The sequence below is a fragment of the Chiloscyllium plagiosum genome, unplaced genomic scaffold (assembly GCF_037043375.1).
Source record: "Chiloscyllium plagiosum isolate Xiang-an unplaced genomic scaffold, Cpla_swu_hap1 HiC_scaffold_18, whole genome shotgun sequence".
NCBI classification, from domain to species: domain Eukaryota; kingdom Metazoa; phylum Chordata; class Chondrichthyes; order Orectolobiformes; family Hemiscylliidae; genus Chiloscyllium; species Chiloscyllium plagiosum.
Window position 1 is genome coordinate 46,072,856 of NW_028270156.1, and position 144,179 is coordinate 46,217,034.

Consider the following 144,179-nt stretch of genomic DNA (forward strand, 5'->3'; position numbering starts at 1 on the left):
AAATCCATGTTCCTCTCGTGTATACATTCTCGTGGAATGTATGAAGTTATTGTATGAATAGCTAGTTAATGATTGACAAGACTGAGTCTGTAATGTGTCCGTGTATCTCAGATCGGCAGTAATTCCGTCATTGATCTGCAATAATGACTTGCAGACTCATGTAAAGCGGCTGTGTTTGTATCAGTGTGCAGCTACTGCTCACATTTAACAGATGCAGAGTTCAGTATCACAGTCACTTTGGCACCACTAGCAACTTGGAGAGATAGTGGAGGTTTATTTATTACACTGCTGACAATCCAAAAGTGCAACATTTGCAACTGATCTTAAAAAAATACAGAAGCTAATACGAGAAATGCAAAATGTACTGGTATGTTTATGTTACTTGTTCATAGCTTAGTTCCAACCATTATTCATTTGAAGTAATCTCTCCGCGGATATTTCTAAAGCAGGCAGGGGGATGCCAGGATGCCACTTACTGAGGATAAGTGGCGAACTATAGGGGGAAAAGACACTTAACCAGCATTGTGAAGCTTCAAGATGGAATGGGTGCTGGGAGGTTGTCCATTCTTACAGATGGGGCTGGAGATGAAGGCCGCCATGAGATTTGTGGGGTACATATACCGGTTTAAAATACTAAAATACAGCATCAACTGTGAACAGGCTACAATCCATCTCAAGAAGTGGGACAAGTACCCCAAATACAGGACTTTACCATAAAATTCAGGAATGGTGGTCGTTTGATGTTATCTTCTCACAATCCACAGAGAATAACAGGGCAGCTCGTTATATTAATTATATAAAAATCACTCGTCAGGGATTGATTAACTCCACAAATTAATTTATTTAAAACAGTAATTCGAATTATAAGTTATGAAGCAGATGTTACTGTAGCCAACTGTGTGCAGTCTGCAGACCCACACACACTCCTGTCTGGCTGTCAGGCAGCATTGCAACATTGTATAAATACAGCACATAGAGTCTGGAAAGGGAATTGTCTTAAAGGCAAGGTACGGATACAACAGGTCATGTGGCACAGTGGTAGCCAACCTTTGCGGTTAGGAGGTCTTGGTAACATCTCTGAACAAGTGATTATTAAAAAAAAATCTATAGTGAACTATGTAGGATGTGCAACCTAGAAACATTTATGTTTATGTTTCACTCAAGTCCCCTCTTTTCTCACCTCCATCTACCTCAACTTTGTCTGTTTTAGACAATATAGAAGATATATTACAAATTCTTTGACAGATTCTGAAACAAATATTTTGTAGTGAGACGATGCACATCCAGAATTGCTTTGCATTTTTTATATTTAATTAAAAATCCATCTCAACACTGGAAGTCACATGCCCTACTGATACAAACGCCACCAAATCCAACTCTCATATTGTCACAGGAATGTGACTTAATAAGGTGAAGCAGCACTATCATAGACTTGAAAACCATTGCCGAGAGTGTGATGCTGGAAAAGCACAGCAGGTCAGGCAGCATCCATGGAACAGGAGAATCAACACTTTAGGCATAAGCCCTTCATCAGGAATGAGGCTTGTGGGCTGGGGTCTGAGAGATAAATGGGAGGGGGGGTGGGGCTATGGGGAAGTAAGCTGAGAATGCAATAGGTTGATGAAGGTGAGTGGGAAGGTGATAGGTCGGAGAGGAGGGTGGAGCAGATAGATGGGAAAGGTAATGGACAGGTCAAGAGGGCACTGCCCAGTTGGAGGCTTGGGACTGAGATAAGTTGGGGGGAGGGGAAATGAGGAAATTGGTGAAATCCACATTAATCCCATGTGGTTGCAGGGTCCCAAGGCGGAAGATGAGCTGTTCTTCTTCCAGGCGTCAGGTGGTTAGGGTTTGGAGATGGAGGAGGCCCAGGACCTGCATGTCCTTGATGGAGTGGGAGGGGGAGTTGAAGTGTTCAGCCACGGGGCGATGGGGTTGGTTGGTGCGGATGTCTCAGAAATGTTCTCTGAAACGATCTGCAAGTTGGCATCCTGTCTCCCCAATGTAGAGGAGACCACATCAGGTGCAACAGATACAGTAGATGACATTAGTGGAGGTACAGGTAAATTTCTGTTGGATGTGGAAGGATCCTTTGGGGCCTTGGACTGAGGTGAGCGGGAAGGTGTGGGCACAGGTTTTGCACTTCCTGCGGTGGCAGGGGAAGGTGCAAGGAGTGGGGTGAGGGCTGGTGTGGGGCATGGATCTGACAAGGGATCGCGGAGGGAATGATCTCTCCGATGGGGATGGGACGGAAATATATCTTTGGTGGTGGGGTCTGTTTGTAGGTGGCATCTACAGTCCTCACTTTGTCCTAGTTGAAAGCCATTGCCACATCTTTTATTAAAAATCCAGTACTATTTTCCAGTGTTCAAAACATTCCATTTAACATCTTTAAAGCTTTTCCAACATCAACTTTAAAAAAGGGAATGAAAAAAGTGCATTTCAGCACAATACAACAAGGTCACAAGATGCATGTGTACCAATGTAAAAATATGCTGGATAGGAAAACAAACAGCTTTGAAAAACATTGATGCAGTTGCCAAAAAGCTGACACCTCAAAACAACCTTGCGTAAAAATCCGTCACTTATAGGTAATAGGTTAAGTTGGAATCATTCTTTGTGATGTGAAATTTGAAAATTCTTACTAAAGTAATCAATAACATTTAAATTGTCAATCACGGTTCAGCTGTTAACACACTCACCTCTGAATCAAAAGGCTCTCAATCATGCCAGAATACAAATTCTGAACTGACACTGTAGTGCAGTACTGAGGGAGCAATCCACTTTTGAAGGCCATGGACTGACTTCTATAGTTTCTTTTTGGAAAACTCCCAAGTTGTGATGTGTTTTTTTTGGAGGGATTTCCATTGCAAGGCCTACTGGGGTTTCTCACTGTGTCTTGACAAATGGAGCTCATTAACTACATAGCACCCCTGTGTTGGTCCTTCTGTTCAATTTGGACCTCGCCTTGCCATACACCATTCCCAAAACAACTCATCACTCATCAGATATCTCAGAAATTTTTAGCACCCAGACAAGTACAGATGGTTCCGTACATGGTCCTGACTCTGCCCTGAACATGGCAGACAGGAGAAATTTGGCACCTTGCTGTATGGAAAAGGAACCTGGAGGTCCTGCTGGACAGAGTGGTGTTGAGGTGGATTTTTCACTTCCCCAGGATTAGCAGTGGAGGTCACTACACCAGTATCCTGCCTGGTCTGAGGTGACCTTCTCCACTTCACCATCTTCTCTCCAAATCACTTGATCTCTGCCACTGTGCACCTTTATCACCAAGTTTCATGCTCTACCATTTGCACTATTTCCTGCAACATCTTTTCTCATTTGGTCATATCCATCCCAAACTCCTGCACCACTAACCCTGAATGCCCTCTGTACTACCCACACACTTGTTCTGGGACACCTCCCCACCTGCATCAAAAGTATCAGACGTGCCACCAGTTTCATCTCCCTAATATCTGCGTCACTCTCATTCCAATGGGAAAACAGGCCCCAATAGGGCAGAAGGAGTCAAGACGGGTAGTGGACCGCCATGTGGAGATCATTCTGACGCTGAATGTCCGGAATGGCTGACCATTTTCAAGCCCCTATACTGGTATTGGAAGCTGCCCTTGACTTACTCTGCCAGGACCCCCTAAATGAAGACCCTCTTGACTGAGGTCTGCTGACAAACATGGTAAGATTCCTTCTTTTGTGTCTAAAATAAAGGAGGAGAAAGTGAGGACTGCAGATGCTGGAGATCAGAGCTGAAAATGTGTTGCTGGAAAAGCGCAGCAGGTCAGGCAGCATCCAGGGAACAGGAGAATTGACGTTTCGGGCATAAGCCCTTCTTCAGGAATGAGGAAAGTTTGTCCAGCAGGCTAAGATAAAAGGTAGGGAGGAGGGACTTGGGGGAGGGGCGTCGGAAATGTGATAGGTGGAAAGAGGTCAAGGTGAGGGTGATAGGTCAGACTGGGGTGGGGGCGGAGAGGTCAGGAAGAAAATTGCAGGTTAGGAAGGCGGTGCTGAATTCGATGGATTTGACTTAGACAAGGTGGGGGGAGGGGAAATGAGGAAACTGGTGAAATCCGAGTTCATCCCTTGTGGTTGGAGGGTTCCTAGGCGGAAGATGAGGCGCACTTCCTCCAACCCTCGTGTTGTTGTGGTCTGGCGATGGAGGAGTCCAAAGACGTGCATATCCTTGGTGGAGTGGGAGGGGGAGTTGAAGTGTTGAGCCACAGGGTGGTTGGGTTGGTTGGTCCGGGTGTCCCAGAGGTGTTCTCTGAAACGCTCCGCAAGTAGCCGGCCTGTCTCCCCAATATAGAGGAGGCCACATCGGGTACAGAGGATGCAATAGATAATGTGTGTGGAGGTGCAGGTAAATCTGTGGCGGATATGGAAGTTTCCTTTGGGGCCTTGGAGGGAGGTGAGGGGGGAGGTGTGGGCGCAAGTCTTGCACCTCCTGCGGTTGCAGGGGAAGGTGCAGGGAGTGGAGGTTGGGTTGGTGGGGGGTGTGGATCTGACGAGGGAGTCACGGAGGGAGTGGTCTTTACGGAATGCTGATAGGGGAGGGGAGGGAAATATATCTTTGGTGGTGGGGTCCGTTTGGAGGTGGCGGAAATTACGGCAGATGATGCGCTGTACATGGAGATTGGTGGGGTGGTAGGTGAGGACCAGTGGGGTCTGTCCTGGTGGTGGTTGGAGGGGTGGGGCTCAAGGGCGGAGGAGCGGGAAGTGGAAGAGATGCGGTGGAGGGCATCGTCGACCACATCGGGGGGGAAATTGCAGTCTTTGAAGAAGGAGGCCATCTGGGTTGTACGTTTTTGGAACTGGTCCTCCTGGGAGCAGATGCGGCGGAGTCGAAGGAATTGGGAGAATGGGATGGCGGTTTTACAGGGGGCAGGGTGAGAGGAGGTGTAATCCAGGTAGCTGTGGGAGTCGGTCGGTTTGTAGTAGATGTCCGTGTTGATTCGGTCGCCTGAGATAGAAATAGAAAGGTCGAGGAAGGGTAGGGAGGAATCTGAGACTGTCCAGGTGAATTTGAGGTCGGGATGGAAGGTGTTGGTGAAGTGGATGAACTGTTCAACCTCCTCGTGGGAGCACGAGGCGGCGCTGATACAGTCATCGATGTAGCGGAGGAAAAGGTGGGGGGTGGGGCCAGTGTAGTTGCGGAAGATGGACTGTTCCACATATCCTACGAAGAGGCAGGCATAGCTGGGGCCCATGCGGGTGCCCATGGCTACTCCTTTCGTTTGGAGGAAGTGGGAGGATTGGAAAGAGAAGTTGTTCAGGGTGAGGACCAGTTCAGTCAGTCGAAGGAGGGTGTCTGTGGAAGGGTACTGGTCGGTACGGCGGGAAAGGAAGAAGCAGAGGGCTTTGAGTCCTTCGTGATGGGGGATGGAGGTGTACAGGGACTGGATGTCCATGGTGAAAATAAGGCGTTGGGGACCGGGGAAGTGAAAATCCTGGAGCAGGTGGAGGGCATGGGTGGTGTCCTGAACGTAGGTGGGGAGTTCTTGGACTAAGGGGGACAGGACGGTGTCAAGGTATGCGGAGATGAGTTCGGTGGGGCAGGAGCAGGCGGAGACAATGGGTCAGCCTCATTCCTCAAACTTTCCTCATTCCTGAAGAAGGGCTTATGCCCAAAACGTCGATTCTCCTGTTCCCTGGATGCTGCCTGACCTGCTGCGCTGTTCCAGAGCTGAAAGCTCTGATCTCCAGCATCTGCAGACCTCACTTTCTCCATTGGTAATATGAGCCTTGTATTTCTAACTGAATTGGCAAAACACACAAATGCAAGGAAATGAAACACGAGGCAGGAATGCTGTGTGTATCCTGGTATGTTCAGAGTGGGTGAGAACTATGATGGTGAGTGAAATGCTCAGAGATGCAACTTGGACCCATTCCAAGCGCACAGGATCCTTACTACAGCATTATAGTGACAGTGTAGCCCAATGCTCACCACTGAAGTAAGAAGTGACCTGTAAGTGGTTCAGAAATGTGTTGTGAGTATTCTTAAAAGCTTTTTTTAAATTCTTTCATGGGACGGAGGTATTGTTGACTAAGTCAGCATTTATTGCCCATCCCTAATTGCCCAGAGGGCAGTTAAGAGTCAACCACATTGCTGAGCATCTGGAGTCACGTGTACACCAGACCAGATAAGGATGGCAGTTTCCTTCTCTAAAGGACATTAGAAAACCAGATGGGTTTTTCCTCACAATTGACAATCAAGTCATGATTATCAATAGACTCTTAATTCCAGATATTTATTGAATTTAAGTTCCACCACCTAGCCATGGCGGGATTCATACCTGGGTTCCCAGAACATTACCTGGATTAACAGTCCAGCGATAATACCACTCGACCATTGCCTCCAACTATCTGGCATATATCAAATGGCAATATCTCTGGATGTGGATTCATGTGGCCCATAGAATGTGCCCAGATTTGTTGGTGCCTCGTGTTCAACATGGAAGTTTTTACATTACATTACATTACAGTGTGGAAACAGGCCCTTCGGCCCAACAAGTCCACACTGACCCGACGAAGCGCAACCGATCCCTACCCCTACATTTACCCCTTTACCTAACACTACGGGCAATTTAGCATGGCCAATTCACTTGACCTGCACATCTTTTAGACTGTGGGAGGAAACCGGAGCACCCGGAGGAAACCCACGCAGACACAGGGAGAACGTGCAAACTCCACACAGTCAGTCGCCGGAGGCGGAAATTGAACCCGGGTCTCCGGTGCTGTGAGGCAGCAGTGCTAACCACTGTGCCACCGTGCCGCCCACGGACTAGACAATGAGTTGAATTTGCCAGGTACTCGTTGCAGTTTCCATGTTGAGCTTTCTCAGTGTCTAAATAAAAAGAAAAGAACTGCGGGTGGTGTAGAAGGGTCACTGGACCCGAAATATTAACTCTGATTTCTCTTCACAAATGGTGCCAGACCTGCTGAGCTTTTCCAGCAACATGTGTTTTTGTTTCTCAATGTCTAACTTGTTTGGCAACTTTGGTAAGATAGAAAGCCAAATATTAAGGAGGTGAGTTTAGCCGTAAGGAAAATATTTATCAAGCAATAATACCTAAACAAATCACCAAGAAAAGGAATGAAGCCAAATGGACTAGGTATCGGTCTCGGTAACAGAAAAGACAGCATCAAACACTGACCAGTCAACTCTGCAAAGTCTTCCTTAATTGAGCACCGAATTTGAGAGAGTTGTCTCACAGACTAATCAAGCAATGGCCTGATACAGTCAAACTCACAGAATCATACCTTACACTCAGTGTTGCAGACCCAAACGTCACCATTCCTAGATATGTCCTCTCTCACCAGCAAGACAGCTCCACCAGTGAGATGACAGCACAATGGCATACATGGAGGATGGAGTTGCTCCGGGAGTCCTCAACATTAAGAAAATCCTTTGTCAGACAGATTGCTTTATGCACTACTTAGAGTAAATACACATAAAGTGGAAATAGCAAGACACAAAATTAGTTCAAAATGTTATCTTTGAATCAGCTTAAACAAAATTATGGGGTTATCCCAGAAATTTATGTTAGGGGACAGAGTACGTAGTTGGACAGATGTTGGCTAATCTGAATGGGTGAATGTTAGGTCATGCCTGACGAATCTAATTTGGCTTTTGAAGAGCTCACTGGGTTGGAGATTAGGAGGGTGTCCCTGGACACTGTCTAAATGAACTTCCACCTAAAGTTATTGTGTGGGGAATAATAAGTAGTCATGTAGTTGCATCAATAATAATGGATGATGGTAAAATAGTTCATTCTGTGGTTAGTGGGTTATAACAAGTGGTGTTCCCCAAGTTCTGAGCTAGGTGCTCAGCTTCTCACCATGTGTTTCAATGACATGGATGATAAAATAGATACTTTTATATCTATGTTGGCAACTAGGGACAGTTCACTCAGTTGGTTAGGGTGTGATGCTGATAACAGCAAAGCTATGGATTAGTCGCAATACCAGCCAAATACACTACTGAATGATTTCCCTGAATTCAGCAACTTTTGTCTAAGCTAATTAATTGACCTTGACAGTGCACAGGACGATTTCAAAATGTGGAGATAACACAGAACATGGAAATGAAGTAAATGATGTGAAACTTAGCAATAAACTCCAAATGGGGATACAGAGGACAAGGTATATGAGGAGGAGAATTGGCGGGTGAAATTCAATACAATGTCTTTGTAGGAAGAATGAGGAGAGACATTATAAGGAAAAAGGTAGGCTGTTAAAGGGGGTAGAAGAAGGGAGAGATTTGGGAGCTTGCCCATAAATCTTTGAAATTGGCAAGACAGGGGAGACAATCGTAATGTCATTGGAACAAAATCCACAACCGTAGGCTGAAGTTCTGGTAGCATGTGTTCGAATTATAGCAGATGATGAAATTTGACTTTGATAAATTTATGGAATAAAATTCTGGTTTAATGGTGACCATGTAGTGAATGTCAATTGTCATAAAAAACCCCACTGGGTTCATTAATGTCCTTTAGAAAAGGAAATCTGGATGGGGATTCAAGATGGTGGCAATCTAACAGGTCTCCCTTGCTGGGCTCCGCACCACAATCCAGGCAAAGTGATGCTTTCACCCTCCCCTTACTAGCCATTTTCTTAAAAATCAGCAGTGTAAAGTCCCCAGAATTTTTAAATATCACTTTGAAGTTCAGGGAAGATGACTAAAGGAAAGGGGCCGCGTGGATCACAATATGCAGGACCGACTCCTGTGGAGGGGCCTTTGAACTTACTGAAGCTGCAGAATTTGGTCTCAGAGTTCATCAAACTCCAAGAGAAGATTAAATCAGCACTGGAGGATTCCCAGACCAGACTAGAACCGATCTCGGCCCTGCTACTAAAGCATTAGCAGGAGATCCAACACCTTGGGCAGAACAGAGAAGGTGAGGACTGCAGATGCTGGAGCTCCGAGTCGAGAGTGTGGTGCTTGAAAAGCACAGCAGGTCAGGCAGCATCCAAGGAACAGGAGAATCGACATTTCAGGCATAAGCACTTCATCAGGAATGAGGCTTGTGGGCCGGGGGCTGAGAGATAAAAGGGAGGGGGGTGGGGTTGGGAAGGTAGCTCAGAAAGCAATAGGTGGATGAAGGTGAGGGAAAAGGTGATAGGTTGCGGGGGAGTGATGGACGGGCCTTCCTACTGCCCCCTTGATCATGACTTGACCTCCCATCACTAAACCATAATCTCCCAGACCAACCACAACCTCATCACCTTTGGGGATCTCCCATCCACAGCCTCCAACCTCATTGTCCATTAACTCCAAACTGTCTGATTCTACCTCCTTCCTAAGATTCACAAACCTGACTGCCCGGGTTGACCCATTGTCTCAGCCTGTGCCTGTCCCATCGAACTTATCTCTTCCTACCTTGACACCGTCCTGTCCCCCTTAGTCCAGGAACAGCCCTCCTCTATGCTCGTGACACCATTCACACCCTTCATCTCCTCCAAGGTTTTCATTTCCTCAGCCCCCAACGCCTCAACTTCACCAAGGACAGCCAGTCCCTGTACACATCCATCTGCCATGATGCAGGTCTCCAAGTCTTCCGTTCCTGCCTCTCACGCCGTCCCAACCAACACCCTAATCCGCCTGGCTGAAGTGATCCTCACCCTCAACAACTTCTCCTTTCAATCCTCCCCCTTCCTCCAAACCAAAGGGGTAGCCACGGGCACCCACATGGGACCCAGCTATGCCAGTCTGTTTGTCAGATATGTGGAACAGTCCATCTTCCGCACTTACACTGGCACCACCTCCCACCTGTTCCTCTGCTACATCGATGACTTTATCGGCATCATCTCATGCTCCCACGAGGAGGTTGAACAGTTCATCAACTTTACCAATACCTTTCACACCAAACTCAAATTCACCCTCCATCTCGGAAACCTCCCTCCCCTTCCTGGACCTCTCCACCACCATCTCTGGTGACAGACTAACCACAGATATATACTACAAGCCCATGACTCCCACAGCCACGTAGACTACACCTCCTCCCACCCTACCTCCTGAAAAAACACCATCCCTTATTCCCAATTCCTCTGTATCCACCCAAGATGACCAATTCCACAGAAAGTCCCAGATGGCATCCTTCTTCCACGATCGCAATTTCCCTTCCCATGTGGTTGATGATGCCCTCCAGTGCATCTCCTCCACTTCACGCTCCACTGCCCTTGAACCACACCCCTCCCAATGAAGCAATGACAGAACCCCCCCCGGTCGTCACCTTCCAACCCACCAACCTCCGCATACAACGCATCATCCTCTGCCATTTCCGCCACCTCCAAATGGACCCCATGCTCAGATGCTGCCTGACCTGCTGTACTTCTCTAGCACCACACTCTCTACCTCGGGCAGCGCGTGGAGGAGGTGGAGCAGCAAACCACAGCTTTGGAGACCATAGCAGAATCCTTGGCAGGGCGGATTCATGCCCTGGAAAAACAGGTGTGGGCCTTAATCGAGCAGGTCGTGACCTCAAAAATCAAGGTCGGAGAAACAATATCCGCATTTTGGGGTTGCCAGAATGAGAGGAAGGGGATCAGCTGGTCAGCTTCCTGAAGCAATGGCTCCCACAGCTCCTGGGACTGGTAGCCAAATTGGGTCAGATGCGAGTTGAGTGGGCTCACTGATCGCAGCGCGCAGGCCCGGATGAGACCAGTGCCCCCGCCCAATCCTTGCTCAATTTCAATAATACAGAGACAAGCAAATGGTTATGGAAACTTTCAAAATGCTGGTGAAAGATCCACAGTCCCTGTTCTACAAGGGGTCGAAAATCATGTTTTTTCACAACTTTTTTGGGGCTGTGCTCCAAAAGAGGAAATCTTCTAATGAAGTAAAGAAGAGGCTGAGAGACTTGAGCATTCAATATTCTATTGGTACCCTGCAGTGTTGTGCCTCAACTGTGGATAATTTTGATTCAGCAGAGAAGGCACAGGATTTCCTAAATACTTTAAAATAGACTGGTTGGATCAAATACAATGGACAATAGTGTTTCCTTTGTTCTCTCTGTTGTTTACTTTATGTGCCTGGCTTTGTTCCTGTAATGTGTGGGGCTGTTTCTTCGTTCCTTTTCTTGTTATTTTTGCTAGTCCCTGTTACTTCCTTTTTTTGGTGAGGGGTGGTCATTTACTTTATTGACAACAAGCGGGGTTGATGTATGGGATGGATGGTTTGGATGCCCACCTTTAATTTCCATGTGTATAAGATATATGTTTTCTTTGTTTCCATTTTGCCTGAGTTTGGGGGGGCGGCTTCAGCCAGAAGATGCCATGGAGGTGTTAGTGAGTAGGGTGAGTGCCCCCTGTGGGCAAGGGGGCAAGTTTCCAGTTATTTGCCTTTTGTTTATTTTAGGAGTAGTTATTAGAATCTTTGCTTTGGTAGTGTTTGTAGTTGTAGTTTTTAGATTTTACGAATCTTTTCTTGTCTCTACTTGACGTATTATGAGTAGTGTTCTTCCCCTCAGGGAGTCACAGGCCGCTTTAGATGGTTATGTTCGTTTAGATGGTGCACCTGGAACATAAAGTGGAGTCACTCACCAGTTAAAAGAACATGCTCTTGAGTCTCAGAAAGGGGAAGGTTGATGTTTTTCTGCTACAAGAAACTCATTTGGATGATAAGGAGCATCCAAAGTTACAGCAGGGAGGGTTCGGCCAGGTGTTCTTCTCATCTTTTAATTGCAAAAGCAGAGGAGTGGCTATGCTAAAACAGAAGAATCTACCATTCCAGTTGATAGACCAAATTAAGGATGAATACGGGTGGTTTGTGATTCTCAAAGCCCGAATACATGGGGAGGAGTGCTGCGTTTTGAATGTGTACTGCCCCCCGGCACACCCTTCAAATTTTTAACTGATGCACTTCCAGGCCGATGGCCCTTGGAATGCGCCACACGATTATAGGGGGAGACTTCAACTGTCTTATGGATCCTGAGGTGGATAGGATGCCAAAGGGTCTTTCGGGCATCTCCCCATAATCAAAAACGTTGGTGAACCTATGTGGGGAATTGGGGTTGGTGGATGTTTGGAGGTGTCTTCAACCTAAGGAAAGGGATTTACTTTCTTCTGCAACCCGCACAAGTGCCACACAAGAATCAACATGTTTTTTGCCCTTTTTGAATTAAGTACTAATCCGTTAGATCGGGCATATAGCCATTTCGACCATGCAGCAGTGTATTTGGAAGTTAAGATCGGGGTAATGGGATAAGTATGTGGCATTGGCGCATGGATCCTTTTCTCTTGAAAGACAGTAAGTTCATTGAGTATTTCACAAGGGAGTTTTAAGACCTTCTCGAATATTAATCCTGGTATGACCAGTCACCCATCAGTGCTCTGGGAGACTGCCAAAGCTTATTCAAGGGGTATAATTATCTCGTACTCAGTGACCTAGAAGAGACAGAGGAGAGAGCAACAGCATATACTTGAGGCCTGGTTGAAGGCAGCCGAGATGGTATATTTTGATTATGATTAGATTCCCTACAGTGTGGAAACAGGCCCTTCAACCCAACAAGTCCACACCAACCCTCCGAAGAGTAACCCTCCCAGTCCCAACTCCCTCTGACTAATGCACCTAACAATATAGGCAATTTAGCATGTCCAATTCACCTGACCTGTACATCTTTGGACTGTGGAGGAAACTGGAGTACCTGGAGGAAACCCACGCAGATACGGGGAGAATGTGCAAACTCCATACAGACACCGTCCGAGGCCAGAATCGAACCTGGGACCTGGTTCTGTGAGGTAGCAGTGCTAACCACTGAGCCACCATGTTCAAGGGGCTCAAGATTTTAACAGACCATCTGTGACTAAGTTACAGTTGATTACAGCATTCCAGGCTGCTATGGACTCCGTGCTCACCCAGACAGCAATAAGAGAGGTCTCCTTCATGAAGCAAAGATTATTTGAGCACGGTGATAAGCCAGGTCGATACTTGGCATATCTGGCCATGAAGAAAAGCATTCCTCAATCTATCATGTCCATTAGAGAGGGTACTGGTACTCCTAATCATTCGTGCAAAAAGATCAACGCAGCATTTAGGACATTTTATGTAGAGTTATACTGATTGGAGGGCTGTGAGAATGGGTTGGGAGAGGATGAAGTCCTTTTTTGAGAACTTGGATCTTCTACATACAACTTTGGTGCGGGCCTCCCTTTTGAATGCCCCTCCGACAACACAAGAGATACAGGAAGTGGCAAGGCAGCTCCAAAGTGGCAAAGTGTTTGGCCCGGATGGATACCCAAGCGAGTTTTATAAGGAGTATATAAACGTATTGGCTGAACCAATGTTGGGTATGTATAACCATTCATACAGTCAGGACTGCTTCCCACCCTCTCTCAGGGAAGTTAATATTTCCCTTATTCTTACGCGAGGGAAAGGTCCTGAGGACTGCGCCTCGTACAGACCCATCTCGCTGCTAAATGTGGATTTTAAAATTCTGTCTAAAACATTAGCTTTGAGGCTGGTGAAGGTATTGCCCTCTATGTAAAGGAGGACCAGACTGGTTTCATTATGGGTCGCAGTTCCTCTAACAACATCAGAAGAGTGTTGAATATGGTCCAGGTGTGCCAGCAAAGGTTGATCCCGGGCTTGGTAGTCTCCCTAGGTGCGGGAAAAGTGTTTGATCGGGTGGAGACGCTGTACTTTTTTACTATCTTGGAACGGTTTGGTCTTGTGGGTGCCTTCACCAGGTGGGTGGCAGTGTTGTATAATGATCCCATGACAACGGTTCTTGCTGATGGCATAAAATCAGACAATTTTAGTATTGGTAGAGGCAGCCAACAAGGGTGCCCCTTTTCGCCGCTGCTGTTTACTTTAGTGATCAAACCACTGGTGGAGATTATTCGAAGGACCCCAAAAGAGCTGCCCCAGGAGTGGGAATAGGAGAGCATAAAATCATTCTCTATGCAGACAATGTCCTTCTCTTTCTGGCTAACCCAACAATGTCTGTTCCCCATTTAATACAAAATATTAATTTATTTGTCTCTTTCTTGGGATATAAAATTAATATTATGGAATTGGAGGCCATGCCCATGGGGTGGGGGGGGTGGTTTTTGGTAGTACCTGACCTTGAAGATTGAACCCGGTTTCCTTTTAGGTGGTCACAGGGAGGTTTCCTATATTTAGGTATTTTCATTACCTCCGCCTTTCACCAATTGTACAAAGCTAATTTCGTACAATTACTCGAGAAGATAAGACAAGCCCTTCAGCGTAGGGAGGGGCTACCAATATCCTGGTTGGATCGAATAGCTCTGATCAAAATGAATGTTCCCTCTGGTGCTACCTAGGCAAGCACTGCGGAGACTTAATGGTTGGCTTGGATCTTTCATTTGGCACCACAGGTGCCTCTTATTAAGTTTGCTAAGCTGCCGCTTCCACAGGGCATTGGTGGGGGGAAAGGAAAGGGTAGACCTCCCAGACTTCAAAAGGTATCAACTAAGTTCTTTATTGTCTTACGTGAATGATTGGGCTTGTCAGGATCCGAGGTCAATATTGAAGCCTCCCAGGCAAAACGTTACCTCATGATTCGCAATTTATTAGATTACTTACAGTGTGGAAACAGGCCCTTCGGCCCAACAAGTCCACACTGCCCCGCCGAAGCGCAACCCACCCATACCCCTACATTTATCCCTTACCTAACACTAGGGGCAATTTAGCATGGTCAATTCACCTAACCTGCACATCTTTGGACTGTGGGAGGAAACCGGAGCACCTGGAGGAAACCCACGCAGACATGGGGAGAACGTGCAAACTCCACACAGTCAGTCGCCTGAGGCGGGAATTGAACCCAGGTCTCTGGCGCTGTGAGGCAGCAGTGCTAACCACTGTGCCACCGTGCCGGTCAATTTATGGTCAGGATGAGAATTGTTGTGGGTTATTGTAAAAATCCGATCGTCATTAACACAGTCAAAGTGTGAAGAATGATATGACAGAGGAGGGTAATTCACATAAGACCTCCTCACTCATCCCCATAGTAGAAATCAAGATGAGAGTAATGCTGGAAAAGCACAGCAAGTCAGGCAGCATCCGAGGAGCAGGAAAATCAACGTCTCAGGCAAAAGGCCTTCATGAGGAATGAGGCGGGGAACCTCGGGGGTGGAGAGATAAATGGGAGGGAGTGGGGCTGGGGACAAGGTAGCTGAGAGTGCAATAGGTGGATGATGGTTGGGGTGAAGGTGATAGGTCGGAGAGAAGGGTAGAGCGAATGGAAAGGAAGATTGACAGGTGGGACAGGAAGATTGACATGTGGGTTAGGTTATGAGGATGATGCTGAGCTGGAAGGCTGGAACTGGGGTAAGCTGGGAGGAGGGGAAAATGAGGAAACTGATGAAGTCCACATTGATGCCTTTGGGTGGAAGGGTCCCGAGGTGAAAGATGAGGAGTTCTTCCTCCAGGCATCGGGTGGTGAGGGAGCGGCGGTGGAGGAGGCCCAGGACCTGCACGTCCTCGGCAGACTGGGAGGGGGAGTTGAAATGTTTGACCACGGGGCGGTGGGGTTGATTGGTGCGGGTGTCTCGGAGATGTTCTCTGAAGCGCTCTGCAAGTAGGCATCCAGTCTCCTCAATGTAGAGGAGACCGCATCGGGAGCAACGGATACATTAAATGACATATGTGGAAGTGTAGGTGAAGCTTTGATGGATGTGGAAGGCTCCTTTTGGGCCTTGGATGGAGGTCAGGGGGGAGGTATGGGTGCAGGTTTTGCAATTCCTGCAGTGGCAGAGGAAGATGCTGGGAGGGGAGGGTGGGCTGTTAAGGGGCATGGACCTGACCAGACAGTGGCAGAGGCAATGGTCTTTCCTCATGACCTGTCCCACCTGTCAATCTTCCTTCCCACTTATCCGCTCCACCCTTCTCTCCGACCTATCACCTTTACCCCCACCACCATCCACCTATTGCACTCTCAGCTACCTTCTCCCCAGCCCCACCCCTTCCCATTTATCTCTCCACCCCCAAGGGTCCCAGCCTCACTCCTGATGAAAGGCTTTTGCCTGAAACGTCGATTTTCCTGCTCCTTGGATGCTGCCTGACCTGTTGTGCTTTTCCATCACTACTCTAATTTTGACTCTAATCTCCAGCAACTGCAGTACCTACCTTCACCCATAGTAGGAATACTAGGATTTAAGCTGGGATCGATGGATTCTGGCTTTAGGTTATGGGAGTCTGGCGGAGTCTGCTGCTTGGGAGACCTATTTGAGGGGGAGGTCATGATGTCTTTTGATCAGCTGAGTCATAAATATGGGTTATCTAGTGGGGACCTCTTCTGTTATTTACAGATCAAGGACCTTATACAGAAAAGGACCACGCTATTGGTTCATCCCTCTTAGTCCGATGTGGAAAGGAGAATGTTTCAGTCCACAGGTACTCTCTTGATTAGTACCCTCTATCATTTACAGGGCGGGAGTGCCTCGGAAGATATTGAAAGGCTTTACAGAATCTGGAATCAAGAATTGGGAACAGAAATTTTGTCAGAAGTATGGGAGGATATCTGGGAGAATGTGAAAATGATTTTGATTTGTAATAAAATGCAGGCCATGCAACTAAAGATTCTCTACAGGGCCCATCTGGCACCAGAGCTGCTAGCAAAATTTTAAATAGTGCCCTAAATGTAAAACAGACATTGGTACTCTCACATGTTGCTTGTGGTTGTGCCATAAGATTCGTAGATATTGGGGCACCATACCAAATGTGTTGGAGGAGATCTTGGGGAGGTTAAGGCAAATCCAGTATCCCTCCTTCTGGGATCACCGAATATGCCTTCTCTAGATGAGCATGGGAAGAAACTGTTTATCATTCTTACATATTGCGCGAGGAAGAACATTCTGACAAGCTGGGTCTCAGAAAAACCACCCAGGCCTTTCGGGATGGCGTATGTTAGTGATGGAGTATGTTCCCCGAGACTTCCTTACAAGTATGGTGCACCAGAGAATGGAACTTTTTTATAGGACATGGCGGCACTTTTCTTTTAGATTAGATTAGATTCCCTACAAGTATGGAAAGAGGCCCTTCAGCCCAACAAGTCCACACCAACCCTCCGAAGAGCAACCCACTCAGACCCATTTCCCTACCCCACATTTACCCCCAACACTATGGGCAATTTAGCATGGCCAATTCACCTGACCTGCACATCTTTGGATTGTGGGAGGAAACCGGAACATCTGGAGAAAACCCACACAGACATGGGGAGAATGTGTAAACTCCACACAGAGAGTCGCCTGAGGCGTGAATTGAACCCAGATCCCTGGTGCTGTGAGGCAGCAGTGCTAGCCACTGAGCCACCATGCAGCCCCCAGAGATAGTGGGGTTGTTAGTGGTGATCTTACAGGAATCACTAAATCAGGGAGGGTCTCAGAGGACTGAAAAATTGCTAACTTGTCACATCTATTTAAAAAGAGAGTTAGGCAAAAGACAGGAAAATTACAGGCCAATTTGCCTCACCTCAGTTGTGAGTAAGATCCTGGAATCCATTGTGAAGGATGAGATTTCTGAATACTTGCAAGTGTATGGAGAAATAGGGATAAGTCAGCATGGTTTCATCAAGAGGAGGTCATGCCTGACAAATCTGCTAGAATGCTTAGAGGAAATATTGAGCAGGTTAGACCAAGGAGAGCCAGTGGATGTTGCCTACCTGGACTTCAAGAGGACCTTTGATAAGGAGCCACGCACAAGGCTACTGAGTAAGATAAGGACCCATGGTGTTAGAGGCAAGAGCATGGATAGAAGCTTGGATGTCTGGCAGGAAGCAGAGAGTGGGGATAAAAGGGTCCTTCTCGGAGTGGCAGCTGGTGACAAGTGGTGCTCTGCAAGGCTCAGTGTTGGGACAACATTTCCCTTTATACACTAACGATCTAGATGAAGGAACTGAGGGCATTCTAGTTAAGTTTGCAGGTGATACAAAGATAGGTAGAGAGGCAGATGGCATTGCGGAGTGGGGAGGCTGCAAAAGGATTTGGACAGATTAGGAGATTGGGCAAAGAAGTGGCAGATGGAGTACAACTTGGGAAAGTGTGAGGTCATGCACTTTGGTAGGAAGAATAGAGGCATGGACTATTTTTTAAATGGGGAGAAAATTCAGCAATCTGAAGTGCAACGAGACACAGGAGTTCTAGTCCAGGATTCTGTCGATGTAAACTTGCAGGTTGAGTCAGTAGTTAGAAAGGCAAATGCAATGATGGCATTTATTTTGAGAGGACTCGAATATAAAAGCAAAGATGTGCTCCTGAGGCTCCATAAAGCTCTGGTCAGGCCACATTTGGAGTATTGTGCACAGTTTTGGGCCCCATACCTCAGGAAAGATGTACTGGCCCTGGAGCATGTTCAGAGGAGGTTCATGAGAGTGGTCCCAGGAATGAACAGTTTAACATATGAGGAATATTTGAGGACTCAGGGCCTATACTTGATGGAGTTTGGAAGAATGAGGGGGGATCTAATTTAAACTTAGAGAATACTGAATGGCTTGGACAGAATGGATGTCGGGAAGATGTTTCCATTGGTAGGAGAGACTAGGACCTGAGGGCATAGCCTTAGAGTAAAGGGAAGATTTTTTAGAATGGGGATAAAGAGAAACTTCAGCCAGAGAGTGGTGAATCTGTGGAATTCACTGCCACAGAAGGCTGCAGAGGCCAGTTCATTGAGTATACTTAGGACTGAGATAGATAGGTTCTTGATTTTCAAGGAGATCAAGGGTTATGGGGAGAAAGCGGGAGAATGGGGTTGAGAAACTTACCAGCCATGATTGAATGGCAGAGCAGGCTCGATGGGGAATGGCCTAATTTCTGCCCCTATGTCTTAAGATCTTATGGTCTGTATCTCTCTATTCCCTGCCCGTCCATGCATCTGTCTAAATGTCTCTTAAACTTTACTATTGTTTCTGCTTCTACCACCCCTGCCAGCAGATACCAAGCACCTGGCATCCTCTGTGTAAAATACTTACCTCACAAATCTCACTTAAACTTTTCTCCTGTCACCTATAAACCTATGCCTTATTGTAGTATTTAACATTTGACAGTTCTGAAGATGAGTCACTGGACCCAAATGTTAATTCTGCTTTCTCTCCACAGATGCTGCCAGACTTGTTGAGTTTTTCCAGCTATTTCAGTTATTGTTTCTGATTTCAAGTATCTGCAGTTCTTTCTGTTGTTTGACATCTTCACCCTGGGGGATAAAAAAAAACAACTATCCACCCTATCCATGCCTCCCATAATTATATGTTCTTCTATCAATCGCCCCACAGCCTCCAAAACTCTATTGAAAACAATCCAAATTTCTTTGAATCACATAGACACAGACTTGACAGCCATATTGCTTAGGCCTTTGTATAGCCACTAGGACTGTATCTGGCAGGCCAGGGACCCTGAGAGAAAGAATCCCGAATAAATATGGGTATGTTAACTGATGCTCCCGATGATGGGAGCTTTGGTGGGGTGGCGCTGAGTGGTGTAAGTTGGGTTAGTTTATCTCAATTCAACCTCGTTTAATTTAACTTATTATGTCTAATTATGTATTGAATTGTAGTATAGGAAGATTGTTCTTTTTCTTTTGGTATTTTTGATTTGTTTTGTAAAGTAGAGTAGTACTTAATTATTGTTATTGTTGTGCCATAAGATTGTTATACTATCTCTTTTGTCATTTTATAATTTTGTAAAAAAATCAAGATCTTTTTCATTAATTAAACAAAAAGGAAATCTGATCCGGCCGACATGTAACTCTGGATCCACAGCAACATGGTTGACTCTTAACTGCTCTGAGCAATTGATGATTGATAATAAATGCTGACCTAGCCAATAATTCCTACATCCCATAGATAAATTTAAACAAAGGACAGGCATTCAGGATCCTGGATGTTATGAATAGGAGATGAGAATAAAAAAGTCTGGAAGCTTAGCTAAACCTATAAAAATATTACTTTGTCCTCACTCGGAGTGTTGTCTCCAACATTTGACATTACTATTGACCCACAAGGTATTGATGTGAGTTAGTCAAATGGTTTCTAGAATGAGGAATTGCAGTATGTGAAGAGAATGGAGGTACTGGGTTACCTCTCTTTGGAGTAGAAAAGGTTACAGAGAAACTTGATGAATGTGCTTAAAATCATGAAAGGTTTAAATAGACTCAATAAAGAGCTGGCATCTTTAAAGGTGGAAGAGTTGATAACAAAATGACATAAATTCAATGTGATTGGCAAAAGAACTAGAAGTGACATGAGGTAAAACGTTTTATGCAGTGGGTGGTTAGAATTTTGAATGCTCTGACTGATACTAATTCAACAGCAATCTTCAAAATGAAATGGCTACCTACAGAAAGGAGAAAAGATGTCAGGAATATGGGGAAAAAACAAAAACAAAGGCGTGTGGGCCTACCAAGATTGGTCTTCAAAAGAGTTGGTGCAGACTTGATGTGTTCAATGGTTTCCTCTCTTACTTGATGACTCTCAGTTAAAAGGCAGAGTGAGTCTGGACAGGGAGTTACAAAGGGACAGAGATAAATTGGGTAATGCAGGGAGGTTTTAAATCATCCATTCTAGATCTGAGAAAGATACAAAAGAATATTTTTTAATGGTGAGGGATTGGAGGATGGAGGAGCAGAATCATTAAAAGTTAGTGCACATATACATAAAAGTAATGAAGAAGTGGAATGAAATGTTGGCTTTCATATCAAGTGGGCTGGAGCTCAAAAATGAGGAACTAGCGTTAGATTCAGTTTCAGCTTCATGTTGGGCTTGGAAAGACACCAGGCCTGTTTCATTAGAATGATGCCAGAATTTACAAGATTAAGTTAGAAGGACTAGATAAGGAACCAACACATATTGTCCTAAGGTTTGATGGTTATTTCAATAATCCAGCCATGCTGTTGGAAATAATAAAGGTTTTTGATATATACAAAGAAACAAATTTGTCTGTTGGGAAAATTCAGAATACAAGCCATAATCTTGAATTTAGGTCTTTGCTTTTTGAAAGTGAAATCAGGAAACACTCTATTACACAAAATAAATGTGAAACTCATTCTTCCAAATGCAAAGAATGCTGGTCTAGGTTTTCAAGACTGAGGTATTTAGACCTTTGGTTCATATCAGTTTTAAGGTGTAAGGAACAAGGATAGGAAAATGGAGTTGACCAGCTATGATCTCACTGAATCTGGAACAAGCATGAAGAATAAATGACATTTTCCTGTTTCCTTGTTTCTCAGTAACTTTAATGAAATTGGACTCATTTAAATGAACAGAAAGAAATTTGATACTTGCCTAAACGTTCTACTGTTAGTATGCTGCAGCATATTTTTCTAGGCCAAATTATTTATTGCAATGTCAGTGAAACCGAAATAGTAAACACTTCCACCTAGTGTACGTAAAAAATTACTACATGATTTTCCAACACACAGACATAGAGGAGTCCTGTTCCCCAAGTTATGTTATAATCTTGGAAATTATACAACAAATTCCTAGATTGTTGGTAGTGGAATTCACTGATGTGGCCTGTTAATATTGGAACTTGATGAAGTAATGCATCAATAATAGAATTTCATTATAGGGCCTGAACATTTAAAGACCAGTGTACTAAGGCTGAGTTGAAGGAAGGACCACAGAGATAATCTATATACGAACCCAAAAAACACATGGGCAGACCTTAATAAATACTTTTTGTCAGTCTTAACAACAGTAAAGTGCAATACAGGCATAGACATCAGAGTGGAGGACAGTGAAATATTAGAATAAATTAAATGAAAGAGAGGATACCAGTGAGTTTAGCAGTAACAAATCCACAGGCTTACAACAAAGAATAAAGAACATTTACAGCCCAGGAACAGGCCCTTCGGCCCTCCAAGCCTGAGCCGATCCAAATGTATTGTCTAAACCTGTCGGTCAATTCCTAAGCATCTGTATCCCTCTACTCCCCACCTACTCAGACACATCTTAAGTAAATCTACCGTGCCTGCCTCTACCATCTCTGCTGACAAGGTAAAAACAATGACTGCAGATGCTGGAAACCAGATTCTGGATCAGTGGTGCTGGAAGAGCACAGCAATTCAGGCAGCATCCGAGGACAGGCAAAATCGACGTTTCGGGCAAAAGCCCTTCATCAAAAGCCCTTCCTGATGAAGGGCTTTTGCCCGAAATGTCGATTTTGCCTGTCCTCGGATGCTGCCTGAATTGCTGTGCTCTTCCAGCACCACTGATCCATCTCTGCTGACAACACATTCCATTAACCCACCACCCTCTGTGTGAAGTACTTGCTGCGTGTATCCCTCTTAAACTTTCCACCTCTCACCTTGAAAGCGTGTCCTCTCGTTATTGAATCCTTCACCCTGGGAAAAAGCTTGTCTCTATCCACCCTGTCTATACCCTTCATGATTTTATAAACCTCAATCAGGTCCCCCCTCAATCTCCTTTTTTCTAATGAAAATAAACATAACCTTCTCAACCTTTCTTCATAACTTAGACAAGACGTATACCAGGGTGTTGAGGGAGACCAAGGAGGAGATATCAGTGGAATTGTAAAGTTTTTTAGAGCAAGGAAAGAAACCCTTCAACCCATTGTGTGTATGCCTATCATCAAGCATCCATCTACCTAATCCCATTTTCCAGTTTTGGCGTATAATCTTGTATGGTCTAGCATTTCAAATGTTCATCTAAGTATTCTTAAATATCTTGAAAAATTGTCCTTAAAGTCTTGACGGTCTGAGCTATGAAGAAGATTTGGATAGCTGGGGTTGTTTTCCTTAGAGCATTGAAATTTGAGAGGGGACCTGAGAGATATCTAGTATTCTGAGGGGCATAGAAAGGGTGGATAGGAAGGCACTCTGTCCATTAGTACAGGGGTCAATAACCAGGGAGCATATTTTAAGATATGAGGAGGAAAGCTAAGAATAGAGTTGAGGAGAGATGTTTTGGACATTCACTTGTGTTGACATAGCCTGTAGAGCTTTGGTCCACAGCTGGGTAATAGGATTAGTGTTGTTAGATCTTTGCTGACTGGTGTGAATATGAGTGATCTCTTTTTGTGCTTTAAACACCAAGGAGTCTAAGAGGATACAAAAGAAGGCAGAGTTGGAGAACACAGAGTCTGACAGGGGTTACAGAACAATAAGTTTCATAGCTAGGGAGAGGTTAGGCCAGAAAGGACCTAAACAGTAAGATGAGAGTTTGAAATTGGAGCAATAGGCAACTGAGTACAATGAAGGTCAGCAAAGGCAGTCTGATGCATGTATTTAATGAAGCATTAAGTTCAACTTAGTAACTTTAACTTGCCATGTTTTCTTGCATTTGAAGTATACTGAAAATTTCCAAAAACATTTTACTCTGATTCAAGTTCTTTTTCATATTTTTTTTTTAAATGCAGTAACAATAGAGGAGCTGTAAGAGGGATGGAGAAAAATATTTTTTTAGCATTATACCAGTTTACAATTTGCAGTAATTATGCATATGACATGAGATGCTTTTGCAGGCTTCATAGGTGCTGGGTGCAACATTGAGGCCATGCTAAATTAGTTTGACTTATTATTGAGTAGGGCCACACAACAGATTGATGCCTGGATTTGTAATTTATGTTCTCCAGTTTCTGAGATGCTGAACTCTTGTTGCTAATTCCAATAATCACTTTGCTGCAGCAAAACTTAATCATTGAAATTTGGTTCAATTGGTAGCCTTCCTTCTCCTGGATCAGAAAGTTAAGAGATCGACTTCAGAATCCAAACTGTCATTTCAAAGCACCATTTGGGGCCTTCCACATTGTCAGTAGAGCTGTCTTTCGCCTGAGCTATTAAAACAATCCTTCAGATTGAAATTGAAGGACATGGAGCCGATCTTCCGTTTTAGTAAAGGAGAAAACCAGTAGCGAAGCAGTTGATGATCATACACTCCACTGAGTTTCTTTTCCATTGAAACCTTGGCCACTCAACATCATCTAAAACAGAATAACTGGTCATTCAGCTCATTGTTGTTCTCGAGGTACCAGTGGGTTAGAAGTTTTGTTCCACTCGTGTTTCCAGCAGAAATAACTGGAAAGTAAGTCATTACACAAACTGAAAACTTGGAAAACTTTTGAATTGTACAATATAATTTTTATTTGTTACTAATTGCTGATTAAACAGCAGGGAAGAATTTACTAGTTTAAGTGGATTCCACGCAAGGCAGTGAAAGCTTTTCACTATCTCTACAAACTGTATAAGGTAATGAGGAAGAATACGATGGAAGTTAACTTAGAACATTGAAGTTACTAAATTATACTTAATGCTTCATTTAAAGTTTATACAATATGCCTGATTTTGCTGTGGTAGTTAATAGTCTCTGCATTTGTTAAGACTTATCTTTGCATCTTCAGGTTTTATATATATGCCTGGTAAATTGCTGAAAATATAAGTTAATTAGTTGAAAGCAAAACTGAGTGAACAGGGGAAAATGTGTGCATTAACTTCATCAACCTGAAGGATTGTGAAATTAACAGTGCAACGACTGACAAAAATGTATCAATTCTCACAGTTGAATTCAATATCAAATCAGCTACAGAAAGAAATGTAAAAAGAGTAGAAAAAGATTTGATTAATGGAGATCAGAAAAAAAGGAGACTGAAAGGAAGTAAAAGTAAACTTTCACTTTTAAAAATCTCCACAAACAGTTAAAATGTTATTTATATTTGTAGACATTTTCTAATCAACCTGTTCAAAGATGTTAGTAAGTACTACTGGAGCAGTTAGGACTTGAACTCAGGGCTCCTGGCTCTGAGATAGGGACACCACCACTACTCCACAAGAACCCTTGATGTACTTATCATTAATTTTCAATACCTCTGAGATTGATTGACAGCAATTAACACATCATGTTTTGAAAAGGGTACGCAGAATTGACAGCGGCCTGTTCAGTTCATGTCTACTTGACAAATTTCCCACCATTGTAGAAATGAGGCTGATGATTAAATGCTTGTGTTTTAACAAAGTCAGCAGTGGATGTGCAACTTAGGCAGCAGCTTCTGGAGTTCTAAGTTTAATTGCAAAATTGCTTCTTGCCTGAAATTGCTGTACCATTGCAGATAAATAATGATGGTATCATTAGTATCACCATTATTTTGATAACTCATGGTCTGACACTGTCAATATTAGACTCATAGAGTCATAGAGATATACAGCGCGGAAACAGACCCTTCGGTCCAACTTGTCCATGCCGACCAGATAGCCCAATTCAATCTAGTTCCACCTGCCAGCACCCGGCCCATATCCCCCCAGACCCTTCCTATTCATATAACCATCCAGATGCCGTTTAAATATTGCAATTGTACTAACCTCCACCACTCCCCCTGGCAGCTCATTCCATACACATACCACCCTCTTTTAAAAAAGCTGCCCCTCAGGTCTCTTTTATATCTTTCCTCTCTCACCCTAGTGAGAGTTCCTCTAGTTCTGAACTCACCCACCCCAGGGAAAAGACTTTGTCTGTTTATCCTATCCATGCCCCTCATGATTTTATAAACCTCTATAAGGTCATCCCTCAGCCTCCGACACTCCAGGGAAAACAGCCCAGCCTATTGAACCTCTCCCTGTAGCTCAAATCCTCCAACCCTGGCAACATCCTTGTAAATCTTTTCTGAACCCTTTCAAGTTTCACAACATCTTTGCGATAGGAAGACCAGAAATACATGCAATATTCAAAACGTGGCCTAACCAATGTCCTATACAGCCGCAACATGGCCTCCCAACTCCTGTACTCAATACTTTGATTAATAAGCATATCAAGTGCCCTCTTCACTATCCTATCTACCTGTGACTCCACTTTCAAGGAGCTATGAACCTGCACTCCAAGGTCTTTGTTCAGCAACACTCCCTAGTACCTTACTATTAAGTGTATAAGTCCTTCTAAGATTTGCTTTCCCAAAATGCAGCACCGCGCATTTATCTAAATTAAACTCCATCTCCCACTTCTTAGCCCATTGACCCATCTGATCATCTTCCCTCACTCTCTCTCACTCATACTAAACCCCAAACTATTCATTCTGCAGGTCTGCTGCACTGCTTGCCTTCTCTCCACCTTTTCCTCCACCTGCACTTCAAGCTGTCACATCCATTTTCATCTCATTCCATCTCTACCCTAGTCTCACTGAGGGAGGAAAAGGCCCACAGTTGGGTGGAGATAACCAAGTTAGGTAATTGGGCACCTAACATGCATCTCCTCACCTCCTACTGTACTGTGCCTGTGCCTCTGGTGATGTTGAAACCTCCATATCAAGACAACTAAAGAAAAATCTTGTCCATCGTTGTACTGCACTCCCATTACTGCCATTGCCACTGTGAATGTATTCCTTACACGTTCAGATCGCTACCTTATTCCGCAACTCATTCTCTCTTTTGCCTCCTGCAGGTACCAGTGGAATCCGCTGTGTCCTCCTTCGAAAGAGTAGACCCACAAGACATTACGTCCTTCCCCAGCTCTGAGAAAGAAGACATCGATCTCTCAGTACTGGTAATTCTATCCCCTGCACCCTTCCTGTGCTCAGATACTGACCACTCTGTGGGTACTGTAGTTAGATTAGAGTCAGGGCATGTGTAGGTGAGCACCACAGTTGGTCAAGGGAGAAATGCCCCAGGCCACCAGCACTCAGAGTACTGCTGGAGCTCGGGCATCTGCTCAGCCCCACACAGGAGAAGGCTGCTTGGAGTCGACCATCAGGGACTTAATGTAAATCCACAGTTAAAAGCAAGGGCAGCAGCTAGGTTTATTTAGAGGCACAGGGCAAATTTATTCAAAGGGTGGAGGATTCCACCTGCACTGTTTGTATCCTGATACCTCTGGCAAGGGAGTGTCCTCCATAAAGAGGTTGGCAGCTGCCATGGTCAGGTCCAGCACAGTCAACAGTCTGCTGGATATTGACACTGACCTGCACTTCAATCAAATGCATCATCCACCATCAATCCAGGGGCTTGGATATGATCAGTTAGCCATTTGAAACAGACAGGGTGTGGGAGGCTATAACTCTACAGTCTGGGGAGAGGGCATGGTCAGTCTTACAGATCTAATTCAACCAGTTCAGTGAGTAGTCAATCACCAGCCAAGGCTGTCTCTTGTGGCTGGTCAGGGGTTGTACCACACTCAGTCCTGGGGTCTGTCCACTATAAGTCAAAGTGATTTAACAGGTGCCATAGCTGTGGAAGGGAAGCTGAGGAACTCAATTTGGAGGCAGCTTGCTAGGATGTTGAGAGGACTATATGTGAGATTAGCTAGAATGGAATGCTAATGCATGCAAATAGGCATCATCAGTCAAATTCTCACCTCACTGCTCAAATTAGTTTCTGCTAATTAAACCTGATTTGAAACATCCAAACTAACTTCACATCAAAGCCACTGGTGCTAGGATGAAAGTTTTTTCTTGTTTTACACTGATTTAGCACAAATAGTTTAAATAGCAGAAATAGAATTTGTATGATAATAGTATCAATAACAAAAACCAGAAACAATATTTTAAGTTTTGTTGAGGAAAGGAGTGACTATGAAAGATTATAGACTGATAACTCTATTTCACATTTATAAAGTTAGTCATAAATTAATAATGTGTTGAATCATTTTTACTGACAATGTCGTTTTTGCTATCTCTATTCATATGACCTGGCCATAAGCAGATTCTTTTCCCTGTTTTTAAACAATGTTTTTTTTCATTCCGTCATGGGATGTGGGCACCAGTGGCAGGCCTACATTTGTTCTCATCCCTAATTACCCAGAGGGCAGTTAAAAGTTGGTTGCTATGAATCTGGAGTCACATGTAGGCCAGATTAGGTAAGGATAATAGCTTCCCACCATGTAGATGGGTTTTTCCAACAATCAACATTGGATTTGTGGTCATCTTTCATTGCTTAATTCCAGATGTTTTAAAAATTCAAATTCTGGTATCTACCATCGTCGGATTCCATCCCTGATCCCCAGTACATTACCTGGGTCTCTGGATTAACAGTTCCATTGCACCACCTCCCCACATTAGCCCCATTATGTCTGCTCCCTCTATTTGAGGGCTCTGACCTTATAAGGACCACAACAGCACTTGTAAGGGAAATAGAAGTATGGTTTATTTCATACATTCTTTTGCCCAGGGGAATATTCTGCAAAATAGGCATGTGTGGACCCATAAAAGGAGAGAGATCAAACTAGAACGAATAGTGGAATCATTCAATTAGTAACAACTTTAGTACAAAATAACTTAAAGATACTGTCTTATCCTTGATTTTAAGATCAAGTTCAAAACCCAAAACTGGAGTTAAAAGTCTGAATTCCTGTGTTGGGCTGTTGGCTAGTTGGCTCACCAGTAGTTCAACAGTTGTAGACCACTTCTTTGTTTTAAAAATCTCTACATATCTCCACCGAGAATTAGTTTTGCTGAGATGTGATTTCTGCTTCACTGATTTGATGAGCAAACGTTGCCAAGAGCACATATACTGGTCATTGGCTGAAATTTACAGGCCAGAGACTTTTCAAACAGTGACAATTGGGGATTTTGATGTTGTCAGTACATGTTTTATGTAGTGGCATTGACCCCTTTGACTGTTTGCTATTTTGAAAGTTATGGTTAAAAGGGTTCAGTTTATCAGAGTCTTGTTGGGGTGAGAAGAGGTGGTGAGGAAGTGGTTACTATCAAGACAAAGGCTTACATTGCAGTTGAACAAATATCCATGGTTCATTCCTGAGGTTAAATGGACGATTACTCATTTGCTATTCTTTTGTGCAAGATGTGTTAGCAGGCTATAATAGTTAACATTCCAGACTCTTCAGGAATTACATGAGGTGTAGATTATCTGGCTGACATTGACTTCTGAGAATCTTCTGGAACACTGCTGGTAAATCCAATCATAGATTACAGCAGCCATCTTTGTTTACCTGTTTAATGTGTTTTTAATATATATATAGATATGTTTGCAGTTGTTTATGTAATCTGTTCATGACGTTCACTTTGTTACATTAACTTTTCAAATTCATTAAATCTTTATTGTCTATTTATTGCATACACTAATCAAAGTGTAGTGTTCACGTGTTTTAAAAATTCACTTGAGTGATTTTTTTTCGAGCTTCAATAATGCCAACTTCACCGTCACCCTACAAGTGTGTTTGAACTTCTCTTCTACTTTCTTAAACGCACAAATGTTGAAATTTTATTTTTGAACATTAGATGCCCTGCAATACACCACTGAAGTAGGAACTATTTGTCTTTGGACCATTGAGTCTGGTCAGTAGACATAAGCACTGTGCACTATTCAATCCTGAACATGCCCAACATCAATATGGGCATATCCCTGCATTACAGTCAATCAGGAACCTTAGGTGTTTGTTTACTTTTCCTAATAGTAAGAAGGGCAATGGTACTGAACCTCTATCTCTACTCCAGCTGAGGTCAGCTAACTCAACAAAATCTGGGGATGAAACGTTTTCTTAACTTCATTCTTCCTTGGGATGTTGGTGTCACTGGCAAGGTCAGCAGCCAGTTCCCATCCCTAATTGCCTTTGAATGAAATGGCTTGCTCAGCCATTTCAGAGGCTGGTTAAGAGTAAAGCACACATAGAATGGCAGATTTCCTTCCTGAAAAGAGATTAGTAAATCGGATGGGTTTTTACATCAATATGGATAGTTGCCATGATTAGCACATGACTTTATTTTATTTGAATTTGAAGTCCATCTGCTGTTATGTGAGATTTGATCCCATGGCCCCAGAATATTACAGTACTCTGATCCCCTTGGATTATTTGTTCACTGACATTACTACTATATCACAAGTGCTGCAAAACCTGGCAGCTATCTGCTCACCATCACAATATGGCGTGCTTGACATTGAACCATTGGAAAGAACCAATGCAATAGAATTACAGACATTGAGAGTGTTTGAGCAGTGAAATTTCACATATTGTTGTGTGTCTTTGACAAAAAAAAATTCCTGAAGAAGGGCTCATGCCTGAAACGTCGATTCTCCTGCTCCTTGGATGCTGCCTGACCTGCTGCGCTTTTCCAGCAACACATTTTCAGCTCTGATCTCCAGCATCTGCAGTCCTCACTTTCCCCTCTTTGACAAAAAAATCCAAAGGTGAAACAAATAAACATATGTAAGTATTTGTATTTTACACTGGGAGAGGGGTCCATTGTCAATGTCAAAGTTGGGGGTGAGCCCAGCAGTGAGTGGGCAACTTACTCACAACCAGGTCTTCTGCTCAATGCAGGGGAGAAGTCCAGAGCTTCACAGTACATTTGGGAGGCCCTTCTGATGGATGGTGTGTGGTCAATCAGGATGCACATGCCTCCATTTCCCCAACGCCCCACACATCACTCCCAGCCTGGCCAAGATGCTGCCAGATTTCACCTGCTGGCTTAGATACTTGATGATGGTCTCCCCATTGCATGCAAAATCCCAATACTCCCGGAGGAGTCCTTAGTTGGCTACATAAGACTCTCAATTAGCCCATCCTAGGACTTTCCTTTCAGGAGTAAAATACTCAGGGGGTGATTGGCATTTGGAACATGGGCAAGATGCCACTATCATGCTCTCCATTGCTCCTCCCCTTCAATCCTTCAACCAAACCAATGCCCTGTTGGAATGCAAATATTTAAAGTGGAATGAGATTATTTTAAAAAAAGCAAAGGGATGGTGAGGTCAACCCTGCAGTCAGAGAATGTTTGCAACTGACTGCATACAGAATGAAACTCCACTGGCAAGCAATGATTTATCATGTAATGTAATGACGTTACTCAGTGACACTATTGGAAGCTGGTTTTTCTAAATATCTCTCAGAGGAACACTATTTCTGTTGGCGTGAAGCAAGGTTATCACATTGAGTCAGGACTTGCTAACAAAAGGTGGTGAGATTAATGCACATGTTGTTATTAGTATGTGGAAAATCCATCAACTTGTGGGAGGGAAAAGTTACACCATGAGTTGGAAATCATCACAAATCGCTGAATGATTTTGTGCTGTTCTGTGTTGGCTCGCACAAATGACAGCTTTCTATAAATCACCAGGTGAGTTTCAGTACCAAAACAGAAACTGCTGGAAAATCTCAGCAGGTGTGGCAGCAACTGTGGAGAGAAATCTGATTTCCAGCATTTGCAGTTCTTTTGGTTTTATATTAGATGAGTTTCAGTAAATTGCCATTGAAAATTAGAGCTGGTATTTCACTTCGCAACATTTTAACAATGGAATGTATGTTCCTGCAATGCCGTTCAGACAATTCTGTTACAGAATGGGAAAAACTGAAGCTGTAGAGTCTCCTGTAAATAAATCCAAGAAGTTTTCGAAATGTTTGTTTCTTTTTCAAACTTTTCTTTTTTTTTTCAAACCCCCTCTGAAGTGATTGATTTTTTTTTGAGTTCCCCATATTCCTTCTCCAGGTTTACTGTTTCTTTCTGTATTCTTAATTGTGTCAAGGAAATTCACTATCTGTGTCATTGTTCACCAAATGCCCTGTTCATTTTATCAAGTTGTATTTGCAGCAATTTGTGACACCAAAGTGCTTGGAGCTGAAAGATGAGGCACTCAGCACTAGATGCCCTCCTTCAGCAAATGCTGTTGCTATTTCCGCTGGGACATCAAATATCATTAATAAGAATAATCTGTTTTCAACTGTTGGTTTGGTTGTATTGCATTCTTGAGCTGAAAAATGTGTTGCTGGAAAAGCGCAGCAGGTCAGGCAGCATCCAAGGAGCAGGAGAATCGACATTTCGGGCATAAGCCCTTCTCTCAGAATGAGGAAGGTGTGCCAAGAATGCTAAGATAAAAGGTAGGGAGGAGGGACTTGGGGGAGGGGCGTTGGGAATGCGATAGGTGGAAGGAGGTTAAGGTGAGGGTGATAGGCCGGAGAGAGGGTGGGGGCGGAGAGGTCAGGAAGAAGATTGCAAGTCAAGAAGGTGGTGCTAAGTCCGAGGGTTGGGACTGAGACAAGGTGGGGGGAGGGGAAATGAGGAAGCTGGAGAAATCGGCATTCATCCCTTGTGGTTGGAGGGTTCCTAGGCGGAAGATGAGGCGCTCTTCCTCCAGGCGCCGTGTTGCCATGGCCTGGTGATGGAGGAGGCCAAGGACCTGCATGTCCTTGGCAGAGTGGGAGGGGGAGTTAAAGTGTTCAGCCACGGGGTGGTTGGGTTGGTTGGTGCGGGTGTCCCAGAAGTGTTCTCTGAAACATTCTGCAAGTAGGCGGTCTGTCTCCCCAATGTGAAGGAGGCCACATCGGGTGCAGACCTCTGGGATACCTGCACCAACCAACCCAACCGCCCCATGGCTGAATACTTTAACTCCTCCTCCCACTCCACCAAGGACATGCAGGTCCTTGGCCTCCTCCATTGCCAGACCATGGCAACATGACGCCTGGAGGAAGAGCACCTCATCTTCCGCCTAGGAACCCTCCAACCACAAGGGATGAAGGCAAATTTCGCCAGCTTCCTCATTTTTCCTCCCCCCACCTTATCTCAGTCCCAGCCCTCGGACTCAGCACCACCTTCTTGACCTGCAATCTTCTTCCCGACCTCTCCGGCCCCACCCCCTCTCCGGCCTATCACCCTCACCTTAACCTCCTTCCACCTATCGCATTCCCAACGCCCCTCCCCCAAGTCCCTTTTCCCTACCTTTTATCTTAGCCTTCTTGGCACATCTTCCTCATTCCTGAAGAAGGGCTTATGCCCGAAACGTCGTTTCTCCTGCTCCATGGATGCTGTCTGACCTGCTGCGCTTTTCCAGCAACACATTTTTCAGCTCTGATCTCCAGCATCTGCAGTCCTCACTTTCATATCTGGAAGTCTTTGGCTTTGGTGAATGATCGCTGACCTGAAAAGTTAACTCTGTTTCCCTTGCTGCAGATGTTGCCTAACTACTGAATATTATGTTCTAAGTCATTGCTGCCTTTAACCATGCATTTCTGGAACCCTAATGTGTGATTCACTTAAATATGATATCTGCACGGCAGAGCTTTAGGGGCCATAGGTCAAAGTGACAATGAAAATCAGTCAAGGCATACAGAAAACAGATAGCCAAAGCATGTAGTAAACTAAGAGATGCAAAGAGTCTGGCTGGTCATTTCTTTGGATTGTGAGAATAATGGAATTTCAAGTCGAGAAGTCAGAAGAAGTGATAATCTGTTCACCTAAAATAAACAATGTCAAGATGTCCCAGGAGAAACCCCTCTGAGGTAAGTATGTTTCACTGGTATTTACATTAATTTAAGAGAGCTGACTTTTGCATGACATTGTGTTTAATCTAACAATAATCCTAATTTGTACTCTTCAAATCTGACAGGTTCTCTATCTAGCTATTCGGCTTAAAATCTGCAAATTGGAACGTGTGATTTGATTTAATAAATTTAAAAATGAAGTAACATGACATCATTACCTCAAATTTCTGACTGGCTAAATTTTGTTCTTCAAATCTAATTGAAACCTGTTGTGAAAATCCAATAGACACATTAATAATTGTAAAGCTTTCATTCAGCAGTTCCTGTGGAAATGTTTCCACGACTGCTTAGCTATGTGTTTTTCTCGCATATCTGGCAATTTCTAATATTTCCAGTAACTAGTAAGAAAGTGACTATTGAATAGAAATGGTGGATTATCTTTGAAATATGATTAGTCAACCGTACAAGCTAATACCCAGGCATAGTAGAATTATTAGGGTTTGGTAGCTTTATTTTATGATTCAGAATCAATCTTCTGATTCCATTTTATATTGAATATTTCCTTTTGAATTCATGAAGATTTCTAATTATTTATACTAAGTTCAGTTGATGCTTTTGCAGAATATTGTTTTGCGCAAAATAGAATTGAATGAGCTTGGAAAGACTGTGCTCTGTGCTCTAGGCACCTGCTGTCACATTTCTGCTGTCCTTAGCAGATAATTAATGGTGATGGTAAGACAGATCCCACAGGGTGTGCTTAGATTAAGAGTGGATGCCATTTTGACACAGGCTGCCGTAAGCACTGCAGCATAGAGAGCCAGTGATCATCCTCTTTGGATTTCTTCCTTCCCACATATGCACGGCCTAAGAGATGCCTTGCACTGTCCTTGGAGAGTGATGTTTCATAAACAGAGGTTATAATCATGGACTGATTAATAACCGAATCTGCCACAGTGAACAGCATAACTTCATTAAACACAGTTATTTCAGACTTCAGCTTTGCTTGTGTCTTCTGGTGCTTCATTTTGTGTTGATTGACGTAGAAATCTACTCTTGTGTAAATACCTGAAAGGAAAAATAAGTAAACAAGGTCATTGTGAATTGGCTGTAATTATACCAGGCAACTGCTAATCTCTGTAGTGATGACTAAAGCCTCACCAGTGCTTTAGCATGTATATTCTGAGTTGGGAATTCACAAGCTTCAGTCAGTTAGCAAAGTAATTAATTATTTGAGCAACTATTTTGTTAACTTCATAGAAATGTTTCTAATAGGTTGATTTGCAACTTAAATGTAGGTTTAGTTTAAAACAGCCAGTCAAATTCACTGGTCTCAGATATTATTCAATTCAAATTACATTGCAGACACACACATACAGATCCCTCGCATTTATATAGCACCTTTAATGTAGTAAAGTGTCACAAGCCCCCTGAAAGAGGTTAATCTGTCAAAATCTTTCATCAGGGCAAAGAAGAAGAAATGATCAAAAGTTTGGTCAAAGAGATAACATTTAAGGATGGAAGGTAGAAATATGGAGAGGGGCAGGAAAGGAATTTAGATGTTAGGTCCCAGTCAGCCAAATGCACTGTTACTAATGATATGACAAATAAAGGAGAGGGTGCACAGAGACTTAAATGGAAGGAAGATGCAGCTCTCGGATGGTTTTAGAGCTGGAAGAGGATACAGAAATAGGGAGGCTGGGGCTGGGGCAGGTGGAATTTAAACACAAGAATGACAATTTTATAATTGAGGCATTCAGGGACTGGGAGTCAATGTAGATCAACAAGCACTGGGATGGGTAAACATGACTTTGTGAGGTAGGGTAAGGAAGTAGAGTGTTAAATGAGGTGATCTTTATGGAGGTCAAATTCAGGAACCCAACCAAGACAGCATTGGAATGATCATGTGTAGAGATGATAATCAGAGATAAGGATTCTAGTTATAGAGAAGCTGAGGCAAGAGAGGAGATTTGTGTTATTATGAAGTTGGCAATAGGCAGTCTTAATGATGTAGAGACTTGAGGTCAGGAGCAATAGCTCAGCTCAGAAATGCATTAGGGTGAGAGATCTTAAACTACTTATGGAGACACCTGCAAGAGCAAACCAGAGCACACTAAATAACGATGCACAGTTACATGCAGACACACTTGCAGAAGTGATCATGGGCATAAATCCAAATATACATCCAGAAATTAATATACATGTACAGCAACACCAGATGTGCAGACATTGGCAAATGCATGCCTATGCACATAAGAATATATCCAGATATGCAAGTTATTACAGTTATAAACATGCACCTTGACAAAAACATTTGCATGCATACATAACTAAATTGGCACATTTGATGACGCAGGCTTAAATGCACGCAAACTGTCCAAGTCACAAACATCTTATAGAGGTAGAGTGTAGTATTATATGTTTTCAGGCCTTAGTAATCTTCAAATCTAATTGAAGATATGTCTTTAACATTATTGTTTTTCATATTATACGTATCAATCCACACTATTGGAAGTAGCTTAACCTTCAAGTGCTGTCTTATTTTATATATGGAGTAAATGATTTGCAGCATTTGAACACTGATCCCATTATATAGTGTAACTAGGTAGATTGGAATTGTTTTTTTAAAATCATTACAGGTTGTTGTGCTATAACACGTGTTTCATTAAAGCAAATTTGCTGTAACATGATTGACAAATTGGGACGCTGTTTCTAAAGTGCAAACTTTTAAAACGTGTGTTGGCTGTAATGCAATTACATCACCAACACTTTAAGCGCTGTTTCTAAAGAGCAATCTTTCTATTATAGGGAGTTGCATAAGAACGCAACCATCGCATTAAAGAAGAACTACCTGTATTTATCATGTGCATCTGGCTTATTATTAGTTTGATTATATCTAGAAATTCTTAGGTATTTCATGAAAAAGAACTAATTAACATAATTCTTCAAATTAAATTGTTTCCTGCTAAAAAAGACATTGCTCATATAGGTTTTCAGACAGTTATTTGTACTGCACTTTTTTGATAAATAGGAAGAGGACAATAAAATTCAGGACAGGTTAAAACTCAGACTTCACATCATGTCAAAGTATTTGTGGAGAATAATATTAGATACTTGCGATATATTGAGTAATACATTGTAGACTGTACATAATTAACTAAGAAAGGTTAATGATTTTGTGACAGTTAAATTCTTCCCAGTAAGTACAATCATTCACTTGCTCTACAAATAATTAACTAATTTTCTTTTTATTGCCATTCTGGTATGTTGGTCAATTGGTTTGTTGAAAGCTTAATCCTAGCCTCTGGAAACAATTATGCCGGAACAGGATGAAAAGTCACACAACTGCCTTGACGCCATCAATTGTCTGAGATTTGCCTTTTTTAAATAAGGAGGAGATGGATACTGAAATGCATTCTTGTCAAATTCTGAATATAGTTCTTCAATTATAGAGAACATAAATGTCTTAGTGAAATTGGATTGGGAGATTGTGTTAAATGGGTATTGTCAGTTTTCTTTATTAATCCTTAGCTAGATTTTCCTATGATTCATTTTCTTTCTCAATTGTAATCAAAAGTAGGTTGTTTATATCTTAAAATGCAACTTTGAATTCTGGGCCCAAATACAATGGTCTGAGTCTTCTTGCTTGACAGTGGACTCATTTTCCTGGGGGTTGGGTCACTTTTCTGACAGCAGGACCTCAGCAACTGTGAGGAGAAGGTGGTGCTGGAGTGGCAGAAGAGAAAGCAAGGGGCCACTACCTTTGCCCTTACTTCGGGTGTTTTCATGGAGCAGAGGTAAAAGAAGCAGACAGACTAAAAAAATCTTCTGAGAATCTAAATTCACTTCTCAGCTTTTGCATGTAACACCTAATTGGGACTGCCAGCAAGTGGTCTGAAATGTAACATAAAAGGTTAGTGAATATTACGCTAATAGCCAGAGTTTCAAAAAAAGGAGAAAGCCTGCAGGCAGGTGCAGAACAGAGGGATTTGGATTTGGGAATTTTCATGCATGAATCACTAAAACATAGTATCCAGGGTCAGCAGGTAGTAGGGAAGGCAAATGGAGGATGGCGTTTATTTAAAGGGGAATGGAGAATAAACGTAGGGATGTTTTGTGTATGATTTTATGATGCAAAGCACTCCTCAAACTACAGCAGGAATATTGTGAACAGTTTTGTGTCTCTTATCCAAAGAAAGATACACTGGCATTAGAGGCAGTCCAGAGAAGATTCACTCGCTTGATATCAGGTATAGAGGGACTGTCTTCTGAGGAGAGATTGAGTAAGTTGGGCCAGTACTCATTGGAATTTAGAAGAATGAGAGGCGCCCTTATTGAAACATAAAAGATTCTTATAGAACTTGACAGGGCAGATGTGGAAAAGTTTTTTTTGCTTTGTGAGAGAGTCCAGGAGGGAGGGACAATCTCAGAATAAGGGGTTGCATATTTCAGACAAAGATTAGGAAGAATTTCTTCTCTCAGAGAGTAATATCTGTGGGATGTTTTTACTATAACGCACTGCAAACGCTGGAAAGTGAAGTATATGCAAGGCTAAGATAGATTTTTAGGCAAAAGTGCGGACTGCAGATGCTTGAAACCAGAGTTTAGATCAGAGTGGTGCTGGAAAAGCACAGCAGGTCAGGCAGCATCCTGCTCCTGCTCCTCGAATGCTGCCTGACCTGCTATGCTTTTCCAGCACCACTCTGACCTAAACTGAGATAGATTTTTAATCAGTAAGGAATCACGGGTCATAGGTAGGAAAGTGGAGATAAGGATTATCAGACCAGCCATGATCTCAATGAATGGCAGAGCAGATTTAATGGGCTGAATGGCCTGATTATGCTTTTTCGACTTGGTCTTCGTGCATCATTAGTGATGTCAGATCACACTTATCAGGAGCCTGGGGGAAGAAGGCTCCAATATAGCTCTGCTGGGATTCTGGGTAATCCAAGATGAAGGACGGGAACAATTTCTGGCTGTAACAGCTGCTCCTTTTTTGAGGTATTTTAGGTGCTGGAGGTGATTTCATCGAAATCCAGGAGCAGCAATTACTGTTTTATATTGTTTACACTATTGCATTGTTTTGGAACTTTGGGAAAAAGAAGTCAAAAAAACAGCAGTTTTAAAAGGAAGAAATACAGACAAATGAAGTACATGGCGAGGGCAGTGCAGGAAAGAGAGAGGGAGAGAGAGAAAGAAACTGACACCACCTACACAGTTACTGCATTTGCTGTTTGAATTCATGTATTGCTGGACATTGGAGTGTGTCTGGGAAAATGAATAAACAGTGAAATTCACAAGTGACCTTGGAGGATCTGTTTGGGCAAAGTTCACAGCAAAGGAACAGATAAGCAAATAGTTTTAAGTGTGGCCCACAGAAAGTCTGCAGTAGTGAATAGAATGGGTTCTTTCTTGATTACATGTTTTTTGAGATATGTCTCTTGACTAAACTTAAAATATAAGCCACAGCTATTAATTTAACCTGGGGTAGTGTTTTGTAGAGGAATAAGATAATGTTATTTTCTGGGTCTGTAGATTGTGAAGGAGCAAAAATGGCCTTTAGTAGAGTGATATGTGCTTCTTGTCAGATGTGGGAATTTAAAGAGAGTTTAAGGGTTACTGTGGATTATATCTACAATAAATGCTGCTGGTTGCGATTCATATCAGATTGAATGGATCGGTTGGAGAGACGGTTAGAAGCAATGAGGAATTTGCAACAGCAACAGTATGTGTTGGATGACAGTTATAGGAAGGGGGGAAAGTCTCAGATACAGTCACGTAGATGGGTTAACTCCAGGAAAGGTAACAGAGGTAGGCAGCTAGTGCAGGACTTCTGTGGCTATACCCATTTCAAACAGGTATGCTGTTTTGGAAAATGTAGAGGATGATGGATTCTCAGGGGAACGTAGCATGAACAGCCAAGTTTCTGGTATTGAGACTGCCTCTAAAGCAATGAGGGATACGTCGGGTTCCAAGAGCTCAATTGTGTTAGGGGATTCTGTAGTCTGAGGTACAGACAGACGTTTCTGTGGTCAGCAGCGAAAAATCAGAATGGGTGTTGCTTCCCTGGTGCCAGGATCAAGGATGTCTCAGAGAGGGAGACGAATGGGAGATATGCAGGGAGATAGTGAGGAAAGAGATCAATCTGAGACTGGTACAGTTGAGAAAAGAAGCGACTCAACAGTCAGGGTAGGCAGGGACAAGGTAGGACTCATAAATTAAACTGCATTTATTTCAATGCAAGGGGCCAAACAGGGAAGGCAGATGAACTCAGGACATGGTTACGAACAATGGACTCGAATATCATAGCAATTACAGGAATATGGCTCAAGGATGGACAAGACTGGCAGCTTAATGTTCCAGGATAGAAAGGGAGGCAAGAGAGGAGGGGGAGTGGTGTTTTTGATAAGGGATAGCATTACAGCTGTGCTGAGGGAGGATATTCCTGGAAATACATCTAGGTAAGTTACTTGGGTGGAACTGAGAAATAAGAAAGGGATGATCATCTTATTGGGATTGTATACAGACCCCCTAATAGGCAGAGGGAAATTGAGAAACAAACTTGTAAGGAGATCTCAGCTATCTGTAAGAATAATAGGGTGGTTATGGTAGGGGATTTTAACTTTCCAAACATAGTCTGGGACTGCCACAGCGTTAAGAGTTTAGATGGAGAGAAATTTGTTAAGTGTGTACAAGAAAATTTTCTGATTCAGTATGTGGATGTACCTACGAGAGAAGGTGCAAAACTTGACCTACTCTTGGGAAATAAGGCAGGGCAGGTGACTGAGGTGTCAGTGGGGGAGCACTTTGGGGCCAGCTACCATAATTCTATTAGATTTAAAATAGTGATGGAAAAGGATAGCCCGGATCTAAAAGTTGAAGTTCTAAATTGGAGAAAGGACAAATTTTGACGGTATTAGGCAAGAACTTTCAAAAGCTGATTGGGGGAAGATGTTCGCAGGTAAAGGGACGGCTGGAAAATGGGAAGCCTTCAGAAATGAAATAACAAGAATCCAGAGAAAGTATATTCCTGTCAGGGTAAAAGGGAAGGCTGGTAGGTAGAGGGAATGTGGATGACTAAAGAAATTGTGGGTTTGGTTAAGAAAAAGAAGGAAGCATATGTCAGGTATAGACAGGATAGATCAAGTGAATCCTTAGAAGAGTATAAAGGCAGTAGGAGTATACTTAAGAGGGAAATCAGAAGGGCAAAAAAGGGACATGAGATAGCTTTGGCAAATAGAATTAAGGAGAATCCAAAGGGTTTTTACAAATACATTAAGGACAAAAGCGTAACTCGGGAGAGAAGAGGGCCCCTCAAAGATCAAGAAGGCGGCCTTCATGTGGAGCTGCAGAAAATGGGGGAGATACTAAATGAGAATTTACATCAGTATTTACTGTGGAAAAGGATATGGAAGATATAGACTGTAGGGAAATAAATGATGACAACTTGCTAAATGTCCATATTACAGAGGAGGAAGTGCTGGATGTCTTGAAACGCAAAAAAGTGGATAAATCCCCAGGACCTGATCAGGTGTACCCGAGAACTCTGTGGGAAGTGAGAGAAATGATTACTGGGCATCTTGCTGAGATAGGTAAAAACAATGACTGCAGATGCTGGAAACCAGATTTTGGATTAGTGATGCCGGAAGAGCACAGCAGTTCAGGCAGCATCCAAGGAGCAGCAAAATCGACGTTTCGGGCAAAAGCCCTTCATCAGGAAAAAGACAGAGAGCCTGAAGCGTGGAGAGATAAGCTATAGGAGGGTGGGGGTAGGGAGAAAGTAGCATGGAGTACAATAGATGAGTGGGGGAGGGGATGAAGGTTGTAGGTCAGGGAGGAGGGTGGAGTGGATAGGTGGAAAAGAAGATAGGCAGGTAGGACAAGTCATGGGGACAGTGCTGAGCTGGAAGTCTAGAACTCAGGTGAGATGGGGGAAGGGGAAAATGAGGAAACTGTTGAAGTCCACATTGATGCCCTGGGGTTGAAGTGTTCCAAGCCGGAAGATGAGGCGTTCTTCCTCCAGGCGTCTGGTGGTGAGGGAGCGGCGGTGAAAGAGGCCCAGGACCTCCATGTCCTCGGCAGAGTGGGAGGGGGAGTTGAAATGTTGGGCCACAGGGCGGTGTGGTTGATTGGTGCGGGTGTCCCGGAGATGTTCCCTAAAGCACTCTGCTAGGAGGCGTCCAGTCTCCCCAATGTAGAGGAGACTGCATCGGGAGCAACGGATGCAATAAATGATATTAGTGGATGTGCTGGTAAAACTTTGATGGATGTGAAAGGCTCCTTTAGGCCATGGATAGAGGTGAGGGAGGAGGTGTGGGCGCAGGTTTTGCAGTTCCTGCGGTGGCAGGGGAAGGTGCCAGGATGGGAGGGTGGATTGTAGTGGGGCGTGGACCTGACCACGTAGTCACGGAGGGAACGGTCTTTATGGAAAGCGGAAAGGGGTGGGGAGGGAAATATATCCCTGGTGGTGGGGTCGTTTTGGAGGTGGCGGAAATGTCAGCGGATGATTTGGTTTATGCGAAGGTTGGTAGGGTGGAAGGTGAGCACCAGGGGGGTTCTGACCTTGTTACGGTTGGAGGGGTGGGGTCTGAGGGCGGAGGTGAGGGATGTGGACGAGTTGCGTTGGAGGGCATCTTTAACCATGTGGGAAGGGAAATTGCGGTCTCTAAAGAAGGAGGCCATCTGGTGTGTTCTGTGGTGGAACTGGTCCTCCTGGGAACAGATACGGCGGAGGCGGAGGAATTGGGAATACTGGATGGCATTTTTGCAAGAGGTAGGGTGGGAAGAGGTATAATCCAGGTAGCTGTGGGAGTCGGTGGGTTTGTAAAAAATGTCAGTGTCAAGTCGGTCGTCATTAATGGAGATGGAGAGGTCCAGGAAGGGGAGGGAGGTGTCAGAGATGGTCCAGGTAAATTTAAGATCAGGGTGGAATGTGTTGGTGAAGTTGATGAATTGCTCAACCTCCTCGCGGGAGCATGAGGTGGTGCCAATGCAGTCATCAATATAACGGAGGAAGAGGTGGGGAGTGGTGCCGGTGTAATTACGGAAGATCGACTGTTCTACGTAGCCAACAAAGAGACAGGCATAGCTGGGGCCCATACGTGTGCCCATGGCTATACCTTTGGTCTGGAGGAAGTGGGAGGACTCGAAGGAGAAATTGTTAAGGGTGAGGACCAATTCGGCCAAACGAATGAGAGTGTCGGTGGAAGGGTACTGTTGGGGACGTCGGGAGAGGAAAAAACGGAGGGCTTGGAGGCCCTGGTCATGGCGGATGGAGGTGTAGAGGGATTGGATATCCATGGTGAAGATGAGGCTTTGGGGGCCGGGAAACGGAAGTCTTGGAGGAGGTGGAGGGCGTGGGTGGTGTCTCGAACGTATGTGGGGAGTTCCTGGACTAGGGGGGATAGGACAGTGTCGAGGTAGGTAGAGATGAGTTCAGTGGGGCAGGAGCATGCTGAGACAATGGGTCGGCCAGGGTGGTCAGGCTTGTGGATCTTGGGAAGGAGGTAGAATTGGGCAGTGTGGAGTTCCTGGACTATGAGGTTGGGAGCTGTGGGTGGGAGATCTCCTGAGGTGATGAGGTTCTGTATGGTCTGGGAGATGATGGTTTGGTGATGGGGGGGTGGGGTTATAGTCGAGGGGGCGGTAGGAAGAGGTGTCCTCGAGTTGGCGTTTGGCTTCAGCGGTGTAGAGGATAGTGAAGGAGGTTTTTTTAGATTAGATTACTTTACAGTGTGGAAACAGGCCCTTCGGCCCAACAAGTCCACACCGACCCGCCGAAGCGTAACCCACCCATACCCCTACATTTACCCCTTACCTAACACTACGGGCAATTTAGCATGGCCAATTCACCTGATGTGAATCTTTGGACTGTGGGAGGAAACCGGAGCACCCGGAGGAAACCCACGCAGACACGGGGAGAATGTGCAAACTCCACACAGTCAGTCGCCTGAGTCGGGAATTGAACCCGGGTCTCTGGCGCTGTGAGGCAGCAGTGCTAACCACTGTGCCACCGTGCCGCCCACGGTGTTTGGTATGCTTTCCTTTATTGGTTAGAGTATTGAGTACAGGAGTTGGGAGGTCATGTTGCGGCTGTACAGGACATTAGTTAGGCCACTGTTGGAATATTGCGTGCAATTCTGGTCTCCTTCTTAGCGGAAAGATGTTGTGAAACTTGAAAGGGTTCAGAAAAGATTTATAAGGATGTTGCCAGGGTTGGAGGATCTGAGCTACAGGGAGAGGCTGAACAGGATGGGGCTGTTTTTCCTGGAGCGTTGGAGGCTGAAGGGGGACCTTACAAAGGTTTGCAAAATTATGAGGGGCATGGATAGGATAAATAGACAAAGTCTTTTCCCTGGGGTGGGGGAGTCCAGAACTAGAGGGCATAGGTTTAGGGTGAGAGGGGAAAGATATAAAAGAGACCTAAGGGGCAACTTTTTCCACTCAGAGGGTGGTACGTGTATAGAATGAGCTGCCAGTGGAAGTGGTGGAGGCTGGTACAATTGCAACATTTAAAAGGCATTTGGATGGGTATATGAATAGGAAGGGTTTGGAGGGATATGGACCGGATGCTGGCAGGTGGGACTAGGTTGGGTTGGGATATCTGGTCGGCATAGGCATGTTGGACCGAAGGGTTTGTTTCCATGCTGTACATCTCTATGACTCTAAAGTCTGCATGAATAGTGTAAATAATTAGTAAATATGACCAAATTTGTTCTATCAAAGGCACTCAGAATCCTGTCATTTTAGCAATGCACTGAGCATGGAGGAGGGGGGGTGGCAGCAGCAGCAAGGAAAATCCAGATAATTGCTGTCTTGAACACTCCAATTTCTGGCTGTTTCCATGGCATTCCCACCAGAACAGGTCAGAAAAGCAAAGGAAAATCCTTTAACAGTCCCAAATCTGAGTTTTTGGTGTCACATGTTTTCCCTTGACCTCGAGTATCAATAAACCCCTGTCTAAACTTACCATCATTCTTGGTAAATACCAATGTGAAATACTCATTAATGACCTCACACGCTTCCTTTGGCTTCACACATAAATTCCCTCCTTTGTCCTTGAACGGACTTACATTTTCCCTAGCTATCCATATGCTCCTATTATACATATAAAATGCCTTGGGATTTTCCTTATCCCTACTTGCCTATGACAGTCATGGCCCTTTCTAGCCCTCCTTATTTCTTTTTTTAACTTTTCTGCTTTCTTTATACTCCTTGAGGGACTTAATTAATTTGTTTCTGAAACCTTACATCTGCTTCCTTTTTCTTTTTAGCTAAACTTAAAAGACCTTCCTCATTGACCAAGACTCCCAAATCTAGCCAAATTATCTTTCATTCTCACAGGAACATGGTGGTCCTGAACTCTAATCAACTGGCTGTTTAAAGACTCCCACATGTCAAATGTGGATTTACCTTCAAACAGCTGCCCCCAATCCAGTGTTTCCAGTTTCAATCAAATACTGTTGTAATTAGCCTTCTCCCAGTTTAGCATTTTCATATAAGGCCCAGTCTTATCCTTATCCATAACTACCTTAAGACTTACAGAATTATGGTCCATGTTCCCAAAATGCTCCCCCACTGAAACTTCGATCTCCTGGCCAGGCTCATTACCTAATACAAGATCTAACACAGCCCCTTCCCTAGTTGGACTATCTACCTATTGTTTCAAGAATCCTCTCTGGGTGCACCTAACAAATTAGGATCCATCTAATCACATCTTATCTGTGGATAAAGAAACTAAGTTAAAGTTTCAGTTAAAATTTGACTCCAATATGTTCCAAAGAAGAGTCGTATTGGAGTCAAAATGTTAACTCTGTTTCTCTCTCCACGGATGCCAGACTTGCTGAGTTTCTCCAGTACTCTGTTCCAAAATGAACATTTTCTGGGAAGTTCAATCCAGTTCCTAGTAGACATGGACCACAGCACAACTACATACAATTTAGAACAAAACTGGCGTTCTCACTGTGAGAAGTTGCTTGTGAAAATGTCAGATTACATAAGCAAGGATTAGATTTGAGGCACATTGTTTAGGTTATAGTAAAGTTTCGTTCCTCTGTTTTTAACCATACTACACCCAGCCAAGGAAGTATTGGCAGTTTCAACTGGCAAGTGATCCATTCCTAATGCTTGCATTCATTTACAAGCATATCAAAGAATGAAACAAAAGTCTATTAATCCAAGTAGATGTTGCAATTAACTCTCCTTGTGACTTCAGACATGGTTGGCAACTTACTCACTTTCTATCTGGGCAGCAGACTGATGGTTGTACACATGCAGTGGAAAGCAGATATTTATAAAGGTATGGTTTAATCTAAAATTAAAGTTAGCAGAATTGTAAAAGGCTTCAGCATTTTCCAACTGATCCAAACTTACCCAATTTCATCTCCAGCATTTGCATTGCCTTGCTTCTGACAAATTCACAAATTCCTCTATACTTTCTGAGATGTTTTTCACTCACCTAACCCCCCAAGCCCACATCTGTGGTTGTTGATGAACAAAGTCTGAAATTTGCTCATAGCCAGCATGAATTCCCACCTCCCCACTGTATAACATTTAAACAACAGTTTTGTTTTCACAAATCCAACTTAATCAACCCCCAACAACATTTTGAATACAGGTGGCCCCTGCGATCCGAAAGTAGAGCATTCCCAAGAAACCTTTCATAAGCCAAAAATGGCATAAGGTGAAAGTGCATGATTTATATGGGGAAAAATAATTGCCATTTTTCGTAAAAGCAAAAATCCTCTTCGGATTCATGAAAGCAGATACGAGTCTATGTCATTTGTAAAAGCGAAATTGTGAAAAGTGAACATTCGAAAAGCGGAGGATACCTGTATATTTTCCAGATGTCTATCAAACTGATATTGGAAAGAGTTTTGTTGTTGTAGTTGCCATGCTGTATGGATCTTAGTCTTGTTTATCCAAGAGTAAAGTAACTGGTTGATTAAATCTAAGAGGAACTAATTGGACTAAATTATCCAGTGTAACTTCAAATGATGGGAAGACGAGTTACATTTTAAGTGCATCATAAAATTGCACAATGCATCTGCTGAGGGAGAACGAGGCCTTGAAGAATATATTGTAATTGATTATTGAATTTCCAAAGCTGAAGTTATGTTCTCGCATTTTCTTATATTTAGATAACTTGTTACATTTGTTTCCAAATGCAGGAGATATGTTGGTTTTTCAAATGGATACAATTTCCTGAGAATTCAGTATATGAGATTTCCCAGGGACTTGTTCTCTGCACAGGAATTATCCTTCATTTTCATAGACTTCCCCAGCAGCAATATTCCAACTTAAATTGCCTTGTGTATTCTCTTGTCTCAGTATAATATTAATCCTGAATCGGTGATCATTATTGCAGTTAGATTATGCCACTTTTGGAGCTGCACGGTGGCTCAACGATTAGCACTGCAGCCTCACAGTGTAACAGACCCGGGTTGGATTCCAGCCTTGGGCAACTGTGTGTGTGGAATTTGCACATTCTCCCTGTGTCTGTGTGGGTTTCCTCCAGGTGCTCCAGTTTTCTGCCACAATCCAAAGATGTGCAAGTTAAATGGATTGGCCATGCTAGATTGTCTGTAATGTTCAGTGCGTTAGTCAGGGGAAATGTAGAGAATAAGGGAATGGGTCAGGGTGAGTTCCTCTTCGGAGGGTCAGTGTGGACTTGCTAGGCTGAAGGGCCTGTTTCCACACTGTAGGGATTCTAAGTTTTAAGCTATTCCTCATGGCATTACTCATGGAAAGTAATTGAGAAAACTACTGGTTTGACTAGTTTTAGGTCTTTGTCTTTTGGTTTATCATGATAGTGGTTAAAAAAAGGACTACTGATTTTCAAGTTCCATCATCTGATTAATACCTGGAACTTCCACAGACTGGAATGATTTTAAAAGAAAAAAACACTAACTTTGGAATGGCCATAACGATCACCTGAGTTAGCCAGCCTTTGTGAAATAAATGTAGAATGAAAAATATAATTTGAACTGAAGTTAACATTATCATCAAAAGCTACTGAAACAAAACCCACATCTTCTGATTTGATCTACATTTGTATGATAGGTTTCACATATAAGTCTGTAAGTTAGCTCACTGAGCTTGAAGGTTTGTTTTCAGACATTTCTTCACCATACTAGGTAACATCATCACTAGTGGTATTTCCCGCCTCTCTACTCATAAGTCTGGGTTTCTTAAGGTGGGTGATATCATTTCCGGTTCTTTTTTTTCAAGGGAAGGTAGATAGGATATAAGTCGATGTGTTTATTGATTGAGTTCTGGTTAGAATGCTATGCCTCTAAGAATTATCATGCATGTCTTTGTTTCGCCTGTCCTAGGATATGTGTGTTGTTCCAGTCAAAGTGGTGTCTTCTTTGTCTGTATGTATGGAAGCTAGTGATAGTGGGTCGTGTCTTTTGGTGGCCAGTTGGTGTTCATGAAATGTCTGAAAACAAACCTTACAGCTAACTTACAGATTTATCATCAACCTGAGCTACAAATCTTCTCCAAAATCGCTAGGTTTCACATATGTATTGGAGATTTAAAAAAAAAATCACCTGTCCTTTTGAAGCTTGGAAACAATGAACTCAGACATTGGAATGCTCAAAGCAGCCGTATTTTGAGGAGCAGTTTTTGTTAGAATTGGGAAGGTGGATTTAGGGGGAACTGGCTGGATAAGGTGCTCTCTCTCTCTCTCTCAGCCTCTCCAAAGAAAAGGTTTAAAAAGAAACACTGGAACACCAAGAATTCAAAGTACAAATGAATAATTTGCTATGGCTGTGATACAAGATATCAATTAAACAATTGTGCTGTCAGGTTAAAAGCAAACATCTCTAGGTCACCATAATGACATAAGTTAAATATTTCACTCATCTTATTTAGAAAATGGATACACTTATTTTTCATCTTTGTACTTATGTGTATATGCTGGACATCACTTCCTTATTACTTTTCTTGAGGGATAGCAAATAATAAAATTGCTCTTTACTTCTCTCATAAAAACTTGGCTGCAATTTTCCCTTTTTGGGTCGAAGTATAGGGGATAAGTGTATTAAATGTTAATTAACTCACCAAGCCCACTGTGAAGAAAACCTGACCAATTGCATGCTAATCAGGTTGTTAGCTGCTAACAGTGAGCTTATGTGATTAACTTGGCCTATCTCAGTCCTCGATGGGGATGTCTGGGCTCTGCAGAAGCTGTCAGTCAATCAGAGGCCTGAAGCTACTGGGTTCTAAATTCCCACTCCTCAGGGGATCAGAGGGTGAAGCAGATAGGTTTCTTCCCTTTGCTTCTCATAAGATGGGGATCGTGGGGAGAGTCATGGAGGGTGTCGGAGGCAAGAGAGGGGAGTGATTTTTAGGGTTCACCTCTTTCCCCAATCCATGTCTTCAATGGTCAATTGCAGGCCCCTCCAATCCCCCAAAATGGCAAGCAAGTCTCCCAAGTTATGCAATTGGGAAACCAGCCACTCTTCTCTGGCTGGAAAGGCAAGAAATTGGGAAGTTGGTGAGTTCAAGCCCTGTGTTACCATAAAGTGAGCACTTAAGGGCTATAATTGGTGGCAGGTAAAGGAAGTCCCCAGTGAACTTTCTCACCCAGAACATAATTGGTGAAGTGGAAGGATAGGAGTGAATATCTATCCAGGGTCAACTTGCTCAATAACTTCCCCTCTCTCCACCTCTCTCTCTCTCACTCTCCTTATCCTGGAAGGAAAAATGCTGGACTTTGTAATTGGTTTCTTATTGTTTATGGTGAAGTAGTTAATAACATTTTAATTAGAGAGAGATATGGCTACATGTTGAAAATGACATCAATGTTTGTTGCAGCCAACTGAGAAAGTTGAAAAGAGAGGTTCCAATTCACCCCTCCTCACCTGGTTGTAAAATAGTTGAAGTTTTCCAGGATTGTTTCCATAGACAAATCTTTTGTTAGTAAGATAAATTATTCTCTGAAAAGCAATATAAGAATCTGTGGGTCTGTGGTATTAAAGTGCTAAGATGCCCTCATTTGATGTTCACTAATGGCTTCCATGGGATACGGACATACCACAAAAGATGGCATCTGGATGTACTTCTCACACATATAATATTCTATTGTTTTTCATCAACTTAGTATTCTGATGATGCTGAAAAACTTTCATTCAGATCATGTTAACAACTAACTTCCCAATACCACAGTATTAGTAAGAACAATGCACACATACAATCATAGCCCTGGGGATTGACATCTGTATCTATCGATGTTGGCATACTGCTCATAGATACACTCTAAATATCCCTTGATGTTTCTCTCCTTCTGCAGAAGAAAAATCATGTCCATTATACTGGGATGTGCCCAGAGCCTGACCTCATTTGAGGAGCAGGCCACTGAGCTGGCAGGCGACATGCCTGTGCAGAAAGGTATGTGGATATCTTATGGCCATCTAGTCAGAAAGCTTCCAACTGACACTCCCAACGACACACCCAGTACAAACTTTTTAGTGAAATCTTGGGTAAGGGTGGCAGCTCATAACGCTGACAAATTGCTACACTTTCCTACGCAGCTTCTGGATACTACTCCAAAGCAGGAACATCAAAAAAAAAGCCCTGACTCTCAGGTCCTCCACTAGCAGCCCCTCGACTATATCTATGAGAAGGAACACTCTCAAGCCTCTGAGGATGAACCATCTAGGCCTTCTTTCCCACTGTCCAGCAACACAGAGAGTTCACCTCTAGACTGAGTACATTAATATGTCCCTTTATCATGAGCACTGCACTAATCTGAGCCCACAGCTCAATGAAGATATTCCTGAGGTTTCTGACACACTCCTGACTGCTGCACACCAGGCCCCCATTATAAATGATTAATTGGTGGAGATGCAGAGACATGCAGGGGAACATCATGTAGAGATACCATGCACTCACTGGAGCAAAGGGCATGGAAATCTGTCCAAGTTCTGTCTGATATCATTTCTCCAGAATGACTGAGCATCGCTCCCTCCATGGAACTGGGTGGCAGCTCTGTGGAGTGCCAAGTCCAATCAGTATGTCAGATTTTCACTGGAACCTTCACGACATCACTCAAGACTTGAAACTATTTATTGACTGGCTTATGACAGGAGGTCGAGGGACCGTGACCTTCTTTTTGGAGCCCTATACTCTCAAGAGGTGAGGGAGGTGGCATTGCACAGATGCCAGGAGTGAAAAACAGGCATCCAGGGATTGACATCTCAGCACAGGTGTCCTCCTTCTGGCATCCAGATACCCTTGCCAGCTCAGGACAAGAAGGTTACACCTTCACATCTAGTGCCAGAGCCCCTTTGGCCCTGAAACCCCAGGGTCATCTAAGACAAGGAGGAATTGTTCTGTCAAGGGGTAGAGAATCTGTGGCATTCTTAGCCAAAGAGGGTTATCGAGGCTTTAAAGTATATTCAAAGTGGAGACAGACAGATTTTTAATAAGTCAGGAGAATCAAAGGTTGTGGGGAAAAGCCAGGAAATTAGATTTGAGGATTATCAGATCAGCCATCAGCCTTATTGAATGGCAGAGATGGGCTGATGGGCAACTTCTGCATGACATCATTTGCTCTTTGCTAAGGCAAGCCACAAAGTGGTCAGCAAGCTTCCTCAAGGTCAGCTGTGCTGCCAGGGTGGCACCAAGATGTAATAGTAGGAAAAGAAGATTAAACAACATTGATATCACTTTAAGCTCACAGGTATCAACCTTCTATACATCATTATGCTTGACACAAATTCAGCAGTTTGTGACATTTTGTACACTATCAGTCCTTTGTCTCTTTAAAATCTGATAAGGCGTCTGACCATTCATTTGTTTTTCTTGTAGACTACCTTGCGAGGTACTGACCATCATACACAATCCCATGCACTTCCTGTGGAGCAGTGCAAACCTGTTGAGGCTATGAGTCTTTGTTGTTCTGTGAGAAGACTGTAACCTCTGGAAAGTGGGAAGACAACTTAATTGTTTGGGAATCAATCAGCATGGATTAATCCCTCTGTTAATGCCCCTTAATTTAAGTTAATTATATTAATACAATGTTAAGTTAATGGCCAGCCATGTATCTTAATGTTTTAAAGGCATAAAGCAAGCATTCTCTTGAGGGCAGGAACATCTTTTCACTATAATTTGTTCATAATTCTGATTGTCTACATACACAAATGCGAAAGGGATTCTTGTGGCATAGTTGCACTCTCCATATCTCTGGACTAGGAGGTCTGTGTATAAGTCCCACCAGCCACAGAAATATGTCACACAACATGTCTGAACAAGTTGATTAAAATATTTTATGTTAGTGTAAGGTAATTCTCCCTCAAATCTGCTATCAGGTTGTCTCGGGCTTGTCTGCCTCAATTCAGCATGGCCCTGGCCTCTTCAACATCCTTATCAGCAACATTGACTCCTTCAACATCGCCATCTGACTCAACTTCTTCTTTCTCTCAGAAGACTGGTCCACCTCCCCCTCTTCTTAGTTATCACTCCCTTTGTGGAGTTGGGTTGTGGACAGTGCAGCAAACAATCGCTATTCTGGAGACTTTGACGTGTCAGAGAGATCCTCCTGACTGGTCCAGGATGAAGTACATCTTCAGAAGACCAGCTGACTGCTCAGTGATGATCCTGGGTAATGATCCCTTGTACCTAAGATGGCTATAAATCTGATGGCCCGGTAACTTGGCTCACTAATGCACTGGGCATCTGTGAAATCTTGAATGTACTTGTGAACTGCTAACTAGAAGATGCTAAACACAGGGATCTGAGGTTTTAAAGGAGCTGGTGGTAAGGAAGCTCAATGTTGCTGTGACCTTCATCTCCTCAGGCACACCACTGTCTCTCAAGTGGTATAGCTGCTGATCTGCCTATTGAACGTGGCAGATGTAGGTGATGGTGTTTCCGATCATATGGCAATATCTCCAGCTTTCACTCATCTTCAGGTACACACTTTCTCAGTACACTGCTTGATGGCAGTGAAGGCATTGGTACCCCTCTTCATGTGCTGCTCATTCATCCATAGCCTCATGTCTCAGATTCTGTTGGCATTCCGCTTACATCGCCACCTTCTTCACCTCAGCAGTACCAGCACAGCTGCTGGGTTAAGCTGGTCAAACCTCTGTGAAGTACTGAACTGTGAGGAAGTATCTGGAATGAGATGTTTATTTTCTATTTGAGATCTTGAAATAGTTAAGCTACCCTTTGGGCCCTTATGTATTGCTCATGTATTGCCCTACAGCCACATTTATATGATGAGGTCCATTCGGAATGACCCATGACTGTTTTCCTCTTCTTGTTTTTGCCAAGTGCAAAATCTTGCTAGCCTAATTTTTTCCATACAAGAAACAATTAGCTCAATCTGCCTCTTGGTTTCCTTCATCTTATCCCCTGATGTTCAGCCCTATAACACTGGAATCTACAGCCTGCATAACAGTTTCATCACCATGTCCTTAACTTTCAGATACATGGGTTGATGAATGCTGCTGCGTGGCTGCACATGGTATAACCAATAGTCATAGGTGCTCTTCATCTCAGAATTAAATAAACTATCGAACATGGTTGAGATATTGGTGTTAGGAGTTGATACAGCATATTGCCCCATCACTGTGACTCTCCCTTCTATATTCCAATTTTCACACTCCGTTTCTCACAATCCTTCCAATAGCCCTGACAACCATGTCTTTTAAGTTCCATTCTCTAATGATTCTTTCAACCGAATGCACTTTTATCTGAACATTTTGAGTTGAGTTCCCTTTTGAGTTGTGCTCCGTTTGCTGGAGACAGTTAGTGTGCCTGCCTCACTTGAGCAGATTTGTTAACCAAATCAGGCTTCACCCCTTGTTCTGTAAGTATTTGTGCAAATAAACACCTTGGTTATAATGTAACCAAGTTACTGAAGAATTTTGTACACAACAGAGCTTGAAGAAAGAAATATACCCCACCAAGTACACATTTTGTCTAGTTAGCTCTGTGAACACTTGTGTTTCCTATTTTGTCTTGACCAGATTGCACCAGTGATAATAACACAACAAGCTAAGGTGATCATTAGGTGTATTTGCTGTACAGAAGGACTGCAACCATCAAGGTCAGGGAAACCAACCTGCCTGAAAGGCTCAGAGAATATAATACCAAATATTTAACCCACTTTTGAGAAACTGAACTTTTGCCTTTCCCTCAATTTAGTTCCCTGCTACCTGTCCTTCTGAAACCTCCGGGTGGATCCGCATGTGTCTGAGCATTGACTTTAGTTGTTCTTCGTTCTCTTTTACTTGTTTCTTTCATTTTCCTCACTCTTTCAGGATAACATACAATTTTAAGAATGAAAGTCAACCTGATCCATGGCTATGCAAATGCTACTCACCCCCAGTTTGATCATTAGTTCCCCATATTTTTGAGTTTGCAAGTAAGTAACATTCATGAAGTGATGTAGCTTCCTTGCTTAAAGTCTACATCACTGCATTAACTGATTGTTGAGGGGTTTGTTCTCATATAATGAAAATAGCAAAACCACTAACATAAAAGCTAGGAGCTGGAGTAGGCAATTCAGCCTCTTGGGTCTGCTCCACCATTTGATATGATCATGGCTGATCTCATCTTGGCCTCAACTCCACTTTCCTGCCTGTTCTCCATAACCCTTCAATCCATTTCTAATGAAAAATCTGTTAATCTCCTCCTCAAATGTACTCAATGTCCCAGCACACACTGTACTCTGGAGTACTAAATTTCTCAGATTCACAACCATTTCAGAGAAGTAATTTCTCTTCATCTCTGTTCTGATAACAATTTCAATTATACAACACTGATTAATCTAGCTTCTCTTTGGGTGTGTGAATAATTCTAGCATTACTGGTATGATAGTGTTCACTAATAAGAATTATTTTGTGTGAGGTCACAATGAAGGATTCTCCTTCCTCAGCCTTTCCTTCACCTTGAGGTGTGATGACTCTCTGATTAAACAACCACCAGTCATCTCTCTCTAATGATAGAGCAGCCCTATGGTCCAGTAGGACTAAGGTGATTTTACCTTTCTATTTTATATATGAATCTAGCTGTTAGACATGCTATTCCTCCCTCCTTGCCCTCCTTACCTGATCAGGATTTTTTTATATGTAATTCTGTGTGATTGTTACACTGTTCCCTACAGAAACACTAAACTTGAACAATACCAATATCTTTGTTAGGCCATCAATCTTCCTCAAAGCGATTCACAATGTGTGCTAAGATTCCATATTCAGATCTCATTTGTTAATCAGCATTCAGGCATAGGCGCCAGTGCTCCACACAGGAATAATGAAACAATACAGTAAAGCAGGAGAACAATTAGCTCTATTGTCAATGAGCATTTAATCTGATAATGATTTAAATTATGTTTAACAAATTTCCTCAGATTTTGATACGAGATCACAGGAAATTCTACTTTCACAAATTTCTTCTGCCTCTCTGCTGTTCCTTGATTTTATTTCCTTTTTCACATTAGCATTTTATTATCCATTAATTTATCACTTTTGTGTTGCTTTGGGCTAATGTCTCATCTATCAATTATGAATGGGAGGAATTTCTGTCTCTTGATTCTTGAGTTAATACGGTAGAATTCCCAAAGTGCTTCAATAGTTATGGTTCTGTTTATCATGTGAACAAAGGTCAAAATATCAGGAAATCAAGAGTAGGCCTGATTCTCACACACAATTCTCAACATATATTTGTTTCTGGCAAAGTACTTTTTCCTGAGAATTCTGTCATGCACATGAGCCTTATTAAGATGTACCAAACAATTTTAAGATATTTAAACTGAATGAAGGTGTACATGCTTGCTTCAAACACATGGGAATAATGCTGTTTGATTAATTTTGAGTCTAATGAAAACTTCCTGTGTAATAGATGTAGATTTAGATTAAGGGGTAGATTTTTGGTTTTTTTAAAAATTCTATTGTTTACAGTATATTTTTAGCATTGAGTGTTTCATTAAGATTTTTTGTCAATTTAATTAAAATAATAAGAAATTTGTTTATATTTCATTGTTTATTTTGCTACAACTGTAAATTAGGTCCAATGCCAAACTAATAAAAGCCTATTGTCTGCTAAACCATTAATATTTAGAAAACATTACATTTTAAATAGATGGCTACAGCACAGATAAAGCCTATTTTGCCTATAGGGTTGAATCTTATGGATTTTTGTTTAAGTCTCAGTTTCACCATGCTTTACGGAAGGTTTCTCCTCACGAGGCCTAGTGAGAATTTTTCCCAATACCTTACTAACCTAGTCTCATTAACTACTATCCTGCTCTAATAGCACCCTTCTCCCCAGATTCTAGCTCCTTTCTACCATTCGCTGTTCCCAGAAATCTGACCAATATTTGGACATCCCCCAAAAGATCAGCATCTCTGGTGTCCATGCCATCTTTAAAAGGCTTCCGTGCCCCCAGACATATGTTGGCAATTGGTGTTCACCAACAAAGTAATAGCACAGAACTACACAGCTCATGGCGTCCATAACACTCCCTTGCACATACAACCCCATTCTCACCCTTGTCACTGTTTACCCACAAGCCCCATTATTTACCTGTCCTTAGCTACATCCCATCTAAACACCCTCACGCAGCCACTGCGACTTTGTCTCCAATGCGCACTGGAGACCTCCAGCTTGTAATTGTTCAGGAGGGGATCATGTCAGCAATTAGTCAAAGACAATTGTGAGCTTTGATTTGCAGTGAGCAAAAGCAATGACAAACAAAACCAACAGAAGCTGCAGTTAAGTCCCATGATACAAACCAAATGCCATGCTGACCAACAGCTATTTTACAGTTCACAATTGCTGCACCCAGCTGCCATGTACTGGAACCGAGTGTTAAACAGGTCCTGTCAGGTTTGTAAACCCTGATACATCTGAACTCTGTCATGGACAAGGACCCTTAGTGTCTTCATCCTCCTCCTGAAAGATTGCTCCCATTCTCAAAGTGTATCACATCACCTCGTTGTCTGCTCCAATTGTGCAGAGCATAGCATACCAGGATGATGTGGCACCCTCTCTCCAGGCTGTAATGGAGGGACATCCCCAGCGTCAAGGCACTGACCCACCTTTGACTGGCTGTGATGGGCTGGACATGTCGTCTGCATGACCAACACAAGGCTCCCTAAGCAGGCACTTTACTCCCAGCTCTGAAATGGCAGTTGAGTCCCTGATGGACAGAGTAAGCTATCAGAGATACCCTCAAGGCTTCACTGGCAAAGTGCAGCATTCCGACAGACACCTGGGAATCACTGGTGCAACACTGTCCAGAGTGGAGAAGGAGCATCTGGGCAGGCATCAGCACCTTGAGACTTGCCATTGGGAAAAAGTGGAAGCCAAGTGAAAACAGTGCAAGGAACCCCCTCCACCCCTTCTCACAATCACCTTCTGTCCCAAATGCAACAGAGCCTGCAATTGTCACATCAGTCTGCATAGCCACCTACAGACTCACCCTGAGAGTGGAAGAAAGCCATTCTTGTCTGCAAGGGACCGCTAATGAATGAACTATGCCTTGGCATTTAAGGTGCTCATCCAGGTGCTTCTTAAATGTTGCAAAAGTGCTTTCCACCCCCACGCTCACAGGCAGCACATTCTATAGTTCTACCACCCTCTGAGTAGAAATCTGTTTTCTCAGATCTCTTCTAAACCACTTGTTCCTCACCTTAAATGTGTGCCCTCTGATCTTTGACATATCTGCCATGAGGAAAAGATGCTCACAATCTACTCTGTCTATGCCTCTCATAATTTTGTACACCTCAGTCAGATCCTCCCCTCAGACTCATCTGCTCTAAGGAAAACAAACCCAGTATATCCGGTCTTTCCTCATAACTGAGACTTTTCATCCCAGGCAACATCCTAGTGAATCTCCACTGCACCCTCACCAGCACATCTTTCTGGTAGTGTGGTTATTACGACTGCTCACTGTATTCCATTTGTGGCTTAACCAATGTTTAAAATCATTTATAAAATTGTACCAAGACTTCCCTACTCCTACGTTCTACAACCGGCTCAAGGCGGCACCCATCCTGTATGCCGACTTCGCTACCCTGTCTACCTGTGCTGATATCTTCAGGGGTCTGTAAACTTGTATACCAAAGTCCCCTTGTTCTTCAGTAGGGACCTAACATTCATTGTATATATCCTTCCCTTCTTTGACCTCCCAAAATCTTGCACTTATTAGGATTAAACACCATTACTCTGCCTAGTTTACCAGCTGCTCAAAATCAGACCTTCCTTCTTAATATCAACAACACCCTTAATTTTCATGTCATCTGCAAACTTACAATTTAAAATAGAACAAACTATTGACTCCCCACCCCACCCCAGACTTCACTTACTACTGAATGAAATCCCTCCATCTCCTGCCCCCATGGTTGAACCCTCTGCCACCCTCACAAGCTAAACCTGCTTTATATGTTCTCCAGTCTTTACTGTCTGCACTCCCCACCGCCCTCCCCAGCTCACTGGAGGCAAGCTCATTGTAGAACCACACAATCATACACTATAGGAGAGATGCTTTGGCCCATCAAGTCTGTATTGCCAAAGCTACACTGAATCTATGCTATTCCCACCTTCCTACACTAGTCTCATGGCCTTGAATGTTATGATGTTTCAACAGCTGATCCAATTACTTTTTAAAGGTTGTGAAATTACCTAACTCAACAACCCTTCCTAACAGTGCATTCCAATGATCTTCTGGGTGGAAAAGCTTTCCCTCAAATCCCTTCTAAATCTCCTGCCATTCTCCTTAAAACTATGCCCCCTCATTATTAACTTTCAAATAAAGGCAACAACTGTTTTCTATCCACCTTTTCCATGCCCCTTATAATCTTATACATCTCAGCTGGGTTCCCTCTCATCCTTCTCTGCTCCAAAGAAAACAACCTGAGCTTATCCAGTTTCTTTTCATTGATAAAATGGTCCATACCAGGCAACATCCTGGTGAATCTCCTCTGATTCCCCTCATGTACAATCACATCCTTCCTACAGTGCGATGACCAGAACTGTAAACAGAATTCCAGCTATGGTCTAACCAAAGTTCTATACAGCTCCAACATAATCTCCCTGCTCTTATAATCCGTGCCTCAACTGATGAAGTCCATTCCCTCTCAACTACCCAATTAACCTGTCCTGCTGCCTTCAGGGATTTGTGGGCAAGAACTTCAAGATCCTTCTGTTCCTCTGAGCTTCCTAGTGTCCTTCTATTCATTGAGCTTACTTTCTGGTGGAAACCAATGAGACGCTGGACTCAATAAAACCCAAATACATGTGAGAAAGTTCAAACGCTGGATTTCTATGACTTTCTGAGCAAGCCTGTGGATCAGGTAAGTAAAAGTTCAACCCAGTATTTCATGGTTGAAGTGGTACAAGAAAAGGGGGCATGCAGGAGAGTTTAGCAGATATCAAAGCAACCAAACAGCTCTTGTTATGCAGGAATTGTGTCTGTACTGCTTTAATCTGGAACATTCTCTGCATTTCTGAGTCAGAAGAATACTTTGAATAAAACTGTCACATCTGCTATAGCAGTCTTGACCAATAAGCTGCCTAATTTGGTGACGGGTAATACAGTCCACTGGCCTTTGTTCAAAATACAGGAAAGTGTAACTGGAAGATCTTGTAGGATCTATTGCTCTAATCCACAATCACTTCTCTCCTGTGTCGTGAGCCTAACAGCAGCAAATACAGGTAGGATTCCATCAATGACTGGAGGAGCAGTGGCAATGCAACATGAGTGGCTTCACTCAGCCCAGGACCTAGATTCACAGCTGTGAGTCTGCTGGTCAGAGCTGGACAGGGTTTCAGGGAGACACTATCTTGGCGAGAAGAGGATTAAGAGTCATGGAGTGAGTGGTGGTGGAATAGAGAATTGTGCTGAAGTCTCAGGAAAGGGAATGTGAGAGAGGCCACTCCTGCTAGGGAGGGCAGGAGGAGATGTGGAGGACACGAGCAGCTATAGAGTCATAGGGATGTACAGCACGGAAACAGACCCTTTGGTACAACTTGTCCATGCCGACCAGATATCCTAACCTGATCTAGTCCCCTTTGCCAGCATCTGGCCCATATCCCTCTAAACCCTTCCTCTTCATATGCCCATCCAGATGCCTTTTAAATGTTCCTCTGGCAGCTCATTCCTTACACGCACCATCCTCTGTGGAAAATTTTGCCCCTCAGTACCCTTTTAAATTTTGCCCCTCTCACCTTAAACCTATGCCCTCTAGTTCTGGACTCCCCCACACCAGAGAAAAGACCTTGTCTATTTACCCTACCCATGCCCCTCATGATTTTAAAAACCTCTACAAAGGTAACCCCTCAGCCTCCAATGCTCCAGAGAAAATAGTCCCAACCTACTCGGCCTCTCCCTAAAGCTCAAACCCACAAACCCTGGCAATAGCCTTATAAATCTTTTCTGAACCCTTTCAAGTTTTATAACATTCTTCCAATAGGAGGGAGACCAGAATTACGCACAATATTCCAAAAGTGGCCTAACCAACATCCTGTACAGCCAAAGCATAACCTCCTTATTCCTATAGTCAGTGCTCTGACAAATAAAGAAAACATGCCAAATGCCTTCTTCATTGTTCTATCTACCTGACACTCCACTTTCAAGGAGCTATGAACCTGTACTCCAAGGTCCTGTTAGTTCAGCAACACTCCCTAGTACCTTACCATTAAGTGTATAAGTCCTTCTAAGATTTGCTTTCCCTAAATGCAGCACCTAATTAATTTATCTAAATTAAACTCCATCTGCCACTCCTCAGCCCATTGGCCCATCTGATCAAAATCCTGTTGTAATCTGAGGTAACCTTCTTTGCTCACCTTGACATCACCAATTTTGGTGTCATCTGCAAACTTACTAACTATACTTCCTATTTTCACATCCAAATCATTTATGTAAATGACAAAAAGTAGAGGACCCACCACTGATCCTTGTGGCACTGCACTGGTCACAGGCCTCCAGTCTGAATGGCAACCCTCCACCACCACCCTCTGTCTTCTACCTCTGAGCCAGTTCTATATCCAAATGGCTAGTTTTCCCTGTATTCCATGTGATCTAATCTTGCTAACCAGTCTACCATGAGGAAGCTTGTTAAGTGCCTTACTGAAGTCCAAAGAGATCACATCCAGCTTTGCTACTTCTTCAAAAAACTCAATCAAGTTTGTGAGACATGATTTCCCATGCACAAAGCCATGTTGACTATCCCTAATCAGTCCTTGCCTTTTCAAATACATGTAAATCCTGTCCTTCAGGATTCCTTCCAACAACTTACCACCTTTCTTAAATAGCGTCATAGCAACAAAAACATTTATGCTGTGACAAACTGTAGCTTTCTGAAATTTGCTGATCAGCACCCTGAGTGAAAAAAAATTCAAATATGACCTTTCCCACCAAACTCATGCATAAAGATTGGACACCTCTGTGCTTCAGGACATTGCAGCTATAAAGTTGGCATTTAATTGGTAGTGAATGTACCAAATCCTGTACCTTTAATGTTCTACCTCCATCTAGGTAAGTGTAAAGATGAACTGCAAATGCAGTCTCACCATTGCCCAAAAATGTATCCAACAGCTATCTCATATACTGTATCAGGCAGCCGAGCTAATATCCACAACAACAAAAACAAATTGCTGAAAATATCAAACAGATCTTGCAGCATCTGTGGAGAGAAAGCAGAGTTAACATTTTGGATCCAGTGACACTTCTCCAGAGTGCAGCTAATATCCAGCCAGGAGATTCTTACTTCACCTCCGCCAGCACCACATTCCCTTCCCTTACTGTCACTTCCCCAGTGCAACAATGTCCAGTTTGTTCACTACTTTCAACAGAATGTGTTGAGCTGGTGTTTGTCAAGGTTCGTGAAAGAAATTCAGAATTCAGCAAGAGCCAATTTCCTTCCCTAAGGGGAATTAGCGGCCCACATAGATTCTTAGGACAATCCTTTGTCACTGACACTAGCTTTTCATTTATTTTCTTTTACTTAAATTAACTAAATTTCAATTCTCTAAAAGCTTAGTGGGATTTGACATTTGTGCCTACATCATTAGTGAAGGCCTCCTACTACTCTATTAGGAGAACCCTATGTGTCTGTACCCCTGTAACTACTGATAAAATAACTAGATGGCATCCAAGGTTATCTTTAATTATTTGCCATCAACCTTTCAGTGGAACATCATATATTTTCTGAAGTGACATCTTAACTGCAAGAGCCAAAATCAGGAACTTACTGATCAGATCATAACATTCTAATCCTATCTTTATTTGCTTCTATGATTCTATGGCATGGAAACGTCAATACATGAGCCCAAATATCTCTCATTCAAAGTGAATGTTTAACAATTCAGGCTTCAATGCCCATTACAAAAACATCAGTATTATAAGATCATTAAAGATATGATAACTGAAGAGGTAAAGAGTTTACTGAATTCATACTTAAATGAAAACATTTTTCTTAAATCTTTTATCATTAGGTATCATCCACAAATGGCCAAGGAACAACATTATGTAAATGACATAGCCTTTAATACCTATATCTGGACCAGTGTTCAAGCAGCCAGTTTTCACCTTCAGCAAGACAACTTCCAATTTCCGGGCTGTTGGAAGATATTTAAGAGACAGAAACATTTCCCCAATGACCTCCTGAAGGAAGCAAAAAACAAGTAAAATTACAGTAGGACTGAAGCTATTACGTCAAAAATGCTATATAAATATAAGTAATGTTCTTGTTGTTGCTGTTTGCATGCAGTTCACCTTTTGTCAATCTTAAGCAATTAAAGAATCTGGTGGTCTGTAGTGATGTTGCCCAGACATCTGTGATTGATTGATGTGCTTTATATTGACTTACACTTCGGGCTATAGGCATGTTTCAAAGTTGCTGATTGTCTGAAACTTGGAAACATTGTAAATTGTGAGTACTGAGTGGAACTTCAGAAGGACATGGAATGATTGGTGGAATGGGCAGACTGGTCGCAGATGAATTTCAGAGTGGAAAACTGTGAAGTGATTTATTTTGGTAGGAAGAACATGGAGAGACGAAACAAAATAAAAGACATGATTCTAAATGGGATAGATGCATAAGTCACTAAAGGAGACAGGATTAGTTGAGAGAGCAGTTAATAAAACAAATAGTATCATATGGGTTTTATTAAGAGGGGCACAGAGTATGGCAACAAAGATGTTATGTTGAATGTGTATACCAGATCCTTTTACATTTAATTCTAGACATTGCCATTTGAGAAGGATGTGGAGGCATTGGATAAAGTGCAGAAAAGATTCACAAGAATGGTTCCAAGTATGAGAAACTTCATTTTAAAGAAAAATTGAAGCATTCAGTTCTGGCCTCCCTGCTATATGAAGGATATTGTGAAACTCAAAAGAGATCAGAAAGGATTTACAAAGATGTTGCCAGGGTTGGAAGGTTTCAGCTATAGGCAGAGACTGAATAGGCTGGGGATGTTTTCCCGAGAGGGTCAGAGGCTGAGGGGTGACCGTATAGAAGTTTATAAAATCATGAAGGGCATGGACAGAGTGAACAGCCAAGGTCTTTTCCCTAAGCTAGTGGCATCCAAAAGTAGAGTGCATAAGTTTAAGGTGAGAGGTGAAAGATTTAAAAGGGCAACTTTTTCATGCAGAGGATGGTGCATGTATGGAATGAGCTGCCAGAAGAAGTGGTAGAGACTGGTAGAATTACAATGTTTAAAAGGCATCTTGATGGTTCTATGTATAGGAGAGGTGAAGAGGGATATGGGGCAAATGCTGGCAAATAGGACTAGATTATTTTAGGATATCTGGTCGGCATGGACAAGTTGGACCAATTGGTTTGTTTCTATGCTGGACATGTTTATGACTCTAAGTTAGGGCTGCTTTTCTTGAAGAAGAGAAGGTTGAGAGGAGATTTGATTGTGGTATTCAAAATCATGAGGACAGATTAAATAGGGAGAAATTGCTACCATTCATGAAAAGTGCCAAGAATGACAAAACACTGACTGAAAATAAACAGTAAAAGCAAGACAAGAAAAAACCCTTTTCATGCAGTGAATGATGAAGATGTGGAATTCACTGCCCATAATTGTGGTAGAAGCAAGTGCAACTGAAACATTTAAAAATGACTTAGATGGTTACCTGAAAAGTGCAGTGTTACAGGCTGAAAGCAGGACTATGACATTTAATGAACTGTGCATTTGGAGAGCTAGCACAAACACAATGGGCCAAATGGCCTCCTCCTGCACTGTAGCAATTCTATGATTCTGATGGTGTGCAAGCCGTGTCTTCATGTTACAATGTAGGGTCTTCAATAACTTCTTTCTAGCTTGTTAGCTCGAAGGACTGAAATCACACTAATTTACTTTATAGTGCAGTGGCCTTTCTAATGCTGTTTTTGGTCATGTGAGGTCTTACCACTAATTTACATGAAGCTTATAAATGTATTTACTACCTTTAACTTGCTGTGGGTTACTGATTTTCCACTCCTTATAGTATGCAAGTCATATGAATAACTGAATAACAGCTATCCCATTTTGGATTTTGTTACAACCAAGCGAAGGGGGGGGGGGGGGGGGGGGGCATGGCTCTTCTCTTTTTTAAACTCCTGTTGATAGTTGCAACAAATATAATTTTATTTTCCTTTTTAGCCCATCGCTACCACTCTTCAATTAAATATAGTTAGCAAGATTAAAATCAAAGAGAAACAGTTCTATTTTTTGAGTGAAAGAGCGTGACTTTTTATTACTAAAAAAACCATCAAATGCATACACATTGTAACATACGTATTGAGTTTACAGAGAAGTGAAGAGGGCAGTATCTGATACAAACAGAAAAAAAGGTTGTTACAATTTAATTTTGTACAATTTTTTGATTGTGAGGGTGAAACCAGAGTCTCAACTGTTTCGCTGTCATCCTATTTTCTCAGCAGTTGCAAAGTTAGCAGATATCCTTGATTAGGTAAAAACAATGACTGCAGATGCTGGAAACCAGATTCTGGATTAGTGGTGCTGGAAGAGCACAGCAGTTCAGGCAGCATCCATGGAGCTCCGAAATCGACGTTTTGGGCAAAAGCCCTTCATCAGGAATAAAGGCAGTGAGCCTGAAGCGTGGAGGGATAGGCTCGAGGAGGGTGGGGGGTGGGGAGAAAGTAGCATAGAGTACAATGGGTGAGTGGGGGAGGGGATGAAGGTGATAGGTCAGGGAGGAGAGGGTGGAGTGGATAGGTGGAAAAGAAGATAGGCAGGTAGGACAAGTCCGGACAAGTCATGGGGACAGTGCTGAGCTGGAGGTTTGGAACTGGGGTGAGGTGGGGGAAGGGGAAGTGAGGAAACTGTTGAAGTCCACATTGATGCCCTGGGGTTGAAGTGTTCCGAGGCAGAAGATGAGGCGTTCTTCCTCCAGGCGTCTGGTGGTGAGGGAGGGGCGGTGAAAGAGGCCCAGGACCTCCATGTCCTCGGCAGAGTGGGAGGGGGAGTTCAAATGTTGGGCCACAGGGCAGTGTGGTTGATTGGTGCGGGTGTCCTGGAGATGTTCCCTAAAGCGCTCTGCTGGGAGGCGTCCAGTCTCCCCGATGTAGAGGAGACCGCATCGGGAGCAACGGATACAATAAATGATATTAGTGGATGTGCAAGAAAAACTTTGATGGATGTGGAAGGCTCTTTTAGGGCCTTGGATAGAGGTGAGGGAGGAGGTGTGGGCGCACATTTTACAGTTCCTGCGGTGGCAGGGGAAAGTGCCAGGATGGGAGGGTGGGTTGTAGGGGGGCGTGGACCTGAACAGGTAGTCATGGAGGGAACGATCTTTGCGGAAGGTGGAAAGGGGTGGGGAGGGAAATATATTCCTGGTGGTGGGGTCTGTTTGGAGGTGGCGGAAATGTCGGCGGATGATTTGGTTTATGCGAAGGTTGGTAGCGTGGAAGGTGAGCACCAGGGGCGTTCTGTCCTTGTTACGGTTGGAGGGGTGGGGTCTGAGGGCGGAATTGCGGGATGTGGACGAGATGTGGAGGGCATCTTTAACCACGTGGGAATAGAAATTGCGGTCTCTAAAGAAGGAGGCCATCTGGTGTGTTGTGGTGGAACTGGTCCTCCTGGGAGCAGATACGGCGGAGGCGGAGGAATTGGGAATATGGGATGGCATTTTTGCAAGAGGTAGAGTGGGAAGAGGTATAATCCAGGTAGCTGTGGGAGTCGGTAGGTTTGTAAAAAATGTCAGTGTCAAGTCGGTCGTCATTAATGGAGATGGAGAGGTCCAGGAAGGGGAGGGAGGTGTCAGAGATGGTCCAGGTAAATTTAAGGTCAGGGTGGAATGTGTTGGTGAAGTTGATGAATTGCTCAACCTCCTCGCGGGAGCACGAGGTGGCGCCAATGCAGTCATCAATGTAGCGGAGGAAGAGGTGGGGAGTGGTGCCGGTGTAATTACGGAAGATCAACTGCTCTACGTAGCCAACAAAGAGACAGGCATAGCTGGGGCCCATACGTGTGTCCATGGCTACCCCTTTGGTCTGGAGGAAGTGGGAGGATTCAAAGGAGAAATTGTTAAGGGTGAGGACCAGTTGGCCAAATGAATGAGAGTGTCGGTGGAAGGGTACTGTTGGGGACGTCTGGAGAGGAAAAAAACGGAGGGCTTGGAGGCCCTGGTCATGGTGGATGGAGGTGTAGAGGGATTGGATATCCATGGTGAAGATGAGGCGTTGGGGGCTGGGTAAATGGAAGTCTTGGAGGAGGTGGAGGGCGTGGATGGTGTCTCGAACGTATGTGGGGAGTTCCAAGACTAGGGGGCATAGGACAGTGTCGAGGTAGGTAGAGATGAGTTCTGTGGGGCAGGAGCATGCTGAGACAATGGGCCGGCCAGGGTGGTCAGGCTTGTGGATCTTGGGAAGGAGGTAGAACCGGGCAATGCGGGGTTCCCGGACTATGAGGTTGGAAGCTGTGGGTGGGAGATCTCTTGAGTTGATGAGGTTCTGTATGGTCTGCGAGATGATGGTTTGGTGATGGGGGGTGGGGTCATGGTCGGGGGGGCAGTAGGAAGAGGTGTCCTCGAGTTGGCGTTTGACTTCAGCGGTGTAGTGGTCAGTGTGCCAGACTACCACTGCGCCCCCTTTATCCACTGGCTTGATGGTGAGGTTTCTGATTGGAGCAGAGGGAGTGGAGGGCTGCGCGTTGTGAGGGTGAGAGGTTGGAGTGGGGGAGGGGGGTAGACAGGTTGAGGCGGTTAATGTCCCGGCGGCAGTTGGAAATGAAGAGGTCGAGGGCAGGTAATATGCCAGCGTGGGGTTTCCAGGTGGATGCAGTGTGTTGGAGGTGGGCGAAGGGGTCCTCAGAAGGTGGACAGGAATCCTGATTGGGAAAGTAAGCTCGGAGGCAGAGGCGACGGAAGAATTGTTCAATGTCACGGCGTGTATTAAATTCATTAATGCGTGGACGGAGGGGGATGAAGGTGAGTTCTTTGCTGAGGACTGATCGTTCGTCCTCAGTGAGGGGGAGGTCTGAGGGGATGGTGAAAACTCGGCAGGGCTGGGAGCTGGGTTCAGTTAATGGCGTTTTCTCAAGTTGGTTTTCATAGGCATCAATATCAGAGTATGAAGATGAAACAGAGGGAGAGTGAGAGAGGTTTCCGTAACCTTGCTGTGGTCAGTCCATGTTACTTTCTCTTTCCTTTGATTCCCAAAGCGAATAATTGAAATGTGGTAATTCCCAGGAAGCTAGTTTTGTATATTCCTGGTAGGTTATTGGGGTTTATCAGGTGATCACAGCAGCCATTTTAAGTCAACATTTTTGAAACATCTCTATGACTCTATGGCTTGATAAACAGCCTTTATCGTCCATGAAAATCTCCGTTATTAAAGTCAAGTGATGAAAGCTGATCATCAATAGTCCATTTTCCCCATGATCAAACCCATCTCCCCAACCGGAAGAATGGAATGCAAATGATATTTCTCCAGTTTGATTATGAGGTGCCACTTTCCACATTCAGACTTTTTGACTTAAACTGGGTTCTGAATCTGCTTTGGCATTAGCAGTCAGATCTGTTTTCTGATCTGTGCCACTTAACCCTTTGATGTCCAGTTCTGTAATCTATGCATGAGATTCAGAAATTTTTATCAATTTGATTTCTAGGAGATTGATTAGTTGTAATCTGAGGTTAGCCTCTATAGGATGACTGGACCTTGCATCCAGCATCTCACTCTCATTTTAGCTTTCCATCAATCTGATTGAACTGGTTTAAGGTTCATGTTTGTTCTGTTTGTTGGATCTCCCAGTGGCTAATTCTATGTTTAACTCATTGCTATGCCTTTGGTAGCCTTCATCAGTGTTCTCTGCTGCAGGGTATGTTTCCTTCCCTTTTCCTTGGTTTTGGCAATAACTTCTTCCATTTCCCTTGTATCACTTGAATGTTCAGCTTCTACTATATTGCTCTGCGACTCAAAGTGAGCCTTCAACTTTACTTTCTCCTGGTTTGTTTAAAAACTCCAGTGACCCTCTTACAGTTTTGGCATTATCTATTAACTAGTGCTCTGCCTCTGACCTGTTGTCTTTCATTATTTTCCCTGCTCCTTTCTAGCCTTTATTTATAGCTGTTAGCTTAGGTCTGGTCCTATTAACCTCTTTTGGATGTATCCCAACTCTTTGTGACATGTCTGGATTGATTTCAGCCCTGTTTACATCAACTAACACTTCCTGAACTGCCTCAAATTTTATGAAAGTTGCTGCCCTGTGTAGTTCTCTTTGCAGCTTCCCAGTGGTTTAATTCCAGTCTTTGGTTCAGTAGCTTCTGTTCTTGAGGCAGTCCAAACTGATGAGTTTTGCTGCCCCCTATAGGGCTTATGAGTCCCTTTCATTTTCCAGCTTTCCTGCTGCTTGTTTCCTGCAGCTTCCCTCTCCTCCAATGTTTGAGGGTTATATTTTGCTCCCAACCAATTCTTTTCCCAATAAAATATCTATGCCTGGTATTGGTAAGCTTGGAATGACACCCATTATTACCAGACTCATAGTTCAATAGTTCTCACTGACACACTGAATAAACTCAAACATACAACACCTCCGGATTCTTTCCCATGAACCCTTTGGTTTTGATTCCAGGTGGAAAATCTTTTACTTTCCTGTCTAGCAAGCTCTGTGAGTACCTGAAGTCTTGAAGAATGGTTTAGAAGTTAGGGCTCACCATTCCATTCGATCCAAGCCCTGTCATCTATCCAGGTTCACGGTGCTGCCTGACAGTGACTATCCTTAATGCTGATTCGGGTCTTGCAGTTTGAATTTCTAGGGAATGTTGAAACTTACAATTTTCCTTTGTGTGTCTTGGTTTTCCACTGTGGAAGTACTTGCCTCTCACCTGATTCCCTCCTTTTAATGGTCAATGACAGATCTATCTTTTCTGACTGGCATCCTTTATTTCTCCAATTTGCTCCAGGGTACTTATCTTGCCGTTCTTTTTCTCTCTCTGGTCTGTGACAGCTTCTGTACCTTGGCTGCTCTGAGCTTATGGATCTGCATGTTAACCTATAGTCGTCAGGCAGAATCACTGCCTGTCTCAGCCTTGCTGCCCTCTGTTCCTCAACAGGAGTCTGAATTGAAAAGGGAGTTTTTCAATTACCTCACATAAGTTTTTATAGGTGGCTTCAATATTAGATGCCCATACCCACTGGTGAAAAGCAAGTTTCTAAAGCCCTTTGCATTTGAGTTACATCTCCGCAGGCTATTTCTTGCAGGTAAAGAATGTTTGCCAATGGCATTTTCTGGTATGCACTTGAAATAGCCCCTCATAGTCAATGGTACTCCCCTGAGGAATAAACCTCATGAGCTTTCCCTGACTGTTTGCTCTGCCTGCCCTATAACAGCAATGTCCAGGGGCAGAATTGCACACTCTGCAATCTCATGGCTTGATGTAGCCCATAGTCTACCACTATCATCATGCCAGGGATCAACTCTGGTTCAATGGAGTGTTCAGGAAGGGATGCCAGGAACAGCATCAGTCATATGTAAAAATAATGGGTCAACCTGCTGAAGCTATAAGCAGGACTACTTGCGTGGCAAACAGCATAAGCAGCTATGCGGAGCTGAGTGATCCAACCTCTGCAGTTTAGCCACCTCCAGTCATGAATGGTGGTGAGAAATTAACAACTTACTGGAGAAGAAGGCTCCACAAATATCCCCATCCTCAATGATGGAAGAGCCCAGAACATCAGTGCAAAAGATAAGGCTTAAGCATTTGCAACAATTATTAGCCAGAAGTGCTGAGTAGATGACCCATCTTGGCCTCCTGCAATAGTCCCCAGCATTACAGACACCAGTCTTCAGCCAACTCAATTCACTCAAAAAACAACTGGAGGCACTGGATAATGCAAAGGCTATGAGCCCGAACAACATTCAGTTGATAGTATGAAAGGCTTATACTCCAGAAATTATCACTACTCACTGGCATCTACCCAACAATGTGGAAAATTGCTCAAGTATGTCCTGTACATAAAAAGCAGGACAAATCCAACCCAGGCAATTACCACCCCATCAGTCTACACTCAAATCATCAGTAAAATAATGGAAGGTGCTATCAAGCAGCACTTGCTCAGCAATAATCTGCTCATTGATGCCCAGTTTAGGTTCTACCAGTGTAACTCAGCTTCTGACCTCATTACAGCTGTTGTTCAAACATGGTAAAAAGAGCTGATTTCCAGAGGTGAGTTGACTGTGACAGCCCTTGACATCAAGGCTCATTTAAGCAAATGTGGCATCAAGGAGCCCACGCAAAACTGGAACCAATGGGGTATTAGGAGGCATACTCTCTGTTGGTTGAAGTCATACCTGGAACTTAGGAAGATGGTTGTAGTTGTTAGATCTCAGCCCCAGGACATCTCTGCAGGATTCGTCAGGGTAGTGTCCTAGGGCCCAACCAGCTTCAGTTGCCTCATCAATGACCTTCTCTCCATCATAAAGTGAGAAGTGGGGATGTTCGCCGATGATTTCACAGTGTTCACCAACATTCATGATTCCTGAGATACTGAATCAGTCCATTTTCAAATGCAAAAAGACAGACAATATCCAGGCTTGGGCTGAAAGATAGCAAGTAACATTCATGCCACATAAATGTCAGGCAATGACTATCTCCAATTAGAGACAATCGAACCACCACGCCTCGATAGTCAATGGTGTCACCATCACTGAATCCCCCACTATCAACATCCTGGGGTTACCATTGATCAGAAATTCAACTGGATTCTCCACACAAGTACAGTGGCTACAAGAGCAGGTAAGAGGCTAAGAATATTGTGGCAAGTAAATCACTTCCTGAACCTCTAAAGCCTGTCCGCTACATACAATGAGTATGATGGAATATTCCCTCCTTTCCTGGATGAGTGAAACTTCAACAACTGTCAAGAAGCTTGACACCATCAGGACAAAGCAACTTATTAGACTAGCAGCACATCCACAAACATTCAGTCACTCCACCACTAATGCTCAGTAGCAACAATGTGTACAGTCTACAAGATGCAGTGCAGAAATTTGCCAAATATCCTTAGACAGCACCTTCCAAACTAACAACCACTAGCATCTTGAATGACAAGTGCAGAAGATTTATGGGAACAGTCCAATGTGCAGGTGCCTCTTCAAGACACACAGCACACTGACTTGAAAATATGTCATCATTCCTTTAGTATTCATTATGATTCTAGCCAGAGGAGAGTGCTCCCCTAATTCCCATTGACTCCCATTTTGATAGGGTTCCTTGAGGTCAACTCATTCAAATGTAGCCTTGATGTCATTGGTAATCTCTCTCACCTCTGGAATTCAGTTCTCTTATCCACACATGAAGAGTCAAAATCCTAGAATTATCTCCCTGACAGCATTCCCTCCCATCCACCTCTTCCTCACTAAATGTGAAAAATGAATACTTCAGTTCTTAAATCTGTTTTCCTTACCAAAGCTGCTTCAATTCTCTATTCTCAGCTTGAGCTCACTCAATTGGAATTCTATTTTAACCTTGGTTGGTCCAATTTTAATTTATTCTGTTTCGTTATCCCTAATTTCTAACTCTGGTTATTTGCTGCCTATTTTGAAATTCCTGTTTCTAGTTTTCAGGCAGAATGCCACCCCTAAGAACAGAGCTATCCCATTTAGTTCTTCCAAGTAAAAAGCTTTTAATTTCTCAGAGGTTATTTTCCTGCTCCATGAAAGAATAACATCAAATGTGGACATTTTTGTACTTTTAGATCTTTAGAGATTCAAATAATCTTTTTGCAGTTTTTTTTTAAAAGCAGCTTTTGAAGGAATAGTTCAGTTTTCCTTTCCATTCCTTTCATTGGTTTGTTATGGAGCAAGCTCTCAAATTTATTAAAGCAGGCGGCATGGTGGCTCAGTGTTTAGCACTGCTGCCTCACTGCACCAGGGACCCAGGTTCGATTCCAGCCTTGGCTGACTGTCTGTGTGGAGTTTGCACATTCTCCCTGTGTCTGTGTGGGTTTGCTCTGGTTTCTTCCCACAGTCCAAAATGTGCTGGTCAGGTGAATTGACTATTCTAAATTGCCCATAGTGTTAGGTGCTTTAGTCAGAGGAAAATGGGTCTGGGTGGGTTACTCTTTGGAGGGTTGGTGTGGACTTGTTAGGCCAAAGGGTCTGTTTCCACACTGTAAGGAATCTAATCTCAGGTGAATAGGGATGAGAGTTCCCCTCTTTTTGACCCTTTCTCAGTAAGTTGCAATCAATATCATGTTTTGTTTAGAGCGTAGAGTTATCACAGTTCAATTAAATTTAGTTAACCAGATCAAAAATGAAGGTCACCCAATTCCATGGTTGCTTTTTGCAAAAGATGATGGAGTTTTATTCACTGAAAAAATAATAAATTGAGACAAATACACACACAAAGCATCACTAATGAACTTGCATAGAAGATAGGAGATGGGGAAGTGAGGTATTTGATACAGACAGGATGACAAATGCAGTTGTAATTTAAAGCTTTTCAGGTTTTTTGAGTGAAATCAGAGTCCCAACTGCTTAGCCGTCATACTATTTCCTTAGGAGCGATCGAATTGGCAGCTACTTTTCATTTCTCAATCAGTGGAGGTTTTCCTAGTTTTTTTTCCACGGCCGTTGATTTTTGAATTTGCAGATTAAAGACAAAGAGGTAAAGAGGGAAAGGGAGAAGGGAACTTTCAGTATTTTTGCTGTGTTCAGTCCATGTTGCTTTCTCTCATGTTTGTTGCTGAAATCAAATTTCTAAAATATGGTTCATCCTGATGAAGAGCTTTTGTCTGAAACATCGATTGTTATGCTCCTCAGATGCTGCCTGACCTGCTGTGCTTTTCCAGCACCACACTCTCGACTCTATTCCCACTTAAACTCCACTGGCTTTTCCAAACTGAGTACTCCGCAGATAACCTTTCATTTTCAACATGTGGAGTTATTATCCAAGCATGAGGAAAACAAGAGATGCAAGTTTCTTAAAACCTCACTGAATTTCAGAGCCTCTTGATAAAAAATGGTAATTCTGAGGCAGCTTACTGTGTATGTTCCACACATGTTGTCTTGGCTTGTGTCAGATTATCACAGTAAACAATTAATTCCAGCAATTTTCAGTTCATGAAAATCTCATGTATTAAAGTCAAATGGCGCAAAATAAATATTATACGTCCATTTTCATACCAATCATAACAAGGTGAAAGAGCTCAATGGGATTTATAGGATATGGAACTATAATACCTGTAACTTTTCTCTCCCTCTGGAAAAGTCCTATGTTTCAACCTAGCAACATCCTATTGACCACAGACATCTTCTACAAAAACAACGACTGCCACAGCTACCTGGCGACACCTCCTCCCAGCCTGCCTTCTGTAAAAACGCTATCCCTTATTCCCAATTCCTCCGCATCCACTGCATCTGTTCCCAGGATGACCAGTTCCACCATAGAAAATCCCAGATGGCCTCCTTCTTCAAAGCCCGAAATTTCTCCTCCCATGTGGTCGACAATGCCCTCCAGCGCATTTCCTCCATTTCCTGCACCTCAACCCTTGAACCCCACCTCTCCCAACGCAACAAGGACAGAACCCCCTGGTCCTCACCTTCCACCCCACCAACCTCCATATATATATCGCATCATCCTCCATCACTTCTGCCACTTACAAACAGACCTCACTACTAGAAATATATTTCCCTCCCCACCCCTATCTGCATTCTGGAGAGACCATTCCGTCCGTAACTCCCTTGTCAGATCCACGACCCCCACTAGCCCACACCCCACTCCCGACACCTTCCCCTTCACCTCCATCCAAGGCTGCAAAGGATCATTCCACGTCCGACAGAAATTTAACTGGACTTCCACTAAGGTCATCTACTGTATCCGTTGCACCCAATGTGGTCTCGTCTACATCGGGGAGACTGGACGCCTACTTGCAGAATGTTTAAGAGAACATCTCCGGGACATGCGCACCAACCAACCCCACCGCCTCGTGGTTGAACACTTCAACTCCCCCTCCCACTCTACCAAGGACATGCAGGTCCTGGGCCTCCTCCATAGACAAACCCTAACCGCCTGAAGGAAGAACGCCTCATCTTCCGCCTTGGGACCCTCCAACCACATGGGATCGATGTGGATTTCACTAGTTTCCTCATTTACCACCCTCCACCCACCCCCCCCCCCCCACCTATCCCAACTTGGCACCGTCCTCTTGACCTGTCCATTGGCTTTCCCATCTATCTGCTCCACCTTCCTCTCCGACCAATCACCTTCATCTACTTATTGCATTCTCAGCTTTCTTCCCCCCAGCCCCAAAACCCTCCCAGTTATCTGTCAGCCCCCTGGCCAACAAGCCTCTTTTGAAATGTCGACTCTCCTGCTCCTCGGATGCTGCCTAACCAGCTGTGCTTTTCCAGCACCACACTCTTAACACCCTATTATGGTATGATTCAAGCCTGTGGTAAACCACAGGTACAAACCAGTGTCTCTTCATATCTGTATAAACTTCCAGAATATTCCATTGACAAAGGCTTTTATACAAATACTGTGCTAATCAACAAATCACTGCTGAATGCGCTGGCAAAGTATTTATATGGCAAGATAATGATTAAGTTTGTACCTTTTGGACCTTCTGTAACTTCTCACTGAATTCTGTGTTAGATAATTCCAAGTTGCTGAGTGACAAGCGCACCTCTCCTAAAACATCACGCCGAGAATACTTGTCAAAATCCCAAACCTGGATAAAGAATATTTGCTCCAAATTAGATTGTAAAAGTACTAAAGATTGTAAATAAGAACGATATAGAGAGACTGTTGATTTCTGTTTGTTGGTGAACTAAATGTGTTTACTTTTGTCTTGCTAGATATATGAAGTTTAGCTTGTGAAATAATGTTTTGCACTATGTAATCAGCTGATTGATGTTATGTGGAGGAACGGAATTAAGTATCAAGGCTATACATGTATTAGGAACTTTGAGCACTGGCAGAGAATGCTTTAAATGGTGAGAAATGTCACATGGTTCTGTGAGTTTCTTCAATTTTTTTTGGAAATTGCTACCAATAACATTGGATCTGAGCCCCATTTTGGAGAATTACACCTAAATACAGAAGTACTAAAATTTACACAATGCACCTTGAAATTTGACAATAAGAAATAATAAGTGTAGAGAAGCAAATGATTTCTGTTCTCTTCTGTTACTGTCCACACTGCTAGATAACAGTATCAGAACTCTGGGAATCTGTTCAATCTTTTCGCTCGTGAAAAGTGAGCTGTGCTGGTGTAGCTAAATCCAGGGAAAGTGAGGTCTGCAGATGCTGGAGATCAGAGCTGGAAATGTGTTGCTGGAAAAGCGCAGCAGGTCAGGCAGCATCCAGGGAACAGGAGAATCGACGTTTCGGGCATAAGCCCTTCCTGAAGAAGGGCTTATGCCCAAAACGTCGATTCTCCTGTTCCCTGGATGCTGCCTGACCTGCTGCGCTTTTCCAGCAACACATTTCCAGCTAGCTAAATCCAGGGGTCAGGCAGGATGGGGAAGAGGGAAAATGCTGTTCAGTTAAAATTACCACTTCCATTTCCTTCAACCTTTTCAGACCTTGTCCAACTTGTCCAAGTACATGAACTTATCAGTTCCTTAATAATAATAATAAAAAAGATGTGCTTATCGAGTCATTGAGTTGTACAGCACGGAAACAGACGCTTTGGTCCAACTCATCCATGCTGACTAGATATCCTAAATTAATCTAGTCCCGTGTGCCAGCACTTGGCACATATCTCTGTAAGCCCTTCCTATTCATGTATCCATTCAGGTGCTGCTGAAGGAATATTTGTAAGTTGTTGTATTGCATCCCTTAGATCTTACTTGCTGTTGCCAATTAGTGAAACAGGTGTGAATATTGAGATATTGGGCAGAAATGTATGTGGATAGAAGTCAGGCAGATCACACCCGTCACTGCTTTCCCATGCCATATGGAAGGTTAGCCCTCAGACCCTTGCAATTATAGTGCACAGTAGTAAGCTAAAGTAATGCAGAGTAGGACATCAGCCATTCAGGGATAGGAAGTCCCACCAGCTGGAGCTGCCATCCAACTGATTGGCCACCAGCTCCAGCAGTCCCAGCCATATATGGGCACTGCTAGGACAGTCGCTGCATAAAGCTCAGGTAAGTACAAAGCTTTGCTTGAGGAGAGTGTAACTACCTTAGAGATGTGGGTGGAAGAGTGGATTTTAAAGTCCTTGCAAGGAGGAAGCAAGCAGATGGATTCCATTCTTCTGGGGTGAGGCAGTGCCTCTGGCGTGCAAAAGACATCTTCAAAAGAAATTACCCTCCTTCCTTTCTGCATTTTTTAAAGTTTGTGAAAAGGAGTGGGCTGCCACTCCGATCTAACTGCTGATGCCAATGGCTTTATGGTGTGGAAAGGGTGACATTAGGGTCAATTGGGTTTTTTAATGGCGGTAAGGTGGTGGGCTTGGCACATATCCTCTTCTACATGCTTCCCCTGCCAAAAGCACACCCCACAGGGATATATAATACTCATCCCACCAGGCTGGATGTTTCAGGGCTGAGCATGTGCTTTGCTCTGCTGAGGTTATTGATTGTTGTTGCATCAGTCCATCAGTATAGAAGCATTCCACCACAATTTTAAGCTAAGCCTTGAACACATTGCTAGGCTTTGATGTGGTTAGACGTAAACACTTTGCTGCAAACAACCCAAACTCAGTCCTGGAGCCATAATGTTTTTAATAGGAGGGTATAATAGCAGTAGCAGCCTCCACCTTCCAATGGTGCTGCTGGTAAACAAAATTGCTGACATCTGATGAACTGCCAGCTCTGGGGCAGGACTTGCATCCCCACTGATCTCAGGGAAGGCTTGTTGCTGTCTAGCTGAGAGTCTGAGAAATATTTAATTCAGTGGGCCTTCCCTAAAAGGGATGACATGGAGATCCTCTCAGTTCTCCAGCTGGTGGGCGAGCCCTCCATTAAATCCAAATTCATAATTGATGGTAGGGGCATAACAATGGCGATTCTATTGAAGATCAAAGAGAGATGGCTGGATTTTGTATTGTTTGAAATGGTTATCATCTGGTGCTTATGAATTTTCCTAGTTGTTTCCTCAACCCTCCTCAGGCAAGGAATTGTTATTTGTGTTGTAAATGGAACTGAATAGCAAAGAGTTCCACTGTTGAGTTTATAATGAATGAAGAGTCATGGCTGAAGCAACTAATGATGATTGACTAAAATTCTTTTCTGTGTAACTCCTGCAGTGATTATCTGGGGCTGTGTAGTTCAGCTTCTCTTAGTACAAAATCATTAAAACAAGTAATAGTAGTGAAGAGTGATATAAATGAATTAAACTCACTTTTCATTTGAATAAACAGTTGTTTTGATTGCATTAATCTGTAGTAACAGCAGTATTCCAGATTTTTCAGAATAATAACCAAGTGTCTTGTGTCTCACCTTAGCTGCAGCCAAATCATTGCCTCAAAGGCCCCTGGCTGGGTTTGTTAATATAACATTGTTATGTGCAGAGGAATTGATACAACAGTCACTTCAGCTTTTTGTTGCTGTGTTTTTAAGATGATAAATAAAGTAGTCTACAAATAACTTGGATTGCTGTTAATGCTGACTTTAGTTAAATATTTAATGCAGAGTCTTGAGACTCTAATTGATCTGTCACACCTTACCTAAACTAACTTGCTACCCTACCTTGTTGAGAGTCAATGTTCATTTCCAAATTATTAAAATCAGTATGTTAGCCATGATGCTTGGTCAGGTTTGCAAACAAAATGGAAAAGTTGGTCTTCTCACGCAGAGATTGTCTATACTTCTTGTATAAGAAACAATCTCTGCGTGAGAAGACCAGCTTTTCCATTTTGTTTGCAAACCTGACCAGCATCATGGCTAACATACTGCTTTTAATAATTTGGAAATGAACATTGACTCTCAACAAGATAGGGTAGCAAGTTAGTTTAGGTAAGGTGTGACAGATCAATTAGAGTCTCAAGACTCTGCATTAAATATTTAACTAAAGTCAGCATTAACAGCAATCCAAGTTATTTGTAGACTACTTTATTTATCATCTTAAAAACACAGCAACAAAAAGCTGAAGTGACTGTTGTATCAATTCCTCTGCACATAACAATGTTATATTAACAAACCCAGCCAGGGGCCTTTGAGGCAATGATTTGGTTGCAGCTAAGGTGAGACACAAGACACTTGGTTATTATTCTGAAAAATCTGGAATACTGCTGTTACTACAGATTAATGCAATCAAAACAACTGTTTATTCAAATGAAAAGTGAGTTTAATTCATTTATATCACTCTTCATTACTATTACTTGTTTTAATGTTTTTGTACTAAGAGAAGCCCTGAAATAATGTATACTGACAAACTGTTGTTCCAGGTAAATAAGTATAAAGGCAGTACAACTTCACAACAATTCAAAGTTCTAAACTATAATACTTGTAATACAATGAACAAATTGGATCTAACATGGTGTTCATTCAAACACTTTGGTAAATGGCATGTAGCAGTAAACCATGATCGTCATACCGAATTAGAATCCATTAACAGGAAAAGGACAGTGAACAAATTGTAGCAACGATTGAACAGTGCACACTATGACCATGTTAACCTGAATATCAAACACAGTGCTTTGACATAAAATAACATTCTTGAATAAACATAACAAGAAAGCAAGATAATTTAAAATAAGTACCTCAAGTTTTAGAGTAGCCTTCCTGTAGGCAGTCTTCTCAATATAACAGGTGTATTGGTCTCCAAAAGAGGGATTTATTGTATTCTTCACAATCTTTGTGTCCCATTGATGAAGGATACACTGGTATCGAGGTAAACTGGTAAATAACTTTATCCGAATGAAAAAGTCATTGTGCTGATTGAAGTGTCGAGCAGGAAGATTAGAAGCTTCTTTAACTGTCAGTTGTAATTTTGACTGTTTTTTGTCGTACAATAGGGAAAATTTCAAATTTCCTGAAAGCTCAACTTTTGAGTCAATGACAAGATCATCATTTGATTGAATCAGTTTCAAATCAACAGGATTACTACTTTGAAGATAAAGGCTTAGTTTTTGTAAACTCTCTTGGAGCTTGTACACCTTGAAAAGACACATACATAAAAAGTAGGATTGTATGTAAACATTGTGCAATGTGTACGTTTTAAAAGAATAATTATATCAACAATCATGAGAGTTACATACCTTATAATCATACTTTTTCACATCTAAATACTCATCTTCATCAGACAAACCCAGAAAATCTGCAGAGTTACTGTGTGTTGATAAGTTGCTTTTTTCCGTATACTGTTTGTTGGGATCAGTCCCACTCACAGCATTTTTTGCTAGAAGCACAATATTAATTGAAAATTACACAGAATTAATTGAAAATTGGAATAATAAAAGCAGGTACTCATTACATGTGAAATCTCAGTCTCAAACCTAGTGATCCCATCACCCTCTGGTCTACCTGTTGGAGGGTTGAGTGTATCTTTGAAGAAGAAAATTTACAAGCTTTTTTAACACTTAATATGTGAATAGTTGGCAACTTCTCAATGCCTTCATGAAAGGTTCAGTAGCATGCAAAGAATTATTGACCCTCCTACAATAAGTACAGACAATTTTAATATTCAGTCTTTATACCTTAGGCCTGGATGTACAAAAACTAGATTATATTTGTGTTGCATTACACCATATTATGTAAGATCACATGATGGTTCTGGAGAGCCTTTGGATCATCGAAACCCACAAGAATGTACAGAACCTTATCTTGAAATCTAGCAGTTTCTTATATGATTCCAGGGATTGTTTCTTCTGAGAAACCTTGAATCACAGTTGATCTTACTACACAAGGAGAACTTCTTGGAATTACCATTAAATTTGATGTTTGCTATTCCAAATCTTGCCCCATTGGCATTTGAAGTCTATTCAAAATGGTGTTCCAGATTTACTCTTTACTCATTGTCTTTTGTAGCTCGATAAAAGATTGTCTCATCCTTTCTCTTTGACCCTGAATTGGGGAATAGGGGAATGCAAAAATTCTAATTGGAATTACAAAGAAGGAAAGTACAAAGTTTTGAATTTAAAAGAGAGACAGAAACAAAGATTATGAAGGGAAAACTTCAAATTCCAGAGGGGAAAGGACATGTTGAAATCTGATTTTCACCTAAAAAAACAACTTAGATTACACAAACAGGTAGTGGCAGAAAAAAAAAATGATTTCTATTACTGACTTAACTACTGTTAGTATAAATAAAAATAGTACTCGTTTCATGCCTAAATTCAACTAGGAAGAAGTTGAAATGTATTTTGTGTTGTTTGAGAAAATTGCCATGAAATTGCAATGGCTGAAAGAAGCTTGGATAGTATTTTGTATGGAGCTAGTTCATAGCCATGGTTTTAAAGGTGCATTCTTATAGATAAACAGAAAAGTAACAATTAAAGCTGCTTTCTTCAATGCCTATACAAGGGCCTAACAACAAAACATTTAGAATTTCAGGAAAAACTGGGTGAAACCTCTGAGAAATTTGCAAGAGAATGGAGATGATACTCATAAGGCTGTATGGATTTATAAGGATTAGACAAGGCTTTGAAAACCTTAGGGAAATAATGCTAATTGAAAATCTTAAAAATTGCATCTTTTAAAAGATTCATGCATGGGTTGTGGGCATCGCTGGCTAGGTCAGCATTTATTGCCGATTCCCGATTGCCCAGAGAGCATTAAGAGTCAATCACATTACTGTGGTGTCACATGTACCTACATCCTTACATGTAGGTAAGGATGGCAGATTTCCTTCCCTAAAGGACATTTTACAATAATTGTTACTTTGGACATAGTAATCATTGTTGCATCCTAGGGAAGGACATTGAACGGTTTAATGTGGAAAATGAACTGAAATAAAACTTATCCTGAATTCAAATAGGATAAGTGAAATTCAAATGTACAACTAGTAGAGCCTTTCTCCTCAAACTTGGACATTAAAAGATCTGCAAATCCAGAACAAAATGGAGATCAGGATTTAGATCGAATGGATCACGGACTATGATAAAAGGTGAACACCTTGATGCTACAGTCATTATTGTCAAAGTTAACCAAGCCAAACAATTGTGAAATTATTCATTATGTCACAACATGCTACCTCAAGATCCAAAATGTGTGCAATGCAAAACAGATTTTAAAAAGCAACCTGAATGCTACAATACAATGGGATAATCTTTTAATCAAAGACAAGGGAAAATGGTAAAGACAATGCAAAATAAGAATGGAAATGGACATTCTGTGGATGAGTGACAGAAAGCAAAACCACATGTAGTGATGAAAACTCTTGTTTGTAATAAAGTTGGAACTTAAACTTTTAAATCTTAAGTGTCAAATGAGATTTGTTGCGACAGGCTAAGATTTCAAATGTTGCCAGGTCAGAATGTTAAATGCTGAAATGTGAAATAAAATTAAAAAACAACTACTTGTAAAATATGAATGAATTAGTTGTTGCAACCAATGTTGCAAAAAGTGTCATTCTGGTAATAATTTTTAGTTTTAGTGGGGAAATATTATGCCTATGAGATGTTAAGCTAAAATGAAATCGTTTGAAATGGGGAGTGACCTATGTAAAGCCCATGTGACCAGGTTTCAATCAGGACAAAGATCCTGTTTTAAGCTTATTGCAAGTAAAATGTAAACTTTGACAACTTGACACGGTAACACAGAGATAATGGACAGTTGGTTTTTTTGCAAGCATAGGGATCTTAGTCAGAAAGGGAGATCTGAAGAGGAAAGCTAAAACTGGGTGCTGCCATGCCAGGCAGATGTGGAAGATGGTTAATCTAAAATCTACCAAATATCTGGCTTGAAAAAGACTCCTGAAGTGTTGAAGAGCACAAAATAAGCAAAACCTATCTTCTTATTACAATCCCATTGGTTATTGAACAAAGGATTTAATGAAGTAGTTTTCTTTTAAATAGATGGTGAAGAACTCACCCTGGTAGGGCAGGGAAAAGTCATCTTGTTAATGCTAAGAAGAGTTTGACACTTTAAGAACAAAATCTGCTGAGAGTGCATTGTAATGCATAAACAGGGCGTTAGGTTTTCAGTTGTATTCAAATGTTAATAAGGAATACTTTTTTCTCTAATTTTTTCTATTATTTGGGTGAATAAGGCTTCATCTATGTTGACTTTAGTATGTTTGCTACAGTAAAAGTCTTAAAAGAATGCTATACACCATTCCTATTAAGGAATGCTATACATCTTTTTTCTAGAGTTTAGACTGGGCTCACCTTTAATTTTCTTTGCTTTTCTATGTTGACAGTAAAAGTAGATCTGCCATCCTAGAATTATCATGGATACCAAAAGGAAAAGGCCTGCTGCCCCCAAGAGAATCATTTTCATTGTATTACCCAGATTAATGTTCATGTTTTGAATAACAGCCAAGAATTTGCTGGTAAAATCTATGCTCCTTCTGTGTCTGTAAGATAAAACAGAATTGATTAAAAATAACATTAGTGACTGCAACTGGTATGTTCCTTTTGATAGGTTTATAGGCTACACAAATAATATTGCACAATCATTTTTAAACTCTCATTTACATATGTCCAGGAACATGGAAGTCAAGAGCTCTTTTAAAAAAATATTCACAGATGTAGGCATCTTTCATAAGGCCAGCACTTATCAGTCATCATTAGTTACCCAATACAGAATGGTTTACTAGGCTCTTTACATAAGAATATAAGAACTAGGAGCAAGTCTAGGCCATCTGGCACTTTTCAAGCCCACTCCACCATTCAATAAAATCGTGGCTGATCTTTTCATGTCCTCAGCTCCACTTACCCTCCCTCTCACCATAACCCTTAGTCCCTTCACGGTTCAAAAAATGATCTATCTTAGCTTTGAAAACATTTACTGAGAAAGCCTCAACTACTTCACTGGGCAGGGAATTCCATAGATTCAGAACCCTCTGGGTGAAGAAGTTCCTTCTCAATTCCGTCCTAAATCTGCTTCCCCTAATTTTGAGGCGATGCTCTCTTGTCCTAGTTTCACCTGCCAATGCAAACATCCTCTCTACTTCTATCTGATCTATTCCCTTCATAATTTTATATGTTTCTATAAGAATTCCCCATCATTCTTTTAAATTCCAATAAATATAATCCCAGTCTATTCAGTCTCTCCTCAAAAACCAACCCCCTCAACTCCAGAGTCAACCTAGTGAACCTCCTCTGCACCCCCCTCTAGTGCCAGTACAGCACTTCTTAAGTAAGGAGACCAAAACTGCACACAGTACTCCAGGTGTGACCTCACCAACACCTTGTGCAGCTGCAACGTAACCTCCCTGCTTTCAAACTCAATCCCTTGAGCAATAAAGGAAAAAAAATCCATTTGCCTTTTAATTACCTGTTGCACCTGCAGACCAATTTCACAAGGTAATTAAGAGTCAACCGCATTGCTGTAGGTCTAGAGTTATGCTTAAACCTGTCTGGCTAAGGCCAACAGATCTCCTTCTCCAAAGGGTAGTGCAGTGACCAAGATAAGTTTTATAACAATTTTGTAGTTACATAGCCACCTTACTGATACCAACTTTTTATTCCGGGTTTAATTAATTAAGTGAATTTGGATTCCCCAGCTGACGAAGTAGAATTTGAAGTCATCATCAGATCATTGTTCAGGCCTCTGGATTACTAGTCTGGTAGCATATCCACGATCTTACTGTACCCTAATTTATTACCTTTCTAGTACCATGCAGAGATACATTTTGACTGCAGGCTATTTTGTAGCATATGGTACAATTCAGTCATGTTAACCCTTTCAAAAGGCAACCTATATCAGCATTGTTGCTACTTTAGATAGAGGAATTTGCCTCCATTTATAAATGTAATGCAAGCATACAAGTTAGTGGGCACAGAACTCCCAGTCTTATGTTTTTCCACACTGTCATGTTGGAAAGAATGAGATTCAGGCTGTACACAATATCCCCTGTCATGTCAGAGCCACACCAACCTCATGTTCTTCGACAATGGTAGGAAGATTTCTGACAGGCCAACCAATGCATCCAACATCTCAGTGTGCATGTTCATCATTGGTCTCCTGTATGCTTCCCTCAGCAACATTCTCATCTGAGTCTTCATTCTCCATCAGCTGACAAGCCATTTACCGCTGTTTGGCTACAGCCACTCATGCCTGGCAACTCACCATATACAGATCCCAACACTACAGTTGGCTCTAAAATTCTCAAAGGGCCAATATCTGATGTGGAGGCTAATAGTGAACAATTACATGACATTGCATTTTATTTGCTTACATGGTAGCTCTTCATGGGAACATAAGGTTTAGGAGGAGGAGCAGGCCATTCGGCCTTCAATCCTACTCTGCCATTCAATAAGATGATGGCCAATCTGGTTGTGGTCTCAACTCCACTTTCCAGTCTGTCCCCTCATCACCCTATTCTCTCTAGTCTACCAAACATCTATCTGTCTCAGCCTGAAATAACTTCAATGATCATGCCTCCACTGTTTCCTGGGGAAGAGAATTTCACAGAATAATGGCCCTCTGGAAGAGTATTTTGTTTCCTCATCTCCATCTTAAAGGTGAAAGTTCTTATTTTCAAATCATGTCTTTCATGTAGTCTCCCACAGAAGACGAAACATCTTCCCAGAATCCTTGTTGACAAGTCCCCTCAGCATCTTATATGTTTCAATAAGACTATCTCTCATTCTTTGAAGCTGAATGGATGCAGGTACAACCTATCCAATGATTCCTCATCACATAATCCCTTTGGTCCAACATGTCCATGCTGACCAGGTTTCCTAAACTGAACTAGTCCCATTTGTCCCAGGTTTGACCCATATCTCTCTAAAGCTTTCCTATCCATGTACCTGTCCAAATGTTTTTTAAATGTTGTAACTTTACCTGCATCTACTACTTACACTGGCAGCTTGATCCATTTGTGCACCATTCGCTGAGTGAAAACGTTGACTCTCAAGTTCTTTTTAAATCTTTCTCCTCATACCTTAAACCTATGTCCTCTAGTTTTGGACTCACCTATCCTGGGGAGAAGGCCTTAAATTTCTATAAAGTCACCACTCAGCCTCCTATGCTCCAGGGAAAATACGTTCTAGACCTCTCATCCTTTCACATCCTTATATGTAAAACCTATTGATGGGAATTCCATTCAGGTAATTTTTTTTCATTTGTAAGGAGCTACCAAGTCATGCAACTGATGAAGAAACATTTCCTGTAACAGATTTTTGATAACTTGAGGGAAAAGGGATTCATTTGGGCCGTATGTTGGAGCAATGCACTGACGGAGCAGCCTCCATGACAGGGAAAGGATTTGTTCATAAGGTAGAAGAGCAATATCCTGACTTTCAAGTCATTCATTGCATCATGCACCTTGAAGCTCTTATAGCCAACACAACGCCGCCAAATTTAGGTACGGCATTAAAGTAAACCATGAAAATTGTGAATTATATAAACCAATGGCATTGAAATCATGTTTGTTCACTATTTTGTGTGCAGAGACAGGAGCCAAGCATCAGGGTTTACATCACACCGATGATTATTGTGGGTGAAGGTTCTCTACTGTGTTAATGAGCTCCGGAGAGAAGTGATAGACTTTTCAACAATGCATGAACTGTATAAAAAATTACTACCTGATGATTACTCGCAGGCTAAGCTTGCATATCTCACAGACATTCTCAGGCACCTGAATGAGCTGGATATATACAGGAGAAGACCAAAACAGTCCTGACTGTCACAGATAAACTTCAAGGTTTCAGGTCAAAACTGGGCCTTTGACAGGACACAGTGACAGGGGTTTCACTTGAGATGTTCCCCACAGTATTGTGAACAGCAGACACAGCTGTCAAGGTGTACAGCCTAATTTTCAAATGTCTCAAAGCATCTGCAATAGAAGTTCAAACATGGCTTCACCTCAACAAATCTGGAAAGCTATGACTCGATATGTGAGGAGAAAGTGAGGACTGCAGATGCTGGAGATCAGAGCTGAAAATGTGTTGCTGGAAAAGCGCAGCAGGTCAGGCATCCAAGGAGCAGGAGAATCGACATTTCGGGCATGAGCCCTTCTTCAGGAATGAGGAAAGTGTGCCAAGCAGGCTAAGATAAAAGGTAGGGAGGAGGGACTTGGGGGAGGGGCATTGGAAATGTGATAGGTGGAAAGAGGTTAAGGTGAGGGTGATAGGCCAGAGTGGGGGTGGTGGGGCAGAGAGGTCAGGAAGAAGATTGCAGGTTAGGAAGGTGGTGCTGAGTTCGAGGATTGGGACTGAGACAAGGTGGGGGGAGGGGAAATGAGGAAACTGGAGAAATCCTACTTGTGGAACGTTTCAGAGAACACCTCTGGGACACCCGGACCAATCAACCCAACCACCCCGTGGCTCAACACTTCAACTCCCCCTCCCACTCCACCAAGGACATGCAGGTCCTTGGACTCCTCCATTGCCAGACCATAGCAACATGACGGCTGGAGGAAGAGCGCCTCATCTTCCCCCTAGGAACCCTCCAACCACAATGGATGAACTCAGATTTCTCCAGTTTCCTCATTTCCCCTCCCCCCACCTTGTCTCAGTCCCAACCTTCGAACTCAGCACCACCTTCCTAACCTGCAATCTTCTTCCTGACCACTCCGCCCCCACCCCCACTCCGGCCTATCACCCTCACCTTAACCTCCTTCCACCTATCACATTTCCAACGCCCCTCCCCCAAGTCCCTCCTCCCTACCTTTTATCTTAGCCTGCTTGGCACACTTTCCTCATTCCTGAAGAAGTGCTCATGCCCGAAATGTCGATTCTCCTGCTCCTTGGATGTTGCCTGACCTGCTGCGCTTTTCCAGCAACACATTTTCAGCTATGACTCGATATGTGACCTGTTTTGTTCGCTGTCTTCCAATTCATCAAAAACTGACATTGAAAGAAAAAAGAGAAATATGCAGAGCAACAGATGGATTGCACAATGAAGCTGAAGTTTAGAGAGGTGTCTTTGTAATGGTTTTGGCTGTACAACTAACCGACAATTTCCAACCCTGCTATTGCTGTACTCTTGTTGTTTGCAACAACAAACCTCTGCAAGTGAGCATTTTCAACACTGGCATATGTGAAAAACAGCAGAAGGGAGCACTTGATAATGGAGCAAGGTGTGCAGCTGGATCTTTCATCAATTCCTCCCTGGATCTGTGCACATTAACAGGCCCAGGGTTCCCATTAACCCAGTAAATTGTAATATACTCTCCATTATGTTTTGCTCTGATCCATTGCTCATAAATAGTTCGAACTAGGTGAGTTGAGTCAATTTTGAAAATATGCCTCTGTTCACAATTGAAGATGGTGTGTTGTTGCCGGGTAATTTGAAACATTAATGCATTTCATTGTTCTGGTTTGCGCTATATTGCAAAACTCTCTCGTGAGATCATAACCGTAGTAAATGTAAGTAAATACGACATTTATGAGGAATCAATTCAGCAGAAGATTGGTGTCCTGTAGAATTGTATGTCTCACTGAAGCATGGTGTGTACTGCCAGGATTAGGATCCACTGCTCTCGAGTATCACTAGTAGTTTTTCTAATTCTTTTCTCTTTTCCTAATTAAAAACTTGTGCAAACTCTTTTACTTTCTGTTTGAATATTAATGGCAAGCTTTCTTTCATACCCCACTTTCTCCCTCTTTTTAAGTCATTGTTGCTGAGCACAGACCAGTTGAGGGCTGTAGCTAGGAAGGTTCTAAGTGAAACTGTCCAACAAGGCAAAATGGCATTCAATTCTTAAAATGTTGGCTCAGCACCCAGGATGCAATCCATAATTAGAGCAAGTAGATAAGGAGTTAGAACTAAAAGCTAATCAACATCCTGTCAACCAACTCGACATGGAAAAACTTCAAATACAGCTTGCAACAGGGATGTATGGTTAGTAAGTTTGCAGATGACACCAAAATTGAGGTGTAGTGGACAGCGAAGAAGATTACCTCAGCATACAACGGGATCTTGATTAGATGGGCTAATGGGCCGAGGAGTGGCAGATGGAGTTTAATTTAGATAAATGTGAGGTGCTGCATTTTGGAAAGGCAAATCAGGGCAGGGCTTATACACTTAATGGTAAGGTCCTCGGGAGCGTTGCTGAACAAAGAGACCTTAGAGTACAGGTGCATAGTTCCCTGAAAGTGGTAGTGAAGAAGGCGTTTGGTCTGCTTGCCTTTATTGGTCAGTGCTTGAGTACAGAAGCTAGGAGGTCATGTTGCAGCTGTACAGGACATTAGCTAGACCACTATTGGAGTACTGTGTGTAATTCTGGTTTCCCTGCTTTAGGAAGGATGTTTTGAAACTTGAAAGAGTTCAGAAAAGATTTACAAGGATGTTGCCAGGGTTGGAGGGTTTGAGCTATAGGGAGAGGCTGAATAAGCTGGGGCTATTTTCCCTGGAGCATTGGAGGCTGAGGTTACAGAGGTTTATAAAATCATGAGGGGATGGATAGGGTAAATAAACAAGGTCTTTTTCCTGAGGTGGGGGAGTCCAAAATGAGAGGGCATAGGTTTAGGGTGAGGGGGCAAGATTTAAAAGGGACCTAAGAGGCAACTTTTTCATGCAGAGGGTGATGAGAGTACGGAATGAGCTGCCAGATGAAGTGGTGGAGGCTGGTACAATTACAACATTTAAAAGGCATCTGGATGGATACATGAATAAGAAGGGATATGGGCCAAATGCTGGCAAATGGGACTGGATTAATTTAAGATGCTGGCTGGCGTGGATTAGTTGGATGGAAGGATCTGTTTCCTTGCTGTATATCTCAATCACTCTATGAGTTTAAAGAGAGAGGAGGAGAAGGAAGAGAGAGAGGAAGAAGAGAGGGAGACGAAGAATGAAAGAACTTTTCACCTGCAAAAGCTGGAAATATATTTACAGGCTCAGAAAGAATGGGTTCAGACTGAAACTGCTCATGAAAACCCCTATTCATGTGATAACAGTCTATATCTCCCTACCCAGAACCGAGCAATACATTAAATATATTTAATTACATTAAGTGTGTTCCTAAATTGAAACATGGTGATATGAAGTTTTTTTCCACTACTTATGGAATGGTAGTAGCGATGTTGCAAGTAATATGGCTCCTTGTTATTCCGAGTCAGTTAGCAAGGAAGGTTTAAGAGCTCTGTTCCATATTGACCCCTGAAATGTCCACTGATTCTCAGAAGACAGAAGCTGCCATTCTTATTATGTATCAGTTGGTCCTGGAGGTACATCATCAGCAATTCAGGAATATTCAAAACAAACCCTTTCAGAGCTGTCTGGAATTCAAAAAGACGAAAGCATATTTCTTTTGACTGGTGAGTCCACTCCATAAAAATGCAGTGTATCTTGATGAAATACTTGCAATGATGCAGCTGGAAGAATTTAAGAATTGACTACCTCATAACTGAGGAATGCATTTGAAGGAGCAGAGAGTTCTCAAAGCTAGAGAAACCACAGCCATTGGTAATAGTTTTGAGCTCATCCTGAAAGAAGCAGCTGAGGCTGACTTTTTCAGAACCACTCCCAAAGTCAGTGGGTTAATAAGAAGACAAAGACAGAAATAAAGACAGCTACCAGCAAAGTGAGTACACATGAGGGTATGCAAAGTTCGTCCAAACCTGAAAGAAGAATCTTGGTGGACGGCACGGTGGCACAGTGGTTAGCACTGCTGCCTCACAGCGCCAGAGACCCGGGTTCAATCCCCGCCTCAGGCGACTGACTGTGTGGAGTTTGCACGTTCTCCCCGTGTCTGCGTGGGTTTCCTCCGGGTGCTCCGGTTTCCTCCCACCATCCAAAGATGTGCAGGGTCAGGTGAATTGGCCATACTAAATTGCCTGTAGTGTTAGGTAAGGGGTAAATGTAGGGGTATGGGTGGGTTTCGCTTCGGCGGGTCAGTGTGAACTTGTTGGGCCGAAGGGCCTGTTTCCACACTGTAATCTAATCTAATCTAAATCTAAATCCTGAGAGACTAATGTGTTTCCACTGCAGTAAATTCCTTCAGGAATGCTGCAGGTTAAAATGGAATGGTGAAAGTCCAATAACCAGTCCTGAGAGAGAGAGCCCAGCAGGGGGAACATAATCTAGCCACTTGTGAGAGATTTTCTTATGTGTGACTTGCTCAGGAAACTCCTGAAAGCTGGGGGAGTTTTATCCTGGTGAGATTAATGTCCCTGTATCCCTCCCCAAAAAACAAACAAGCTTTACTCAGAGAAACTGGGATTATCCAATCCTTAACGTCAGGGAGGATTTTAAACCTTGCCCCTGCTCTGAAAGCCAAGGACATGCTGAGGGAAGTGAGTGAAGAATGCACATCTGTTCCTTGTAACTATGTTTACCTGCAATATGTGGTTTAGTCTCAGGACCTGGAATCAGAGATATCATTCCAAAGATACTGGTGACAGTGATAACTGTCCCATTCAGGAATACACTGGCCACCAATTGAGTCATAGTAACCTGAAATGGTCCAGGCCACAAAGGAAGTCAAGCAGCCAAGCTGGAGCCTGTCAAGGTTAAAGGAGTTTACCTTCCAGAACTGGCGTGACTCAGAAAGAAGTGCGTCAGAAACGTTTTGCAGAAAGTTGGACAAGTTTAAATGGTCCTGCAGGGGACAAAGCATCCAAAATTGTTTAACCTGGGTTAAAATTTCAGAAATTAAAAAGGCTGAACTCAGACCACAAAAATGCTTAGGAGTCGTGGCAGATCGTATAGAAACTGAGAGTTGAATGGAGGATACCTGAGGTTGTACTGGAAAACCCCTTCACAGCCGAGTTAAACGGAAGCCTGGAGGGTTCCCACACAAATGGACAGATTGTGAATAGGATGCCTCACTCAGTCAGAGTCAAGAGATAGCCAGGGAAAGAGATTGCAACAATTGAGGTAGACGCAGTGAAAATGTAGCCAGATGAGTTCTCTCCAGAATTACAAGGGTAAGAGAAAGTTCAGAGAGCAGGATGAGATGAGAAGAACCTCATGTTCTCGCCAACTGAGTGAGAGGTTAAGCTAACGAGAGCCTTGTCCCAAATAGACAACACAGGGAGATGCTTCATATGGTTGAAAACCCGAGGAGCAGTAAAGCCAGGACCAGACAGCCACTTGAGGGCAGTAATGTTTCAACAGATCTGAAGTTAGGTTTTGCCTGAACTTTCCCCAAAGCCACAGGACAGTGACAGTTAAGTTTCAAACACTGCCATCAGGGGACTTTGAGTTTAACTATTGCTGAATTAAACACCGCACCCTCCGATGCCCTGGGGTACCAACTACATCATCCTGAGATCTGCAGTTCAGTTAGAAGAAACCCATGCATCTCCACAGCCTATTTCCATCTCCACGGAGTTCTGAAACCATTGCACCTTCGCCCTCACCCCTAGAAGCCTCCCATCAGCACTCACCAGGACAACACACAAAACACCAAAACAAGGAAGAATAACATAACATTTATACTGTGGGTGAGGAGAATACTGCTTGGTTAGAAAGTGGACTCTGGTTTGTAAAAGCATTACCATGGAGAATGCACGTATTAATGCTATGCTACAATTACTCAAATTGCAGTCAGTTAAGGGCTCAAAACTCGAAATAAAAACAGAAATTGCTGGAAAAGCTCAGCAGGTCTGGCAGCATCTGTGAAGAGAAATCAGAGTTAACGTTTTGGATCTAGTGGCCCTTCTTCAGAACAGAAAAACTACTTCATGTAATGTTTTCTGACAATATCAAGATCAATGGTTTGGTTGTGAGAGTGGAAGAGTGGATGAGAATTCAATTCAAAGATGTGCAAGGTTATATATTTGGAAGAGGTCAACAAAGCAAGAGAATACATAATAAATCAGAAGTTATTGAGAGAGACAGAGGAAATGAGAAACCTTTGGAATGTATGTCCATAGGTCCCCTGAAGTTGGCAAGATGGGTAGATGAGGTGGGATACATTCCTTCATTGGACAGGGTATTGAGTACAAGAGGAGGGATGAATGCTGGAACTATATAAGACACAGGTTAGACCACAGCTAGAGTTTTGTGTATAGATCTGGTAATCACATTACAGGAGGGATATAATTGCTGTCAAGAGAATACAAAGGAGATTTACAAGAATAATGTTATGGCTTTAAAATTGCAGGCAGAAGAGAAAATTGGATAGGCTCATGTTGTTTTCCTTATAATAGAGGAGACTGATGGATGACTTAATCAAACTATACAAAGTAATAAGGAGCTTGGATGAAGTGGACAGGGAAAGCCTATTTCCATTAGCAGAGTGTCAATCAGCAGATCGCACAGATTGGAAGTGACTTATGGAAGGATTTGAGGGGACATGAGGAAAAGCATTGTTCAGTCCGAGGATGGTGTCCAGTTTGGTAGTTGAGGCAAAAACCCTCAAATCATTTAAAAGGAACTTGGATCAGCACCTGAAGTGTAAGATGACAGGCCAACAGTCCCAAACCTGCTTTCCCTCTGCTACTCACATGATAGTCACTTGGCCACAATACAAAAGCGAAAGCATCAGTGAATAAACATTTCAAACCAAACTTAGAAATTCAATCATGGAGAATTGCATAAAAAAGCAATTGATTCCCCTCGAGCATTCATGTCGTGCCTTCGCATGACCTAGTGTACATATTAATATCAGTGTGCAAAAGGATTGCCGATTTGTCCTATGACAAGTTACTGGATGAATGAGGTGCTACCCCAAGGCAGTAACAATGTCTCTATGGATCACAAAGTTGGTGACTTTTCTCAGGGTGGCTGCATTCATCCTTTCATTTCTGCTGCTCTGCCAATGCCCTTGTTGTTATCTGTAAGCTAACCCAGATCACTTTGTTCAACTCCCAGCTACACTGGAATAATGCCTGTCTGGCCAAAATACAATCTGCGCCATTGTTTCAGTCTACAGATTTATAGTATCAACATAATGTATGGAATCTTCTTACTTTTAAGTGCAATGATACACTGAACAGGAGTGTTTACCTAGGTCAATTCACTTGAGTTCTATTAATTAGTTTGTTAACATTTGACAGTTTATTGTTTGAGAATATGTTACGTTTACCAGCATTTTCATGATGACAAGCAGGAGAGAAAGTGAGGACTGCAGATGCTGGAGATCAGAGTTGAAAAGTGTGGTGCTGGAAAAGCACAGCAGGTCAGGCAGCATCCGAGGAGCAGGAGAGTTGACATTTTGGGCATAAGCCCTTCATCAGGAATGTGGGTTGGGGAAGGGGGCTGAGAGATAAATAGGAGGATGGGGGTGGGGGTGAATATTTCAGGGAACATCTCTGGGACACATGCACCAAACAACCCCACCACTCGACACTTCAACTCCCCCTCCCACTCCGCCAAGGACATGCAAGTCCTGGGCCTCCTCCAGCACCAAATCTTAGCCACCCGATGACTGGAGGAAGAACGCCTCATTTTCCGCTTTGGGACCCTCCAACCACTTGGCATCAACATCGATCTCACCAGTTTCCTTATTTCCCCTCCCCCCAGCTCATCCCAGATCCAACCCTCCAACCTGGCACTGCCATCTTGACAGTCCTCCTGTCCATCTTCCTTCCCACCTATCCGCTCGACCCTCCCCTCTGAATTATCACCATCACCCCCCACATGCATCAACCCTTTGCCTTCCCAGCTACCTTACCCCCCACCCCCAATCCAACCCTCCTATTAACCTCTCAGCCTCTTTCTACACTCCCCCCACCCCACATTTCTGAGGAAGGGCTTCTGCCTGAAATGCGACTCTCCAGCTCCTCGGATGCTGCCTGATCTATTATATTTTTCCTGCGCCACAGTTTTCGATCATGACAAGCAGCAACCTGGTTTAATATTTAAGAGCACAATAAACACTAAAACCTGTAACACAGCTATTGAGATTTTGTTTGTAATCTCTAACAAAAAAAAACACTGGCAGGCTATCAGGAATTTTACCAAGAAACGAATACAATCACCCTTCAAACGCATGAGGGAATATACATAGAAGATTATGCACCAAACAGTGTAAAATAGATTTTTACTTAATTTAGTGACATTATATTGGCTTAAATGATGCAGTGAAAATGATTCTGTAATTATATTTGTATCAGGTAGATGATTTTAATCCCTTACACCTAGTTCAGTGCAAAACAGAGAGTAAACATAGAACTAACTTGTGAAACAGGTAATATTTTTAATGGACAAAGGAGATTACACCCCTACAGTTTCATAGACCTTGTCACGTGTGACTCTTTGTTGAAAGACAATGAAAAGTCCAATCCCCTTTTTACAATTGAAAACATTGGGGTGGCGAGTCTAGGTCATATTCTCCAATACCAAGAGCGCGATGTTTAATAGTCTTGATAAATGGAGTTACTTGGGTTGCTCCTAATTTGAAACGTTGTACATAAAGCGAAAATGCCTTTATTTGCCTGTTTGTTTTTTTAAAATTTAGCATACGGGTTTACATGGGTTTAAAAAGGATTTAGTTCTACAATAATGGTAACAAGAGGAAGAGAATTTTCTGTATATTCTGCTTCCACAGGGAAAGGCAAATATTGTGTTAATACCACTCATCGGGAATTCAAACATTTAACCTGCCCCATTAATTTAGGAACTTTATATTTCACCCCATGCCATATCTGTCCAGATAGGAACACAAGTTTTGGATAACATATCCAATCATCAGTCATTAAACATCAGAGTTTAAGATGATTTAAAGAATCAATTAGATTACCACAAGGATCGATGCTGGGTCCATTACTCTTCGTCATTTATATAAATGATTTCAGAATGAACATAGGAGGTATACTTAGTAAGTTGGTGAATTATACCAAAATTGGAGGCATTGTGGATAGTGAAGAAGGTTACCTCAGATTACAATGGAATCTTGATCAGATGGGCCAATGGACTAAGGAGTGGCAGTTGGACATTTATTTAGATAAATGTGAGGTGCTGCATTTTGGAAAAGCAAATCTTAGCAGGACTTATATACTTAATGGTCAGGTCCTAGGGAGTGTTGCTGAACAAAGAGACCTTGGAGTGCAGGTTCATAGTTCCTTGAAAGTGGAGTCACAGGCAGATAGGACAGTGAAGAAGGCGTTTGGTGCTTCCCTTTATTGGTCAGAGTATTGAGGAGATGAGTTGGGAGGCCATGTTGTGGCTGTACAGGACATAAGTTAGGTCACTTTTGGAATATTGCATGCAATTCTAGTCTCTGGGATGTTGCGAAACTTGAAAGGGTTCAGAAAAGATTTACAAGGATGTTGCCAGAGTTGGTGTATTTGAGCTACAAGGGAAGGCTGAATAGGCTGGAGCGTTTTCCCTTTCCAGGCTGTTTTCCCTGGAGCGTTGGCGGCTGAGGGGGTGACCATATAGAAGCTTATAAAGTCATGAGGGGCATGGATAGAATAAACAGATAAGGTATTTTACTTGGGATGGAGGAGTCCAGAACTAGAGAGCGTAAGTTTAGGGTGAGGGGGTAAGATATCAAAGGGACCTAAGGGGCAACTTTTTCATGCAGAGGGTGGTGCATGTATGGAATGAGCTGCCACTAGGAAGTGGTGGAGGCTAATACAATTACAGCTTTTAAAAGGCATCTGGATGGGTATATGAATAGGAAGGGTTTAGAGGGATATGGGCTAAGTGCTGGCAAATGGGACTAGCTTGAGTTATGATATCTGGTCGGCATGGACGAGTTGGGCCAAAGGAGCTGTTTCTGTGTTGTACATCTTTATGACGCTAATATCGTTGTAGATTTAGATATGATTTCCATTTATTGCTGAAGATCTGAAAGATTTAATTCAAAAAATTAAATCTTTCAATTCACTCTTTTTATTATGGAACAACAAAATGCAGAACTTAAAAATGTTATGGGACATTGGTACAACGTTCACCAAACAACTGGGACACCAGCACAAGTTAGGACAATATTATACAAATTAGTTGTTGTCCTACTAATTGTTTTAATTATAGCAATTATAACCTTGATTAGTGTAAAGAGAAACTTTATGTTACAAGGTAAATCTAGAAACTATGTATTCCAAGGTCACAATGTACTAATGATAAAAGATATGTATGCCATAGCAATGTAATTGGATACCAGCCATTAAAACAGATAAACAATTCAACCTTTCAGTTCAATTTTACATATATTTCAAAGATTAACAATAATCAACAGCTCTATTATAAAAGACCCATTTTAAACAAGTTTACATTAGGTATGTTTTTAATAAAGTGGTTTATTCTAAAAATTAATATTAAACTTTCTTAAATTCTTTAATTTAGAAATCAAAACTTAGAATTTGAAAGCATGAAATGGTTGCAAGGAATGTATTTAAATAAAGATTTTAACAGTATTTAGAAACAAATTATGTGAGTATGTGTGCTCAAAATAAGAATAAGAAAAGGATTGAACAATCAATTGTTGTATTATCAAGGTTAATTTCATATAAAAATGAATACTAATAAAGATAAATGAGAGATTATGGCAGCCAATCAACAAAGATGACAAGACCCTATCAATATATGGAGAGAGAAGGTCTTGAAGATAAAAGAAAATCTGCATTTATGGACCCCAGTAACTAAATCCAGACGCAGATGTGTATTTCACAAATCTGAAGATAACTGGATTTTATAAGTACACTCTGTCTCCTTTGGAGTTATTCTGTTAAAATAATATTGTAAGAAATAGGTCGTGAATTATAAATGTTGTGTTTTAAAACTAAGGTTTGGTGATATGAATGAATGCTTCTTATACATTTGGACTTAACTAATCCTGTACTGTAGTTTCAAAATTCTATATTACAACTCTGCATGAATTTATATGTATACCTCTTTAAATAAAGAGTACTGCAAATTTTCTTCCTCACATTTCACATTCGTGAGAACACATCTCAAGAACATGTGCAGTTTTGGTCACCTTAATCAAGGAAGGATATAATGCTACTAAAGGCAGTTCAGAGGAAGTTTACTAGATTAAAACCTGGAATAAGCCAGTTGTCTAATGATGAAAGGTTGAAAAACTGGGTTTATTTTCAATTGACTTCAGAACAACAAGAATTGGTTTGATTGATAGGTATAAGATCCCGTCTGGTTTTGGCAGGGTGGACATGGAATTTTTGTTTCCTTTTATGGGTGAGTCCAGAACCAAGGTACAGTTTTAAAATTAGTTGTTACCCTTTTAGAAAAAGAGGGTAGTATTTTTCATCTCAGAAGGTTGTGCAACTTGGGAATTTTCTGTCTCAGAAAGCAGTGGAGGTGGGGATCATTGAATACTTTTTGAGGAGGAGGTATATACATTTTTTTAGGCAAGGAATCAATTGTTATCAGTGATAGATGGAAATGTGGAACTTGGAATACAAATGAATCAGACATGATCTTGGGTGGTAGGACAGGTTTGAGGGAGAACTGGCCTGTTTCTGCCCCTAATTCATAAACTTCTGTGAGTATTTTATTTATCTTTTTTGGTTAAATGTGTCACTTTGAATGTGAGAATCAACAATAATTTCTGGTCAAATGGATATATTTTAATTGGACATCGATACCAAAGAGGCATACTGAAAGATTATATTCAACCTCCAATTACGTACTGGACTAATGGTTGGATTTCCATTCTGATAATACCCATTGGCAGTGATTATCAGTCTGATGATGTTTTGCTCTCATGTATGAATGATAGCAAAAGTGTCATAACTCACTGGGGCAATACACTTGAAATCAAACCCCACTACTCTTGGAGTCGTCACAGATCTGATCTAATGAAACTATCAAAAATCTCAATAAAGGAAAAAAAAAGTCAGAAATACACAGATCTGCATCACCAGTCCAAAGCACAAAACTGATCATAAAATCCTCTTGAATTTTCAGTGATTTTAATTTTTTAAAATCATTCTTGGAATGTGGGCATCACTGGCTGGTCAGCATTTATTGCCTGTCCCTAGTTGCCCTTGAGAAGATGGTGGTGAGCTGTCTTTTTGAAGCACTGTGGTCCAGATACTGTAGGTTGACCCACAATGCCCTCAGGGAGAGAAATCCAGGATTTTGACCCAGCAACAGTGAAGAACTAGCAATATATTTCCAAGTCAAGATGGTGAGTGGTTTGAAGGGGACTTGCAGGTGGCAGTGTTCCCATGTATTTGCTGTCCTTGTCATTCTAGATGGAAGTGGTTGTGTGTTTGCAAGGTGCTGTCTCAGGATCTTTGGTGAATTTCTGCAGTAGATACTATACACTGCTGCTACTGGGCATTGGTGGTTCAGGGAATGAATGTTTGCGGATGTGGTGCTAATCAAACAGGCTGCTTTGTGCTGGATGGTGTGAAGCTTCTTGAATGTTGTTAGAGCTGCATCCATCCAGGCACATAGGGAATATTCCATCACACTTCTGACTTGTGTCTTGTAGATAGTGGATAGGCTTTGGGGAGTCAGGAGATAAGTTACTCACCACACTATTTCTAGCCTCTGACCTGCTCTTGCAGCCACTTTGTTTATGTCGAGTTGAGTTTTGGTTTAATAGTAAGCTCCCCAGGATTTTGATGGGGGGGGGGGGGCAGGGGGAGGGATTCAGTGATCGTAACACCATTAAACATCAAGGTCTTGGTTAGATTGTCTCTTATTGGAGATAGTGTGAATGTTACTTGGCACTTGTCAGCCCAAATCTGGACATTGTCCAGGTCTTGTTGCATTTGAACATGGACTTCTTCAGTGGCTGAGGAGTCCCAAATGATGCTGAACATTGTGCAATCATCGGCGAACATCCTCACTTTTGACCTTATGATGGAGGTAAGGCCATTCATGAAACAGCTGAAGATGATTAGGGCCTTGGACACTGCCCTGAGCAACTCCTGCAGAAATGTCCTGGTGTTGAAATGACTGACCTCTAACAACCATGACCATTTTCCTATGTGCCAGATATGACTCCAACCACTGGAGAGTTTGCCCCCTTAGACCCATTGATTCCAGTTTTGCTAGTGCTCCTTGATGTCACACTCAGTTGAATGCAACCTTGATGTCTAGAGCTGTCACTCTCACCTCAGAAATTTAGCACTTTTATCTATATCTGATCCAAGAAACTAGGTCAGGAGCTGATTGTCCCAGGCAGAATCCAAACTGGGTGTCACTGAGCAGAGTATTGCTGAGCAGGCGCTACTTGATAGCACTGTTGATGATACCTTCCATCACTTTGTTGATGATCAAGCGTAGACTAATGGGGTAATAAGTGGTCAGGTTGGATTTGTCCCGCTTTTTGTGTGCAGGACAAATGTGTGCAATTTTCCACACTGTCGGGTAGATGCCAGTGTTGTAACTGTATTGGAACAGCGTGGTTAGGAGAGGCGGCAGGATCTGGAGCGCAAGCCTTCAGTACTATTGCCTGAATGTTGTCAGTGTCCATAGCCTTTGTGGCATCTAGTGCCGCCAACTATTGCTAGATATCATGTGGAAAGAATCAAATTAGCTGGAGACTGGCATCTCCACAGTGAAGACCAGTCTATCTTCACTGATGGTTTGGTTGGACCTGGAGTATTTCTGACTTTGGGTTTCATTATTACTTCTTTCACCATCTGCAAATGTGGTTTTTCTGTTCTTTTGAATGAAACTTTACAGAGACAGAGGGAAGAGAAAGATTGGTGCAGATGGCTTCTGGATCTCTGCTTGCTCCATTCCCTTTTACTCCCCTCAGAATATGTTAAACTGCAACCTGACTGATCAGGAGATTGTTTCTATGTTGAGCTTTCCTGAAGACAAACTGGTGACAATTTATCTGTATTCAATGCCCCCAAGAAGTAACTTTGTTTCACTTACATCTATTAACTTCACTGGGTTTTTCAAGCTGCAAACATCTTTGTACAGTCTGTCCTTTTTAAAGGCTGTGTCCGTTTTTCTCATTTCCAGTTGATCGTTCAAAAACAAAAGATGCAGTCTCTTAAACACCTCTATCCTTGAAAGCAATAAAACACCATTTTTAAATACTTTTCATGACCAGATATGTGACAGATAGACAACAAAACATGAAACGTCCATCCAGTATGTCATACAGTATATCAGGCAGTATTCAAACAACTTCTGGTCATTTTTTTCCTAAATTCTTAACTTACTTTCTTGTTTTTACATTTTAGAAGATGTAACAGCTGTGATCCTACTTTCACATGTTTTACATATGAGACATGTACAACTGCATAAAACAAAGCTTACAAAATTTTCCAATCAATAATTTGACTCAAACTTTTCTGCTATTTTCTCAATAAAAAGTATTTCTTAGAAAGAGAGAATGATGTTATCTGTGCACTCAGTCTTTTAAACCAAAGTAAAACAATGTTAATTTAAGATAAAAACTCTTAACATCTGTGTCCAAATATATACGCTAGCATTCCTGCTTCAGAAAATCATTCTTAAGACATGAAGGTGAAACTTTTTCCCCACATATCTACTTACTTATGCTTGAGTTTTGGGTTTTCCTATATGTCCTGCCCTGGCAACTTTATTGCTTATTGTAAGATCTCCTCATGATGTTTGGGTGATACTACTATCTGATAAACAACATTCCATTCCTCATTGAGGATCTCTCCATTTGTTCATCATCACTCTGTTTAATATAAAGTCACTCTCGAACTCTTTCAGCCTCAGCTTTAGTGTGAGCTGACTGTGTCAACTTGTTTAACTCTGGATCTGCTTTCTGAGCCTTAAGTAGTGAAGATATGCCAAAAAATTCTTTTGAATTATCCCTTTGATTAAATAAAGTTTCGGTTACTCTATAATATCTAACTGTGATATAACTTTGACCTCTGGTGATGGACTATATTTAGCCCTTGCTATGGTCACTGCATACAATGGAAAAGTACTAGGAAGTTGTTTCCACAACCTTTCTGTCTCTTTAACCTCATTTGGATTTTTCTTGACTATGAGTGATCTTGACTCCATTGAAATTCTTTTCCAGATGTAAGTCAACTCCATCGACAGGCTATCTTTTCACTCTTTTCATTTTCTATCCTTACTGAATTTATGAAGGTGATGGAGAGTGGTTCAATTTTATGAAACAGCTCATAATCATCAACAGTTTCTAGTGCCTGTCTCACAATTGCAGCCTTCCAGCCTTAACATATGTTCTTAGAAGAAAAGGTAGTGAGTTTATAAATTCTTCGAAGACAATGATCTCTCTGAGAGCTTCATATATGGCCTTAATTCTTTACTTTCATATCAAAATTACTTTGTCTAACCCTTTCAAATTCAAAGTAGGTTTGTCCAGGGTGTTACCTCAAACTTTGAAGCTATTGCCTGTCTGCTTTAGGAACTAACACATGTACACCCAGAATAGCATTTTTGACAGTGTCATGATCCAAAGAAACCCCTCTTTCATTGAAACACAAATTTCAAGGGTTCTACCTGTCAACTTGCTTTTCATGAGCAATGTCCAGTTTTCCTTCAGCTAATTGACCTGTTTCACTATTTTCTCAAGTGACATAAAGAAAGCCTTCACTTTGAACAATTTCTCTTTCCACCCAACTAACATTCTCCACATCAAAGGTGTGGCTATGGATACCCATGTGCATCTCAGTTATCCCTGTGTCTTTATGGGGTAATTGGAAACTCCTTTCTCCAGTCCTGTTCGGGACCCTTACCTAATCTCTTTCTCCAATATATCATTGACATTATTCATGCTACCTCCTTGTCTCATCCAAAATTGGAAAATTACATCAATTTTGCTGCCAATTTACATTCTTTTCTCATCTCCACTTGGTCCATCTATGATTCTTCCATTCCATTGCTTGATTTTCTGTTTGCATTTCTGGGCACAGACTGCCTGATAATATCCATTACAAACCCACCAACTTCCACAGTTACTTTGACTACACTTCCTTACACCCTATTTCCTGTAAGGACTCCATTCCATTTTCTGGGTTCCTCTGTCTTTACTGCATCTGTTCTGATGATGTTACATTTCACAGAGGTTCCCTGACAAACCTCCTTTTTCTTCAAACAAGAACTCTTTGCCATTATAGTTGACAGGACCCTCAGTCATGTCCAACCCATTTCCTGCAATTCTGCCCTCATCCATTCTCTTCCCTCCTAGAATAATTATAGGGCTCCCCCCATCCTCACTTTCCACTTACCAGCCTCAGGCTTCAGAGAATCATCCTGCACCATTTTCGTTACCTCCAGCAGGATGCCATCACCAAAAACACATCTCCCTTCCCTTCTTTTCAGCATTGTATAGGCACTATTCCCTCTGTTCCAGCCTGGTCTACTCCTCTGTCAGCTTATAACTTCCTCAATCCCACCATTGCATCTTCCCATACAACTTCAGAAGGTGTAACCCTTGTCCTTTTACTTCTTCTCTTCTCCTTATTGTCTGAGATCCTAAATAAATATTCCAGGTGAAGTAACGATTTATTTTTACTTCCTTCACTGTATTTGCAGTTCAAAATCACTGTTCCTCCAATCTATGGCCCAGCAAAGCACCTCATTTTCTATTCAGATACATTGTAGTCTTCAGGACTCAACTTTGTGTTCAACACCTTCATAGCATGAACGCAGACCTCCATTTTTAATACAACCCCTTCCACCTCCAGTATTTTGTTTTCATGGATTTGCTGTCAACAAAGTTGACCTACCTTCCAGTATTCACACCTATCATGAACAAATTCACAGCTATTCTTCATCTATATTCCTCCTCTACTACCCTTTGTACTCCTTTTGTCTTTTGCTCTGGATACCCTTTCTATCTGTTCCATTAACTCTTCCTCTTCCTTTGTCCACTACAAACCGGCTATTATTTTTAAGCCCTCCCTCAGTTCAGAAAAAGAGTCATATTGGATTCAAAATGTTAACTTTGTTTCTTTCTCCACAGATGCTGCCAGGCCTGCCAAATTTCTCAAGCACTTTTATACAGTGCTATGTTTACTTTCTACTTTTAAAACTGGATGAATATATTATGATCTAAAATTATTAAAAGTGGAAATGTTTTGAGTAATTATCAGATTTAAGTTCTTTGGACAACAACATATCCTGAATAGTTTTACCTCCAGTAAAACACTACAAAGAGAATATTGTGTTGGCCATTGCAAATTGAAGTAAATATAAACATGTGCCAAAAGAGCAAAGAAAAATATTGAAGTGCCATGGTCCCTGAGGCTTTTTGAATTTTAATATACTTGACACCCTGTGTATTTTGGAAAAGGCCATAAGATCATAAGAAATAGTAGTAAAATTAGGCCATTCAGACATGGAGTCAGTTCCAATATTCGATCATGACTAACATAATTCTCAATTCCATTCTCCTGCCTTCTACTCTTAACTCTGATTCTGTTACTATCAAAAACCTATCTATCCCTGTCTTAAAGATATTCAATAAATTGGCCTCCACAGCCTGCGGCAGCAATGAGTTCCATAGATTTACCATCGTCTGACTGAAGAAATTCCTCCTCAGCTCCCTTCTAAAAGGTCGATCCTTCATTGTGAAGCTATTCCATCTGCTCCTAGTCTCTCCTACCAGTGGAAATATCTTCTCCAAATCCACTCTATCCAGGCCTCTCGTATTCTGTAAGTTTCAATGAGATCCCCCCTCATCCTTCTAACCTCCATAGAGTACAGACCCACAGTCCTCAACCTCTCCATATAACAAGCTCTTCATCCCTGGGATTATTCTCTTAAACCGTGTATGGGCCCCCTCCAACTCTAACATATTGTTCCTAACATACAGGGCTCAAAACTGCTGACCATATTCCACATGTGGTCTGACCAGAGCCTTATACCATCACAGCATTACATCCCTGTTCTTGTACTCTCGCTCTCTTGAAATGAATACTAATATTGCATTTGTCTTCCTAACTGCATGTTAACCTTAAGATAAACCTGAACAAAGACTCCCAACTCCCTTTGTGCTTCAGATTTTCAACACCTTTTCCTGTTTAGAAAACTGTCAATGCCTCTAATCTTCCTCTCAACTGTCAATGCCTCTAAAATTGCGTAACCTCACATTTTCTTCACATTGTATTCCATCTGGGACTTCTTTGCCTATTCTCCCAATCTATCCAAGTCCTTCTGCAACCTTCCCACTTCCCCATTATTACCTTTACCCCTATCTATCTCTGTGTCATGTGCGAACCTAGCAACAATGCTCTCAGTTCCGTTTTCCAGATCATGAATATACAACTTGAATAATTCTGGGCAATGATCCCTACACAACTCCATTAGTCACCACCTGCCATCTCTTTATCGCGAGTCTCTGTTTTCTGCCAGACAGCCAATCCTCTATCCATGCCAGTACCTTTCCCCTAATACCATGGACTCATCTTATTTGGCCTTCTGGAAATCCAAATAGATCATGTCCATTGGCATTGACATTCGCCAACAATAAAGGATTTTTCAAGAAAACATTTCTGATAGTTTAATGCAGAAATAACTGGTTACGCTGCATTCATATAATATTTGCAAGTTGCCTAGTCTGCGTGCCAGGCAAGGATTACTCAATATTTTCAATCTTTAATCATCATGGGTCACTCAGAGAATCAAAAATCTTGAAATGATGCACACTTATGGTCCTAAGCAGGATATGAAGAAAAGTTATAGAGGAATTTCAATTGTGAAATTATAATATACTTCATATAGCTGAGGTGACTACCTATCTCCTTAACATATATGGTAGGGAAAAGCAAGGCTATGTAACATTTCTCCAGAACATGTTTCATATCTGGTTTGTTGAAGGAACATTTGCAACACAACCTTTTCTATTATATGTTTCTTATTCCACCAGATGTGGATTCAATATAGCAGTTGACAAGGAAAACGAAAAGCAGCAGTATAGCAGTTCCAAGCAATTAACATCTCTGTGGATAATTCTAACTAGTGAAAAAAAGCATACAGACCAGGAAGATCAAAATACCCCTTGATTAGGGAAGAGTATATAACATAGGGTATTTACTCATACCATCATCCTATGACTAATGCTGAAAATATGCTTATTTGAATATTGGATAGTCAGCAAGCACTTAGGACCTGATTGCATATATTGATAATGGTAATGAAGAATGATGTACAGGTTGTGGTGTTGAAGTCAGATCTGGGTTGAATGAGACAGCAAGGCTAGCATTTCATGTTCAACTTGAGTAAGCAGCTTTAGTAATTTCAAGATTCAATTGAAGAAACTTAGAATATGTTAATATTGAATTAATTGTACTGCAGTAATGTTGAATTGGGTGCTAGCAACCTACATTTGGATATTAATTCAAATGTACTGAATGATGTCAATTAGAATTAGTTAAAGATAAAAGACTAGAGAATATTTATGTGAATTAAATAAAAGATTAAAAAGATGTCATTTTTTATATGTTTAGTTTTGCAAAACGTATGCATATACTCCCAAAGTCTTCTAAGCATTAAATGCCAGTCACCTGCAGCTCACAGTAAACTGGTTTCCTCCTTTGGAGTTTATAAGCACATTAATGTCCCCTCACTTAAGTGAAACATTTGTCATAACCCCATTAATGACCACAGGTGAACTGGTCAATTCTTTGTGGAGATTATTGCCTTTCACATATTCACACAAATTCTGACAAATTGTCCTTTTTTTCACTGTATTGCCACTGTACAGAAAGCTTGTGTTACACCTAGTAATAATCACAAAAGTCATAATAATATTTTTTATTATTTTATAAACACAATAATAAGTATGATGATCATTTTTCACTGAAACTAGTGCATTTCAAACCAGAAATGTAGAGCTGATGTGTGGTGCACACCATGCTAAAACTAACAGGTATGTGCACAAAGATATATAATTGGAAGCCAATTGCATTCTGTACCAAAAGAATAATATAGCGTAACACATTCAACTGATTCTATACCTGTATTGTATCAAAACTTTGACAGTTTAATAAAAACCTATTAAAACATTAATAAAAAGCTACTCTACTCTATATGACCTTGCTAACAGCTTTTATCTGATACGCCATTGAATGTATGAAAAATTTTAAAGCAATGCTGGAACTAAACAGAGATTGCATTTGGTTTCACATTGATAACAAAACCATACCAGTGTTTGCGCACTTTTCGATCAAATGTGCTACTCACCAAACTCTCTAGAAAAGCTTTATCTGTATCTATAGCTGATTCATAACTGAAGTTGAGCTAAAATTGCATTGTCCACCACTCATCACACACTTTCACTCTATGGGTGCAGGTTTGCAAATTTTTTTTCAGTACCTACAAAAGAAAGTTTAATTGATCTTGGCAAAATTTGGGAATTGTATTCATCAGGTACCATGAATGAAAACTTGTATTACAGACAGGAAAGGTTTGTAGATTATGGCATATTTGTAAATGAAACTGGGGAAAAACATATGCCAATCTTAATGAATTGATTGATATGGAATTGAAGAAAAGATTTAAAACAGGATAGTGGCATAAATGCCTTCTGCAGATAGCAAAATGTCATATTTTGTATCCTCTTTAGGCGTCGACATTTTACTTCCTCCTCTAGTGCTTGCATGAAAATTTCTCTTCGTCAGGCTATGTGGGCAGAAAGAATATGCTGCAGGTGAGGCTAAGATCAATCAAGGCACTTGAAGCACTTTGTAACAAGGTCAATCTGTTCTTAGTTTTTACTGCAGCGTTGAAAAGGATTTCATTATATTCAGCTCATGAAAGATTTCACGAGCCACGAGCGCAGAACACAACCTAATCTCTAGAATTTAACACCGACCTTACTTTTCTGGGTTAAAATAAACTGGCATAATAAACTAATTTAAATGGAATCAAAGTGGCTCTCATGTAAGATGACACCCTATGTGACTGTATCACAGGTAATCATTCTTGTCTCACTCTTTGCAACCCGGACACGAAATCTGTCATGAACTGGGTTGAAGCACACCATCCTCCTCCAACACCTCTCCATTGTCATCCAGCTCCTATGTGGTTCCACTCTTATCCGTCTAACTATCGCTAGAGACACACATGTAATGCATGTGTTTCTATCCATATATCCTATCCATATAACATGATCTCTGAGCCCCCTTCCCCATCTCTTACTTCTCACCTCCATACTCCCTCTTGGTGACATCACTGAAAAATACAGAGACGATTTTCCCTTGTGTGGTGACAATACCAAGCTCTAGCTCACTTTCACCTTGCCTGACAGCTCCACGGCTGTTAATTTATCAGACTGCTTAACTAACATCCACGACTGGATGAGCAAATATTTATTTCGAATATTTGGAAGTATTGAGCAAATTAAAATAACTATTTCCAGTCCTTGCTCCAAATTCCATTTCCTATCTCCCAACTCCATCCCTCTTTCTGATAACACAGCCTGACATTAAACAGCTTCCTCACAACCTGGGTGTTTATTTTGATCCCAAGAAGACTTTTCAAACTCATATTTGCTCCATCACTAAGACCTTCTATTTGCATTTCCATTGCTTGACTTCAGCCTGTCTCTGTTTCCCTGCTCATTTTTGCCTTTATTTCATCTAGATTTGAATATTCCAACACACTCCTGGCTGGTTTCCAATATTCTACCCTTTGTAAACTTGACGTCATCCAATTCTGTGCTGCCCGTGTCTTAACTCAAAGCAAGTCCTGTTCTCCTGTACATTGGTGCCTGGTCAAACAACATCTTGCCTTTAAAATTTTCATCCTTTTTATGATCAAAATAGGAAAATATCACATGGTTGAAAGGATAATTTTGACTATTTATTAGAAGTTACAAACTTCATCATACTTTGTTTTTTTTCAAAGGATTTGCTTTCTTTTAACTTACCAAATCCTATTTAGTACAATTTAATACAACCAATCAGACATCTGACTTAGCAGCTTACACAATGCACAGCTCACCTGATCATTTATATTTTGGTACCAAGACAAGGATCTTTGCTAAATATTTGATTTCCTTAAAATATACAAGAGGTGCAGTCCTCGACTCTGAACATGAAGTTAAAATATAAAACAGAATTTGTCACATTAATAATACTTTACTTTTTTGAACTGTGGCTTGAGGTAACTCAAATATTAGCAAGACCATCAAACTTCCTTTTATTTATTCTCCTGTGGAATGTAGGTGTAGATGGTTGGCCAGCATTTATTGCCTCTCCCTACTTCCCTTGAGAAGGTGGTGGTGAGCTGCCTTCTTTATACACTGCAGTCCATGTTCTTAGATTGACCACAATGCCCTCAGGAAGGGAATTCAAGGATTTTGAACTAGTGACAATGAAGGAACAGTGATATGTTTTCAAGTCAGGCTGGTGAGTGGCTTAGAGAGGAACTTGCAGGTATTGGTGTTCCTATGTATATGCTGCCCTTGTCCTTCTAGATGGAAATGGTTGTGAATTTGGAAGGTTCTCTCAAAGGATCATTGCTGAATTTGTGCATTGCATATTGTACATACTACACATTGCAGTAACTGCAATTGGTGGTGGAGAGAGTGGAGGTTTGTGGATGTGGGACCAACCAAGGGAGCTACTTTGTGCTGGATGTGTCAAGCTGTTTACGTGTTATCAAGGTTACACTCATTCAGGCAAGTGGGGAGTATTCCATTACATGCCTGACTTGTGCCTTGTAGATGATGAACAGCCTTTGGGAAATTAGAAGGTGAGTACTCTCTGCCCTGCTCTTGAAGGGATTGTATTTATATGGCAAGTCCTACAGAGTCAATGGTAATCCCCAGCATGTTGATAGTGGGGGATTTAATGATGGTAACAACATTGAATGTCAAAGGGCAGTAGTTAGATTGTCTCTTATTGGAGATGATCATAGCCTGGAGAAAGTGAGGACTGCAGATGCTGGAGATCAGAGCTTAAAAATGTGTTGCTGGAAAAGCGCAGCAGGTCAGGCAGCACCTGATGCTGCCTGACCAGATGATCATAGCCTGGCATTTGTGTGGTGCAAATGTCACTTGCCACTTGCTAGCCTAAGCTTGGACACTGTCCCGATCTTGTTGCATTTGAACTAAGACTACTTCATATTTGAAGAATTGCGAATGGTGCTGAACGTTATGCAGTCATTAGCAAAATCCCCATTTCTGACCTTATGACAGAGGAAAGATCATTGATGAAGCAGCTGAAGATGGTTGGACCTAGGACACCGCTCTGAGGAACTCCCGTAGAGATGTCCTGGGGCTGAGATGATTGACTTCCAACAATCACAACCATCTTCCCATGTCTTAGACATAACACCAACCACTGGAGAATTTGCCACCTGATAACCATTAACTCCAATTTTGCTAGGGTTCCTTGATGCCACACTCAGTCAAATGCAGCCTTGATTGCAAAGGCTTTCACTCTCACCTCAGGAATTAAGCTCTTTTATCCATATTTGAACCTAAGGCTGTAATGAGACCATGAGCTGAATGGTCCTGGCAGGATCTAAACTGGGTGTTACTGAACAGGTTATTGCTGAGCAGATGCTGCTTGATAGCATTGTTGATGATACCTTCCATCACTTTACTTATGACCAAGAGTAACCTAATGGTGTGGTAATTGGCTGGGTTGGACTTCTCCTACCTTTTGTGTAAAGGCATACCTGGGCAACTTTGCACATTGTCAGATTGGTATGCATGTTCTAACTGTAGTAGAACCACTTGGCTAGGAATGTGGCAAATTCTGGAGCACAAGGCTTCAATACCACTTCCAGAATGTTGTCAGGCCTTTTAGTATCCTGTGCCTCCAATCATTTCTTGATATCAAGTGGATTGAATCGAATTGGCTGAAGACTGGCATCTGTAATACTGAGAATCACTGTTGAAGTCTGAGATGCATTATCCACTCAGCACTTCTGGCTGAAGACTTCTGTGAATGCTTCAGCCTTATCTTTTGCACTGATGTGCTGGGCTCTTCCATCATTGAGGAAGGGGAGATTTGTAGAGCCTCTCTATTTCTTTGTTGAGTCTTGGTAACAATTGTTACAACTGATCGACTTGCTAGACCATTTCAGAGGGCTGATGGGGGTTAACCACATTGTTGTGGCTCTGGAGTCACATTTTGGGTATCTCAGGTGACAGTGAAGGATTTCCTTCTCTGAACGACATCAGTGAACCAGATAGGTTTAAGAATTATTCTTCCAAATTTAAGAATAATGTGGCAATAACATAGTTTCAGCAACTGCTTACAGTCAATATCAAAGATTAAAACAGTAATATATAAGTTTTTGCTATGTTTTTTCCTCTATTCAACAATATTCTCTCCTTTCTTTTCTTGATCACAATGATTATTTACTGGGGTGCAGTTACATAGATGTCACCCTCTGGTGCTTACCCTAAATGATCAGTATTTGCACATCTAGAGTAAAGTATTATTCATTGGACAAGCCTGATCCAGGTGTAGTGGAATTTGCACTTAAAGCTCCAGTGGTAAGAGCTAGATTACAGCCAAGATTGGAAACCTCTGCTGATTTTCTCCTTCCTAAATTACACTCTAACATCACACTGATCAGGAATAAACTTCAGATTTCTTGATCTGTAGGAATCAGCTGAATAAATTATCTGAGAAATAAATTATCCAATAAACAATCACTTATTTAATATTTGAGATCATAATTGTTTCAAAGTGTCAGGTATTGCAAATAGCTATGGTAACAATTTTGAAAATCTGGAACAGCAGATAGTTCTAGCTATTACGCAGGCCAATTTTCAGAAACTTGTTCGAGATTATTAACCTAGAGAATCTATTAGGCCATATTTTCTGAGGATTGACAATTTTATGTAGATTACCAATCTGCTCCTTTTTCACAAAGAGGGAGTTCCACATTTCTGAGGCAAGGTTCTGCTCAGGATCCCCTGAGAAATGCAGAACTGAACTTCCATTCTGTCAGTTCTCGCATAGCAGAGATCTGTCAAAGAAGGGAAACCATGCCCTCTTTTCATGGCAGTCATCTGGTGCATTCTGAAATTTAAGCCACTTAACAGCTGCTGTCAAACTGTAAGTCTATAATGCAAGTGTGGGGTGAGGGTGTTAGGCAGCTAGAATGCCAGAAGGTAGGAGAGATAGGGTGACAGATGACAGCATGCCAAGTAGGTAGGATGGCAGCTTGGAAGACTGCCAGATGGGAAGGGTGTAGAGTGGCAGCAGATGAATTCCAAATGGTTTGGGAGTAGGAAGCTAGATACGTAAGTTGCCAGGTGAGTAAGATGCCAGCCAGGAAGGCTGACAGCTGGGAGGTTTGGGGTTCCAGAGATAGCATGCCACATAAGTAGGAGGTAGGATATCATGTGATTATGATACCAAGTGGGAAGGGATCGGGTTCTGTGGGTGCAAGGTGGCAAGATAGGGTAGATCAGATGAGTGGGAGAAATTGGGTTGAGCAGGGATAGGGGATGGTTTAGGTGTTGGATCTGGATGGGGGAGGATTATGCCCAGCTCTGGGCATGGAGCCTCAGGATTGTGTCTGGCAACAGAAGGGTCAGGTTGAGTCCAGCAGTCGGTGTGTACTATCAAGTCCAGTGAGATGGGAGTTGGCTGTGATCTGGTGCGGCAGTGGAGTGAAGTGAGAGAGTGAGGGGGTCAGGGTGGTTCATACAGTGGGGGAGAGTAAGTGAGGTTGTGGCCCAGGGAATGTCAGGTCAAGGGCTGGGAGCTGTAAGGTGTCTGTGGGAGGTGTCATTGGGGACTGTGGGGTAGGTAGGGGGTCTGTTGAATAGTTTCTCAGAAATTAGACTATGTATTAATAGTCTAACTTTGTCTCAGTAATTACTTCACGTAATTTCATCAGAACCATTTGAAGTCTCTGATTTTTATGGAGACTTCAAAGGGTTCTAGTTGAGGAAGAATATTCCAGCAGAATATTCAGTTTCCTAGGCAATTCCTTCAGAGTCTGCTGCAATGGGGATTCCACAGAGACCCATATGCAACTCTCAGCTCTATTGAAATAATGACTGGCCAGAGGAAAATCCAAGCCAATAATGAATCAGCATAAAAGTAATAATTTTAACATTTCAACAAAATAGGCTTGTAATTGTCAGATCAGAGGTTTACAAATAATAGGACTTTACATTGCTGTGAAAAGTAAACAGATCAGCGAATTAACATCATATGGTCAAGTCTGTAGTAACAAGTTTGATTAATCTTAGTTTAGATTCTGACAGGTGCAATAAAACTCAGAATTGTGCTATGTTTAGGAATAGAGAAAATCCATTCACTGTACCTGTGAATTAACCTGTATTAGAAGAGAAAATTGTCACTGATCTTGTCAGCCATCCTCTGTTACTGAGAACCAAACGCAGATGGACACGAGTGGAACAAATGAGGCAATATTCAATCAGCCAGTGAACGCCTTAGTTAATATTTAAACTGCTTTCCTTTAACTCGTCTTGTGCTTAGATTCCAGTTAAGCAAGAATAAAAGGTGTTTTGAAAGTTATTTGACACCACTTTTTAGTGAACTGAATCCGGAAGCAAGATGCAAATTAGGTAGGTGATGGATTTTGCTGACAATAACAATAGTTGAGTTGATTGATTATATGTGGCTAACCAGAATTAATGCAAAGGATTCAGATCTATTTTATTTATGAAAAATGTTCTGGGATTTGATTTAGCTATTAGCACCAAAATGATTTGTCTGAAAATTATACTAGATTTTGTCGCTTATATGGAGTAATGCCAACATGTTACTACAATATGTTCCTTCCCATTTGGTCACATGCAATGGTTCAGTTAGTCTTACCCACTTTGGATGTTTTCCAATATCACTTTTGATTTAAGTTTGTTAAAACTAAACTAGATCACACTTTTATTTTACTTGTATGTACAATCTTTCATGGTTTTCCGTAAGGTAATTCTGAAATAGCAGTTTGAGAGCTAGAGAACAATATTGCTTTTGGTTTACCAGAAATTCAAGGGCAATCTTATTTATGCACCTGCATTTTTCAAGTGCAAATATGCTTATCTCATTACTTAATGTACTTGCCTAACATGGTTCAAGGTAAAACTACTGCCTAAAGTTACTGGGATTCTGAAGTAGTTCTAAACATCCAGTAACTTCAGCAGTCACTAGGCCATGCCTGAGGGCAAATCAATCAAACTTGAAAATTTCTTATGAAAGATGATTGAAGGGTATGAAATCTTTGGAAAGAAAAACCATAGTCTTTTTTGAGATTTGTGCAGGTTATTGAACCATGATGTGACATCTGAAATGCTTAAATTTGACTGAATAAAGCCATCATGCCTTGGGTCATTTGGAGCCTGCTTTGGCTGAGGCTTGTTGGACTGTGGGTCGCTCACAAACTACTCTTCTCACAAAGAAGTCAGCACTATCAGAAGGGGACAAATAATAGTTACTTTAAAAAAGGCTTAGTACAGACCTTGAAAATCTGAAAACCAGATCTGTGTCAGTGTTCAAAAACATGATAAATGCAACTAATTACTTAACCAACAAATAAAGCACTTCAGCTTCATACTTGGAAAATCATCAACCTACTGGAATTGAACTGAGTTCAGCTGAAGAAATTTGGAAAATAAGAATCTGCCATCACATGGTGATGGAACTTGAACTGTTCAAATGACAATCAATTTTGAATTTTGGTGCTGCGGTCTGTAGTGTAAAGGGTTATGTATGCCTTTATTCTAATAATAGCTCCTGAGCACTTGCATAAGGAACTCTGTCATTGATGATGACTGCATAAAATGAAACTGGGCCTGAGTCCAAAGGGTTCCAGAGATGTCTTCTGTTATCAGTCCTTATGTTTAGTTGGAATAAAACCGTTAATGTTCACTCACCTGAATGCCTATGTGATCTTATCGCAGTTTATAGAGCCAGAGTACCCATGGGAGCAATCAGGAACACAGAAAAAAGAAACATGAGGCAAGGAACCCTTTGGAAGAATTCCTGACAGGAAAATGGCAAAACATCTGTCAGGTAGAATTTTTGAGGTGAAAGCCTACAGCAGGCCCAGGGATACAAGCTCTTGCCATAGACAGTCCATAGTAAGTGTACAGAAAAGATCTGCAGAGCAGCAGGGTACCGAGACCAATCGACTAAGGTAAGGTTGCATCAGAAGGGCCACAGCAAAAGTTAAGATTAGTTAGTCAACCAAAGGAAAGGCCACAGTAGGGCAATGAACTCTGGAGACAGTCTATAAAATACTCAAGTACATAGAACAAACAGGAAGTCTGAAGCTGGAAATCCAACATGCTGCAGAATCACTCAGGTGAACAGTAAGTGTCTTACTGCATTTAAAGTAGGTCTTGGTGAGGCCAAACCTGATTACAATAAAGTTTTTCTAATACAAGATCTGATTTAAATGAGCAGGTTGCCTTACAAGGAAAGATTGAACAGCTGGACTTGTTTCTATTGGAGTTTAGAGAAGTGAGGGGTAATTCATTTGAAGGTTATAAGATCCAGAATGGATGTAGAAAGGATGTTTACTCTTATGGGTGAGTCCAGAACTTGGGTTGCACTGCTTTAAAATGAGGGGTCACCTTTTAAGACAGAGATGATGGGAGTTATTTTCTCTCATGTGGTTATGTAACTGTGAAACTCTTCTCCCTCAGAAAATGGCAGAGACTGAGTCATTGGGTATTTAAAATCAAGGATAGATATATTCTTGTCAAGCAGGGGAATCAGAGGTTGTCAGGGTAGGTAGGAATTCAAAACATGAACAGATCACCATAGTCTTATTGAATGGCAGAGCAAACTGAAGGGCTGAAAGGCCTGATTATCATCCCAATTCGTATGTTCATATCTTATGTCAGCAGACCATCTCCATGCTTCAGAGATATTTGAACAACTAATGTGGCAGTCACTGAACACATAAAAATACTTCGCAATTATCCTATTCCATTTTGCAAATAGTTTATAAAATATGTAATTATTTATTTACAGAGAATGTTATGATTTTCTTTTGTAGTATATGTAGTTTAACATAAAAATTAACATATTGGTGAATTTGGTATGTATTACAGTAAGTGATGAAGTTAAAATGTGATATGCTGGTTGGCACTGGATCAGCAGATAACACAAGTATGAAGAGTTCTCCTGGAATCTTATCATTCTTCAATAAATCCTCTTAGTTTAAATCATAGTGTTTGGTATGTTTGTGTTAAGAGTCAACAACACTACACAACACCCTATGCAACAATCAAACATACCCACTTCTGACTTTACAAAGAAAGGGAAGGTCACTTGTAAAACGGTTGAAGGTAGTTGGAGATTTAATCTATACTGAGAAACGTCTGCACCATGGTCCTGGACCTGTGATAGTTAGCCTCAAATATGTACCTTCCTCCAGATTAAGTATGACTTTAACCAGGGAAAAGTTTTCCATCTGATCCCCATTAACCTCAAATGTACATATTTACAACTCTTTAATGCAATATTTGGTCAAATATAATTATATTAGCATAGTTGTTATGCTATTTGACCAGTGATACGAAGCCGAGACAAATAATCTAGACATATGCATTGAAAATGCACCATGACATTTCGAATTTAAATTAAATTAATTAACTAAAACTGGACTTAAAAACCTAACATGAACAACAATGACTATGAACTGGCTGGATTGTCATTAAAATGTATCTGGATTAGTGCTGCTGGAAGAGCACAGCAGTTCAGGCAGCATCCAAGGAGCTTCGAAATCGATGTTTCGGACAAAAGCCCTTCATCAGGAATAAAGGCAGTGAGCCTGAAGCGTGGAGAGATAAGCTCGAGGAGGGCGGGGGTGGGGAGAAAGTAGCATAGAGTACAATGGGTGAGTGGGGGAGGGGATGAAGGTGATAGGTCAGGGAGGAAAGGATGGAGTGGATAGATGGAAAAGGAGATAGGCAGGTAGGACAAGTCCAGACAAGTCATGGGGACAGTGCTGAGCTGGAACTTTGGAACTAGGGTGAGGTGGGGGAAGGGGAAATTAGGAAACTGTTGATGCCCTGGGGTTGAAGTGTTCCGAGGCAGAAGATGAGGCATTCTTCCGCCAGGCAACTGGTGGTGAGGGAGTGGCGGTGAAGGAGGCCCAGGACCTCCATGTCCTCGGCAGGGGGAGTTGAAATGTTGGGCCACAGGGGGGTGTGGTTGATTGGTGCTGGTGTCCTGGAGTTGTTCCCTAAAGCGCTCTGCTAGGAGGCGTCCAGTCTCCCCAATGTAGAGGAGACCGCATCGGGAGCAACTAGTCAGGTCCACGCCCCCCTACAACCCACCCTCCCATCCTGGCACTTTCCCCTGCCACCGCAGGAACTGTAAAACCTGCGCCCATACCTCCTCCCTCACCTCTATCCAAGGCCCTAAAGGAGCCTTCCACATCCATCAAAGTTTTACTTGCACATCCACTAATATCATTTATTGTATCCGTTGCTCCCGATGCGGTCTCCTCTAGGTTGGGGAGACTGGGCGTCTCCTAGCAGAGCACTTTAGGGAATATCTCTGGGACACTCGCACCAATCAACCACACCGCAATAGGAACAAATGCATGTGGAAAATATACATCGAGGTCAATATTTCATCACGTTTTCCAACCTAGCAATTTTAAAAGTCCAGATTTTACAGGGCAAGTCTATACATCATTTATTCACTCATTTGATAGTGCCAAAGTTAGCATTGAGGGTGGCGTTTGATTGAAGAACAGAAACTTTGACATGAGATCTGATATGCATTCTTTTGTAACTAAAATAAGACGAGGTTGGCTACATGTGCAGCTTCAATTTCTCTGCCCATTTACGCTGCTGTGCTGCAAATTTTCATGACAAAAATGATGCAACTGGGATTTTCTACCGATTAATTGATTGATCTTTGATCTGGGAAAATGTTATGGATTTGCCTTGCTTAATTTTCTCCACCATATTTCTGCAAACTTACATCAACATTTGGAGCAGTTTACAGAGACAGGGAACATTAAAATATAACAATAAAGTTATTTGGCTTCACCCAAGTGACCAATGTAACTTAATTGCTTTCTTTGGGTCTCATCTTTCATCTAGTAACACCAATATCAGTTGTGTACATAGGCAAGTCTTGCATAGCATGATATGATCATGCATACTCTGTGACTTTGGATGCATGGGGTGAGGAATGCACCTGAGTGCAAATATGGCTCAGCCCCATGTGTGGGCCACACAAGAAGCAGCCCGTGGCACCTTCTCCAACATTAATCTTCAGGTCGGCACTACACAAATGGATACACTCAAGACTTTTAAATTGTGAATTTCATGCATAATAAAAGTTATTGCTTTTTAAGTCAGCTCCCAATAATCTGCTGAAACATCTGATCTTTAATCTTTCCACAGCAAATGTGAGGTTTCTTTGTGCAGTATGTAATTTCTTAGAAATAGGCACAACTGCTGTTTCAGAGCTGAAAATGTGTTGCTGAAAAAGCGCAGCAGGTCAGGCAGCATCCAAGGAGCAGGAGAATCGACGTTTCGGGCATGAGCCCTTCTTCAGGAATGAGGAAGGTGTGCCAAGCAGGCTAAGATAAAAGGTAGGGTGGAGAGACTTGGGGGGGGGGGGGGGGGGGAGGCGTTGGAAATGTGATAGGTGGAAGGAGATAAAGTTGAGGGTGAGAGGCCGGAGTGGGGGTGGGGGCGGAGAGGTCAGAAAAAAGATTGCAGGTTAGGAAGGTGGTGCTGAGTTCGAGGGTTGGGACTGAGACAAGGTGGGGGGAGGGGAAATGAGGAAACTGGAGAAATCTGAGTTCATCCCTTGTGGTTGGAGGGTTCCTAGGCGGAACTGCTGTTTCAGCTTTGCACCACATAAAAAGGATGGTTTTCTCCTTTATTGCCCTTTGAACATTCTGTTTCATATTTAATTCTTATATCCAAAGTTCTAGGAAGTTTATTGACAGCAACACCTCTCACTGTAGATTTACAATCTTGGATTATAGAATAAAAGAGCTGTTTTCACTTTGAAATGGTTTAATGTTTGTTAGCCTGAGTTTGTTTGCTGAACTGTAAAAGCAAGTTTGAGCTTTTGTTTATTTGGCCAGAGGACATGATACCTTCCATTAAACACACAGACGTTCAAAGACAAAAGGCCATATGACACCTTAATTGTCTTTCACTGAGCACAGTTAAACAGAATATAATTTAAAACTTCACTTGCTGATCAGGTCAAATTTAATTAAAAAAATTTAATCCTACAGCCCCATTACAATTCTCAATGAGACTGCCAAATGATATGGTTAGGGCCTGGTATTATTTTTTTCTTAATTTAGTGTAGAAAAAGTTTCAGATTTTAGGTACGTACTAAGAGATTGGTATCAGATGTAATGCATTGACATGGCTAGGAAGTTAAAATAAATGGGATTTTTCCAGAGTGGCAGGCAGTGATGAGTGGGTACCGCAGGTTTCAGTATTGAGAGCCCAGCTGTTCACAATATACATTCACGATTTGGATAAAGGGATTGAATGCAATATATCCAAATTTGCAGATGACACTAAGCTGGGTGACAGTGTGTGCTGTGAGGAGGATGCGAAAAGGTTGCAGGGTGACTTGGACAGGTTGGCTAAGTGGGCAAATTTTTGGCAAAAGCAGTATAATGTGGATAAATGTGAGATTATCCACTTTGGTTGCAAAAAAGGAAGGCAATTTCTGAATGGTGGCAGTTTAGGAAATGATGAGTTGCAACGAGATCTGGGTGTCATGGTGGAACAGTTGCTGATGGTTGGCATGCAGATGCAACAGGTTGGGAGGAAAGCTGGCTTTCACAGCAAGAGGATTTGAGTATAGAATAAGGGCTGTTATGTAGGGCCTGGGTGACAAAGAAGAATTTCTTCACTCAGAGAGTTGTAAAGCTGTGGAATTCTCGACCACAGAAAGCTGTTGAAGCCAGTTTGTTAGATTTCTTCAAGAGGTGTTGGATGTGGCCTACTCCTGCACCAGTTTTCTATGTTTCTATCTTAGAATAAAGCCACAAGATTTTATTTTAAGCTTTACTTTACACAGTCAGAAAAATTAAACAATCTATACAGGTTATTCACCTATAATGCGACAGTTGTGTTGTTACGACACAGGATAAACCCCTCTGCTAATTTAAACTCGACACACAGAGAAGCTCACGTTGCGCAGTAATCTGTTGAATTTCAAGAGGCAAAGGACTATCCCAGAAGTCACTATTTAAAATAAACATTAACTATTTTATTCTTTAAGTCCAATAGAGAACATTAAACCAACAACTATTTACAACTCCTTTCTCTTAAACTTATCTTTTACATTGCACTCTACAATACTGGCCTGATAAATTCCCTCTTGAATTTATGGCAAAATCAATTTCAAACCCAGGTATAGTCTTTGGATGTTGAACTTTCTCTGTCAATTCCTCAACTTTGTGTTCTGCTACACAAATTTCTTATAGACAGGTACCTTTCAGAGAGCTATTTGGCTAGCAGTCTGTTTGTTGGTGCTCATTACTGCTCTCCCCCTAACTGCTCAAAATACCCCAAAACATCAGATTTTTTCATTATTTTGATGTCATCCAAAACAGCAAAATTCAAATTCGATTGGATTTTGGTACCTGAGGCATAATTTAACCTGCTTGGCCAAATTTGAATGTGTTTTTATTTTTGTTCCATGGCAGCGCAACTCCAGCTATTAGTTTCAACCAAATGTTACATTTTAAAATCTTTCAGGATACTCTGTGCCTCTCTAAGTCTGTGCCAGCTTCCACTCTCTTAAAGGTACAGTACATACCTACACCTTCATAATAGTGTTCCTCTGCATCCTTGTGCTATAGAAAATCACGCTATGGAAAACCACTTTAGGAAATCATGCTGCAGAAGAGTGCTACTTGAAAATCGCTATACCCGTTCAGTAGAAAGTTTGCATTATCAAAACAACATCCACAATTCGTCAATTCGCATTATAGTCAATTCACGCTGATGAAATGCGCATTATAGCAAACAACCTGCATGTATAAAATTCGTATTCTCACATCCAGAATTAACAAAAGTGAAACATGGCCAGCAGCCAATCTGTGGTTAACCACCCCACAGGCTACGTATGAGAAAACAGGCAGTCGGGAGAAGATCCATGGATTCCTCAACAATCAAACAATAGTGACAAGAGTGTGGTGCTGGGTAATCACAGCAGGTCAGGCAGTATCCGAGAAGCAGGAGAATCAACATTTCAGGCATAAGCCTTTCATCAGGAATAATACCGGATGAAGGGCTTATGCCCAAAATATTGATTCTCCTGCCCCTCAGATGCTGCTTGACCTGCTGTGCTTATCCAGCACCACAAACTCAACTCTGATCTCCAGCATCTGCAATCCTCACTTTCTATTAAACAGTAGCGACAGGGTGGGCTGACAAATCTCATTCAAACTTTGTCTTCTTTGTAACAAATTTCAATCCTTCTCTTCTGAAAGTCTGGCTTCAGAACTCACACAAGGGTCGATCTGTCATAGACTGCCTCAATGACCGCTACTGTCTTGGTAACTCAATCGATTCCTTTGAGACTCTGTTGCAAGGGTTCCTAAGACCATATTTGAGCTACAAAAACAATTCCAGCTCTGTTGCGGACAGCTAGCTTCACTAAGCTGACACCATACCCTGGGGCTTTTCTGAGCAGCTGCACTAATACCATCTATGGGCTTTCTTCACAACCACTCTCAACTGAACTGAACTATTCATGGCTTCCATGGCCTCTCCTGAGCCCCAAATTGTCTGAACAACTCCCATTTCTTACGAGTCCTAACCAAGGCTTCTGTGAACTCAAACCGTCTGTAGCCCCTACAACAGCTTCTTTTTTGAAATGAAATTTTTCTTGCTGCAGAACATCTCAGTCCTTTTTTTCCCACCACACAGGTCCTTTGGTCAAGTTTTCATGCCATTGCTGGATGCCAACCTTGTCTGCAGCTGCCTAAAAAAAACCTAAAATGGTGGGTGGAGCATGCAGAGCCTGCCTTGCATCGCCAAAGTCCAAGGGCATGCTGGGAATTGTTGTCCTCAGTGTCTTTCCACAAAATGGTACAGACAGATTCTGTAAATTACTTTGTTAATTATTTCCTGTTATATCTGGTCAATGGAAAGAATGGGTTTGATGGAAGAGTAGTCTTCTCTATTCTACAATTTTGAATGTTTTATACCTGTATTTAAGTTCTTAAATTATTTCGAAAAAACAGCAATCCATAACTTGATTCTCACTGAAACAAGTAAAACTAGTGAGCCACAATAAGGGTCAAGCATTTCTAAAAATCTGTTTCTGGTGTGGCATATCCTGAAACTGCTCTCTCAGTTTTTGGTTTTACAATCTGCAAGATTACTATCGACATTCTTCATCACAAATATTTAACTCTAAAACTGGAATTATGTGAATTATTTCTAAGATCATTAGCAATAGAAGTGGGAAAGATGAGGAGAATTTATTTTATGCAGCAACTTACTAGTATCTGCAATTAATTGCTTGACAGGATGGTAAATACAGATGTTTTCATTCATTCATCAAATGTGAACAGCACTGGCTAGGCCAGAACTTAGTCTGCTTGCATGTAAGACAGTGGTGCTGCCTTCTTAAACTGCTGCAATACATTTGATGTACATACACACACAATGCTTTTAGGGATGGATGTTCCAGGATTTTGACCAAAAACACTGAAGGAACAGTAATAGTTTTCAAATTCAAGATATTGAATAGCTTGGTGGCAGGAGGCAACTTGCAGGTATTGTGTTTCCATGTATTTGCTAACCTTTTTTTCTTCTAGAAGGTGGTAGTTGTGTGTTTGGAAAGTGTTGTCTAAAGAGTGTTTATGAATTTCTGCAGTGCATCTCATAGATAGTACACATGCTGCTACTGAGCGTCAGTGGTGGAGGGAATGGATGTTTGTGGACAAGGTGCCAATCGAGTGGTCTGCTTTATCCTGGATAATGTCAAATGCTTTCAGTGATGTTGGAACTGCACTCATCTGGATAAATGAGGAGTATTCTATCTTGATATTAAGCCTTGAAAGATGGTGGGCAGGCTTTTGGGACTCAGGGGGAGGTTAGTGCTTGCTGCTGAATTCCTCGCCTCTGACCTGCTCTTTTATGCACAGTATATGTAGACTAACCCATTTCAGTTTCTGATTAATTGTAACCTCCAGGATGTTAATAGTAGGATTCAGCAATAGTAATGTCATTGAATGTCAAGAGATGATGGTTAAATTGCTCTTGTTGGAGATAGTCATTTTCCAGCATTTTCAAGGCATGAATGTTACTTGCTACTTGTCAGGGAAAGTTTGGATGTTGTCCAAGTTTTGGTGCATTTAGACATGGACTGGTTCAGGATTCAGGAGACACAAGTGGTGTAATCTCTCGAAAAAACTGTATATATAATTTGAAAATCATAGAATGGGTACAACACAGAAGATCAATCAACTGGTCACGTCTGTGCCAACTCTCTGCAAGAGCAACTCAAGTAGTTCCAATTTCCTGCCTTTTACTTGTGACCCTGCAAATATTGCCTCCACATAATCAGAATTGACTCCACACTTCTTACAGTGCATTTCAGAGCCTAACTAGCTTCCTTATGTCACTTCTTTTACCAATTACCTTAAATTAGGTCTTTTGGTTCTTGATCCTTTCATTGATGGCAACAGATTATCCTTACCTATTCTATCTGAATTCTTCATAATTTTGAACATCTCTTTCAAGTGTCATAATCTTTTATTCTGTAAGGAGAATGCCTGCTTTGCTAACCTATCTAACTGAAGTTTCTCATCTCCGCATCTTATCTTCACCTCGCACATCATGCTTTCACAATCTTCCTTAAGTGTTGTGCCCAGACTTAGACACAATACAGCAGCTAATGTGTAACCAATGTTTTCTGGATGTTTATCATAACCTCCTAGCTTCTAATCTTTATACCCCTAGTAATAGAGCTGAAAATGTGTTTCTGGAAAAGCGCAGCAGGTCAGGCAGTATCCAAGGAGCAGGAGAATCGACATTTCTGGCATGAACCCTTCTTCAGGAATGAGTAAAGTGTGCCAAGCAGGCTAAGATAAAAGGTAGGGAGGAGGGACTTGGGGGAGGGGCGTTGGAAATGTGATAGGTGGAAGGAGGTTAAGGTGAGGGGATAAGGTGAGGGTGATAGGCCGGAGTGGGGATGGGGGCGGAGAGGTCAGGAAGAAGATTGCAGGTTAAGAAGGTGGTGCTGAGTTCGAGGGTTGGGACTGAGACAAGGTGGGGGGAGGAGAAATGAGGAAACTGGAGAAATCTGAGTTCATCCCTTGTGGTTGGAGGGTTCCTAGGCGGAAGATGAGGCGCTCTTCCTGCAGCCGTCGTGTTGCTATGGTCTGGCGATGGAGGAGTCCAAGGACCTGCATGCCCTTGGTGGAGTGGGAGGGGGAGTTGAAGTGTTGAGCCACGGGGTGGTTGGGTTGGTTGATCCGGGTGTCCCAGAGGTGTTCTCTGAAATGTTCCACAAGTAGGTGGCCTGTCTCCCCAATATAGAGGAGGCCACATTGGGTGTAGCGGATGCAGTAAATGATGTGTGTGGAGGTGCAGGTGAATTTGTGGCGGATATGGAGTGATCCCTTGGGGCCTTGGAGGGAAGTAAGGGGGGAGGTGTGGGCGCAAGTTTTGCATTTCTTGCGGTTGCAGGGGAAGGACAGGATTGCATATGCTTGGTTAACCACTTTTTGAAATTGCTCTATCATCTTCAAAGATTTGTGCACATATGCCTCAAATCTTGTATCCATTTTAGAATTATTCCTTTTATTGTGTATTGCCTCTCTGTTCTTTCCAGTGAAATAAATCACTTCATAGTTCTCTGCATTAAATTTGATCTGTCATTTACCCACCCATTCCATCAACCTTTTCTATGTCCTTTTTGAAGTTTAGTGAAGTCCATTGACTCCTCCTATTTGCCTTTGAAAAGATGGTGGTAAGGCATGTTCTTGAACTGCTGCAGTTTATGCCCTGTAGGTGCTGTGCAGGAGGGAGTGCGGGAGATTTTGGCTTAGCGATAAAGAACAAATACATCAGGATGCTGCGTAACTGGATAAGGAAGTTGCAGGTCATGGTGTTCTGATGCATCTATTGTCCTTGTTCTAAGCTGTACAGGTCTTTTGTTTGGAAGGTGCTTTTGAAGGAGCCTTGGCAAATTGCTCGAGTGCATCTTGTAGATGGTACATGCTACTGGCACTATGTATTAGTGGCACAGGGATTAAATGCTTAAGGTGGTGAATGGACACTCATCAAGCAGGCTGCTCTATCCTGGTAGATATCAAGATTCTCGATTGTTGTTGAGAGATGCACTCGTCCAGCCATCCTGACTTGTTCCTTGTTAACAGTGGACAGGTTTAGGGAAGTCAGGAATGAATTATTCAATCTTTTCACTCTGGGAGAAATTAGGCATTTTCAGATTGTAAGGCTATAACTATTGGAGTGGACAGAAATTAGTGTTGAAGTCTAACTATTTACAAATTATATTAATTAATTTGATAAAGAGACTGTATTGCAGCAAAATCTGATGATTAAAAAATCTTAAAAAACAAGTCGTGAAAAGGACACAGAATTTACGAAGGAACATAGATCAGTTTCAAGTCGGCAAAAAGTGAGCAGATGAAGTATATTGTGAGAAAATGTAAAATTGTTTACTTTGTCAGAAAGAATAGAATACACAATAATATTTAAATAAAAACAGAATGCAGAATACAACAGCCCAGAGGGATCTAAATGTCGTCGTACATGAATCGGAAAAAGCTAGCACGCAGGGTCCAGCAAGTAGGAAGGCAAATGTTTCCTTTATTGCAAGGAGGATGGAGTATAAAAATAGGGAAGTCTTGTTACAACAGTACAGATTGGGGATACTGCATCTAGATAATTCAAGCAGTAATGGATTCTTTATACAAGGAAGGATATACTTGCATTGGAATCAGAACAGAGGAGGTTTGTTGGGCTATTCCAAGATGAAAGGTTGTCTTGTGATATAAGTTGGAGTAACTAACTTCCTATATTTTCTCCTCAGAATCTCATCCTTTTCTATGTCATTAGTTCCAATGTCTACAACGACCTTCTGCTCGTCCTACTCCCCTTTGAAAATATTCTGCACCCTCTCCGAGATACCTATGATCTTGCCTCCAGGGAGGCAACTCACCATTCTGATGTCTCGCTGTTGGCTGCAGAATCTTCTGTCTGTCCATCTAACAAGAGAGTCCCCTATCACAATCGATAGCTTGGAACCTGGTGTACCCCTTATTAAATTAGAGCTAGTCTTAGTACCAGAAACCTGGCTGTCAGTGCAACATTCTCTGAGAGGGCTGGGATATTTATTCACTGGAACATAGGAGGTTGAGAGGCGACATGACAGAAGTGTAAAAAATAATGAGAGGTATAGATAGAATTAGTGACAGTTGTCTTTTCCTGAGGATAGGGGATTTCAAGACTATGGGGCACATTTTTAAGGCGAGAGGAGAGTTTTAAAAAAGACATAAGAGGCAAACGTTTTACACAAAGGGTGGTTTGCATGTTGAACGAACCTCCTGAAGAAGTGATGGATGCAGGTACAGATGCAGGTACAATTATAACGTTTAAAAGACATTTAGATAGGTACATGAATAGGAAAGGTTTGGGAGGGATATGGGCTAGGAACAGGCAGGTGGGACTAGTTTAGTTTGGGATTATGTTCGGCTGGACTGGTTGGATCGAAGGGTCTGTTTCCTCTGTACGACTCTATGACTCTAAGCTGGGCCTATACTCATTGGAGTCTGGAAGAATGAATGATGATCTTACTGAAACACATAATGCTGACAGGATGATTCCCCTCATAGAGTCATTGAAAAATAAGTAGTAACATTTATAAATAAGAGAGTTACCCATTTAAGATGAAGATGAATTGCTTTCTTGAAAGAGAGGCTTTTTCATTAAATATTTTGAGTTAGACAGATTTTTATTCTACGTGTGAGTCAAGGATTCTGAGGACTAGGGAGAAAATTGGAGCTAAGGCCAAATTCAGATGTGCCATGAGTTTATTCAGTGGTGGAACACTCTCAATGGGCTGAATGGCCACAACTGATCCTACTTCTTATGATTATATGCTCATTTGAATGTTGCGTAGGTCATGTTGCATGTAGGCATGGACTGGTTTAGTATCTGAGGGTTTGACAATGGTACTGAATACCACATAATCATCAGTAAACATCCACAATTCTGACCTTGCGTTGAAGCAAAGTTCATTGATGAACAGTTGTAGATGGTTGCCACAGGACAGGAACTCGAGAACTTTTCTGTTAGAGACATAGTGTCCCTTGTTTTGAACCAGGAGGCCTGGATTCAAATCTCACCTGCTCCAGAGGTGTATAATAACACCTCTGAACAGGCTGATTAGAAAGTATCTATCCTGATGAGCTCCTGTAAGATGGCCCAGGACTGAGATGATTGGCCTCACAACCACATTGTCCTTTGTGCTAAGTATGATCCCATTCCTTCTAATTCATTCAATTTTCATACTATCTTAGCTCAAATGCTGCCTCAATGTCTAAATTCATCTCTGCAATCTAATCATTTTGTACACGCTTAACCTAAGGTTGAAATGAGGCCTAGAGGAAAGTGCTCCATGCAGAACTTGACCTGAGCATCAGTGAAAAGGTTATTGTGTAAGTCAGAATCACTCACTAGCCCTGTCGACAACACCTTCCATCATTTTATTGTTGAGGCAAAATGTTGGGCCAGCTGGATTAGATTTGTCTTGACTTTTGTGGACAGGACATACCTCAGCATATTTCCATATTGTGGATAGCTGCTGGTGTTTTTGCTCTAATAGAATAGCTGTCCCAGATCCGTGACTTGTTCTAGAGCACATACCTTCAATATTACAGCTGGTATGTTGTTAGCTCCCATTGCTTTGCCTTCTCCAATCCTTTTAGCATTTCTTGTCACCACATGGAGTGAATCAAATTGATGATGGCTGTGATGCTGCTCAGAAAGACGCCAGGATAGATCATCCACAAGGCACTTCTTTCTGAGAATGGCTGCAAATATGCAAACTTGTTATCATTGAGGGTGGAGACTTTGTGGAGCCTAAGTCTGAGATCCGTTGCTCACAACAACCCTCAGTAATGAGTCAAGACTCTATGGTCTTTGCATTGCTGCCTTCAAGGCCAGTAGCTGCAGTTCAACATCGGCCTAAGTTTATTGAAAACGTAACAAAGATATATTTTATACTGCAACATACCTTACATAAGCACACCTTATACAAACATGTTCTTACTGTACAAAATCTCACTGGGTTGGAAGTGTGAAATGGAGGACTAGACACTAAAGTCAGAGTAACTTATTTGCACTGCTGTTAATTCTCCAATCATGACATTTATTAAAAAGAAATTTGTGACTGTCAAATTGGGCAAACTGATCTTTGTTATATCCAGTCTGGTTGGAAACTCAACTGACCATTCACCAGAATTTTGATTCCCAATTTCAAAGAAAAGCGAACAAATTTGAAGTCAAATTGTGCCATCTAGTGGTTTAATTCAGTCAACTGAATTTTCTGTAAAATTATAGTCATTTCATGAAACCCTGCTTAATGTGCAGGAACTATTTTTGAATACAATTGTTGTTACCAAAAAGCTGGTCTCAATACGCAGGTGAAGCCATGTTAAAAATACTTATACTTTTTTTTATTATAGCTCATTCTCTTTATTTGGTTCCAAAAATGTCAATGTGTCAAAAATAACAAAGAACAAGAACAAAGAACAATGCAGCACAGAAAGAGGCCCTTCGGCCCTTCAAGCCTGATTTTCACCTTCCATTTTAAAACTGTATTCGCTTACAGGATTGATATCCCGATACTTTTCCTCATATTTCTTGAATACTGCTGTTGTGTCTACTTCCACCACCTCCACTGGCAGTGCTTTCATGCACTCACCACCCTTTGTGTGAAAAACATGCTTCACACATCTCTTTTAATCTTCCCCCTCACACCATGAACATGTGTACCCTAGTGATTGACGCTTCCACCCTGGGAAAAAAGCCTCATACTCTCCACTCTAACTATGCCATTCACAATCTTATAAATTTCTATCAGGTCGCCCCTCAATCTCCTGCCTTCCAGTGAAGTCAAACACAGTCTATCCAACCTTTCCTCAGAGCCAACATTCACTAAAACAAGCAACATCCTTGTAAACTTTTTCTGTACGCTCTCCAAAGCATCCACATCCTTCTGATGTGTGGTGACCAGAACTGTACGCAATATTCCAAGTTCTATAAAGTTGCAGCTTAACTTGTCTATCCTTATACTCAATGTCCTTTCCAATGAAGGCAAGTATGCCACAGATCTTTTTTACTAACTTATCTAACTGCGCTGCCACCTTCATCTGTGGACCTGCACACCCAGATCTCTCTGCATATCAATACTCCTAAAGGTTCTGCCATTCACTGCATAATTTCCATCTGTACTTGGCCCTCCAAAATGCAACACCTCACATTTGTCTGGATTAAACTCCATCTGCCATTTTTCTGCCCATGCTTCTGACTGATCTTGATCCTGCTGTATGCTCTGACATTCTCCTCAATATCCACAACTCCACCAATCTTTGTATCATCCACAAGCTTATTAATTAGACCAGATATGTGTTCCTCCAAGTCATTTATGTAGTTCACGAACAGCAGAGGTCCCATCACTGATCCCTGTGGAACACCACTAGTCACAGCCCTCCATTCCAAAAAACATCCTTCCACTGCTACCCTCTGTCTCCTATGATTAAGCCAGTTCTGTATCCATCTTGATAGCTCACCCCTGTTACCATCTGACTTCACGTTTTGTACCAGTCTGCCATGACGGACCTTGTCAAAGGCGTTATTGAAACCCATATATACAATATCAACTGCTTTCCCTCATCAATCATCTTCGTCTCCTCAAAAAACTCAACCAAGTTAGAGAGGCATAACCTCCCCCACACAATCTTTGTTGTTTATAGTTAATCAGTCCATTTGCTACTATATGCTTCTAAGTCTTGGCCTTGAGGATCTTTTCCAAATATTTCCCTACAACTGCTGTGAGGCTCACAGGCCTTTGATATCTTGGAATGTCCCTGTTGCCCCTTTTAAACAATGGGACAACATTAACTATTCTCTAGTCCTCTGGGATCCCATCTGTGGCCAAAGAGAATACAAAGGTGTCTGTCAATACACCAGCAATTTGTTCTCTTGCCTCCCTCAATATTCTGGGATAGGTCCATCAGGACCCGGGGACTTATTTAATACTTTTTAAGACGGGCAACACCACTTCCTTTTTAGTAGCGACTTGGCTAAGAAATTCAACACTCCCTTCCCTGAGATCATCCTCCACCAGATCCTTCTTTTTGGTGAATACCAACACAAAGCATTCTTTTAGGATCTCACCTAACTCTTCTGGCTCCACACAGACATTCCCTCCTTTGTCCTTGAATCTGGCTAAAATAAATAGGGAATGTTGGAGAAACTCAGCAGGTCTGGCTTCATCTGGGAGACAGCAATAAAGTTATTGCTTCTGATCCCAGTATGACTTTTCTTTCAAACTGAACCTAGCTATGTTGTGCATATTGAGTTTTAGTTAGTACATACTTCAGCACAAATGGATGGTTCCACCTGGAGATGGATGGCACCAATCATAAACCCATGATCAAAGAATCTAACCTAAATATCTTTAGACTGTGGGAGGAAACCAGAGCGCCAGAGGAAACCCACACAGACACCGGGAGAATGTGTAAACTCCACACAGACATCTGAAGCTGGAATCAAACTCAGGTCCCTGAAGCTGTGAGGCAGCAGTGCTAACCACTGAGCCACCATGCCACCCAAATATATCTTGAATATTAAACTTAAAAATGAAAGCTAACAGCAATTTTCCAAAGATTTTAGCATCAATTTAAAATAACATTGAAGTGTGAACTCTTTCATTAAACGAGAAGACTTGAGCATGTTGTAAATCAATTTGTGGAGGAACAGTGTTGGACTGGGATGGACAATGCTAAAAATTGCACAACACCAGGTTGTAGTCCAACAGGTTTATTTGGAAGCACTAACTTTTGGAGCGCTGCTCCTTCATCAGGTAGTTGTGGTGCAGGACCATAAGACACAGAATTTATAGCTAAGATTACAGTGTCATGCAACTGAAATGATATATTGAACAAACCTAGAGTGTTGTTAAGTATTTCATTTTTTAAAATGGGTTGCAGGTTTAGGATCATTAATATGTCAATCCCAGAATTTATTTTAAGTCACATTCTCAAGATAACTTAAGGTTTTATAAAAAAAGGTGACATCTCAGCTCAGACAATGTATTAAAAGTGTAAGGTCACAGTCTGTCTGTATCAGAATCTTGAATCAGACTGGTTCTATTTCCAAAGTGGAATTTACAAAATATTACATGAATTGACTGCCTGCATATTGTGCATCTTTTGAGCAAAATAGAATGCTTCTGCAAATATAACTCTGCAAGTACAAATTCACCCCATAGACTTATATGTGTGTGCGCATGCATGAGAGAGAGAGTGCATGTGAGCGTGAGTGCACGTGAGACAGTGTGTGTTTGTGTAAGTTTGGTAAATGTGTATGTGAGTCTGATGGAGTATAAGCCTGTGAGAGGATGTGTGAGTGTGGGGGGTGGATGTGTGTGTGAATGACAGGGAGCGCGTAATTGAGAAAGGGTGTGTGTGTGTATGTGTGCTCATATGTGTGTGTGTGCGTGAGAGAGTGTATAGTATAGTGGGGTCACCTGTAGTGTGACATGGACCCAAGGTCCCGGTTGAGGCCATCCTCATAGGTACTGAACTTGGCTATCAGCCTCTGCTCGGTCACTTTGCATTGTTGCCTATCCTGAAGTCCACCTTGGAGGATGGTCATCTGAATATCTAAAGCCAAATATTCCTGACAGCTGAAGTGCTCCCCCACCTGACGGGAACACCCCTGTCTGGTAATTGTTGCATGGACTCCGTTCATCCATTTCCGTAGTGTCTGCATGGTCTCGCAAATGTACCATGCCTCAGGGCATCCTTGCTTGCAGTGTATGAGATAGAGAATGTTGGCTGACTCATATGAGTACTTGCTACGTACATGGTGGATGGTGTCCCTGCGTGTAATGGTGGTATCTGCGTTGATACTCTGACACATCTTGCAGTCGTTGTCATGACAGGGTGGTATGGTGTTGTGTTCGATGTCCTGAAGGCTGCAAACAATAGCCTGTTTAAGATTTAGCGCTTGTTTATAGGTGTGAAGTGGAGGTGTAGGGAAGGTCTTGGTGGAGTGCGAACAACATGGTGTAGTTTTTCGGCTCTGAGGAAGTACTGGACAATGAAGGGTACCCTGTTGGTTGCAGTATGTGTCTGTCTCCTGAGGAGGTCATTATGGTTTCTTGCTGTGGCATGTCGAAACTGGCAATCAATGAATTGAGCATCGCACCCTGTTCTTATGAAGGCATCCTTGAGCACCTTCACGTGTTCATAATGTTCCTCCTCATCTGAACAGATCCTGTTTATGCGTAGGGCTTGTCTGTTTTAGTATGTTTTGGGTGGAAGCTAGAGAAGTGTAGCATTGTGCGGTTATCTGTGGGTTTGCAGTAGAATGAGGTACTGAGGTGCCCATCTTTGATAGAGATGCATGTGTCCAAGAATGAGACATATATTAAAGAGTAGTCCATGCTAAGTTGAATGGTGGGATGAAACTCATTGATATCGCTGTGTAGTTGTTTCAGCGACTCCTTACCATGGGTCCAGAGGAAGAAAATGGCATCAATATACCTGGTGTATAGTGTTCATTGGAGTAAATCAATTTGTCAGTGATGATTTGAGTCATAACTTGAAAAACTAAGAACATAGTTGTGTTGGGAGACATTTTGTTGCAATATTTACAGCACACTTGTCAGGAAGGGAGTGAGCCCATAGCTGGCTAGAGCTTGAAACTTTACTGCAAAAAAGGTGAAATTCAATTGATAAAAATATTGGTTAAATCAATTAAAGAAAAGAAGTTAGTAGGTGCAACAATGGAAAGACTTTTCTCTCTCTTGGGATGATTTTTGTGAATCAATCAATCACTAGAAAATTACATTGTATGTGTTTGTACCACTATGATACTATTTATTCATGTTTTTTATTTGTGTTTGAGATCAATTTGTTATCCATTACAATTGAAGTAAACTCTTAAAATTTGTTTCAAACATTTTAAAAAAAAATACAGATTCCACACACATTTAAAATATCTTATTAATCTTTGTTACTATTTTATTTCCAGTCAAGGTCATCAATGGGGGAACTGTTTTGATGTTAAAGGCCAAGTAAGATGCTTCTAGAAGTTGATTTATTGTTCAAAAGTACGGGAAATAAATAACAGGACTTACAAAATTTTAAGTAGCAAGGAGTTGCCAAGGTAAGCCTTCCTGATGCATGTTGGATTGGAAGATTTAGGCTCAGGACAATGACTTCCAACTTGGACATTTCAACTTTCTCAGGGAGTCTGCTGGTGAGCTGGGAGTACTTGGGACTTGTTCTTGTAATGGTACACATCTGCCCGAAATGCAGTGAGCATAACAAGGAGTTCTAAAACGTATGTTACTCATGTTAGTTGACTAATACAAAATCAAATTTTGTGTATTCATAGCCTGTAAAAATATATTTCATTTATGGTTGATTTTAGTTGAAGAGCATAACATATAGGAGCAGAAGTAGGCTATTAAGTCTGCTCTGCCATTCAATAAGATCGTGGCTAATCTGATAGTCCTTGTCTTGAGTTGTTTCCTTACTTCAAACACCCATGATTTCCTTACTGAAAAAACATCTATCTATTCAGCTTTGAATAACATTAATGATCAGTCTCAACGGCCCTCTGCAGTAAAGAATTACACAAATTCATTAGCTCTGAGTGAATAAATTCCTCTCTGTCTTAAATGGACGACTCCATATTCTGACATTATGCCCTCTGGTCCAAGACTCTTCCACGGGGAAAACAACTTTGCCACAACTAATCTGGAAAGTTCCCTCAGCAAAAAGGTCACTTCTAAACTCCAATGAATATAAACTTTACTTAGCGGATATTGCCACATGTGAAAATCCCTCCATGACTGGATCAATCTAGTATATCTTCTCTGGACTGTCTCCAATGATATATCTTTCTTTAAATAAGGCCAGTGAAACTGTTCACGGTATTCCAGGCAAGGTCTGGTGAGTGCTGACATAGTTTTATCACGACTTTCTATATTTATGTTCCATTCCTTGTGATAAAAGACCAACACTCCATTTGCTTTCCCTATCACCCTGAACATGAATGCTAGTTGTTTGTGATTCATTACACAGGACTGACAAACTTCTCTGTGCTGCTACTTTCTGCAGTCTCTCATCACTTAAATAATAATCAACTCCTCTATTCCTCTTGTCAAAGTGCATTACTACACTTTCCCACATTATCTTCCATTTTCCAAGATTTTTATCCACTCACATGACCTGACTATATTCCTCTGTCACCTCTTCCAACTTATTTTAGATCATCCATAAAATTAGTGGTTGTACATTCACTCTTTCATCCAAGTCATTTTTAAAATCATTCTTGGGATGGGCATTACTGGCTCGGCAAGCATTTATTGCCCATCCCTAATTTCCCAGAAGGTAGATATGAGTCAGTCACATTGCTATGGGTCTGGAGGCACATGTAGGCAGAAGTGGGTACTGCAGATGCTGAAGATTAGAGTAAAGATTAGAGTGGCGCTGGAAAAGCACAGCAGGTCAGTAGGCATCCGAGGAGCAGGAAAATCAATGTTTCGGGCAAAAGCCCATTCCTGATGAAGGGCTTTTGCCCGAAACATTGATTTTCCTGCTCTGGAGGCACATGTAAGCCAAAACAGGTAAGGATGGCAGGTTTCCTTCCATAAAGCACATTAGTGAACCAGTTTTTTAAAATGACAATTGACAATGATTACATGATCTCTACTGGGCTAGTTTTACAATTTCACCACCTCCCATGGCTGGACTTGAACTTATGTTCCCAGAGAATTAGCCTGAGGCTCTGGATTACTCTACTTTATTATATTATTTATTTCTGCCATTACATCCTTTAACTCTAACATTGTTCCAATGACTGATATTAAACTAATTGGTCTGTAGATACCTTTTCTGAATCAACACTCTCCCTTTTTGAATAATTGGCAGTTTCCCAATCTTCTGGGGCTTCTCCCAAATCAAAGGATTTTTGGAAGATTGTTAGCAATGCAACCGCCGTCTCTATAGCTACTTGCTCTAAATCCCTAGATATATCCCATCAGGTCCAGAGGACTTATCAATCTTCAGCTTCATGAAATTCTCTTGTACATTTTCTCCAGTATTATTGTATTAATTTCTCCCTCATTTTTTCTGGTCATCTTTGGTTTACTTTTAAAACTTTCCCAATCCTTAGTTTGCCACTGACTTTTGCCATAATGTATGTTTTTCTTTTAATTTCATAAAAAATTATTACAGTAAAAGTTCAAATCATGAAACTTTATCTTCAGTTCTTTCTGTCAGTCATTGGAAAATTAATCTATATTCAAAAGTTGTTGATTTTCATGGGGATAACAGACTGCATGGAAATTTTCAGCAACATTCTTCAGATGCCAGTATTCTGTTCACTATTTTTTAATGAGCTGGGCTTGATTATATAGCCATAATTTCAAAGATTGTGAATGATATCAAACTTTAAAAATGTAATAGTAGTCTTTAGGACAGCAGGAATAGGTGAAATGGGCAGATGCATGACAGATGTCTTCGGGGTACATCTCCAGTTGCTTCACCAACGTCATTCCTTCTATAAAGTCAGAGGTAGAAATATTTGCTGATGATTGCACAATGTTCAGCACCATTTGCAACACCTCAAATACTGAAGTAGTCCATATTCAAATGAATTGAGTTGACCATCTCCAACAAGAGAATCTAACCATTGCTCCTTCACATTCAATTTACCATCACTGAAACCTCCACTACTAATATCCTGGAGGCTACCATTGGCAGAAACTGAATTTGACTAGCTTTATAAATACCGTGGCTACAAGAACAAGTCATAGGCGAGGAATCCTGCATCAAGAAATTCACTTCTAGCTCCCCAAAACCTGCCCACCATCTACAAGACTACAAGTCAGAGGTGTGATGGCATACTCCCTATTTGTCTGGATGAATTCAGATTCAAGATGCTTGATACCACCCAGGACAAAGCAGTTGCTTGATAACCACTATATCCACAAACATTCACTTTCTCTGCTACTCAGTAGGTGCATACCTATTGCTCATTTGTGCATGCCACCTATAGGCACATTGCGTAAATTCACCAAGGTGTATATGACAGCATTCCAAGCCATAACCACCTCCATCTAGAAGGACAATGGCAGCAGGCATAGAAGCAGAACCATCCCGCAAGTTCCTCTCCAAACTATTCACAATCCTAATTTGGAATTAATTATATTGTATTCCTTCAGCGTCACTGGGTCCAAATTTTAATGTTCTCTCAAAGGGTATTGTGGTGTGCTGACACCAAATGGCCTGCAGTGGTTCAAGAAAGCAGCTCACCAGCACCATCTCAAGGCCAACTGAGCATGGTCAATAAATACTGACACTGCCAGTGCCATCCACTTCCCATAAGTGATTTTTAAAAAAATTATGAAGTATGAAATGACACATTTTGCGAGGAAATGAGAGTAAAGGCTATATGAATGAAATAATTTTATAGGGATGTAGAAAGAAAGATCTGAGGGTGCACATACAAAATCTGCGAAAGTGGCAGAAGAGCTGAGAACTCTTTTTAAAAGGCATATGGGACCCCTACCTTTAACAGTAAATGAATAGTGTACAAAAGCAATATGTTATGCTGACCCTTTACATCAGGTATTGCACTCAGTTTTCAGTATCACACCTTAAGAGAAATGCAAAGTTTTAAAGAGCTCTGTTTCATTAATGAGCTTGAGCGTCAGTAGCAAGTTCGACATTTATTGCTGATTCCTAATTGCTACTGAAGTGACTGTAGCCTCTTTTTTTAAACCATTGTAGGTCCATCTTCAATATGTTCATCAACGGTGCTGTTATGAAGAGTTTTGACTCAGTATCAATAACAGTTCCAAATCAGGGGGGAATGTAATTGGAGGGGAGCTTCAAAGTTATGGTGTTCTCAAAAATCTGGTTACTTTGTTCATCCAGGTGGTAGAGATGTTGGCTTTAGAAGGAACCATGGTGAATTGCTGCAGTACATTTTTCAAATAATACATATTAGATTTAACTTTAGATTAGATTACTTACAGTGTGGAAACAGGCCCTTCGGCCCAACAAGTCCACACCAACCCACCGAAACGCAACCCACCCAGACGCATTCCCCTACATTTAGCCCTTCACCTAACACTACGGGCAATTTAGCATGGCCAATTCACCTAACCTGCACATTTTTTTTGGACTGTGGGAGGAAACCAGAGCACCTGGAGGAAACCCACGCAGACAGGAGGAGAATGTGCAAACTCCACACAGTCAGTCGCCTGAGGCGGGAATTGAACCCGGGTCTCTGGTGCTGTGAGGCAGCAGTGTTAACCACTATGCCACCCACTGCCACTGCCACTGTCTGTCAGTAGTGGAGGAAATGAACATTTAAGGAGGTTGGGGTATAATTTAAAAAGTTGTTGTGTTCTTTTGAGCTGCTTGATTGTCTGAAACACAGTCATTCAAGCATGTGGAAAGTATTCAACTCCTGACTTGCGCTTTGCAGATTATAAGAGAGTGAATTTGGGGATTCAAGTAGTTGGACATATGCCACAGAATTCTCATGTTTGATTTGCTCATGTAGCAACAGTATTTAAAATGTCAATTTCAATAACTTTTCAGGTCAATGGTGTTACGAGACAGGTAAACCCCCCTGCTTAATTTAAAACCAGCAACACAAAAAAGATTTATATCCTGCTGTAATCTCTGAAAGTTCAAGAGACCAAGAACTATCCCAAAGATCAATATTTAAAGAAAAAATTAACAACTTTATTTTTTAAAGTATAACAGAGAATAATTAACTAACAACTATTTACAACTCCTTCCTCTAACCTATCTTTTACCTTCCCTATCTACAATACTAGTCCAATAAACCCTCAATTAGAATTTACCAAAAATTCAAATTTCAAAACCAGGCAGCTGTCAAATCTTTTCTTGACATCTTCCTCCATAGATTTTCTTCTCATTAGGAATTTCTGTTTCACAGGTCATTGATCGATAAAGGTACCTTTAAGAGAGCTATTTTTCAGGCAGTCTGTACATGCTGTTGGTCTTTTGGCAGTTCTTCCCCAACTATTCAATTTTTCCCCATCTTATACCCCCAAAGCATCGGATTGTGTCATTGGCTTTTAATATTGTCAATATACTAAATTCAAACTTGATTGGAGTTTGGTATTTTTCAGGGGGTAATTTAAAGTGATTGGCCTAATACAAATTTGTGTTTTTTATCTCCAGGCAATCAGCAACAGTAGCTGCTGGACCAAAAGGTTACATTGTATCTTGTTCAGAACACTTGGTGCTGTCAGGTAGTTTTGCTAGCTTTTAACTTTCTTAAGGGTACAGTACAACCACATCCTCATAACACCTTCCCCTTAAGAAAAAGTGAACCATCATAATGAAAATATAGCTTCATTCCTTTCTTTAAATGCATTACCTAACTTACAGATAACTTTTTAAGAAATATATTTTTACTGAAAAATAGATTTTTTTAATATTACAAATACAAAACAATACAATTCAAAACAATACAAAGAAAGAACACCAAAAAAAAGTAAAAGACCCAAACCCGCCCTCATGTACAAATGTATAAATATGTATTGAAAAAAAAATAAAAAACTCCAACTAACTACTTAACTAAATAAATAACTAATAATAAACTAATAAATAATAATAACACAGCTCAGCCAAACAAAACACTCACTCTCGACTTTTGAGAGCATTAGTTTTCACATATGAATATGTTCGCAGTTCCCCCTCTGGATATTGGACTTGCAAAGTACAATCGTTACAACTATATAAAAGGCCTTATTAGTGTGGCAGACAAATCTGTGTCCAGGTATTCTAAAAAGGGCCGCAATGTCTTGTAGAAATTCTCAGTTTTGTGGTGTACCATACTTGTAAGAAAATCCAAGGGGATATGCTCCATAACAATCTTCCACCAACCCGACAGGCCTGGGAGACTTTCGAACATCCAACCTAACAAGATATTCATTCTTGTGCAGTAAGTGAGGATGTTGAAAAGTTTTTTCCTTATGTGCATTGACAGAGAACACACTGGGCAGGCCAAGAAGAAGGGTCCTTCTCCACTCTTACACCCAAAATCCCCTCCATAGCGTTCCAGTATATTTGACACCTATCACAGGACCAGAGACAATAGGTAAGAGTGCCTGTACCAACCTCGCACTTGGGACATGTTGAAGGTACTCCTGGTTTAAACTTTGACAAATGATCTGGAGCCAAGTGGACCCTGTGGAGAATCTTCAACTGTAAAGTATGGGTCCTATTGCAAATTGATATCTTTCTTGCATTTTCCAAATATCTTCTCATGCCTTTGAGGAGAACCTCAAAGCCTAGCTCTCTCCCACAACCTGCAGAGTCGATTAAACTTATCTGAGGGGGAGCCCACCCCAATTGATATTATAAAGTGCTGACAGGAAGTGTAGTCTCAGCACTGAGCATCCTTCTCTCTATGTCAAGATTTGTAGGTATCAATCAAACGTGTCGTCTTTTTTTGAATAAAATCCCTATCTTGAAAAAAACGAAAGAGGTCCTTGTTAGTTAGCTCATATTTCTATGTTAACTGATCAAAGGACATCACTGTGTCTCCCTCAAATAAATCACCCATGCACCCCTAACTGCTCGATGTTTGAATCCTGAATCTATCATACCCGATTGAAAACGAGAGGTGTAAGAGAAAATGTTTTGTCAATATTGCCTTCCCTCTGCCAAATTGCCCTCCATGCTTTAAGAGTACTGATAACTATTGGGTGATCGCAATATTCCCTAACTCTCTGCCTGAGAGGTTTCAATATCTAAACATATTGAAAGAGGGTCCTCACAAGCCCAATTACTCACATAAGATTGAAGAGAGCTTAGTTGATAGTTTTTAATGTCCGGAAGATCCACTCCCCCGGAGGAGGAAATTGCGGTCTAGGTAATTTAATAAGGGGCCACTTGCGATGTCAAATAAATGAGCTGAACCAGCCGTTCAGTCTCCTGAAATTTTGCTTATTGAAAATCGGGGGAGCACCTTGCAGGATGACAATAAACGGGAGAGAATACTCATCTTAATAAGCGCTATCTGACCTAACCACGAGATCAGAAGTGCCTCCCATCTTTGAAGATCTTGTTTGATTTAATTGAACAAAATTAGCTTTAAACAACCGATCAAGAACTGGAGTGATGAATATGCCCAAATACACAAAACCCCGCTGTGACCACTTAATGGGAATCGATATTTGCCTTAAAGAGCTAGCTCCTTCGTAAGACCACCCACAGGCACAGCCTCTGATTTTGCAAAATTAATCTTGAACCCCAAAAAGGTGCCAAACATGCTGATGCATTATCAGGCAAGGCACCGAAACTGCTGGGTTTGACAAAGAGGACATCGTCCGTGTACAACGAAATCTTATGTAATTTTGACCCCACGTCTGGAGTCGATATATTAGGATCACTATGAATGGCCTCCCCAATGGTTCAATCACCAATGTGAAAAGCAATGGCGAAAGGGGACAGCCCTGTCGGCTGCCCCTAAAAATGTTAAAATCGTTTGATCGTACCTGATTGGTGATGACCACCACGACAGGGTCACTGTAGAGAACCTTTACCCATCTTATAAAGGCTTCGCCCAATCCAAATCTCTCCAGAGTATAAAAAAGGTACGGCCACTCAACTCAGTCAAATGCCTTCTCTGCATCTAGAAAAACCAACAAACCCTGTTTTGACTGTTATTGACATGATTGAATTACATTAAGTAGCCTGCTAACATTATTGCGGCCCCTAATGAAGCCCGTTTGGTCCTCTTTAACAATAGACAGTAACACAGTCTCCAGCCTTAAAGCAAGAGTCTTAGAGAGGATTTTGAAATCCACATTTAAGAGTGAAATGGGCCTGTACGAAGCACAGTCCACTGGGACCTTCCTTTTTTTAAGAATAAATGAAATATTGGCCTCTCTTGGAGATGGCAGGAGACAATCATGGCTGTATGAGTCATTGAAAGTGTTGAGCATTGGGCCTGACAATATGCTTATAAATTGCTTACAAAATTAACTGGGAAGTCCATCAGGACCGAGAGCCTTTCCACTCTGAAGCTGTTTCACAATCTCCTGCACCTCTTGCTCTGATAAGGGGGCATTGAGAAAAGACTCTTGTTCAGGGGTCACACCCCGGAGCTCCTGATCCTTGAAAAAGACTCCATCTTGGCCTGCCCCTACTCACAACCCTTAGATTGGTATAACTTAGAGTAAAATCTCTGGAATGCCACATTACAATCTTTTTGGGATCACATGTTAGGTCCCCACACACTTCCCTAATCAACATAATGGCTTGAGGGGCACTTCTTTTCCTGGCAAGATATGCTAGATACTTGCCTGGCTTGTCACCATGCTCATATAACCTATGCTTTGCGAAAGTAAGCTCCTTCTTTGCTGTCTGCAAAAACACAGAATTCAATGCAGACTGTAGCAATGTAATCCTCTGTAGCTTGACCAATGAGGGCCTGTCAAAGTAAGCCTTCTCGGCTGTCTTCGAGGAGATGTTGCTGCTCGCCTTTCTGCCGTTTCCTACTGGCAGATGAAGAAATAACTAAGCCACTAGCACAGGCTTTGGCAGTTTCCCAAAGGATGGACGGGCTACTAACCGAGCCTGAGTTAATATCTAGGAATGCCCTAAATTCCCTAGAAAGGTACTCCACAAACTTATTATCCTTAAGGCTAAAAGGATCCATTCGCCAGCGCCTCAGGCCCACTATAGTGTCCTTAATCTTAACACACAGGTACACTGGAGCGTGATTGGAGATGGTAATATTACCAATCATACAGGATGCCACCAAGTCCAGGGTTGCCACCGGGGGTCAGAAAAAAATCAATCTTGGTGTGATATCTACGTGGATTGGAAAAAAATGTTAAATCCCTGCCTGTAGGGTGCAGACGCCTCTAGACATCCACCGACCCTAACTCCATACACAGATCCACTAATTGTTTAGTTTATACAGAGGATATCAGGGAGCCTTTGGGCAATCTGTCTGCTGTGGGATCCACGAGACAATAAAATCTCCCCCTATAATGGTATGCCGGGACTCAAGACTGATCAATTTGGAGAATGCATCTACCAGAAATTTGAGGGGATGGGCCAGAGAGCAATAAACATTTAAAACTCCATATTCTTCCCCGTTTATCAGGGCTTTGAGAATTACAAATCTCTTTTGTGTGTCTTTAACACACTCGAGTAACTTGAATGGTAAATTCCTCCTCATCAATATAGCCACACCCCTACTTCTGGTCTCAAAGGATGAAAAGTAAACCCCATCAAAGCTAATCTGCTGTAGTTTCAGATGCTCCCTGTCATCCAAGTGTGTCTCCTGTAACAAAGTAATATCCACCGTTTTCTTTCTAAGACTTGAAAGTACCTTCTTCCTCTTAATTGGTGAGTGACTCCCCTTGATGTTTCAGAAACATCATTTAATCAAATCATTAGCCATAACCTTCTGCAGTAACATTTAGATTCCAGAGAGGAGGAACTCAAATTATAAACTGCCGACCTTAGTGTTGCAAGATCCATCGAACATAAAAACTGAATAAACTAAAACTACTACAGTTAACAAACCTATAAAACCGTCAAAGATTACATACAATGAAAATCAAAAAACAAACCAACATATAAAGCGCCAACTGCGCTGCATAGGGGAACTCACCCCCTGCCCAAAGAGGTCATCTACACATCCTGCAACCCACCTTCCCATCCCGCTGCCAATACTGTAGCCTAGGCACTTAAATACCTGAACTGGGCATAAACTGCCCATAAGTAGCTCTAGCCATCCCAAACATTTTCCCTCCTCCTAGCTAGAGCTGCACTGCAAACACAAGCAGAAAAGAAATAAAAATACACCATAAAATAACAATATGAATAAAGAAACTTTGAAAAAAAAGGGTAAGCACCCCACCCATCCTTTAATATAACTTAACTTAGAAATTGAAAGTACATATCTCAACCACTGCTAAACATAGTTTAGACCAGATTATTATCAATAAAAAAAAGGAAAGGAAAGCCCCGAACCCCGGACTTGCTTTTTTCTTAAAGAGCAACAATACTACAATTTGTACATAGTAAATTGTTCAGGATTAAGTTAGTTTGTCCACAAAGTCTCTTGCCTTCTCCGAAGTGTCAAAGACTTGTACAGATCCATCTCAGGTGATCTGAAGCATCATCGGAGAGTACTGGATCCTGAGCTCCGTCAGTCTTCTCTTGATGCTGTCATAGGATTTTCTTTTCTGGATCACCGCCACTAACAAGTCCTGGAAGAACATGATCTTAGAGCCCTTGTAAACTAGGGCCTTCGGATCCATCCCCTGAATTCTGGAAGCTTCCCCGATTCTCTCCTTATCTCTGTAATGATGAAACTGCACTAAGATAGGACGAGGACGATGATCCAGACCTGATCTCCGCGCCGTGACCCGGTGAGCCCTCTCAATCTTCAAGCCTCTCATTCCAGCCTCCAAGTTAAGGAATTTTGGCAACCAGTCCTCAATAAATTCTGCTGGCTGCTCACCTTCCTTACTCTCCGACAGACCGATGATCTGAATATGTTTTCTCCTGTCCCTGTCATCAACTTGGTCAAGCAACTTACGGACCTGTGACTCCAGGGTTTGGATCCTATCTTTGGAGGAACCAGTATTAGCTTCCACCACTGCGAATCTGTGTTCCAACTTATCTGTCCTTTTCTCTAGGTCTCTCAGCTGCTGTTCATGCTTCTGCAGCACGATAAAGATCAGGGCCAGCTTCTCCTCTATCTGCTTACCCAACACCTCATGAAATATTACGAGGTCCTTCACCAGGGCCTGGTAGGATATTGGGTCTGAGGATCCTGCAGGCTGGGCCGCGGGCCTGGCCTTAGACGCTCCTCCTCCCTTCTTCGGCATACCTGGATGGTGAGGACCAAGATAAGTTGATTTTTTACAGCTTCCTGGGATTCCATGACCTTCCCAGAGTCCCAGGATATCGCAATGGTCTGCGTTGGGCTTGTACTGCGGTACGGAGCTCTGCTACGTGATCTACCTAGATCACTGCCATCTTGGATCCCCCACAGATTAATATAAGTTCACCTTAACTTCTTCCCATATACCTATATATAAAACATCAAATAAAATACAAATCTCACCGAAATTTTATCAGATAAATACGCGATAACCCATCTGTGGTTACGTTCTTATGACCAGTAACATGTACAATTTTTAAATTAAAAGTCTGTAACATAAGACTCCAACAAAATAGTCTCATATTCTTGTCTTTAAAGCATCTAAAGAATGTAAGAGGATTGTGAACCGTCTCTGACACAATGTTTGTGACATACACATTAAAATGTTGTAAGGCCACTATTAAACTCAATCGTTCTTTTTCGATTATGGAGTATTTTCTCTGGTGGGTGTTGATCTTCTTTGAAAAGTAACCAACTGGCAGTTCAATCCCATCCTCATCTTCCTGTAGGAGTACATCTCCAACTCCTATGTCACTTGCTTCGATGGTGACTTTAAAAGGTTTTGAAAAGTTTGAAGTAGCTCACACTGGTTTGGTGGTTAATATTGATTTTAAATGGTTGAATGCCTCCTAGCATTGTTCTGTTCACTGTACCTTTGTGTTCTTCTTTAGCAAATTGATTAAAGGTGCCACGACACTGCTGAAGTTTGGAACAAACATCTGATAGAATCAGCTGAGTCCCAAGAATCGAAGCACCTCTTCCTTCAAGGTTAGTCATGGAAATTCCTCAAAGGCCTCCGTCTTTGTGTTCCGTGGGGTCAACCTTCGAGGGCTGATATTATGCCCCAGGAACATCACCTCTACTTTTGCAAATTCAGTTTTATTTATCTCCAGTTTTGCTTCTTGTAGTTGTTCAAGGAGCTCTGCAAACTGTACCATGTGTTCTTTCCAGGACTTAGAAAGATCACAACATTGTCCAAATAGACAGCACAGTTCGTCAACCCAGCCATAACTGTGTTCACGAGTCTTTGGAATGTGACAGGTCGGTTCTTCATTCCAAATGGCATCACTCTAAACAGATATAGCCCACTTGGGGGTACAAACGTGGATATTTCTTTTGCCATCTCTGATAATGGTACCTGCCAGTAACCATGCATTAAGTCCAATTTGGTGATGTAACTGGCTTGTCCGAATTTCTTGATACAGTTCTCCAATCTAGGAATTGGATATGAGTCCGATTTTGTAATGGCATTGACTTTCCGATAATCCACACAGAATTGTTGAGTCCCATCTGGTTTGGGAACTAAGATGATCGGTGAACTCCACTCATTCTGGCTTGGTTCGATGATGTCCTCGTCAAGCATGACCTCCACCTATATCTGGATCGTCTGGCTTTGAAAGGATTAAGCTGATAGGGGTGTTGTCTTATCGAAGCAGTAATCCCTACGTTTACTTCATGTACAATAGCATTAGTCCACCCAATCTGGTTCTTAGATATGTCATTATACAGCAGTAACAAATCTTTCAATTGCGTTCCATGCTCCTGAGACAGATAGGACTTCTTCATTTTTTAATCTGTTTTGAGGCACATCAAAATCCACATCATCTGGATTTGAATCCTTACTCTGCAGGTCAGTAATTAACACCAGTTCGTTCTCTCTGATATAATACAGTTTCAACATG

The 144,179-nt window shown here is 41.8% G+C and overlaps 1 protein-coding gene across 2 annotated transcripts; it reads right to left on the reverse strand.

Moving 5' to 3' along the window:
* Positions 1 to 33,606: 33,606 nt before the first annotated feature.
* On the reverse strand, positions 33,607 to 111,692 carry syt19 (synaptotagmin XIX). 2 transcript variants are annotated; one of them, XM_043705926.2, is made up of 8 exons: positions 111,603 to 111,692; positions 99,279 to 99,414; positions 81,803 to 81,990; positions 78,734 to 78,873; positions 78,236 to 78,631; positions 74,138 to 74,254; positions 61,620 to 61,731; positions 33,607 to 34,178 (listed from the first exon to the last, which is right to left on the reverse strand). In XM_043705926.2, the coding sequence occupies exons 3-8, from the start codon at positions 81,936 to 81,938 to the stop codon at positions 33,871 to 33,873; spliced, it is 1,209 nt and encodes a 402-aa protein (XP_043561861.1). In that variant the 5' UTR covers positions 81,939 to 81,990; positions 99,279 to 99,414; positions 111,603 to 111,692; the 3' UTR covers positions 33,607 to 33,870. The 2 variants fall into 2 exon arrangements, with proteins under 2 accessions (XP_043561861.1, XP_043561863.1); XM_043705928.2 differs by lacking the exon at positions 99,279 to 99,414.
* Positions 111,693 to 144,179: the final 32,487 nt, after the last annotated feature.

What these genes read in the sequence shown, in the direction of transcription:
- syt19 (XM_043705928.2), bottom strand. Translation starts at nt 81,938, where the DNA reads ATGAACATTAATCTGGGTAATACAATGAAAATGATTCTCTTGGGGGCA. An exon ending in TGAAAAAGTATGATTATAAG is followed by an intron (nt 78,632 to 78,733) that starts GTATGTAACTCT and finishes TGTCTTTTCAAG; the next exon opens with GTGTACAAGCTCCAAGAGAG. An exon ending in AGGCTACTCTAAAACTTGAG is followed by an intron (nt 74,255 to 78,235) that starts GTACTTATTTTA and finishes TTCTTTATCCAG; the next exon opens with GTTTGGGATTTTGACAAGTA.